General features: G+C 39.2%; 1 protein-coding gene across 1 annotated transcript; it reads left to right on the plus strand.

Annotated features, from left to right (window-relative positions):
- Positions 1-17705: 17705 nt before the first annotated feature.
- Positions 17706-104540, plus strand: GRHL2 (grainyhead like transcription factor 2). Its single transcript, XM_032222286.1, has 16 exons — positions 17706-17716; positions 32824-33013; positions 33449-33516; positions 34707-35103; positions 36676-36731; positions 41688-41844; positions 45611-45722; positions 55965-56059; positions 67714-67872; positions 85113-85200; positions 85302-85438; positions 88100-88131; positions 90025-90119; positions 92058-92143; positions 100068-100132; positions 102038-104540. The coding sequence occupies exons 1-16, from the start codon at positions 17706-17708 to the stop codon at positions 102150-102152; spliced, it is 1863 nt and encodes a 620-aa protein (XP_032078177.1). The 3' UTR covers positions 102153-104540.
- The last annotated feature ends 13481 nt before the right edge of the window (positions 104541-118021 follow it).

Genomic DNA, 118021 nt, shown 5'->3' on the forward strand with positions numbered 1-118021 from the left:
TCCCTCCCCACTTCTGGGGAACGGATACTGTAAAATCTCCATTCCAACCCCATTAACCTGCTTTCCAGCTCTGTTCTCCTGTGCAGGGCAATAGAAAAAGACCCAGCTGGAACTCCGATCAGCTGGGACTCGGGAGACAATGAATAGATGGGGACGGGGCCAGAGGTGGTATTTGCCAGTTCTCTGAACTACTCAAAATTTCTGCTACCGGTTCGCTAGAACCAGTCAGAATTGACTGAATACCACCTCTGCTATGGAGGACACCTACTTAAAAAGGATGGTGTCCAGCAATTTCCTTTTGGGTAGGATAGTCCTAGCCAAAATTAACTTTACTGTACAGAAGTCCGTTTCTCAGGCTGACTTCTGGGATTAAGTTTTATTGATACAAAGCCAACTAAAATGGATCAAGAGAGAAAGTATCAATTCACTCAGTCTTCAAAAGAACTAGATGGTAGATTTCAGCTTCTTTTTCTGACTGAGTATCTTATTCTGCTACATCTTATTCAAAATATGTTAGTTAGAGGTAATATAAATCTACTTTGATTTTCATAATTTGTAGAACTGAGTACTAGAGTTGTATCCTGATATTAAATCAATTTTATCCTGAAGAAAATAATGTCATAATGTGTGCATTCTTCCACAAAGGGCAACAGGAAAATAAAGGAAGAAAAATCCAGCGTCATTGGGTGGTGCCCAGCATTAATGTTATGTAAACAGTGAGATGGTTCATACAAAGAAATTCCAAGAAGAGCTTGATCCAGCTATAGCCTACGCTAGAAACAAACATGCAAACTTCTTCCTCTATAGATACCATGTAGACATAAAGTGCTTTTAAGGTGCAATAGAAAATACTGCAACATTTGCCTCAGTTAATGATAACATTTGCTAAGAATCTAGGAATACAAGCAGTTCACTTCAGCCCACACCACCAGCATTATGCAGTCCACTTATTCTGATTAGCAAAGTTCCTACGTTCCTATACTGTGGTCTAATCTACATCATCTATCCCCACCGAGCTTCATTTCCCATTTTAAAACCATCCAACCAGCTTATCTTTCCACATGGCTGAAACAATATTAAACAGGGAGCCAGAGGTACTTTGACTTTTGAACCAATCAGTATCAGGCTGCAGCAAACTGTAGAGAAAAAGCAATTTCTGAGAAAGTTACAATTGGGCATTTTCAGTGTTATCTTCAGTGGGTCTGAGAATCTTCCTTTAATCTTGTTTATGTGGAAATTTTCTAGCTTTTTCCCATCAGAAGCGATTTTTCTAAGAAAAGGCAAATTAGAATCTACATAGTTCAGGTACTCAGGAATCTTTTATGAATTCAAAACTGGAATGAAACTACAGATAAAACCCCTTTTTTTTTACATATGTATATATCTGTGCTTCCAATATCAAAATCTCTTTGAATTCATAATAAAATGAACAAAAAGATGAATGTATGATTTATGATTTTAATGATTAGACAGAATAGATTATACATAGAAGAGCGTTAAGTAACTTTAGAGGAAGAGGTAAATTTATAATTGTACTTATAGTTGTTATAAAGAAGATTGGAAGCTGTTTCTCCCCCCCCTTTTCTATTTTTTTGTATGTTTCCTTGCTTTCTTTCACTTTCTTTTGATTTCTTTCTTTTTCTGTTTTCTTCCTTATGCTAGTTTGTATTGATTTTTATCTTTATTTTTAAAACTTTTAACAAAATTGTTTTAAAAAATGAATACGAGGTGGAAATCCACGCACATTCCCTTGGCTTACAAGAGAGGAAGGTTAAAAATAACAGAAAATATCCAAACCAGTGATGATATTCTGGTGCTGATCTAGACATAATGCAATCAATACTTGCTATGGTTTAGTTACCACATAATAGACTAAAATAACTTTCATCTCCAAAAGCTTTTATTTCAGAAATAGGATTGAATGTGTATCTGTCAGCATACCCTTTCTCTGACCAGAGAAAATAATGTTAAAGCCAAGTTTTTAAAAGATATATCATGGCTCAGATTATAAGAATTTGGCTGCATTGCTAAGCATATTGTTTTGGTCATCTAGCTTGCAGAAATATAGATGCAAAGGTGGGTAAATATTGCCCATAAAATTTGCAGTGGTTTCTTATGATCCTAGGGACATAGTCAGATTGTTAAAATCAACATCCTCTACAACTTTATTCATTCATGCACAGCAACATGAGAGGAAGTTAAATAAATGAAGATAACATCTTTTCCCGAATGCTGGAAAAAAAAGGGGGGAAGATCAGATATACAATATTTAACTACATCTATAAGAACAGATGTTTCACTGCCACTATAAAAGTGTGCAGTTTTTCTACTTTGAAATATAAGTTAAGTGACAAGATAGATGGTATTTTGAATTCATAGCTTACTCTTATTAAGCCATCATCAGTTTTTCATTTGACAACAAGGAAACAAATCTTCAAGGGCACACAGTGGGCTTGTGGCTGACTAGGGTGCCATCACAAAATAATGCAGTCACTGAAGTAGCATTCAGAACTGTCTTCCTTCAGAATTCCACTGCTTGTGATAAAATTAGGAATATTTTCTGAGTGTAGAATATATTCTTATTTCTGTTTCCATTCCAGTTTCAAAGCTACAAAGGCAGAAGTCCCACTACCCCAAATGATTTTCCTGGGCATTATAAATTAGTTTTTTATAGTTCAATCATCAGCAAAAAAATATGATCATCGTTCAAAACTTCCATGGCAGCAAATAGACACTAAATTGGAAGTAGGGGAAGGAACTGGCTGATGGAAGAGAGACAGATCACATTACCTTTCCATTTATGCCCAACATGGAAATAAAGTGGGCTGTCAGAGGAGAGAAGTACCATTCATCACACCCAACAAAGAAACGGTATTGCTGCTACAAATGGAACACAGTTTATTGGTTTCCATTGCAGCCATCTACTATCTCAATATGATTTTTGCAGGCCACTAATTTTGTAGCTACATTTACATGGCTGCAACAAACAGAAAAACTTCATGGTTCACCCATTTAGCTGCTGATGAAGTTTGGGTAAGACAAATTATTGCTCCCATTCATCTCTCTTAAATATGCAAGTTATTGTTTAACGAACCTAACAAAATGGATCTTTAGAATGATTGCAAGCTGCAACCACATCAAACTAGTTTAATTTCTTTATTAAATCAAGTGGGGTTTTTTTTGATGAAAGAAAACTTAGTAGTTAAAAGGAAAAGAGAAAAAAGAAGTGAAGGTGCAGGGAAAATTGTGGCAAGTGTAAATAACTGCTTATTCTATTTACTTTCTGAACAGGAATAAGGAAGTAAGTTCTTCAACACCGTCACTGTTTTTTTATAAAATCATCTGGGGGGGGGGAATCATGCAATAACTTGAAGCATGCAGTTCACAAATACACTGCACATTGCTGAACACCATTCAGAGTAGTCTCAATTACATTTTCCTCAAAACATCATTAAAAGTAGTCTTTTTTCAAATTAATTCCAAAGTAACTTCATGGACACAGTCATGGAGTTTTCTTTGTAGAACAATGGAAATAGCTTGCCATGGTCCTCTTCAAGATGTTTCTGGACTTTTCAGGCTGGCCCACACATTTGTTACTCCCTGGTTAGCCTCCCATCCAAGCAGGAACCTATCAAGGTCAACCAGGTAAATCTACCTGCTGAGAGTCAACATCTCCAAGGATAAAGTTCCTTTATAATGAGATGCAAACAGAACACAAGAAGTGTTTGTGAGCTTTAACGTAGTACTGAAACTAAAAAGCTCATTTACCTCTGTTACAAATTGACTAAGTACCAGTAATCTAATTCTAGGATGCTCAGTGAGACAGTCTATGGTGCTGATATACTTTTAGTTGCCATTCTCAGTGGCATCTACCCCAACCTTTTTTTCACACTGAAAAAAAACACTTTAAAAACTAAAAAGAGGGGCAGGCTGCAGATCTAAGTTCTGTCCTCCTTCATTAATTTTATTCCCAGAAATGTTTTGCATCCCATTAGCTTTCTCAGAAAATGAAGTAATAGGCAGCTACAGCCTAAAACCTGGTTTAGAAACATGGCATTTGCTCAGGAAAAAAGGTCATATTAAGCAGGGAAAATAGAAAATGTCATATAGGAGAGGGGGGTTAGACATGATGGCAATTAACATTCTGATAAGTCTGTGCTGGTTATATCCCCCATGCAATTAACTATGTAAATCAATGTCCTTCTCAGTAGCCAAGATGTTACACACAAAGTAATTCAAATATTCAACATGATTATTATTATATGAGCTAATTAGGGCAAAATCTCATAACCTACTTTGAAAAGTCAGTAGATAAATAAAAATACTTTACATAAGTAACAATCTACGTGATGACAACTCTCAGCGTACAAAGCTAATACTAATACTGAGAGTTTAAGTGAACTCCTAATTCAGAGGCACGAATCTCAATTTATTATACTTATATTCTGTCTTTGTTGTAGAGCGTGCATAGTTTCTTTCTCACTTCTATTCTTACATTAATCACCTTAGAAAGATTAACTCTGGAAAGCAAGAGGCTGGAGTATTTAATGTTTACTTATACTCAACAATTTTTTATTTTCTCATGCTGATTCCATATTCTGTACAGGTTAAATCTCTAAAACTGGTAAAGATCAGCAAGCACCACATCTACACTGTCTTTGCCATTGTTATTTACTTTTTCTACAGACGTTTCCTGTACTTCTAGCTATTTCTAATACTACTACGATATCCTTTTCTAACAGACTTACCGGTATATAGTAAGATAAGTTTTGTAGCAACTAAAGCATTTACTTAGAGCCAAGGTGGCGCAGTGGTTAAATGCAGCACTGCAGGCTACTGCTAGATCAGCAGGTTAGCGGTTCAAATCTCACCGGCTCAGGGTTGACTCAGCCTTCCATCCTTCCGAGGTGGGTAAAATGAGGACCCAGATTGTTGGGGGCAATATGCTGACTCTCTGTAAACCGCTTAGAGAGGCCTGAAAGGCCTATGAAGCGGTATATAAGTCTACTGCTATTGCTATATTGCTATTGCTATTACTTTGGAAGAGAAACATGATCTGAAACACTCAGTGAGCCATAAAGATTTACTCAGTAGGTTTAGGCAACTGATTATGTCTAATCTACAATAATAATGTCAGGGTTGATTGAAAAAAAGGACAGGATAGAAGTGCATACCCCCCTGCCCCACTTCAGATAATCAGAAAATACATCATTGATGAAGGTGCTTGTATCTGAAAATGTTTGCAGATCGTTCATTGCTCTCTCGTTTGTTTATATTGCAATTGTTGTTTTTACTATTTTTATAATGTTAATTGGACAACAAAATTACAACTAACCAACTAACTTCAACGGAAGATTCTTCATCACCAAAATTTATTACATAATCTAAAATTTTAGAAATATAGACAAAGCAATCATATGTATACATTCAAAGTACAGATATCCAGCATTAAATATTTATTAGTGAGCAAAGAAAGGTAGCCTATATTTTTACTAACATACCTAATCCATCAATCTATTCTCTTTATTTTTATTATATCAAGAGAAGGTATTTTTGTGTGGTGTTTTATTCATGGAATGTTATGGAAAAAAAATACTATTCTTGTACTGTGCCTGGTTTTACGGTTATAATAAACAATGACTGGATACTATTCTAATAATTGCAAGCACAAGGATTCACAAGAGCTTTGAAGGGTTTGTTTGTTTTTTTGAAGTGTTAACTGCTGCAATGAACCTCAAGGATATGAACAAAGTATAACTAAGTTTGGTTCAATTATATTTGTTGAAACTATGGCTATATTAGTGTAGAATAATCAGTGCTCACTTAAATATTGTAAGTATTTTCTTGACCTATAGGCTCAAAGAATAATCTGTACTTAAGGCATTCTGAACTGTCTGCACAGATAATTATGGTATTGAGAAGAGAATTAAATCTAATTCCAGACCGTCTCTACGTGTCAAATTAAGTAGTATTGCCTTTGGGAAGCACAGTGCTAATAACTGACCATATCAATGACTGGGGTTTTTTTTGTCTCCAGTTTCTGTCAATAGTTGCCTACAATAGGCAAAGTTAACAATTTACCACAACAGCATTGTTTAAAAGCTAACACACTGCTGTGTGAACTGCTGTAGCTCTTGCTTTGAGAAGTAATCCAGGATAACTCATGTTTGAACAGGTAAGACCAAGTGCCAGGGGATATGAAAGAACATTCATAAGGCATACTTTAGATGGTTGATCAGGATTCCATTTCTTATCTTCATCAAACCCTGATAATGCAGCTCCATCTGGAGAAATCTAGAGAAGGCTGATGTAACATTAATTTCATTAATTTTGGAAACCATGCCATTGTTCCTAATATAATATCATGACGAAAAACCAGTCATGATGGTAATAGTGTGTTTTTTTTACTGAAGAATTGTAATGAATTGGGAACTATAATAAATCATTCCCCTAATATTAACTGTATTTGGTTGGTCATATGGAGATGACGAGAAACAACTGAGTAACATTATCCCAGATATACCTGCTAGTTATTTCCTTCATGAACTCACTTCTGCATAAATATTGTTAGATTGAGTCAGAAAGTCAGTAATACATAAAATAATTCTCTAAGGTGTTGTGATAAATCATAAACATGGAGAGAGAGGAAAGGAGTTCTGCTTCCTCCCAAGAGATTATTTCAGCACCCTCCAAACATTTTAGATTGCAATTCCTGATACACCAAGTCAAATGTTGCTTTAGCCATGCATTCTAAATCACGGTAGGCTATACATAAAAAGAATGGCCACCATTAAGGTAAGGCAACCCAACCCATTACAATCAAGCTTCTATCTTCTGCTAGCTAAAAAAATAAATAAACCTTCCACGACCTAAGTCACAACCCCCTTCAAAACAAATTATATAACAAGATGATTGCTAAGTTTTAAGATACATAAAGGATTAAGTATAAGTGCTACCTGTTGCAAAATTAGTAGCTGGCTTTCTGCATGGTACTCTTTATTGGAATCTAGTGCAGGAGCTTTCATTGACATACCGATAGAAAAGCACAAACATATGTAAGCCACCCCTGTGTTAAAAGAACTGTTATTCAAACATCTGTTTTACTTCTATTGTATTTATTAGCAGCATTGCTTTGATACAAATACAACTCATTAGTATCTTCATCCCATAAATTTGTTTTACATGTTTCTAGAACACATAATTTTATGTACTTGTAATTATATTTTGTAGCCTTCATCAAATGTTGTTTGAATATCTGTTTTTCTGGCCCTATACAGCAAACCCAAACAATACTATTATTAAATGGTAAAAAATTACACACCCATGCTAAATTGATATAGAAACATTTGCCTTTGACCTTGGTTTTTTTTTCACAGTAGAATTATAGCTGTTTGAGAAAGGAAGTAGCCAAAGTGAAAGTATAGAAACATTAAGTTTCAAATGTAATAAAGCATGATATCTGCTCTTTAGTAACTCCCACTCTATTTTTCCTGTTTATTCCATTCAAATTGTAATTAGGATTACACATTTAAGCATCACATTCTTTTATTCTATTTTTTGGACAAAGGATTAAATCTTGATTTCTCTTAACATTCGGTCTGTTCGTTTTAATTCATAATGGGCAGATTCAGTAATAAATATTACATTGGACGTAACTTTTTTGGTGTACAATATGACCCAAGATTCACAGTTTTTAAGCTAATATGCATCTTGTATTTCCATAGTGTTTGAGAATTAGGGTATTCATCCCCAATTCAGGGCTATTATTCCGAATCTATGCTATTTGGAAAGAAATTAAAGCGGAACTTGATTGCAAAAAAAGTTATGTAGGTTAAGTTTTAATTTGATATACAAAAGCCATCTAGATTTAAGATTATATTGCCCACTGAAAACATCCATCTCATTCCCTATTTTTGGTCCACGTATCTTATATACTTGTCTTGCAATAGTTGTTGACAGATTTTTCCTCAATAAGTCTATTCCACCTATTTTTTGAAAGCCATGAAACTAGTGATTATCATCCCATTGTGCAGTGTAAATTCCATTGTTACTTTTTTACTACCCCCATAAAACCTAATAGGGCCACAAGAGATATTTACTAGTCCATTGAATGATAACTATCAGATGGTCATTTATGTTACATCAAAAGAGATCATTCTCCTAAAATCTTTATCTGTTCAACTCTTCTTCCTCTCCACCGCTGAATGGGAAAGTTCCTCCTTACATGGATATCACTTCCAGAGTGTTAAGAGGGATTGACTTCCAAATAAGTATAGATAAAATAGCAGACTGAATTGCTTATTTCCACGTCATTGATTGACAGTAGCCTGTAGCAAACACTAGATAAGTCTTTCCTGGAAAATGGGGGAAATCTTGCATTTCACTGGTAGGCCGCTCTATACTTACAAACAGATTGCTGTCTGTGGAAATAGCAGAGGATAAATTAGCAAATGCAAAGGACTAAGAATGAAGGATCCATCCAAGGTTTAGGGATTGGATATTGTGTATTATTGTTCATTTCCACTCCTAAATTTACTTTTTAAAAAGCTCCTAAGCACTTCCTGAAAGCTCTTTAAAAAAAAAGAAAGAAAAAAAAAAGCAAAATAGCATTAATTCTAATTTATTACACACAGTGCAGGGTTGAGGTCAGGCAGTAAGGCAAAAGGCTATAAATACTGCAAACATTACAGCATGGGGGTGAGAAAACACACAATTCATATTTATTCTTCTTACCCAAGGAAGTAGTTTGAAAGTTTTCAGTTGAAGTAAAGGGGGTAGAGGTGGGATGCGACTGACCTCCTTTTCTCTATCTAGCTCCATAAATCTAGCTAAAAAAACAAACAAACACCACTTTAAGCAAATCCGAAGAAATTTGAGATCTGCAATGTAGAAATCGCCATAACTTAAGTCAGTCCCTTCTTGGCCCTAGGCAGGCCTGCAAATCCTGCAGTATAAAACCCACGGCACTTCGAAACACAAGGAATTTATGTAACAGATTTTTTTTAAAAAGGTATTGTGGGATGGGTGGGGGAAAGGCTGCTTAAGGTGGCCGTTTCATGTCCCCCAACCTCTTGTCGAAGTCCACACAGAGGGCGGGCAAGTGCCTGGCGCTCTGCCTCGGGACTCCAGGCTGACTTCCCCGCCTTTTGGGCGCGAGGTTTAGAGGCGGGCGGCGGGGTGACTTCGGGACTCGGAAAGCAGCTGCAAAGCCCAAAGCGAGTTTGCCAGGGCCGCTCCCCGCAACTCTGTCCCAGCTCAAGTCCAGGCAACCCTGCGGCTTCCTTGCTGTCTGTCTTCTCCTCCTGCACCTCCCATTTGCAGGAACAGCGGCAATCTCCTCAGGCTAGGGAGTTCGGCTTCCTCTGCCGGGCTTCACCTGCCCCTGCTTTCCCAGTGTCCCATTCAGCTTCTGCCCCCAATTCCCCGCCCTTCACCCCCGCGCTCCTTCAACCACTGCGGCTCTGCTTCCCAGAGGTGCGATCGCGCCGAGTTCTAAGCCAGGGCCTTACCTGAGCGCGCCTCTTCCAATGGCTGCTCACCTGAAGGCCCGCTCCACCCAATCAGCTCGCGGCTCGTCCCTCCTGCCTGCTATCCTTGAGTGAAAGAATCCAGCTTCTCTTGGGAAAGTTACCTGTAGGCGCCTTCAAGCTTTTGTTGCTTGGCTGCTCGGTGCCCTAAACCGCGGGGGGGAGGGAGTGCAAGAGAAAAAAAAAAGGGCCAGCCAGTCTTCTTCCCACATGCGAGGGGCGGGGAGAAGGGGGCTTTACCTGTCCCACTCCTACCTCTGCGGCTGGCTGAGGGAGAAGTAGAGGGGGGAAAGAAAAGCAGAATTACCAGTAGCTCTGGTTCTGCCGTCCCGGGAGCTCGCTCGCTCTCACACGCGAGCGCACACACACGCACACACGCACGCACACACCTTTACCTGCACAGACTTGAAAGTCCAGTTTCACCAGAGAGACTGAGGCATCTGGAAAAGGGGAGAGAGTTCATTGGATCAAACATGTCACAAGAGACGGACAAGTAAGTGATCACAGCCAGCTTGCTACTTTTGCTGCTCCTGAACGGATCAACTGGTTGGTTGTGTTTTCTTTCCCTTAAAAGAAAAGAAAAAAAAACCAAAACAAAACACGATCTCGGTGGTGGACGCACTGCGATTACATTTCCTCCTTTATACAAGGAATACAGGGGGTTAAATAGAACCCACAGGAGAGCTATTGAATTCCACCAACTTCCCCAATTTCTTTTTTCATTCTCCCCCTTAAAAAAAATTGGCTCTGGATTCTCTGTGTAACTTTCCCAAAGTTTGGGGAGAGCTTTACTTCTGTGCTATAGAACTGGAGGACCAATGCCTTCCTGTCCTTCAGGGCCTAGATATGAAACGTGATTCTTGGCTTTTGTATGTGAATGCAACAAAAGAGCTTTTATATTGGATCAGAAACGGCCATCTTCCCGTTTTCTTGGCACTTCTGCATGTGTATTTTGGACAGAAAGATGTAAAAGGTGGATCTCAGGAATTCTTTATTTCAAACTGAGGGGGAGTTAAGATGGCGAGAAGGGGGGGGCAGGGGTAACGGATTAAAAACAGCCTGGTTCTAGAATTTAAAAAAAAGCATATTATAGAAGGGAGCATGGAGGGGGCAAAAATATGGGGATCCCCTCCCTTCAGTAAGAGGAAGTGATTTCAGGTAAAAATATTATTTCGTTTTTCCACTACATTGTATGTACATGTGGCATAAAATATTCCACTCCATGATAAAAAAAATTATGAATTTCACTTCCTTAAACTCTCAAATAGGGGTAAAATCAAAATGCACTTTATTAAAAATCTCAAAATTCTTTGAAAAGCTCTAGGTTGTACATTGAGACAGCTTGAAATAAGCAACAAAGCCTATTGTTTAAGAATGTTCATAATAAACCAAATAACATTAGCATTTTTGTTAAAATTTCTAACGTGCCAACGCTAAAGGACATTATGATTCTGAGATTGTTGCGTGTGCAGACATAATAACGCTCTATTCTATAGTGGCCTCCCTTGTATTCCTCTCCCCATTTTCAAATGTGTGCAAGGTGGAAGTTAGACAATCTTGTACAGGCTTCATCTCCCCCTCCCAGCACCTCCCTATGACTGCGTCTTCCTTATGGCAGTTGTTACTGGCTCCTTCTGAGCTTCCTGGTAGCTGCAGATCCTACCAATACTAAAGGGAGAAGGCCAGAATCTTGCAGTGGGTTGGGTCTCAAGATCAGGAATAATAGATTGTATCTTGAACTTCCTTCTGAGCCTGTGCAGCACCATGCACAAGAAAATCATCTCTAGCACTGGGACAAAACTCCTGTTGTGGAATTTCTATCCTGGGTTATTGACCTACAGGTGTGGAAAAGGGAAAGATGAAAGAAGAGGGAGGGAAGTAGAAATCAACAGGATTCAATTTAGCAGGAAAAAAGGATTTAACAAATTCTTAATGTGAGAAAGCTGGTTGCTGAAAAGGACTGACTCTCTTGAAACTTGAGAGTGGAATACATAAAGTTCCATAATTAGACAATGACTAATATAGCAGTGATGTATTGGTCCCCCTCCCCTGTCTGTCCATTGGGAAGAAATTTACCTCTTCATGATCAGTAAAAGCGGCCAAGATCATTCAAAATAAGGTGGCCTTTCCATGGAGTCTTTTGGAACTTCTTCTCATGCGTAACTCTCAGTTGATTCAAGATTGTGTGCAAAGGGCAATGATGGTTTTGATTTGATAAAACAAGATGAAAAGGTTTAATCTTTTACATCATCTCCTGGAACTTTTTGAAAGTGGTTTTGTTCCATATAGCACATTATTCATTATTAAAGTAGGTGTACCCATTAAAGTCTGGTATGAAGGACAATTGTTTAAACAACAGATTTTGATCAGTATCTGAGATGTTACGTATATGCCTGGGTTAGTCAAAATGTCTTGAAAAGCATAGGCTGTTCTAATCATTTGAGTAGAAGTGAAGAAACTATGTGTTTTTCTTTACTTTTTGTTTTTTAATGCATTGTGTTTCTGTGGCCAAAGTAGTCAACCAGATTTTGCTTTAATGCCGAAATTAATTTGTGTAATGTTCAGGGTACATTCCTATGAATATTTTACTTGATATTCTGAATTTGTTGGATTTGTGTCTCAATAAATGGGTTTAGGATTACTCTGCAAGACATATGTGATTGGTAAGGCATTCTCGTTTATTTCATGCAAGATTTTATATAAAGTTTTTAAAGTATTGTTATTTTAATTTTTATTTACATAGTTGCATTAAAGTCATCTAGTACTTAAATTATTTGCACATGAAAATAAGGCAAATAAGGTTCCTTACAAAACTAACCAATAAATCCACAATACTTTTTTTTAAAAAATATCCTTCAAAATTATTATATGGCTGCTACTAATTTTAAATTATTTTTACACCATAGCAACTATTTTTATTACTTTTAATCCAGAGGAAACTAGATTGAAAGACTTCTAATGAAACTTCATCTTTTATTCTCCGAAACAGTTGAACTGAATTTGTGGGAGATGGGAGAATTGGGAAAGTTAGCGAAGGGTTCAGACATTTCCAGATTTGAATCTACAATAAACCATAGAGACTTTTGTCAAGAGACAGCTACTTTAATCCCATGTTGGATGCAGCAGTAACTTTTCTAATTTGATGTCTTGTTTCCATTTGAAAGGGTCTTCCAAATGTTTCTAGCTGTGTACATATGCACAGTTATCTTCCTTTAGTTTTTATTCTTGCAACAACTCTTTGAGATTATATCTGACTCAAAGTCAGCCAATGATCTGGGATTTAGAATTTGGATCTTCCCTGTCCTAATTCAACCCTCTAATTATACAACAATAGTTCATTTAGCTGTGAAGCCTTGGGAAACAGGCAATTGTCTGCATTTCAAGAAGGCTATATGTGTTTTTTTAAACTATTTTTCTGAAGACAATGTAATTTTATTTTGTGAAAACTAATTTTTCTCCTTGTCAGTAGAAGCATTGCCCTTCATGAATGTTAAACACAACAGGCTATTAGAGATGAGGAGGATATAAAACCCACTTCATGCAATCCTCTCTGTGAATATGGAAGAGGTAGTTGAGTACATATTACTAAATTCACATACTACAGTGAGCCAATAAGTAATATGATCTTGAGTTAATATGATATATGAAGGGAGTGGAGGGTAAGCCACAGTTTGAAACCAGGGTTTGTTATTTTCTTACCAACTGTTACTTTCTTTGGAAGATGTCAAAATAAGGATGGCTGGTTGATTTGTGATATCTTAGTTTAATCTTGAATTGTTTCTGTGCCCATTCAGGTTTCCAATCAATGCACAGAACTGCAAGGCCAAACCAGTTAAGACTGAACTTATCATTGGCTAAACAAGCCATAATTATTTTGCTTATCTGTAGAGTTTCTAGCATATTCAGTAAGCAGTGGAGAAAAATATTACAACTTGTTTACTTTGAGCACCTTTGAAAAGTATCTAGAAACTTCAAATGGTGCAAATTGAGCAACAAAACATGTTACTGGTGACAATACTAGAATCATATTACGCCTGAATTGGGCAATCTGCATATCTTTCCAATTGTTTTGTGGACACAATTTAATGTGCTGATTTAAGTCTGCAATATTTTTTAAGGCACATAATTCTCTCATTATACACTTTTTCACGCATTAAGATATGCAGGTAAGGCTCTCTTAAAAATGCCTTTGCATTCAGAATCGATTTATTGGGTGTTTGTGAGAAGGATCCCTAACTGTGCAGTTCACTCTCTAGGAACTGGTGTTTGATTCCCAGTCTGTTTTCTGAAGATGGACTTAAGACTCCCCATGAAACTAGGCCTTTTTGTTTCCCTTAGATTGATTTCAATATGTATCTGTGTCATTTAATTACGTTCAAGGGTTTATGTACTTCTGATAGCCATTTTGAGATGGAAAGGAGAGAGAGAGAGAGAGGGAGGGAGGGAGAGAGAGAGAGAGAGAGAGAGAGAGAGAAACAATGAGCAAATGAGCTATAGCATAGCATAATTATTGTATTATATTTGTAGCTTGTTTTTGTTGTTAGATCACTCAATGAACTACTTACAGCAATAAAATATTAACATAATATCATAAAAATTGAATAATAGCACCAGCACTTACACTTATATACCACTCCATAATGCACAACACTCTGTAAGCAGTTTATATGGTCAGCATATTGACCCCAGCAATATGCATCCTCATCGATGGAGCCAGTCAGGATCAGACTCCTGGCAGTGAGCAATCAGCTTTAATACTGCATTCTAACCACTACACCACTATGGCTCCTTAAACTACCATATAGAGCAGGGATTATCCACCTATGTCCTACAGGCTGGATGTGACCTGCCCCTTGAAATCACCTGGCCTGTGGTCATCCAAATAAATATATTTACCCAGTCTACAAGAGAAAGCACACTTAGCACCTCCTCGGGTGACCATCTTGGTGACAGCTTCACCAGATACATAGCCAGAACAACAATTCCTTTAAAAAAAAAGTTTATTTTCATATAAATCCACAAGTATGCCATTACATCTTAACAAACACTATTATATGTTATCCAATATTATATCAATTCCTCTCACCATATACCAACAACAACTCTCATTTGCTGTTCTGCTTTCCATACATCATCATACACCTTGTTCTACAACAGCCCTACCTCCTCTCCTTCTCTCCCTCTCCCTCCCTCCTTCTTTCCCTCAGTACTTTCTTCTCCCTCCTCTCCTTTCTCTTCTCTACTTCCCCTTTCTCTCTCCTCTCCTCTCTCTCCTACTCTTTTCCTCACCTCTGCTTCCCTTTCTCCTATCCCCTCTCGTCTTTCTCTCTTCCCCTCTTTCTCCCCTCCTCCCTTCCACTCTTCTCTACTCCTCTCTCCACTTCATCTCTCCATAGAACAATTCCTTTGGAAATGATACTAGTGATTCCATGGACTCTGGATCATACATAGAAGAAAATTGCCAACCCCTGATAATGCAGCAATTTAAAGTAGCACAAACTAAAAAGGACTCTCTAAAGAAAAATTTTGATGCCTTTTCCAAAAACAGAAAGTATGGAAGCTGTATGTGATCCTCAAGAATGTGTTCAGTTTGTGAAAAATGTAAGAAAAGAACTTCTCCTTTGGGCGTAACACACAGTCATAAAAAAGCAAGGACATCTTTAGAAGGCTAATAATACTTCTGGACAAGTTCATATAAAGCCAGGAAATCCCTCAGGTAGAGTAATTTTTAAAAGGCTAAATTGAGATGTAATTACGATAGTCAAGCAATTTATGTAGGCAAGACAGTGTAAATGCAGCCATGTTGATTGAATGATGGCAATTCTGGGATTTCTGTTTTTCTGCTCACCACGATGTCCTGATCTGAATTATGATGTGCATTACAAGTCATTTTAGAAGTCCTTCATCACAGTGACACTGACGACCGTTCACCTACCATGAGTACTCTTAGAATTATACTTCAAATTTTTTTTTCCTCCTGGGATAGCTTTAGTCAGTTCTTGACAGCTTCATCCCAGTAACAGTTTCTTGACTGCTAAATTTGTCACTATTGCACCTGCATGACAATTCCTGAAGGAATTCCTTATCATTGTCCGCCATAAAGATGGGAAACCTTTTGGGAGTTAGTGGTTGCACTTAATCTTTTAGTGAGTCAACAATGGTATGAAATAGATACTGACCCAACACCCAAGATGATAGGGACAGGATTTCCAGTTTTAAATAGAAAATCCTGCTGGTGCCTTTGAAACCACAATTAGGCATCAGTAAATAATGGAGGGAGGGAGGGAGGGAGGGAAATAAAGTTGATTTGGAGGGGGGGAGCTGGTATATAGAACTGATGATGAAGTGAAAATAATTCCAGTTAGGTTGAATTTCTAATTTAACTCCCTTATTGCTACGTTTCAGGAGGCCAGTATAATAAACAGTCTAGTTGTAATGCACCCATCTAATATTTGATTCCAAAGAAGAGTCAATTGCCTTTTAAAATCTATTATTTTGAAACTATATTCATTATAATATATTGGATTTCTCATAATTATTCTCATTTAAAGGTAAAGATAAAAGTTCCCCTTGCACATATGTGCTAGTTGTTCCCGGCTCTAGGGGGCGGTACTCATCTCCGTTTCAAAGTCGAAGAGCCAGCGCTGTCCGAAGACGGCTCTGTGGTCATGAGGCCTGCATGACTAAATGCCGAAGGCACACAGAACACTGTTACCTTCCCACCAAGGGTGGTTCCTATTTTTCTACTTGCATTTTTACATGCTTTCGAACTGCTAGGTAGCTGGGACAAGTAGCTCACTCTGTTACGCAACGCTAGGGATTCAAACCACTGAACTGCTGATCTTTCTGATCGACAAGCTCAGTGTCGTAATCACTGAGCCACCACATCCCTTTGATTAAAAAGCAGCACACAAATATAAAATACACAATCAAGGAAAAAGCTCTCTACATTCCTAGCAACCCCACATAACTCCAGGCATTTATATACTGTATTGCCCTAACAGTAGAATCCCTTTCATTTAAACAGGATATTAGCTCATTCGTTGGAGCCAGGTTTAGATCTCAAAATTTGTAAAAGGAATTCAGGCGAGACACGTTTCAGAGAGAAGGTCTCCAATCAAGCAGATGTAATCAAAATAGCTTCAGGGAGAAAATCAAGTTTTCTTCTCCAGATCATGACAGCCTAGGAACTCTTCATTACATTTTGGATGATTTCTCCATGTACACTAAACTTTATGCTTGTAAAATTAAGAGGCGTGTACGGTACAGTTTTCTTAGGTTTGTGCGTGTGTTTTAATAAACATGTATATCGCAAATAAATAAGTCAGAAAATATTTAGTGGGAATACATACAACGGGGAGCCACCAAAACACAATCCGTTTCAAAATATCAACCATCAATGTGCACTTTAGCAAGCTGGCTAATCCAGTTTCCCATTCATAATAAACAAGCATCCATGGTGCCAAATTAAGATGACATAATTAAACCAAGACGATTAAAAAAATGTTTGCACATTTCCTCTATGTTGACTCTTTGTGTCCTTTTACTTTGGGAGAAAAGCATCAGGAAGAGACTGTCAATAATTATCCTTGCAGGGAATTATGGGAATATTTGTCCAATTGCGCACTTGGTACATGAAATTGGCACTGTAATTCTGTACATAATTATTCAGAAATGATTTCAGCCTGTGCTGAGGCTTGTGTGTTAACCCCAAATTCAAAGACTTGATATAAAGTTATCTCGCTGTGGATTTGTTATAATGGATGAAAAAACTGGGATTGGAAAGTTATAAATAAATGTTTCTTCTTTTTCTTTTTTATCTCTCTCTCTCGCTTTTCTGTTGCCTATAGAAAGTGAGTTAATAAGTTGCTTAAGGTAGAGATTTATTTCCTTTTGTTGTTTGAAGTGCAGTTCAATAACAAATTTTACAAGTCCATTGAATCAGCAAATATGAATTACTGAAAGACATTCTTGCCCTTTTTATTTTAATTTTAATTTTAAAAGAGTATAACAATTGGATATGTTTAACCAAATCTTGTCTGTAAAATTCTATCCTGTGCGGGATGAGGAAAGAACCTATTTTTGCAGACTTTTTATGTATATTATAAAATAGTCCTAGCAGTCCCATGCTAGGACTATTTTATAATATATAACTTCCAGTTGCAGACATGAGCTAACATGAGCATGAGGTACTTTGATCTCAGGATCCCTCCTACAACAGGGGAAGAAGAAGAGGAAGAGGGAAGGAAGGAAGGAAGAAAGGAAGTTATTATCTATATTACAAGTAAATAGAAATACTCTACTGGCTATATCTCAAAGTAGTTACTAGGACTTAAAATAATGAAGAAGTTATGAAAAGATGCTTCAAATATTCTATCTTATGTGATTCACCAAACAGAAACATAATTAAAAGAATGTCCACCCTACTTAGATGCCTTTCAAGTCAATAAAACTTCCATATTTTGTGGTGGTATTAAATTGAGGATGTCCAATCTATTACAAGTATCAAAAATGTTGCTGCCTCATTTGGCTTCTAATTTAATCTTTTCTTCCTCTGTTTCATGATTTCCTTAATCTAATCTCCATCATGTTTTCTGCAGCAGTTTTAGTATTCTTCTCAGTGCCCACAAGTCTTTCTGCCAAGTTATTCCTTTTTTTAAAATTGAAATAACTGTAGTTCCTATCACTAAAAGAAAAAGAAATAAGTATCCAGTTGTTTGTCAACTCATTTCCCAGCTTGGCCTTCTTGGGAGGGGGAAATCAGAGTTTTCTTAAAGAATAATGGCAAGAGGCAGATATCATTCTGATCACGCTCACTGTTCTCAGAAAAGAAGAGGGGGAAATGAGATCTTGCTTGCTTCTAAGTTAGAATGAGATAAGAGTATGGGTGTACAGAGCCCGGGTGTACAGAGTATGATGCACTGATTGCATCTGACACTAGTGGTGAAATTCAAATGTTTTTACTACCAATTCTGTGGGCATTGTTTGGTGGGTGTGGTGTGGCTTGGTGGACGTGGCAGGGGAATGATAATACAAAATCTCCATTCCCGCCCCACTCTGGGGCTAGCCAGAGGTGGCATTTGCCAGTTCTCCGAACTATTCAAAATGTCTGCTACCGGTTATCCAGAACCTGTCAGAACCTGCTGGATTTCACCCCTGCCTGACACCATTGCCTTTGTGGTCCACAGATCAAATAGTTGGGTTAAAACATTCAGGATGTTTTTTTTAATAGGGGAATAGAAGAGATTAAGGAGCAAGAATGGATTCTTGCAAATGGTTACACCACCATTTTATACCTTAGAACGGCTGAAAATTCTATAACCATGCTTATTTTTTTTTTCTTGTGTAAATATGTTTTATTTCATTTTCATTTTCATTTCATACGGTCACATATATACTGTGCATAACCGGGGCCATATAACATTGAGCAATAAACACAGCCATCCTTATCAACAATACTCCCCAAAATACAAACCCAATATACCACTTCAACCCTCCATACACCCTTTCTTTCACTCCCCTCCAACTTTCCTTTCTCCCCTCCAACATTCCCCTCTAACCTACTTCCCTTCCCCCTCTATCACTCCTCTCTCCCAATACACTCCCTCCCTTCCATCTCACCCTCCCTCCGATCCTCTCTCCCACCCTCTCTACCCCTCTTTCTTCTTTCCTTCTACTCCTCCCTTCGGTGTATTTCTACTATCTATCAATATATTCAGCTTCCTATTTTTACACTAGAATTAACAACGCAACAGTATACAAGTGCGTTCCAGGGGGCGGAGCCTGTCGCCGAAGAGGGCTCAACGGAGCTCCTCTCAGAGATCTGATCTGTATATCTAAATAAGATCATAGATATCACCCCTTTTTGGCTAGAAAGGGGCAGGGAGTTTAGCTCTGTGGCTAGGGTCTATTCGTAGTTCACAGCCTTCTTTCTTTTTTTGGCCGTGGACGGAGATTAGACCCAGCGTAAGCGGAGCCTTTATCTCCAGCCAGTTCTTCTCAGCTGCTTTTTTTTGCAGCCCTAGACAGACGACTCCCCCCCCAGGACAAAGCAAAGTTGTTTGAAGCTAGGATTAATACGGGCGGGTCCCACCCCTGTGAGATTTTTGCTTTTATTACTATCTTAAACACCAGCCTCATTTGTCACAGAGGCTTCTTTGTTTAAACGGACTTCAAAATGGCGATTTCTCTCTGTTGGTGACTGATAGGGGACGTACTTAGCCGGCCTTATCTTCCTGCAGACCGCTCCTTAACAAAATAATTTTTTTCTTCTGGAAACAGAGGGGAGCGAGAGCGCTGTTTATTTGTTTATTTATAATGCCACCCAGGTCAAAAGCGAAGCGTTTTTCTACGAATGTGCTTAAAGAATCTATGAATGAATCTAAAGAATCTACTATGAAATCGCTGCCCTTGTCTCCTACGCCCTCTACTGGAGAATTCTTAACACAGGAATTTTTTTTTCAAATGATTAAGGATTTTAAACAGGAAATCAAGGAATTTGTATTGGAGCTATATGGTAACTTAAAGTCTAAAATTGCCCAACTGAAGGCGAGTACGTTTGTAGCTGTGTCTACCCTGACAGATTATACTGCTGAAATGGAGAATAAATTGGAAAGCTTGGAGGAGGCTAATTCTAATCTGACTACTAATATTCAAATATTACAACAAAAAATTAGAGATACTCAACAACAGCTCGTTATGATAAATTTTAACAAGAAGGCATTTGCAATAAGAGTCAGAGGATTGCGCGAAAAGGAGCGAGAGAATCTGAAACAGACCTTTGTTGAGGCCTTCAGCCATGCGGTGGGAAGCCCGGGACTTAATTTTGATTGGCAGATCCGGAAAATCTATCGCCAGAACTCGATGGTAGCGGAACAACAACAGCTCCCGAGGGACATAATTATATATTTCTCCACAAAAGAATCCAGAAATGCGATTATGCAAAAGTTTTACAATAACAGGTTGCGAGTCGAGGGGCAGGATCTGATTGTCTTCAAAGAAATACCATCCCAGATGTTAAAAGCAAGAAGAGACTATACTTTTCTAACTAAGGAGCTTATAAATCGCCAGATTCATTATAAATGGGAGGCCCCGGCCGGCATTACGATCACATTTGAGAATCAAAGATTTCGTCTCAATTCTGTTTCGGAGGCTCGAGATTTCTACTATAAGACTTTGAAGGCGGGACTTCCTGATTCACTTGGAAAAGAGGAGAGACAAGCCGAAGGAGAAGGCAAGCAGCAGACCACATGGCTGCAAGATGGAGGAGGTAGCTCTCCCTCTCTCGGAGAAGCAGAAGAGCGGAGACCGAGGATTTAGACATTCCAAAATATTTGCCAAAGTTTTGGATTGAATGGGGGTTTGCGATCTCTCTCCGGTAGAAAAAGTGGAACTGGATATTGGTGGTGCGATATTGGGACTGAATTATGTGGATGCTGAATGTATACTCTACGGGACTTGTATGTTTGAATTTTAATTTAAACTGTCCAGGACTCTAAAGTGAAGAGAGTGGTAATGGTAACTTTATTGAACTTTAGTTGGGGAGGAGGGAGTCGGGTAACGCAACTGTCATAACGCGAGATAAGTGGAGGGGGAGCGAAAGCCTGATCAGAGTATTTCGAGTTAAAAGGTAAACTGACCTCTGTGTGAATTATTGTTTGAAAATAAGGTTAAGAAAGATTATTCGGAGGGACTATGGGAAATAGTGGTAAACATCAGAGAAGCAAGGTATGAGAGTAAAATGCACGCGGAATGATTTATGTTGTTTAAATGCAAAGGACGAGGGTAAAATGTATGATGTGGATAGATCCACGCTGCTTAAATTTTATTAGAAGGGAAAGCTTGGGGAGATTATTTTGAGCTAGATCGTAAACTGATGTCTGCACAAATTTATATAAATTTTTATTTGAAAATAAGGTTAAGGAAGATGAGCTGGAGAGTCTATAGGAGGTTGGGGTAAATAACAAAGAAGCAAGAGATGAGAATAGAATACATATAGAATGATTTATACTGTCTAAATATAAATAAAGATGGGGGGCTGAGCTTAATACAAAGAGCCTTTTTTTTCTTTTTTTCTTTTTTTTTTCTTTTCTTTTCCTTTTTATAATTTGTAATCTCTTTTTTATTTTTATTCTTTTTTTTATACTTTTATTTTGGATTCATACGATCATAAGATACTTTAGAAGGGGTTTAACAGAAGGCAGTGCCAGGTGTGGGCCCTGGGAAGTCGGGGGGACTAGGGATGGGGATTTATGGGGGGTGGGTGGGTGGGAGCTGATATAGTTTCAATAAGAAGAAGAATGCACTTGTATACGGTTGTTCTTTCTTTTTTTCTTTTCTTTCTTTATATTTTTTTTCCTTGGTTTATTTTATTTTTTATTTTTTTATTTTTTATCATATTAAGAGTTGAATAAAGGAACACACCAAGGGGAGAGGTAGAGGGAAAGAAGAGGGAGGAGTAAGGAAGGAGTAAGGGGAATGTAAGGAGGGTGTAAGGGGAATGCTAGGAGGAAGGGGAGAAAGGAAGGTTTGAGGGGATAGGGAAGTAGGAGGGGAGTGTTAGAGGGAGGAAAGGAAAGTTGGAGGGGAAAGATGGGGTGTATGGAGGATGGAAGTGTCAGGTGGGGTTGTGAATGATGATGAGTTGTGTTTTTTTTTCTTCTCTTTCTTATTTTATTTTATTTCTTTTCTTATAGCAAATATCCAGTATATAAGTGATTGTAAAATTGAATCTGAAAATGAATAAAATATATATTATAAGATGAAAAAAAAAGTATACAAGTGCAATCATATTAATCAGTTTAAAATCCAGCACATACTATATTCCCCCCTCCCCCCTAGAACCCCACCTCCCTCCCCCCCGACTTCCCAGAGCCCGTACACGGTATAGCTTTTTATCAAACACAGTCGAAATATATTAAAACCAAAGAAATTAAAAAAAAAAAGAAGGAAAAAGAGAAAAAAAAATCAGTAAAGTCTCTACGTTGAACTCAGCTTCTTGCCGTTACTCAAACTTTAAGCAGTTTACATTATTCCTAATCTTAGTTGTTTGATTACCTGCAGGGTTTCCCCAGAGGTTATTTGTTGGTTCAACTTTTACCTGTACTCTTCTCTAACCAGGGGTATTATCTCTTTATCTAAGTATCTGTCTATATCTAAACCCTTAATTTTGTCTCCTTTGTACAATTCTGCAAAAAAAAAATAAAAAAAAATTCCGGAATGCCTTTTAAATCTCCTCCTGTTAAAACACCTCCTTCCCTCTATAACACAATTTGGATACATTTCAAATTTTCCTTTTAATTTCCTCTTCCAATTCTTTTCGTTTTTGCCCTAGTTTATGTCTATGTATTTTGTTTATATTCATCAGTACTCCTCTCATATACGCTTTACTTGCATCCCCTACAAATCCCATGAAAGTACCCTTATTCTTATTCAGAGCAAAGTGTTCAGATAGCAATTTTTTACAATCATTAATATACTTTTCATATCTAGATAAACTCTCATTCAACTTCCAAGACCTTCTTGCCTGCACTACCCTTCCCAATTCCATCCAGACTGAGTTATGGTCCGAAAGGACCCTTGCCGCAATCTTTGTCTTCTTCACCCTAGAAAATAAATCATTAGTAATTTGTGTAGAATCAATCCTTGAAAGGGGTAGATGTCCATCAGAAAAAAGGGTGAGGTCATATGCCTCTGCATTTCTTTCTCGCCAAACATTTCTCAATTAGAAGTCGTCCATCAAGTCTTTTTCCCTTCTAGAGTTAAGTCTAATGCGATATATCTTCCAAAGGGATCTGCTTCAATTAGTTCAGCCTTAATGTCTTTTCTTAAGTATACAACTATATCATTTTTCTTTTCCATAGCAGAGGTCACAAAATATTGACCAAGTTCAAGGTTGAACAAGTATTTTTGATCAATTGATTTGATATGAATTTCTTACATGTAGATTATATCGTTCTGGTAGTCATACGGTTAGATCTTTGTTCCCTGACCCCTTGCACTCCGGAAGAAGGAAATGGTGCTTTTGTCTGGTAGTTGTGTGATTTGCTGTTTATCTTGTCCTTCTCGTGGTCTTTCTCCAGATCCAGATAATTCAGGGTGTCCCACCTTCAGGATCTTGTGATAGAAATCTCGGGCTTCCCATACAGAGTTGAGACGATATTTTTGCTTATCAAATGTAATTATAATACCGAATGGCACATCCCATCTATACTGTATCTGACGGTTTCTAAGTTCTTCCACTAGAAAAGCATAATCTCTCCTGGCTCTTAGCATTTGAGGTGGTATTTTTTTGAAGACAATCAAGTTCTGCCCGCCAATTTGAAGCCTGGTATTATAAGACTCTTGTAGTATTATGTTTCTGAACTCTCTTGTAGCAAAGTATATAATTACATCTTGGGGAAATTGCTTCTGTTTTGCCAGCCAAGAGTTAGCGCGATAAATTTTTTCGATCTGCCAGTCAAAGTTGGACCCTGGTCTTTCCACCAGACGGTCAAAAGCCTCTGAAAAAATCTGCTTCAAGTTCTCCTGTTTATCCTCATGCATCCCCCTGACTCTTAATGCAAGCTCCATCTGTGTGTACTGCATCATAACAATTTGTTTTTCAGCGTTTTCAACTCTTTGTTGCACCACTTCAATTTTGGAAGTCAAGTTAGTGTTGGCTTCTTCAAGAACCTCTAGCTTATCTTCCATTCCAGAAACATATTCTGTCAGTACAGTTACAAGTCCCAACATATCATCATTTGTTTTGGCAATCTTGTTATCAAGCTTATCATATAAGTCTTTCATCTCATTCTTTATCTCCTCTCTGAATTCTCTGAAAGCTTTTGAATTCTGCTCTCTAAATTCTCTAAAAGTTTCAAAAAAAAGTTCTTTTGTTAGCAAATCTCCAGTAGGGGGCCTAGAGGGTGGAAGCTGCGACTTTGTGCCAAGTGAAGGTCTCCCCGAATTTAATTTTGTTGCCATTATATCTTTTCTTATTCAACAATTATTCAAACTCCACTGGCCCACTGTGTAGCTTACGAAGAAAGGAAGTATTAAGTCTCCCCTTTATTTTTTGAAAGCAACACCCAACTCAAAGAGCCTTTTGGACCAACAGAATTTGCCCATCCCTGGAAACAGAGAGTCGGTGCATATTTTGGTGGATTGCTTGATTTCCTTAATGCAGATCATGACAATGGTGGTAAAAAATTTTGAGGATTACCCTGCCCAATAAGAAAACTTGGGAAATTGTCCCCTGACTTCTGGCAATTTTTCAGACTCAGAATGAGAAGTTTTGGCTTTCCATAGCTTTCAGGCAAGAAAATTTAAATATTATAATGTAAAAATAAACTTAACATGCCTAATTAAAAAGAAATCAGAAGCTGGCCCTAAAGACAATTTTAAAAATATAAGTGCCTGGTTTCATCCATCATGAGATATACCTGCCTCCTTAAATTAGTGTCCCACCCTGTCGCTGCCTATCTGTGTATAAAAAAGGATACCAAAAAAGGGCTTACGTTCATCAGCTAAATGATTCACAACCCAGGCTAAAAGGAAAGCAATGTCTTCGAATGCAGATGTCTGACACATCTAGATCATTCAGAGATTCACACATTCTGATTGAGATAAAATAATGATACTATGAATCAGAACTGAGCAACCTGCATTACTGCATGAGGTTTCCACACCTAATTTTGTAGCACCTGAAGTGTCCTCCTTCCAAATTACATTACTGAAAACTAACAGCAAAAAACACATTTTTACTGATACAATTATTTATTTTGGTTTAACAGTGAAGATGGGTGCATTAAGTCTCTGCTAGGCTTCATACATCTCTTTTGTATTATATCTTACCCTATGCTAGTGGTGGGGTTCAAAAATATTTACTACTGGTTCTGTGGGCGTGGCTTGGCGGGCGTGGCAGCGGAAGGATACTGCAAAATCCCCATTTCCAGGGGAAAGATACTGTAAAATCCCCATTCCCCCCACCCCACATTAACCTGCTTTCCAGCTCTGTTCTCTTGTGCAGGGCAATAGAAGAAGACCAAGCCCATCAGCTGGGAATCCAATCAGCTGGGACTTGGGTGGCAGTGAATAGATGGGTGGGGCCAGTCAGAGGGGGTATTTGCCGATTCTCTGAACTACTCAAAATTTCCACTACTGGTTTGCCAGAATCGGTCAGAACTGATTGAATACCACCCCTGACCTATGCTAAAAAAAGCACTTGGAAAATTCAGCACCATCAACTCCAGTGGTGTTCCCCCATCACTCAGCATGCCTGTACTCCTTGTATGACAAATAATTATTCATCCCTGCTATAAAACATATTTCAATAAAGAAGAAAAGCCTTTTTAGAAAGTTTTATACTGTTTATATTTATTTAATCATGTATACAGTATGTTCCCCTTGAAGTCAGTCTACGACATAAATCATTCTGCACTGAAATATAAGAATAGGATGATGTGTTCAACATAAATGATTGAATGAACTATTTTTAATGTGGGTGTTTTAAGGCAGGGACCTCCAACCTTGGTAACTTTAAGCCTGGAGGACTTAAATTGGACTTCAACTTTAAGCCTGGGGGACTTAAAGCAAAGCTGGCTGGGGAATTCTAGGAGTTGAAGTCTGCCAAGGTTGGAGACCCTTGTTTTAAGGTATTGATTAAACATATGTTTAATATGTTTCCCTCAGAAGCTTAAGGAGGAATAGATGGTGCCCTTTCTCTGCTTTTTCCCACAAGTCTGTGAGATTGGATAGGTTGAGAATGACTGGCCTGAGATCATCTAGCAAACTTTCTTCTCAGCTCAGCTCATAAACCTAACCATCATGCCACAGTGATTCTCTTACAACCACTGTTGTTGAGGGAGGGATTGTCATACCCTAAACTGATGCCAACCTTGTGCGATAGTCCAAACAGGAAGCACACCCAGAAGAACTAGCTCTACTTTCTTGTAAGTTTGTAGGTTAGCAGTAAATCTTTCTGCTGGGTAAGTTTCCCATTATCTAATCATTGCCCTGGCTGCAGTTGTTCCTATTTCCTAAGATAGCAATAGACATATACCACTTCACAGTGCTTTACAGCCCTCTCTAAGCAGATTATGGAATCAGCCTATTGCCCCCTAACAATCTGGGTCCTCATTTTACCCACCTTGGAAGGATGGGAAGCTGAGTCAATCTTGAGCCTGGTGAGATTCGAACTGCCAAATTGCAGGCAGCAGGCAGGCAGCAGAAGTAGCTTGCAGTACTGCACTCTAACCACTGTGCTACCTTAGCTCTTTATTCCATATATCACTACAGTTGTATGTAACCCATTCATTTGTATACCATGTGTCCATCTGGAGATAGAGGGGATCTTCTCCAGGCAAAGCTAATTTAAGAAGGACGGACAAATGCAAGAACAAGTGAATAATTGTTTTTTTTTTAAGATACACCTCCCCCTTTACATACAAAAGCTGATTTGACTGGGAAGTGAATCCCACTTACTATTCGGTAATATCCTTTGCCTTAAAAGACAGCAGATGATCTTAGGGAAATGGTGGAAAGTTAGCATTTATATTTATTTTCAGATTATGTTTAGCTAGAACTGAACATAATTCCTAGGGTGGTTAGTGTGGTGCAGAGCTGTTCTTGAGTATCAGCTTTAAGGTACTGGAGTAGCTATTATTTCCTTGGCTTATCATCTTCTAGTTCCTTGATTTCATAGTGTTGATACATACTTTCAAAGACAAGAGAGGTCTTGTTTTTATGGAGACAAATCAATGCTGTGTGTGTGTGTGTGTGTGTGTGTGTGTGTGTGTGTGTGTGTGAGAGAGAGAGAGAGAGAGAGAGAGAGAGAGAGAGAGAGAGACCAAGACAGACAGACAGAGACAGAGACAAAGACACAGAGAGAGAGAGAGAGAGAGACAGAGAGACAGACAGAGGGCAAAACAGAGACAGACAGAGACAGACAAAGAGACATAGCGAAAGAGACAGAGAGAGAGAGACAGAGAGACAGAGAGACACAGACACACAGAGAGAGACAGACAGAGACAGACAGAGACACAGAGACAGACAGAGACACAGAGACAGACAGAGAGACATAGCAAAAGAGATAGAGACAGAGACACAGACAGAGAGACACAGACACACAGAGAGACAGAGACAGAGGGCAAGACAGAGAGACAGAAACAGACAGAGACAGACAGACATAGCGAGAGAGACAGAGACAGAAGGCAAGACAGAGAGACACACACAGACAGCAAGCCTGCCTTTGGAAAACCATGGAATTATTCCAAAATAAAGTTCTACATATTATTTGGCTTAAAAAGAAATTTCCCTATTGAGAAATCTGAAGGGTGACCTTTCTTTGAAATGAGCTCAATTTTTTTTCCTCAGGACAGTATTTGTTTATTTGTCAGGTGAAAAACAAACACACAGCCCAGTGCTTTGCTGTGGGTGATTTGCTACTCTAAACGTATAAGAATGGAACTGAGTAGATGCATGCATGACCCCCATTTGCTTTTTCTTCAAAGCTAAAATCCTCCTATTGACTCATTCTTCCTTGAAACATCAAATGTAGCCTTTCTTAGCCCGGCACCTCCCAGATGTATCGGAAGGACAACTCCAGAATGCTCAGCTACAAATCTCAATAGGTTTGCTTGATTGACTTCTAGTTCCCTATGAAAGGGAGTGGATTGCAGCGAAGTGGAAGAGAATTTCTGGAATTGGTACCAGTCTCTTTAAGGCTTTATTTCCTGACACTCAGTGAGGTTCAGTACATTTTTAAACAATAGGTAATGAACTCTATCAAAGCCAAGGAGAGGTTTGTGTGTATGTGTGTACAGTTACAGAATTTCAGGAATAAAATCCTGGATCACCAATCCTCTTCTGCACCATTCTTGGATCCCTTCTGCTCTTGGTCCCTTTGCAGGTCTCACAAATTTTGCCCCCAGGAAATTACTCCTGTCTTTTGTGCTGCATCTGACTTTGACTGCTTCAAGATTGCTTAATGTATAGATTGCATCTACCTTCTGGGTCATTCTCAATTAGCTGGCTTCATCAAAGCCAGTGAAGCCTTGCCTTAGGGGAAGGTCAGGGTTAGGTTGAGGTTAGCCACATCAAGATAACTAGATGAAGATTCCCCCCACCCCCACAAACACACTATAGAGCAAGCAAACTTTGCTGGAAGGCGATAGAGGAGATAAATAACATTTTTCTGCAGTTGGCAGAGAAATTGAAACTTACAGTTCAAGAGTTCCATTTAAAATATAATCATTAGCTTCTCCCACACATTTTTATCTACTCCTCCCAGGCCTTACCTGCCTCCCTCATATTCCTTCTGCCATTCATTCTTTGAAAATGGCACCTGTAAAATTATTTCAGCCAAGTGTTCAGATAAGCAGCAATGAATTTTCCTTTCAAATAATCCAGAGTGGCACTTTTAATATTTGGTATAATGCAGTAATAATAGGGAAAAATATCCAAGCAAATGCAAGAAGCTCTTTCTATAGGAAGCTGCTATGCAATAGTGTGTTTCTTGCAATACAAAAGACAGTAACATCCCTATCCTGACAACCCAAGATCTATATCCCCACAAATTGAGCTGTATATTCTTTGTAACTGAGGTAAAAAAGGAATGTAGTATTTTTTGGTGGTTCTAGGCCAGCAGCCCCCACCCCCACCCCCAATCTTTTGGGCACCAGGCACTGGTTCTGTGGAGGCAGTATGTGAAACCATACTGGATGGGGTATGGTTTCACATGCTGCCTGCATCACACAGATGGGGCTTCACTTGTTTGCATAGCCTGTTTTCCGGCATGCTACGGCCCGGTGTCGGTGTTCTAATACAAAAAGTGATATTTGCTTTAATTTCCTTTTTTTAAACCGATTTGTTCCTGGTAGGAAGATATTTAAACATGGAACAGAACTCTTTTGAATCACCAATATTAATGTCATTTGTTTGATATTTGTTAAGTTCTGGAAGTCCATAATGGGTTTTTATGTCAGAGATATAAAAAGGTTTGCATGGAAAATATGTGTCCTTGAAATTTAGATAAATACCTAGAGATCCTTCAAAATTTAACACTAAATAATAATGATTAGGACATTGGAGAAACTTATTAAATTAATGGGAAACAATTGTTTTAAGCATCTTAATTTAATGTAAATTTAATTTAGCTTTTATGCCACTCCTAGCATTTTTGTAAGAAAATTCATGGCACTTTATTCAGTAATTAAAGACAATTCATGGCCTCAAAAAGATTGAACATTTCTGATTTTGAGCACACATGTTCAATATTTGGCATCTTTTCTTTTTAAAGAATCTAATAGCTGGTGAGATACACTGCTTACCACAGATAACAATATTACATTTCATAAACAAAAGTTAGATTCTGGTGTTAGAGCCAATTTCTTATATTCCTAAGGATGTGCTTAGGTTAGTTATCCTTAGCTTCTGATAATTTGTCAAGCAGTGGGTTGAATAAAGAAACTTTAAAAACATTTTAAAACTGCATGCTAATTCAGTATGGACAGTTTACAGTATCTCAAGATATACCTAATTAAAAGGACGGAGCTGATATAGTATATGTCAACTGCTTGTTAAAATATTTTAACTTCTAGCATTTGATAATGGTAAAGTTATTGTGTAATTGATTCCTACCTACATGTTCTGAAATACCATAGCCTGGTATTTCTCAACATTTTTCCATGTCTTGTGTCAATAACTCAACATGTTTGGGCAACTGTTAGGATTCGACTTCTGACATCTCATAGATCCCACTTCCCTTTAAAAAAAAACTCCAATCTTCTAGACTAAAGCCGGATGTGGATGGGAGAAACCTGTCTTCGTGGCAGTGAAAGATTGGACCATGTGATGGACTTGTGGGTGTTGGGGCAGGATCTTGAACTTTCAACTGGGTGGGAAAGCCTGGAAGCTTTCAGATTCGGGTTTTCCCAGATGTGCCAACATGACATCCCTAATAAAGTAGAACTTTGAGGAAACCCAAGCCTTGGAGTTTTATCTTGTTGGGGGTGTTTTTTGAAACCCTGACATTGGGACTTCTAGCACATTGCTACTGTATGATCGCTATGCATCTTTAACAAGCTCGTAGCACTGGGTAGCGAGTAGATTGGAGGAAGATGCTGCCTTTGAAATGGACCCACTGGACAACATTTTTCCAAAGTCAATGTCAAACACAGAACTCACCATGGCCACTTTTGAAAAAACCCTATGGTTAATTTTGCACAATTTCAATACTTACTTTTTTAATTTTTAAGGTCTGATGTTGCAATTGAATGTATAACCAAACTTAGTCAATAATTAGAATGAGTAACCCACATTTTACTTGCTTTCCAGAGTTCTGTATTTTTATTAGTAAAATCAGTTTTTTGGCTGGGACAACTGGACAACTCTTTCGGTCATCACAGCAGTGGTGGGATTCAATTTTTTTTATTACTGACTCTGTGGGTGTGGCATGGCTTGGTGGGTGTGGATTGGTGGGCATGGCAGGGGAAGGATACTGTAAAATCTCCATTCCCTCCCCACTCCAGGGGAAGGTTACAACAAAATCCCCATTTCCTCCCAATCAGCTGGGACTCGGGAGGCAGAGAATAGATGGGGACATGGCCAGTCATAGGTGGTATTTACCGGTTCTCCAAACTACTCAAAATTTCTGCTACCGGTTTTTCTCCAAAACTGGTCAGAACCTGTTGAATACCACCTCTGCATCACAGTATCTTACTTGTATGTAACAAATATTGAACCCTGTTGGGAAGTGGGAGGATAGCAAACAAAATAAATAGTTTAAAGGAATATTCTATTTTTAAAATCTTAATATTTGGTCAAGACTGGCCATGTATTATGTAAGTTGAGTTATTATTATTTATTGGGCAGTTCCACAAACAATTTAAAGTATGATTCCAGCTCTTTTTACAGGCTTTATGATTTTTGAATATATTATGGACTACTATAGATTCTTTGATTTTTTCATAATTTCCGATGATTTCTTAAGCTAAGCGGGTTCTTCCCGATTACAAGTGGCCAAAAGTAATTACATGAAAGAAAAGCACATGTTTTCTTATATTACACTCTTCCTTCAAGGAATAAACATGTTGCCCTCATTTTGCACTTGATATCACTGTATGAAATAATTCTGAGAGGATTTGACTTGCCTAAAAGCTGGGTACAAAATTTTTGTTTTGGACCAGAGAGATTATAATCCCCAGTCTGCTATTCTGGTCCAAGATAACCCTGTGAAAGTTCTAGCAAAATGGAAACCAAGTCCCAACCTTTCTGATTCTAGTCCAATGCTGTAGCCCAGTTTTTGTCCATCTCATCTTCACCTGTGGTGTTTGATGATACCATCATCATCATCATCATCAGAGATGGTATTCAGCAGGTTTTGACCAGTTCTGGAGAACCGGTAGCGGAATTTTTTAGTAGTTGGAGAACCAGTAAATACCACCTCTGACTGGCCCTGCCCCCATCTATTCTCTGCCTCCCGAGTCCCAGCTGATCAGGAGGGAATGGGGATTTTGCAGTAACCTTCCCCTGGAATGGGGAGAGTATCCTTCCCCTGCCAGGCCACCAATCCATGCCCACTAAGTCATGCCACGCCCAACAAGCCACCCCCCCCCCAGAATCGGTGGTAAAAAAAATTGAATCCCACCACTGATCATCATGAAAAATGTTGCAGACCGTGATATCTGGAGGATGCTACATTGGCAATACTGCCCTAGTCATTATGCAAAATGGTTCTCATTGGAAATGCAGTATTACCCGGTTTCCCTGAAAATAAGACCTCCCCAGATAATAGGCCCTATCGGACTTTGGGTCGCATGCACTAAAATAAGCCCTCCCCTGAAAATAAGCCCTCCCCAGCAGCAGCCATGAGGTGACCACACTCGCCGCCTCCTGCACCCAAAAAATAATAAGACGTCCCTGAAAATAAGGCCAAGTGCTTATTTCAGGGTTCAAAAGAAAATAAGACCCTGTCTTATTTTTGGGGAAACACGGTAAATTATGAAGAGGAATTTCTATACAAAACTATAATGAAATGTACACACCAGAAAGACTTTAATATTGGTTTAATATCCTCGTCCGTGTTTCCAGTTATGGAAAACAGAGAAGATCAGTTTTGTTCATTGTTTGTGTCTGTTTTTCAGTGGGATAACAGAGCATACCAATCATTTTTTTAAAAAAAAATGTTGCATCATATGTTTTTAAAATTATTAGATTAGTTTTTCCTCTGCCATCCTGTTTAGGATTTAAATGAGTTACTGGTAAAGAAAGGTGTTTCAGATGTGATAGCATGCTTTTTTGTATTTTTAAACCGCAGTAAAAACCGGCTTGTGACTATAGTGCCAAGCGATGCCCCCTTTAATACCAGAAGAGCTTACACAAGTGAAGATGAAGCTTGGAAATCTTATCTGGAAAACCCCTTAACAGCAGCTACTAAAGCTATGATGAGCATCAACGGAGACGAGGACAGTGCTGCTGCTCTGGGATTATTATATGACTATTATAAGGTAGGGAATAAAATGCTGAAAATGGATTTTTACAGCAAGTAAATCTGTTGCATGTAAATAAATCTGGCTCCAGTTGCATTTCCAGACTCAATCCAAGAGGTTGATGTGAGGATAATTGGTCTGACACCTAAAGGGCAAGGGCATTTTTTAAACTATGTTTTTTATGAATTGTTGTGAGCTATTTGGAGTCATTATATGGGATACAATCCTGGAAATACATAATTAACCAAGGGATATATTTTAGAACTAGTTATAATCTGCCCTTGAAACTGTTGTATGCTTTCATGTGATCCACAGACTACCAAAGACCAAATAAAACTGATGTGAAGTTTTAGAGCTGGTCATCAATTCTAACTAAGTTGCACCACTATCATTAAGCAGCCCTTAATAGCCTTTAAATAAAGGATTCAAAAGTTTTATGCCCTGATGTTTCAGGTTCCAAGAGATAGAAGATTATTGCCTGTTAACAAAGTGAGTGATAATCAAGAAGACCAGGAGAAAAGGTACGATATCTCTAAATCTGTCTCTCTCTCTTTCTGTGTATACAGTATGTGTGATAGGAGATTTTATCTAAAGGTAAAGATAAAATTAGCCAAGTTTTTTTAAAAAAAAAAACCCAGACTGGAAGTGTTGGGAATTTTAGAAGACAATAGATTAAATATTGTAAATGCTTCAGGTTTTAAAAAAGAGATTGAATAACCATTTGTCTAAAACGGTATAAGGTTTTCTGCTTGAACAAGCTGTTGGACAAGAAGACCTCCAAGGTCCCTTCCAACTCTGTTATTCTGTTAAGCATTTTCTTAAATGTTAAATATTTTTTTTATATTAGTAAAAAGTTTTCACTGCATTTGCCACTTCCCCCTCCATAAGGGTGGCACATTCAATCACCTTACCCATGGTACAGTGGAACTTCCAATCACAACCGTAACCCATTCCAGGACTTCGGTTGGCACCCAACGACCAGAAGCAAGACTGTGCATGCGCGCACACACACAAAAAGGCACAGAAGGGGAAATTGTTGCGGCAGGGAAAATCGCTGCGCCTGTGATTGATTGCTACCTGAAGATGTGTTCGTGAACAGAGTGAAACATTTAGCGAATTTTTTGGCCTGCACCTGATTTGGTCATGGTCAGAAGCATTCGTGACCCGAGGTTCCACTGTATCTTGTTCTGAGACGTGCTCTTCTTTCATATGAGGGCCATGTTCCAGAAGGAACACTCCTAGCTGATTCTTCCACAGCTAAAGAAACAGCACAATTCCATAGTGGAATGATAGACAATGGACAAACTACCCAAAGAGTGGAACTGTTACATTCATGATACCTCAGATGACTTATTGTTATTTCTATACTGCCCTTCATAAATATGTTCCAGGATTGTTTGCAATATTAATCCAAAGCATTATAATCATCAGGACAGCAGCCTGGAGTATTGTTTATAGTTCACCTTTCTTTGAAGGAAGTCAAATTTGACATTCATAATTCTCTCCTTCCACTTAGCCCAAGGTTATGAGTGAATTTCATGACTCAAGGCAAATTCACATGCAGGGTTCCCTATTCTAGTTCAGCACAGATGTCAACAGACATGCTAATAACATTTAATTAAATAAATGATTTGATTGTTTATTTGCTTCTATTTAATCTATTTGCCGCCTCTCAAGATTTGCTTTTACTCGCTGTATCTTTTCCCCTCAGAAACTGCCTTCCCACTAGCGAAACGCAAAGTAACTTGAGCAGCAATGGTGAAAACAGAGTGCAGGTTTTGAAAACGGTGCCAGTAAATCTCTCCGTCAATCAAGAGCAGTTGGACACTTCCAAAAGGGAGCAGTTCAATTCAAATGTATCAGGAAGCCCATCCTCCATTTCTGTGACTGGAGTGATGGTGGTGAAAGCAGAGGAATATACCCCAGTTTACATGACTCCTTCAGTGCATTATGCCAGGGGAGAAAATGAAGAACATCGGGGGGTCATATTTGAACATCCGCATTATGAAGTGCCCAGCATCACAGCCCATTCAACCTATATGAAAGACGATCAACGCAGCACTCCAGATAGTACTTACAGTGATACCTTTAAAGATGAGGGAACAGAGGTATGTCTATTATTTTGGGGAATGTGGGAGCAGAAGGTGTGAGGTTCATTCGTTGTTCACACATTTTTTTTCATTTTTATCAATGGAAGTCAGGGCAGTTCATTCACTTTATCACCCCAATAAGTCAGTGATTTAGATATGAGTGAGAAATAAACTTCAAAACAATGGCTTTGGCTAATGGTTATTCCTGAGTTGCCAAGTGGGATAAATTCCATCTTTGGAGGAGGTATTCCAAGTTTTTTCAAAGGCAGTAGATAACTAGCTAGAGAGTTTCAATGCTGTTATAGGTTTGTAGGATTATCTCTGCAACCGATGCTAATGTCAACATTCCAAGTAATAACCCCAGGTTGGCTTCAAAGCTGACAGCTAATTTTCTTTCAAATGACACACAGAGAGATAATTTTGTTCTATTACATTTTCTAATCTATTACCTTAATGTATTTGAATTTTGATTCTCTTAGAATTTGAACATATTATTTTAACTTTAAAAAAAAATTTAGACTGTTTTGAATTTTGTACGCTGCTTTGTATTTGTAAGTTGTCCTGGAAGGCTTAATGAAATATAGATTGTATACTTTTTTTTAAAAAAAAGGAGATTTCAAGTAGTAAGAATCTCTTTTGTATAGAGGTCTGAATATGTTTTGGGAGATTCTTGGGTGAAATAACAGAGATATAACATTGTTAGAATAGTTCCCTTTTGACATTTTTTTTCTTTTGGGACATTTATTCAAAGTATAAACAATGAAATGTTCCATTATTATGGGACTTGCACAGTAATTATGGCACCAAATGCTAAGATTGAAATAGGCTGTATGAACTCTTGCAAAAAAGCTTCCAAAAGGAGAATACATTGGGAGCCAGATATAAAAGATCTGATAGAAATTATTTATCCAACACCTGGAAAAATTTAGTGATGGAACACAAGCATGCGATGAGCTTAAGCCCTTCTTTTTCTCCTGGGGAAATCATATTCTGAGAGGCGCGTGTTTCTATAAAAAATGTTCTCTTCCTGGTTCTGCCAGATGACATTTCTTAGCAGATAGAATCTGGAGCATGCCTTTTTTTGCCAGGCCTAATGGAATGGGTAGACATAGTCAGATGGAGATGGTCCCTCAAACAATTTGGTCTCATGCAATGAAGTGCATATTACAGCCAGCTGAATATAAATTGAATCCCAATGCAGCTCAAGGAGAAAAGGTATAACATGCGCTGAGCAAGGAGTGCACATAATTGCATGTGCTACCATATTCCATACCACATCACTTCTGAAGGCTCTTCAAGGGGAGACCCATGTAGAGTGAATTGCAATAGTCCATTTGTGAGGTTTTTTTAAAAAAAATTATTCAAAGTATTTTCGAGTATTCAATTTTGAATACAGGTGTTTCTAAAACTACACTTCTTGCCTCTTTTAAAGTTATCTCGATATTTTGTACCTCATAGGAGTGTTTTAGAAAATATTTTGTCTTTAGATCTCTTGGATTGGATCCAGTCAAGTGGAAATCAGTAGAGCTTAAGTTAGTCGTGATCTTCTGCTCAACTACTCTTGATATATATTATTTCTTCATCTTTCAGAAATTTCGCAGTAGTTCTGTAGGTCCCGAGGAATATATTTATGAACAAACAGCCAAGTAAGTATTGACAATGAGAAAATACTGAAGGTACACTAGATTTATAAAAGCTTCTGATTGGCTTCAGGCTATAAATTTGCATGGAGGGCACAGATTTTGCTTGGGCATTTATCATGAAGAAGAACTTTTTAAACTTGCATTCAGCATACTCAGTCTCTTCTTCTCCTGTCTAAATGAAATTCAGAAGAAAATATATATCTTGCAATGAGATCCAGTAGAAGTATGTTTTATCCATGTAATTTGTGCCACATAGCAAAGCGACAGTAAGAATTGGAAAATTTCTTCTCTACATCATTTTGAATGACCAGAGGGAGATATCTATGGTTGGGAGTGTGATTTCTTCATCTTACTGTAATATGTGAATACAATATAGGTGTACCTTGCACCCAACATTGTTGCTCCACCTGAAAAGAAAATGGCAAGGATTAGTTCTATCTACATAGTTGCTGGATTCGTACACAAGCAGAAAGTGCTTCACAGGAAATTTTGTAGTTACTAAGGCTAAAATGAAAATGCCTGGCATCTAGTCATGCTTTCTGTGCCATTCAACCTGAACAAGGCTTCCCTAGATCTTTGGGCTAGAAGGACAGAGGTGGAATAGGGGTCTGATAGCCAGGTATTTGAATTGAGTCCAAATAGCTATTGGCAGGTAGTGCTTTAAAATTGGTGAGATCCTGCAATCTCTGCCCCTACTAACCGTCTAGATCAGTGATGGCAAACCTTTTTCTTATGGCGTGCCAAAATTGTGTGCACATGTGCGCATGCCCACACCAATTCAATCCTCCCCACCCACATGCATGTGTGACACTTCCCCCCCCCTGCGCATGTGCACATGACCCCTTTCCAGGCTCCGGAGGCTTCCCTGAAGCCTCAGGTGGGCAAAAAACGGCCGCAACAAGCCAACTGGAAGTTTGGGAATGAACTTCTGGTTCGCCCATTAGGCCTATTTTTTGCCCTCCCCAGCCTCCGAGGCTTTCTTGAAGCCTGTGGAGGGCGAAAACAGCTTATTCCGGCCCTCCGGAAGGCTGAAAATCAGCTGGCTGACATGCACATGTGCTTCGGAGCTGACTGCTGGCATGCAAGCAAATATGGCTCCACGTGCCACCTGTGGCACACATGCCATAAGTTCGCCATCACGGGTCTAGATGCTACCTGCAAAGGCAGATTCACACAAAGTGCAGTCCAGTGATCAGGATGAAGGTTAACTATATTGGAAACATCTGATCCAAGTACGGTCATAATTGGTACAACATTCAAAACTGGATGAAGGCTCCTTAGCCACAGCTTTCACTGGCTACTTAATCAGAAAACCAAGAATCCAGGAAGAACCCCCACACTTCTTGAAAAGGAAGCACAATAGAATAACTGTAAAGAATAACCAGCAGGGCAGATACCTCTGTATTATCTAGATATTTATTGACAAATAGCAACATGATAGGATTTTTGTTCTATCAAATCCTAACAACCTGCACAGCCACCAGTTCCAGATTTCCTTGGCATCTCCAGCACAGCCTGGAGTGGTGAATCATCCTTGGCAGTAACTTCATTTGAATGCCGCTTGTCCAATGAAGGGGTGCTTAATATTTCCCTTAGCAATTGATTCCAACTTACATTTCCCCAAGCAATTCAGGCAAGATCTGCCTTTCTGAAAATTGAATTCAGTAATCTGCCCTCTAGAACAGGGGTGTCAAACTGTCCGGATATGTCTTATGCAGGCCATGCTCATCCCAGCTCTGCAAAGGGAAAAAAACATTGTGAAATGTCACATGATGGTAACCTGACACTATGAGTTTGACACCTGTGCTCTAAAATGATAAGGTATTACTCTTGGCCTTTTTGTTTTTTTGGCTGGCACCTCTTCAGACATTTGTAAAGTATTATTTCCTCCAGCTAACCATTCATACCATCTTTGGTTTCTTTCCCCATCACTTAGTTTTTAGTCCTTTAATTATTTCGTGTTGCCCTTCTCCAAACCTGTTCAAGATGATCTGAATCTTTCTTCAAATGTGATGATCAGAATTGAATAAAATACCTGAACAGAGTAAAAAGGAACGATGATTCCCTGTGATTTAGAAAACTTACGTTTTCACTGATGTAGACTAAAAAGCATTCCCTTGTAAGTGCCCTAATTTGGATTCCTGCACACAGCTGGAGTCAAGGCCCCTTTGTTGAAAACATGGATTGTGTGGACCAGAAGTGAATTGTACTGTGAATTTTCATATTTTTGTTCAGGGATTCTCTGAGACATGAAAGTCATTTCAAGTTTCCAACAGAGTAAAAAGATTAAGAAAGACTGCTTTAAGCTCTCCAGAATCTTCTATCATTCATCTTCATTGGATAAATCTAGGTTAAATCCAATCTATATTATTATGAGAGAAGGAAAGGCATTCGCTATTCACATTCTTCACGACATGCATAAGTTTCAAAATCTCTACCATCTCGATTGTTTTTTTTTTTCAAAATGAAAAAAAACCCTGCAACTCTAACCTTCATTTTATGTACAGCCTTTTCTAGTATTATCTTAATTTTTTGAGACGCAGCAATTGAGGTTTGTCCAATATCTTAAATGTATCCATAAAGTATATTTAGAAAGACATTAAGATACAGGTTTTGTTTTTGATCCCTTTCCTAATGACTCATAGTATGAATAGAATTCACCTTCACAGCTGTGCCGCATTGTGTTGACATTTTCATTGGATTAACTATCAGAGCTTCAAGATCAACCAAGGTCATCTGCATATATGTGAAGATAGGATTCCTTTTCTCAAATGTGCATTATGTTGAGATAATTTGGATCAAAGCACATTTCGCATTTTGGGAAATATCCTCGAGCACTTTTTTATTTTACATTTGGACACCTGAAATAATTTGCACTCATGGTTCTAAGTCAGGGCTGTAAAACTCGCAGCCGACGGACCAGATGCATCAAATGTTGGCCACGCCCATGCCTGGTTTAGCGAAGTGGGAAAAAGTTGTGATACATCATGTGACAATGCCATGACAAGCAAGTTTGACATCCCTGTTGGAAGTCATTAATAACTATGTTAAAAAAAACCTCATCTATGATCTCAGTGCAGAGATTGTCTGCACTGCATATATGTGAAGATAGGATTCTTTTTCTCAAATGTGCATTATATTGAGATTATTTGGATCAAAGCACATTTCCCATTTTTCCTCCACTTTTCACCTTTTCCTTTATAAATACAGAAGTGTGGAGGAATGCATTACAAAAGTATTATTTTCTTTTTAAAAAATGCAAATGATACCCCTTTTCTTATCATTTTTTTCAGAAGCAGAAGCTTTCTTAAATAAGTGAAAGAGAGAAATATTATCAATATAACATAGGCTATTTCATATAATTAGGTTTCAAAAGTAAAGTAAAGCATTTGCTCAAACAATTTCTTAGCAAGCCAAAGGTGTATTTTTATCTAGGAACTGGTGATTAAATAAGAATGAACCCTGTTAGTTTTAGCCCTGGAATAGCACTTTTTCCACTATTGACAGTTTTACAGTCACATTTTTGTTCACATCATGTTTACCTACTGTTCTTTTAAACTTCTGTCTGTTCAAAAACACTATTGTGATCACTGTCAATGATATAGTGATTTGAAAACATGTTTCCATGAAACACAGGAATTTTTTAAAAAAATCTTTAAAAACAGGAAGCTAGAATTCTGCTGGTTGCATAATCATAATAACAGCACATAGTGCAGACAGTGGGGTGTGGCATTTATCACACCGGTGATGTAATAAAGAGGAGGAAAGACTTAGGCTTGGGTTCACTTTGTTTTTCACTAAAGCCTAAGATTCACCAGACAGCAAAAGAATTGAACAGCAAGGGGCCTCTAAGGAAGAATTTAGTTTTTTCTTCCTACTAATAGAGTATGAGCTTGAGAAAGTGACAGAGGCAGACAGATGCATAGGATAAAATGAAAGCAATCCTCCTCATTGGAGGAGAAACATTGCAAAACAGACACTCTCAAGATCTAGTCTTCACCCAGAGTAAATCTTTTGTAAAACTAATGATTTCATTCAAAGCCAAATACTTTGAATTACAATGGGATGTAATTCACTCTCCCTGCAGTCACTATGAGAGCTACATTATTTTAAACATAGAAGAAAGCTGAGTGGAATGGCAGAATATATGACAATCCCTGCTGAAAAGTAAATCCATATTTAGTTAAGTCTATCTTGAATTTGAGACTAAGTATAAAACCTAACATTCAGTTAGGAAGGATCCCTGGATTGCAAGCATGTATTTCTATGAAATGTTTGCCAGTTGATAAGGTGACGAGACTATAATGCTGAGTCTGGATATAGGTTCAACAGTTTGCTTAGTGCTGGGTAGCTACTCTTAAATTTAACAATTAAGAACAACATCCCCATGTAGGTAGTCCTCGACTTATTACCATAATTGAGACTAACGTTTCTGTTGCTAAGTGTACTAACTGCATTCTGGCTACTTCTGCTGTCTGCCAGCTGCCTCCAGTTCGGCAGTTTGTTTCTCATCGGCTCACCTTCCATCCTTCCAAGGTCGGTAAAATGAGGACCCAGATTGTTGGGGGCAATATGCTGACTCTGTAAACCGCTTAGAAAGGGCTGTAAAGCACTTTGAAGTGATATATGTGCTATTGCTATTATATGAATTAATGCATCAATCTAAGGCAGTGGGTCTCAACTTTCCTAATGCCACGACCCTTTAATATAGTTCCTCATGTTGTGGTGGCCCCCAACCATAAAATTATTTTATGTTTTCCGTATTTTTTTCAAAAATATGTGTTTTCCGATGGTCTTAGGAGACCCCTGTGAAAGGGTCATTCAACCCCCAAAGGGGTCCTGAACCACAGGTTGAGAACCACTGATCTAAGGCATGAATTTATAATAATAATTCTAAGGCCTTTATTCAACTTTTCTTCAACAATGTATTTTCTACGTTTATTCTTATTTTCTTTATAGTAACACATTTCGATATACTTTGGAAGCTACCAAATCCCTCCGCCAAAAACAAGGAGAAGGACCAATGACTTACTTAAACAAAGGGCAGTTTTATGCCATAACACTGAGTGAAGCTGGGGACAACAAATGCTTCAGATATCCAATCAGCAAAGTCCGGGTATGGCTAGTCTTGCATGTATAGTAATTGATAATGTTAGTTGGCTAAAGACTTTTAATATGTGTCCTTGTTTTCATTCTGCTGAAATGTGAATTCAGTTCTAACAACCAATCTCTTAATAGAAGTTTAAGCTCATTCTTTTCCAAAAAGATTGTGAATCAGAAACCTGAAACTGAGTTCTCAATACAAAATATCATGGATCACTGTACCTGTCCTGGAATGCTAAATCGTTGTAGGCATTGCCTGTTTCTTTGAAATGTTAAGGTCTTGTTTTGCAATTTAAGATTTCTATATAAAAAAATAAAAAGTGATGATAAGGATTGCTCAAAAGCTACTAGAACTAGTGGAAATTGTTCCTTCAAACCCATAGCTTAAAGCAGGGATACCCAAAATTGGCAACTAAAGAAAGTGGACCCAGAATTCCCTATCAAGCATGGCTGGCTGAGAAATTCTGGAAGTTGAAATCCACATGTCTTAAAGTATTAAGACAACAGCATCTCTTCAAAGTTCAGTAGGGCTGTTTTAAGATCCTTTCCTGGTTTATAGCCATTTTTGTGTATGGATATAAGTTACTTGTGCCAGTATTGCTTTCAGACTACCTGAAAGCATTAGTTAAAAGGTTATACTAGGAACACAAGCAAATACAAATGTATCTTTCATTGGGTATTGAGAAGACCTCATTTTTGATACCAAGTAAGTTTTTATGAGTAGGAGGTACCAGAAAAAACCGCATGGGGGGGAGGCAGGTAGCAACCTTGTTCTCTGCTTGTGGGCCAGAAAGAGAAGCTGCCTGTGAGGGAGCCCACGGAACAAAATAAAGGCGCTATGGGGATCCTCCCCTAAAAGACAGCGAAGAGCCCTTGCCTGGTGCGCCCTTGCCTCAATACTTTTCACCACTGCTTCGGTGGGCGTGGGTTGGTGGTGGAGGGTCATGTGACTGAGTGTGCATGAGTGATGTCAAGTTGACCATGCCCACTCAGTCACATGCCCATCAGAGCCGAGGTGGCGCAGTGGTTAAATGCAGCACTGCAGGCTACTGCTAGATCAGCAGTTCAGCGGTTCAAATCTCACCGGCTCAGGGTTGACTCAGCCTTCCATCCTTCCGAGGTGGGTAAAATGAGGACCCGGATTGTTGGGGGCAATATGCTGACTCTCTGTAAACCGCTTAGAGAGGGCTGAAAGCCCTATGAAGCGGTATATAAGTCTACTGCTATTGCTATTGCTATCTAGCCACACTCACTGACCCAGTAGGAAAAATTTTCAAAAACCACCCCTGTACATCTCCCTGTCATCAGTTAGTTCAGTAATTCCAGAAGGTATGGAGACTTGAAGAAAGATCTGTAGTGATAATGCTAAAATTCAGGCAGTTTCAGTGGAAGACGATGGTCCTTTACTTCTCCAAGATGCTTGAGCTCTAAATATGAAATGTGGGTGATGGCAAACCACAGACCACAATCATAATTCTGGTATTCATTTACTAAGTTTCACAAGAAGGAATTATTGTGGTTTGTTATCTGGGAATAGCCAGGCTTCTTTCTAATTTGAATTGGTTGAGTGCCATGTGAAGCTGGCATTTTTAGTCTGTTGGCAGGGCTGGGATTTTTTTTCCATTTTTTTTTTAAGCTATTCCGAGAAATACTAGGCAATTCGATTTAATCATCAGTTCAGTGTTACTATGTGCTTGATATGACACGACTCTAGGACACTATGGGAAATCCACCATTGTGGATAGCTGGTAATTCAGCAAGGAATTCTTTGTCCAGTGTAATCAATTCAGATGGTAAAAGAATCTATTCCCCAAGGAAGGTGGTGGGCTCTGCTTCACTGGACATGTACAAACAGACCTTAAAAAGCAGAGCCTGGGGGATGCTTTAATGTGGATATCTGCAATAAGGAGGTCATAGGACTCAACAGACTTAATTGACTTTTCAATCCATTTCTGTAAGTTGAGGATTGCTTAATTGTTAGGCTTTATGAGTTTCTTCCTCTGTTTCTCTTGACATGGGACCTTAGTTAGTTTAGTTAGTTTACTTTATTGTCATTGCACATGGTACAATGAAATTAAATGCCGTCTTCAGTGTACATTACAATTATAAAAATAAAAACACAAACATACATCCTTTACATTCTATATAATTGAAATTGAAAACCCAATATTGCATTAATATTGCACTATACCCTACAATTCAATATAGTTATTGCCCTGGGATGGAAGCTGTTTTTCAGCCTATTTGTCTTTGTTTTTAATATCCTGTACCATCTGCCAGATGGCAATAGTTCAAACAAAGGGTGCCCAGGATGAGATGGATCTTTAAGAATGTTTTGAACTTTGTTAAGGCAGGGGGAGCTATAAAGCTCTTCCAAAGAGGGGAGAGGGCAACCAATGATCCTCTGGGCAATGATGTTGACTCTCTGGAGTCTTAAAGATCCATCTCATTCTGGGCACCCTTTTTTGGAACTATTGCCATCTGGCAGACAGTACAGGATAATAAAAACAAAGACAAATAGGCTGAAAAACAGCTTCTATCCCACCAATGATCCTCTGGGCAATGATGTTGACTCTCTGGAGTGCTGTCCTATCTCCCACTGTGCAATTGGCAAAGCAGAGACAGATGCAGTAACTTAGAATACTATTTATGGTACAGCGTAGAAGGTCAACAGCAGGTATTCATTCAGTTGTTGTTTCCTGAAATGTCTCAGGTAGTATATTCTCCACTGGGCCCTTTTGACCAGTGCTGCAATGTGAACGTCCAGGTCAGGTCCTCTTTTAAGATACACTCAGAAATTTAAAACTGGCGCTCCACTCAGTCTCATTTATCATTGATAAATTTGGTTGCCCTATGATAAACAAGGTACATTTACAAAAAGCATTGGAGCAGTGGTGGGTTCTGGATCCTGTTGCAACCAGTACGTTGTAACGGGCCCTGGTGTCGTCAACATGAATGTACACAGTGTGTGGGCACACACGCTTAGAGCGTGCATGCATCTTACCCTCCAGCGATGCCTCCTTGAGCCTCCGCATGGCTCCAGCTGCTCGACGGAGCATCGCGCAGGCACTGTATGTGCCATGCATGGAAGCGCTGAAGAGTTTAAAGACAGGTAAGGAGTCCAGGCGGGCAGGTGGGCCCTCCAGAGCACCGTACCGGAACGGTACCCAGTGCTCCGGGCAGGCACCGGTACGCTCGTACCGGGGCATACTGCCTGCAACCCACCACTGCATTGGAGGCATGACTGGATGATGGAGTTTTAAACAGAGAGCATCAGCCAGTCAGCACTCAACTGGATTCAAATCAACCATGGTAGGTGCCAATATTGGAAATACAAATGGTGCCTGGTTGATAATCCTGACTGTGATTGTGGGAACGTCTCATCAAACTTTACATCCTATTATGATGGAATGCCTTTTCAGAAGGTTCCCTGGATCTCTGCATGAAATGCATCATCTCAAGAGCACTGATGTCCACTGGCTAAAAGATCTAGATACCCAGCCATAGGCTTAGCTACCCAGTAACTGCTCTCACACATAACTCAGTTTTACACGTAATTTTACTCATCACTCATGCTGTGGGTGTTTAAAATAATTCACTGCTCTGATGTTTTATATTTTGATAGACATTTTATATGTTTTGTGAATTTTTTTATGCCTTAATGCTGTATTCTGCTACACCATGGGAAATGTGTCTGCGCATGCACGCACATTTATATTGCTTAACATTTTGGTTAGTGACCATAACCAATTGATGATTGTTTTGTGGTCTTTCTCTAGAGTGTGATCATGGTTGTATTCAGTGAAGATAAAAACCGGGATGAGCAGTTGAAGCACTGGAAATATTGGCATTCACGACAGCACACAGCTAAACAGAGGGTCTTGGACATTGGTGAGTGATGAAGTACCCCTGTGAATGCCTGTCTTCAGAGACATTTTTTATTACCTTGGAGACTAGCAACTGGAGAACCAATTCACACCCAGAAGTCAATTTTATTCTGAAGTTGGAATAGCCAATTGACAAACCAAGTCTGGTTTGGTATGCAACAAGGTTGCACTAAAGTATTTTTCACGCTTGGTGCAAACTTACAACATGGGATTTCCTTTTCACCTCTTGAAAACTGTAGCATAATATTTCTGGGAGAGTAGTATTCAGTCTAAGCAAAGACTACATCTTCAAAGCCTAAACTGAATTTATTTTATGTGTTAAATACTTTAGGTGAACTAGTAATATGAAAACAAAGTTAATTCAAAACTGCAGATTCCAGTTTCCAGAATTTCTCATCAGTTTTCTGTCACCAAACTGCCCGCTGAGATAACTTATTCTCTTTCATTACCATGGTAACCAGTAACACACATTCCTATGTATTTTTCCAACTGGCCATGAGATATAATGCATTTGACATCAGTTTTTAATGCTCCTGGTATCTTCCTGATACACTGGGTTGTATCTCATTAGTAATTAGTAATGGGAGTCCTTGTCCAAGACATTTGGAGATGTCTAAACTAAGGGAGGATATCTTTATTTGATCATCTTTCTTAATCTCACCTTATCCTTTTCTTCCTATTTACTCTTCTGTCATAAAGAATTCTATTCTATTGATTTATTTCCTCCATCTTTCAAAATAATTAACAAAAAATTAACAGTGGTTGGCAGTAAAGATTCATCCATAAATCATTTTATGCAATATAGTGCTTGTAGCCAATGTTCCCTCTAATTTTTTTTCACTGTGTGCAGAAAAGTATAGTGTTTGAGCGGCACATTTTCATGCCTGAGCACCTGAATATTTTACACAGATGTTTCACAGAGCAATTGATTTATAGGATCCAAATTGGAATGGAGAAAAATGGTTGTGTGTGTGTGTGTGTGTGTGTTTGAGTGAGTGAGGGATCCAGTAAGGGAACTGCGCCTATTTAGAAAAGAAGGTAAATTATTGCAAACATGATCAGTCGAAGATAAGTATGGGGACAGGTTGGGTGGTAGAGAGAAAGTGATAAAAGAGTGGGAGAGAGGATGAGAGGAAGAAAAAAGAGGAAAGAGAGACAGAAAAAGATAGAGAAGGAGAGAGAAAGTGACAGAAGAGTGGGAAAGAAGGAGAGAGAAAGAGAGACAAAGAGAAAAGAGGGTGAGAGAGACAGAAAGAGACAAAGAGGAGAGAGACGGGAGAAGGAGAGAGACAGTGACAGAAGAATGGAAAAATAGGAGAGAGAAAGAAAAGAGAAAGAGGATGAGAGAGACAGAGTGAGAAGAAAAGAAGAGGAATGAGTAAGAGAGAACATCTCATTTCAACCCTGAGGTGCACATATTCTCTTTGATTGGTAATTTTATTTGTCCATTTACTATCCAATACTCTCCTTTCTCCTTAAGTTCATCAAGAATTCCCTTCTTTTTATTGAATTTATCACAATACCTTGAGAACAACATTTTCAGCATAGCTTTACAGCTATTTAAAATATATAGTAATTTAGGTCAGGTTTTCAGAACATTAGTCTATTTATAAGTCACTAAGTGCAAAGAAACAGAATTCAGAAAGTTGGCTTCCCTTTTTGTAATTGCTTATTGCCTGCTTAATTTTCTACCTACATTTTTGATAACTGATATTCACTGTTGACCCAAGAAGCCCATCGGAGAAAGAAACCCTCCCTATGAACTTCATTGGGTTTCCATGGAATGAAGTTTGATCTTTTTCTCAACCATACAGTAGCATATTCTTTCTAAGGAGGATATAATCAAGAAAGACCATAATTGCCTATCAATCTAACAGTATGGCGATTGACAATGCCTTTATATTTCAACTCTAACTCTTTCAGTCTTAAAGGTTTGGTGAGGAGAAATCCAAAAATTCTTTTAAAGAGGAAAAAAATGCTTGTACAATTGCACCCATAGAGACATGTATATATACACAACACACAGAGAAACAAAATTAACAAAGTGATAAGTCTGCCCACCAACTCACTCACTCACTCTCTCTCTCTCTCTCTCTCTCTCTCTCTCTCTCTCTCTCTCTCTCTCATATCCCTCCTTCCTTTAGCCCAGTGGTTCCCAAACTTGGCAACTTTAAGACTTGTGGACTTCAACTCCCAGAATTCTCCAGCCAGCTCTGCTCTGCTGGCTGGAGAATTCTGGGAGTAGAAGTCCACAAGTCTTAAAGTTGCCAAGTTTGGGAACCACTGCTTTAGCCCAACACTCTTGCTGGCATCCTGGCCAGACGAGAGGGACTTCAGAGGGTGTCCTCGAGTCTAGGGCAATGAGTCATTCGATGGGAAAGTTGCCTCTTGGAAGGAATGACCCGGCTTGGCTGCCGCTTTGTCTCTCCTGCCTCGTCTCTCCTGGCTCTTTGCTTCTCCGTTCGGTCATTGGGCGGCAGATCGAAAGCGGGAGCCAAGCCGGGTCATTCCTTCCAAGAGGCAACTTTCCCATCAAATGACTCGCTGCCCTAGACTAGAGGACACCCTCTGCAGTCTCTCTCTCTCCCTCTCTCTCTCTCCCTCTCTCTCTCCCCCTCCCTTTCTCTCCCTCTCCCCTCTCCCTCCCCCCCTCCCTCCCTCCCTCCCTCCCTCTCTCTCTCTCTCTCCATCCCATGCCTTCTCCCAACCCCCACACCCCTTCTCTCAGCTACTTTCTGCCTTGTGGTTGCTGTCTCCAGGCTGGCTCTCCTCTCCTATTATCGTGGAAGGCGTCTCACAAAAACCACTGCGCGGCAGTTGGAAACTGCTGCGCGGTGTTTTGTTGCCACATGTGCGGCCGCCCACCCACGCAGCTTAGAGGGAACATTGCTTATAACCCACAAACTGAAAAGCAGAGTTTTATAAAGTCTTTTGAAATAATTAAATTATGTAAACTAAATTTTAAGTAATTTTGAGGCTTTTGTCAAATTTTGACCTATCCAGCTCAGGAGATAGTGGTGTGGTGGCAAATGTTGGAATTGCATTGCAATGTTACATACATGTACTAAAACAGTAGAGTTTGCAATGTAATGGCATGAGACTGCCTTCACCATTTTTGTGAAAGGTTTTGACCTTGTGAAGAACTTCGGTCTACCATCTGTCTTCTTGATACTGAAATCCAGGTTGGCAGAGTTAGTATCCATGTGCCACCTGCCCTTCTTCCTTTTCCTTGCCAGACCAAGATATTTCATAAGGGAGCAGGGTTGTATTCTTTTTGACTTTAAAAATGAAAAATTCCCATAGTAGTTCAAGTTGCAGCTCACGCAAATCATACTTCTTATTAAAGAAGTTTATAAGACATTGTATGTTAATATTAGCTACTTGAACAGTGTTCTTATATGATCTTTTCCTTAGTTATTTTTTCTCTCTCTCAGAGGAAATCAGCTTTTCCTGATTCTTCCAACCTTTTGTCAGATTTTAACTTTCATTTATGATGATCTTATTTGGATACAGCGTACAGAAGATTACTTAGTTGGTCTTCTATGTTCCATTTATTCAGTTGTGTAATATTGCAGTGTTTTGTATGAAATTGTAGCCCTCTTCAGAGTTCTCCATTGCTCACATTAAAAGTTAAACTCCAACTTTTGTGTTTTTACCTAGTTTAGAATCATAGGAATTTTGGACTTCATCTGGTCTAACCCCATGCTTAATGTATAATCTATATATAGAATGTGAGCTCAGGTAGTCCTCGACTTATGACCAATATTGAGCCCAAAATTTCTGTTCCTAAGTGAGACATTTATTAAGTGAGTTTTGCCCCATTTTATAACCTTTCTTGTCGCAGCTATTAAGTGAATCACTGCACTGCAATTGATAAATTAATAACACGGTTGTTATGTGAAACTGGCTTCCCCATTGACTTTGCTTGTTAGAAGATTGCAAAAGGTAATCTCATGACCCCCGGAACATTGTAAACACTGTAAATAAATATAAGTTAATTGCCAAGCATCTGAATTTTGATCACATGACCATGGAGACACTGTAACTGTTGTAAGTGAAATAAGGGTCATAAGTCACTTTTTCCAGTGATGTTGTAACGTTGAATGTTCATTAAATGAACTGTTGTAAGTCAAGGACCACCTGTATAGTATCTCTGACAAAGCCATTGCTTAAATACTTCCAACAAGGGAGAAGCCACCATTTCAAGGGCACCCTCTTCTTTTCTTCACCATCTCTTGTTTTTAGTAATTTTCTCCTAAACTTCTCTGCCATTTCTTATACCAACTGATTCTAGTTTTGTGTCAGGAGTTCTGCTTGATAGCTATTTGAAGATTGTTACCATATCTCCCTTCCCCCGAATCTTCTCTACTTTGGCCTTGTCTTGCAGTACAATACAATACAATAGCAGAGTTGGAAGGGACCTTGGAGGTCTTCTAATCCAACCCCCTGCCTAGGCAGGAAACTTTATACCATTTCAGACAAATGGCTACCCAACATCTTCTTAAAGACTTCCAGTGTTGGGGCATTCACAACTTCTGGAGGCAAGCTGCTCCACTAATCAATTGTTCTAACTGTCAGGAAATTGCTTCTTTCCTTGATTAGTTTCCACCCATTCCTTCTTCTTCTACCCTCAGGTGCCTTGGAGAATAGTTTGACTCACTCTTCTTTGTGGCAACCCCTGAGATATTGGAACACTGCTGGAACACTGCTATCATGTCTCCCCTAGTCCTTCTTTTCATTAAACTAGACATACCCAGTTCCTGCAACTGTTCATATATTTTAGCCTCCAGTCCCCTAATCATCTTTGTTGCTCTTCTCTGCGCTCTTTCTAGAGTCTCCACATCTTTTCTACATTGTAGCGACCAAAACTCAATGCAGTATTCCAAGTGTGGCCTTACCAAGGCATTATAAAGTGGTATTAACACTTCATGTGATCTTGATTCTCTCCCTCTGCTTATGTAGCCTAGAACTGTGTTGGCTTTTTTGGCAGCTGCTGCACACTGCTGGCTCATATTTAAATGCTTGTCCACTAGGACTCCAAGATCCCTCTCACAGTTACTACTATTGAGCATATGTACCTGTGCATTTTGTTTTTCTTGCCTAAATGTAGAACCTTACTCTTTTCACCATTGAATTTCATTTTATTAGATAGCGCCCAATTTTCGAATCTGTCAAGATCCTTCTGTACCTTAAGCCTATCTTCTGGAGTGTTGGTTATTCCTGCCAGCTTGGTGTCATCTGCAAATTTGATGAGTTCCCCATTTATTCCCTTATCCAAATCATTGATGAAGTTGTTGAAGAATACTGGGCCTAAAACAGAGCCTTGGGGTACTCCACTGCATACCTCCCTCCATGTAGATGCAGTTCCATTGAGGACTACATGTTGAGTGCGGTTGGTTAGCCAATTATGAATCCATCTGGTGGTGATGCTGCTTAACATCAAGCAATTACTAACAAGTAATTGCTTGATGTTTATACAAGTATTATGGAGTAAGAACCTTACCAAAATACTATAAGAAAAAGATATTCAAACACTGAAGCTCTATGTTTGGACATATTCACAATATAAAGATAAAATCTCTTTAGCTACCTTTGTAGAATTATGTTATCTAGGAATGAGGATCATTGATGAGCTGGGATTTTAGGAGGAAACAGATGGGGATTGCATTGCCAATCATTTATCCATTTCCCAACTAGCTTTCAAAACTTTTTTTGCGGTCTTTGAAAAGATATAGATATTTATTTTCTGATATAAAGAAAATGATTAGCAAGTAAAAAGAAAAATGCATCTAAACATTAGGAATCAAAGTTTCTTACAGCATTATCAGATAAAATCAGTTCAGTTACCAATTATATATTTTAACTACTGGTCAAACCTGAAAAGTGACCTGAATATTGAGCAATTGTTAAGGCACAAAATTGGGGGTAAACAGCCTTAAATAAAGAAGTTTTTCTAACAGGAGACCTTCATTATTTTAGTTTGCAAATTCCAGAGCAAAGTGTCGCATCTTTCTTTTCCGAGAGCTTCCATACAGGCACTTGTGCCCCGCAAGGTTTCATGCCAAGAGATGATGGAGAAGTTTACCATCTTTTGTTTCCAGGCCATTTTTTTAAAAAAAATTCTTCTTACAGAATCATGTAAGGTGTCAGGCCTGCAGTTATTAGGATCTTTGGCCTGCCACACACTCTATTATTTTCTTATGCTGTTTCATTAGTGTAGTAATTGGGAGGGGGAATAGAAAGGAGTAGAATTGTGGAATTTGTTGTTATCATTCCTTTCTAGTCATCTTTTGTCTCCGCACCTCTGCATCTGAGTGGAACTAGATGGGTGGAAATGCCAGCGTGGGCGAAGAAATTGGACCATGTGATGGATTTATGGGTGTGGGGATAAGATCATGAACTTTCAACTGGGTGAAATCCCAGGATGTTTTTAGATTTGAGATTTTCCACAGATGTGCCAACATGTCTGTCTTATTAAATTGGAACTTTAAGGATAGCTCTGCCTTGGACTCTGATTTAATTCTGCATGATGTTTGGAACGCTGACATAAGGAACATGTTTAGATCACATATTTGCATCAACATGCAAACAATGTATTTAGTTTATTCCTAAGTTGGATGTTATCTCAGGGTCCTAAAGAAGGATTTGGATCTAGTACCGTGATTGTGAACCTATGTTATGCGTGCCCTAAATGACATGCGAAGCCATGTCGCCCGGCATGTGCAGCCTTGCCTGTTTGTCTTCCGGGTTTCTGGCACGCATGCGTGTGATGAGCAGCTGTCCTCTGCACGTGCGGCAGTGCCAAAAACTGGTGTGTGCATGCACGCCGGCTAGCTGATTATTAGGCATGCATTAGGCAAACCTGGAAGTTTGGCTTTTCCGGAGCATGGCCCCAATGACTGTGCACAGCATTTCCACACGACATTTTTGATACTTGGTGCTGAAAAGGTTTGCCATCACTAATCTAGTAGATTAATATTAGCAAATGCAGTTTAAGATTATTAATTTTTTAATGTTCATAATGCTGACTGTAGAAATAATTTTGCAAAATAATATGTTTTCAGTGACATCTGGTGGGCCCAGGGATGGTGGCAGTGTATTTATTCTGGCCCTCTATCTTTTGGAAGCTAAACTATCTTCCAGTAAGTTTTCCGAGTGAAATTCAAAGTACTGACTGTCATCTTTAAAACCCCTACATGCTTTGGGCCTGGTGCCCTCTAATATTTCTTCTAGTGATTTCTGCCCATCTTCCAGGACTGGAAGAGTGGACATCCTGCAGATACCCATTGCTGAAACAGTGTTACCTGGTGGGCCTTGGACATGTACCTTGATGCTTGCCCTGTGAAACAATCTAACCCCCATCCCCAAATTGGGATGGTCCCGACTCTATTGGCTTTCTGGAAGGCTATGAAGAATGGTGTCTTTTCCCAGGCACTGGGGCTAGGATGCTAACAACAGGAGTTTGGCATGGGTGCCCATGATGGATGACTTTGGAGATTGTATTGGACCTCGAGTTGCTTTGCTTATTTTTGCTTTTAATGGAAATTTTTTATTTTGCTTTGTTTTTGCTTGCTCTCTACCCAACGTTTCTTTGAGTAGATGGGCAGCCATATAAATTGGGTGTATATTGCAAGAAAAGCCAGGGGAACAGGTAGTATTAGAAAGAAGGCTAGAAGAAGAACAATAGGAGGAGGAGGAAGATGTAGGCAAGGGGAGATGGTGTGCTCTCTACTAGAATTCAGGGTTTTATGTTAACAACATTGATGGTTGATATCTAATTTATCTAATATTTTTAATGGTCCTGTAGTAGTAGCTTAACTTCAGAATACTATTCTATGTTGTGAAGGATTCCCCCCCCCCACCTTTTTTACTAGGTAGATTAAAACTCTGATACATGGACATTTGGGAAACTTCCTCTTAAAGAAAACCAGATCTATTTGAAAATTCCACAGATCCCTGTGCCCTCCGGTGTGTTCAACATTCCAAGCAGATAGTTTCACTTGTCCAGACAGCATCCCAGTCTTTCAAAAGAGTCTACCCTAAATTCTTTCCTTTTAGTCAGTCAGAGATTGCTATCATGTAAATACTATGGGGAATATTAATCTTTTAATCTTCTCCTGAACAGAATGTATGTGTTTCATTTTTTTTTTAAAAGAAAAGAAAATGAAGAAGGGACAAGAGAGTGGGCAGAAGTTTTTCACATGTTTATTATGGAAATGTACATTTTGATTATGAGAGGTCTTTTCTATGAAGTTAAATTAGTTTAATTCTGTAATTCTTTTATTCCAAAAAGCTGGTTTCTGGGTTTATATTACCCACAAATTTGTTTTGAAAGTGAATCCCTAGAATATGTAATAAAAGCTTTAAAGGTTCTACTTCAGTTCATTTATATCACTACTTAAAATCTTGAGATTCCTATAAATCTATTTTGATGAATGATGAATCTTAGAAAATAGAATGCATTGCCATCGCAGAATAGATAATAAACCAACAATCTCTAGACCATGATCAAGAATGTGTCATACAGAATGTTCATGTTTTTCCCCCTTCCAGCCAAACCAGATTGGCACAAAACTGCATTTTGGAAAGCTGCCCAGGTGTGATGAGATCTACTTCCGTCTTCAACCCATGAACAATTTATTTATTTGTTATAAGCCATTGCAGTGGGAGTGATTCCTGATGGTTGGCAATATAAATAAGCCATAAATGTACAATAGCCTCAGAATATGCAACAATAAAACTGTAAAAACAATAAAAGCATAACAATAATAGAACTAAAATGAAAAAGAAAAGAACAGTTTACAAGCACCACTCCAAACTAGCCACAATAACATTGACTCTGAAGTCCTTTTTTTTACAGCCTTGCAAACCACAACTGCTCTGCCACTTGGGGTAATTCTTCAAAATGGGGACCACTCTAGAAAAATGGTGTCTTTATGCAGGGAGTTGTTATATTTCCCTAATCTGGACCAGCACACAGAACAGTCTACCTCCACCCTATCCAAGCGGTTTACAGAATCAGCATATTGTCCCCAAAAAGTGGAAGTCAAAGCATGTTGTACTTTGTAGGCTAAAACCAATATTTTGAACGATGTCAGAGGAACTATGGAGAGCTACAGCAGTGCCTGCAGTGAAGGACTTATATGGCTGTACCTGTTATCACAGCCGTGATGGCATAGTGGTTAGAACTGCAGGCTACTTTTGCTGACTGCCAGCAGTTTGGCAGTTTGATTCTCACCAGTTCAACTTCCATCCTTCCGAGGTTGGTAAAATGAAGACCCAGATTGTTGGGGGCAATATGCTGATTCTGTAAACTGCTTGGAGAGGGCTGTAAAGCACTGTGAAGTGGTATATAAACCTGAGTGCTATTGCTTGCAATTGCTATCACACACATTAGTATCTAGGCTGCTGCATAATGCAAACTGCAAACTTGGAAGGCAATGCCATATATAGAGCATTGTGATAGTTTAATTGTTGATGAGGGCATGTGTTATGCCAGGGTCTCCTACTCCAGGTGGTGCCTCTTCTGCTTCTTTTATTCATGCTATTTTTTTTAACGTTCTCTGTCTTCTAATCCTGGACGATATGTAAGAAGATTTTATCCTTCTTCTTATTCATCAAGAGTGAATGTTTGTAGAACAAAGTATAAGTACAAAGAGAAAGGACAGCTGGCATTTTGTTACATTTTTCCGTGAGATTTGCAAAAGCTATTTAAAGCTAAATTTAGTTGACATCTACAGTTGATTGGTGCCAATTCAGAAAAAAAATCTATTTTTTGTCTTTTATTAATGGTTGAATTCTGCATACTTTCCAGGAAAACCCCCTCCAATTATTTGTTCTATAATTAACTGCCCCAATAAAATATTTGCTAATATAATGCCATCAACCCAAATTAATATTGGGTTGGCATAATTAGGCTAATACGTGGGAAGCTGGTTACTGTAATCTTTCAAGTATCTTATTACCAACTTTGAAGAATAGTTGTAGCATCGTTTAGAAAACGTTTGTCTTGGCAAATTAAGCCACAACTGCAGTACTAAATTGCAAATGAAAAATTATCTATCATCTATCTATCTATCTATCTATCTATCTATCTATCTATCTATCTATCTATCTATCATCTATCTACACACACACACACACACACACACACACACACCTACACCTACGTATACGTGTACATTATATTGGAAGAAATGTCTGCATTTTATATAAGCATCTATGATCTTTTTATCGTTTGTTACAGCTGATTATAAGGAAAGCTTCAACACCATTGGAAATATTGAAGAAATTGCCTATAATGCTGTTTCATTCACTTGGGATGTTAATGAAGAGGCAAAGGTAAGATCTGCTTAGCAAACAAAATTTAAGGCATTATTTTGCACAGTCGCGGGGAGAAAATAAAGCCAATTGTGTACCACCATAAGCTCTTGAGTAAAAAATACAGACATTGTAATAATGGATATTTTGTTGTTCAAAATACTAATCTAAGATTGCCAATTATTGAGAACTTTTAAATTAGTCTTGTTTAAGTACCAGATGTCAGTGAAGTTATTTTGAAAGTCTGCATGAGGTACTATTTCCTCTTTTATTAAGAATATCAGACCATTTAACTTGAAATTGTCTACATTATATATAGATCAATATTATGTCAAGGTTTTAGGAATGCACAGTTGATTAAAGCATAATAGTTCCATTTATGCCTAAAACTGAAACATAGGTTCAAGCATAACACTAATTTAAAAGCAAATATTATGGCTTAATGAGATGTGTGAGAAAAAAACCCTTGGTGTTCCAATAGTTTCAGTGAATCAGGGTAACTTTTGAGAATGGCATACCATGAAGTAATACTTTCCAGGACTAACAGAACATTGACCTTAGGTCAGGGGTGAAATGCTACCGGTTCATACCAGTTTGCCCAAACCGATAGTAAAATATGCTACCGGTTCGCATGAACCGGTATTTCCGACGATCAGCTGTGATGCGCGATTTATATTAGCTAGAATCATCAGCTTTCCTGCTTTCTAGCTAATCTAAATCGCGTGGCACAGTGGATTCCCCTGTCGCTGTTTGCTTATCTTTGCAGGCATGCTTGGTAACAGGCTCTGCCCACCCGCCTGGACGTCATCACGTCAATTTTGACGCTCTGCGCATGCACAAAAGCTCCTGTGCATGCATGGGTGTGCACTCACATTTGTGAACCGGTAGCAAAGGTAAGTTGATTTCACCCCTGCCTTAGGTGTAGTTGGTATAGGATCAAGAGAATCACTTTTCCCTGACCATGTAATGCTTCTAAAAGCAACACTTACTGAAAAGCATTTATCTGAATCAACTTTGTCATCATCTGGAGATAGCTTCAGTGTTATATTTACAAGGGCAGAAGGTCAACATCTGCAAGATGGCAACCGCTTATTATGATATCAGGATCAGAAGGATGTAGCATGTTGGATGTTCCAAAATACACCCACAATCCTGTAAATTACCAATTGCACTAGTAATATTTGCAGATGAAGGAACAATGCCTCCTGGAATTACTGAGGCAAATATTCCATTGCATAGTATAATTGTATAATTTGCTGGAGAGATATTCTTAATTACCATTCCTGTTTGCTCCTGCAGCATAACCAACATTGATGGTACATTTATAGAATGTGCAACATTTTGGAAGAGTTAAATATTACCTCTTAGTTGTCTCTTCTGCAGGCTAAATATACTCACTTCATTCAATTTTTCACATAGAAACTTGTCTTCAACTGTGGCTCTTCTCTGAACACAAATAGGTTAGGGTCCTCTTCCTTATGATGCACTCTTATACTACGGAGTTACATGTGAATCTGACATCTGCATCATATCAGTCGTTTCTATACAGATAGAATCTTCCACAACCATCTGGAATAATACCATAGGGAAAAAGCTTCCATAGTGCCAGAAATGAGTTGGTAAATCAGATTATATATGTGATACTACTGTGTCCCCAGACACTTCCTTAATTCTCACCATATTCACTGCCCATCTGATTTCTTTTTTGTATCATTATAGTAAAAAATAATTAGGACAATACGTTGCAGTGCATTGACCTTCATGCATTTATAGCAATACCTTAGGATCCCACCCAGTTCATCTGGGATAAATTGTGTGCCTTTTGACTATGATCATAGGGAAGCCATTTTGCAAGTCTCTTGTGTCAAAAGAAACGGTTTCAGGGAATGTCTCCAGCAGGTAACTATTGACATAGAGTTCCTATATTAATTTACTGTGGTAAAATTCAGATTAAATGCATACTGCAGTCAGGGATGGGCTTCAAAATTGTTAGCAAGGGGTTCTCTGCCTGGTTGCTGGGTGGGCGTGGCCATGGCGGTTATGGCCTAGTTGGCCTCCTGTACCATGGCGGGAGGGGGGGAGGTGTTGCTCTCCCTGGGCTCCGAAGGCTTTTCTCAAGCTTCCGAGAGGGCAAAAACGGCCTCCCCAGGCTCTGGAGGCCTGAAACGGATTGTTTCCAGCCTTCCCGAACTTTCGGTAGACCTGTTTCTTTCCCTTCCTGAGACTCCGCACGCACCATGCACTTACCTGCAAAACAGGCCACGTGGGGACTCTTGGCAGGGGCAGGGTGGGCGGGGCCAGCCAGAAGTGGAATTTAGGGGTTCTCCAAACTGCAGAGAATCTTAGCTAGAGGTTCTCCCGAACCCCTGCGAACTCCCAGCAGCCTACTCCTGAGTCTGAAGCTGATTGGTTCACTAGAATAAAATTATCCTTCAGATCTTTAGGTGCTGTAGATTTTCCTAATCTAGTTCAACTGTTTATGTCAGTGAGAAAGAGATGTATATTTCCTTTTCCTAGAATAATCTTCTTAATACAACAATCGTAACAATACATTTTCTGTTAATGATTGACATTTTAAAAAGGTGGATTAAAACTGGAAACTATATTTAAACACAACCATCAAAATATTTATTGGAGAATGCACTTCTTTCAAACACATTTAAAATAAAATGTTTTCCCCAATACACCATGACGTCTTTAAGAAAGGCAGTGTACACACATGATTGAACAGGTGTGTGATCGGCTTTTGCAGCAAATTGAATTTTTATGTAGTTGCTGGGGTGTGGTGCAGGGTTTCAGAAGCTGCTTAAATGAAATGTAAACATTTGTTGTAGACATTGGTATTGAGCTGAAACAAAGGCGTTGAATTTCTCTGGAATTTATAAGGAAAAAAAAAGCTATAAAATCATGCTAACTCTGCACAAAGGACTTGTATTTATTTAATGCCCTACTCTAGCCTGAGTTGAGTATTCCCAAGTAACTACATAACATAAAAACAAACAAACAAATACAGTGGAACCTCCGGTCATGACGGCAATCCGTTCCAGGACTTCGATCGCAACTCGATTTGGTCGTGACCGGAAGCAAGACTGGCTGTGCATGCGCGTACAAAAAATGATGCAGGGAAAATTGCCGCAGGTGTGTTTGATCACCACCCGAGGATGTGTTCGTGACCAGAGTGAAACATTTAGCGGATTTTTTGGTTGGCACCCAATTTGGTCGTGGTCAGAAGGGTTCTTCTGTGCACAACTAGTACTTGAATTTGTTTCACAATATGTTGCTAATAGGATCTTTTTGTGGCATGGAATTCTCTTGAACTAAATATCTGTTCTCTCTCCTATAAATAGGATTCTTATTTTTAAACCATTAGGTTGTTAAGATTATAACTACCATAGCTGTCTTATGCTAGACAAGACTTCAGAGTCTGTGGACATTATTGGTATCCGCCCTTTGAGGTGGACCAGGTCAGGAAACACACTCAGTAATTTTGATATTGGCTATAATAATGGAATCATCAAAACCTGACAGTGTTTTCTTTCCCTTCCTCTTATATCTCAGGAAATTGGGGGGAGAGGGGTCATGAGAAGCTAACCTACATTAGTTCACTGGCATAAATTGTGGTATTTCTCTCTCGTGCCTTTTATTATTCCCTATGGCCATCAATAGCTTTGCAGTATCTTGTACTTCTGCATCTGTTTGGCTAAAACTAGATAAATGTTTGGCTAAAACTAGATAATTGGCTCAGTGGCTAAGATGCTGAGCTTGTCAATCAGAAAGGTCAGCAGCTCGGCGGTTCGAATCCCTAGCACCACGTAACCGAGTGAGCTCCCATTACTTGTCCCAATTTCTGCCAACCTAGCAGTTCGAAAGCATGTAAAAATGCGAGTAGAAAAATAGGAACCACCTTTGGTGGGAAGGTAACAGCGTTCCATGTGCCTTTGGCGTTTAGTCATGCTGGCCACATGACCACGGAGAAGCTTTCGGACAGCGCTGGCTCTTCAGCTTTGAAATGGAGAGGAAGACCTTCCCCTAGAGTTGGGAACGACTAGCACATATGTGCGAGGGGAACCTTTACCTTTACCTAGATAATTGAACAAACCATGAGCTGGATGACTGTATTCAGCAGAGCAAGAAAATACTTGATCTTAGATTGTTCACTTTATCTAGGATCTGTTATCTGCATCCAAATATTTGTTTCCTGTGTTGTGTCCTTAAAAGAGAATTCTCCTAATCTCAACCAGGGTGTGTTCCCTGCTGCATTGATGATCACTTGAGATGGGGACTTCTTGGTTAACGGCAATGAGACAACGTCTTCCTCTCTGGAAAAATGCAGTTGGTCGCCACATTGGCAATTTTGATGGTACTATACATTCAGACAATTTTATAGCAATATGACCCAAAGACAAATGTATTACAGATGTTCCTTGCCTTATGACTGCAATTGGGATCAGAATATCTGTTGCTAAGCAAGGTGTTTGTTAAGTGAGTAGCGCTAATTTACAAACTTTTTTCCCTGGTGGTTAAGCAAATCACTGAAGTTGTTAAGTGAATTGTGTGGTTGTTAAACGAATCTGGCTTTCCCCCATTGATTTTATTAGTTGGAAGACCCCTAGGAAGATATGAAAATGTCAGGCATGTGACCCTGGGATACTGCAGCTGTCATAAATACACGCTAGTTCTCAAGCACTCAAATTTTGATCATTTGACCACAGGGATGCTGCAATGATCATTAAAACCAGTCATAAGTCACTTTTTTCAGTGCCATCATAACTTCAAACTGTCATTGAATGAATGGTCATAAGTTGAGGACTACCTGTCAAGAGCTTGTTGCACCATCACTCTTAGTAGTTTATGTAGATTTTATTTTTCTTTTACTTAACTATTTTGGAATTTTTAAAACTAAAACTTCCTTCTTCCTGTGAAACAAGTTTTGATTATATCGTTTCTTGCTGTTCCAGTATAATTTTAAGGAGAGTTCTGTGGAAGTCTTCGCAAAACTTTATTAGAGCATGCATGAGAAGCTTCTAGGAAATGTTATGCAGGTGTGGTGGTACAGATAAATTTCTTGATTCAGTTCCAATCAAACTCCAGTTAAAGGGAGGTGAGATGAGAGGATGAGCACTAGAGGAAACATTGCTGGAGGAGATAAGCATCTAGTCTGAATGGAATGAGAAAGCTTTTCTTCCTAAACCACTCTCTATGCCTGTGGTGTCTCCTGAATGTACTGGACTACAACCGCTATAATTCCTACCTACCAGCAGGGGTGGGTTCCTGCCAGTTCTAACCTCTTCTATAGAAGAGGTTCCACAAATCTACCATGCCGTTTAGAACCGGTTCCAGTTCCCTCCCCCCACCCGTCCACACTACACTTCCCCTCCCGCCGCTCACTGATTGGCTGGCTCACCAATCGCCTTGCTCGCCTCTAAGAGTCCTATCTAAACCTTAAAGTCTTAAAGCTTTCAAGTTTGAACACCCCTGGGGTTTTTTTTCTAAAAGGTTAGGGGTGCAAGGGTCTTGTAACTTGACAGCTTTGAGACTTGCGTGTTTCAAATGCCAGAGTTTCTGAGCCAACATTTTGGTTGCTAAGCAAGAGTGTTGTTAAGTGAGTTTCACCACATGTCACAAGTTGGCCACGCCCACTCAGTCACATGGCTGGCAAGCCACTCCCACTCGGTCACATGGCTGGCAAGCCACTCCCACTCGGTCACATGGCTGGCAAGCCACTCTCACAAAGCAGGCCACACCTATAGAAGAGGTTCTAAAAAATTTGAAACCCACCACTGCCTACCAGAGATGGGTGGGAGAGGAGATATACTCCCATCACCTCTGTTGCCAGTGCAGGAGAGTCACCTATCCTCCATAGCAATTTTGTAAAACTATAAACATGGGCATCTGAAGAACCTTAATTTAAGCACAGTGCCATTTTGGAAAAAAAAATACTCGTTTTCGTTATTTACAGTATTTGTTTCATGGTATATCATAGATATTTTAATTGTTATTGAATTGTATAGTTTCCAAGCTGCGAAGTGTTGCTAGATTTTGGCGAGGTACAAAATATTACCAAGTCTTGAAACCATGATACTGGTCCTCAGTAAACTTCTGAGAATTTGCTAGATGCTGGTACCAACCCTAGTTACTAAGCTGGTACTTACTTAACAGCTATTGAATATCATCTTTAAGGTCATCTCCATACTCTTCTATTGGTTGCTATATGGACTGTGCTACTCCTTTCGGCCCAGTCTGCTCCAGGCCAAATGCTCACTGAGACTTTTTTCGTGCATCAGAAGGACACTTTTTGAGACTATGCATGCATTTTGATTCTAAGTTCTAACCCTACAGACAGCCAAGAGTAGTTACCAAATTGTAATTCTTATTGAAACAGGAGGCGAGAGTTATGAAATGCATGCCTGGAGATTAGTCATCATACTTACGTATTGTTTCAATTTAATTGAAACTTCTGTAGGTTTTTTCCTTCTGGCCCATCCTATCTATTCTACTCAAAGAAAGAAAAAATAGAGCTTTCAAACTCAAAAAAACCTCTAGACTAAAAATGTTTGCACAAGCAGGTTGTTCTCAACCTAATGACCACAATTGGGACCAGAACTCCCATCACTAAGCGCTGCTGTCCTTAAGTGAGTCATCACATGTCTGTGCTGATTTTACATCCTTTTTTGCCATGGCCAGTAGGCAAATCACATGGTGTTGAGCAAATCCAGCTTCCCCTTGACTTTTCTTGTTAGAACCTGGCAGGGAAAATTGCAAATGGCAATCAAATGTGCTGCCCCACTCACACAAACACACATACATGTAAGTGTGGTTTAGAGAGTTTATTAATGTTCACCAGCAATTCCCTTCACCCAGCCTCAGAACTGTCCCAAATAACTCCAGCCACAAGCAGGCCAAAAGGTTAGTCCACAAGGCAATGGCCAACAGTCCATAAAACAATGGAAAATTACTCCAACAAAGAAGTCCACCAAGCCAAATTGAAGTACACCCACAGGAGCTCACTTGACAAGAGAAGTTCAGCGTTTCCAAAGTCTAGCAGGAAGCACCAGGAACAAATACACACAGCCAGAAACCAAACACATTCCCAGCAACGCCTCCCTCTGTCTGCTGTTGATAAATAGCTTTCCGGTGCAGGCCATCAAAACAGGCGGCACCTTCTCCCAAGTAATCTGCAGATCTCCATTGCTCTTGTCTCTTCTCTGCCCTGCGTGCTCTTGGATCCATCACAGAAGTCAGCTCCTCCCCCTCATCTTCACCAACCATCCACCCCTACAATCACCATGGAATTTATGTGATGTATAACTCTACAACTGTTATAAATACGTACTGGTTGCCAAGTACCCAAAAATCTGATGATGTGACTGCAGGGATGTTGTGACAGTTGTAATTGTGAGGACCAGTTGTAAGTTGCTTTTTTTCAGTGCCATCATAATTTGAATAGAGGCTAAATGAAAGGTTGCAGTCGAAAACTACTTGTAATTGATTAAAGCATTTGTGAAAAGATACATGATAATTCAAGAGTCATGTTTGCAAGCTTTATTTTTCCTTCGCTCAATCTTTACTCATGATCTCGAGGCAGTAGGTGCAATGCTTTATTCCATCCCAGTGTACTTGTTTAGCAAGATAATATGCTTTTGTGGTCTTTGCTGCTTTTCCTTCAAACTTCTCTCCTTCCGTAGCATCCATATAGCATTTGGTGCTGTAAATCTACTCTTCTCTCTTGAACTTCTTGTTGCTGGAGTTACAAAAAAAAGCACATGATACCAGAGTGTTGCTGAAAGATAGTTTATTTTCCAGATAATTGATGATGGGTTGTTCATTTTTCAGAAGCAACTGCCACTGCAGCACGATCATCCAAACCACAAAGCTAAACAAAAATTAAAAACAGACTCAGGGAATTGAGTAATGCTGATTTCACATGCTTGCAAATTGCCTTTCCATAATTAAATATAAATCTTCTCAGTGTGGGTTCAGAAGGAGGGTAATTGGATGGTGTACTGAGCATGAAACCTTTCCAAAAAACATTGATTCCCCCCCACCTTCTTTCTATTCCACTTTCCTCTGTGTGCTATAAGGAAGAACATGACATTAATACTGATATGACAGGCACACATCACGAATGTGCCTCTCTTGATTGTTTAAGAGATCTGATATACAGTGTGTAGGGTCAGAAGAGGAATATTCTAATGTTCTGAATGATAATCTGTGTAACATATTTTGCATCATCCCTCTTCTTCGGTACATCTCTGTCAATATAATTTACTACAACTGAATTTATTTCTTTAATTCAGTCTTCCCAGCTTATAACCTCCAAAGGTCTTGTGTAAATCAGTTTTGCACTGTAGACTTTTAATGTCAGGAATCAACAAGGCACTTGTTAGAACGAATCCACTTTGTGATGTACAGACATGGTGATACCTCTAAGCTAGATTTGATGATAGAAAGGCAATAAAACTTACATTTTTTAACTTTTGAGTCCAATTAAAGGAGGTAACTAAAGTCATAGTTCCTCTATTCTCCCCCGCCCCCCACCTCAAGATACTTTGAAAATACTGGGGGGAAAACTGAACTTGAAAAACATGTTATGTCATATTTTCTGGAGGTGTTCTTTTTTAAGAATCCAGTGACTAAATTTCTGCTAACAAAGGGAATATTGTTCTGCATTGCATCCATTGTCAGAGATGCATAATGAAGCTTATCAACAGCTATCAATAGACAGACAATAGTGCTGTGGAAGACATCAAGGGGTGGGGGCAACAGAACAGCACTGCCACCCCCTTTCATACATGTTCTAAATTCTGTGTGCTGAAGGTGCCTGAGGAGTTTATATTAAGACAGGGAGCGCTGCTCATTGCTTAATCTGAATCTGTCATGTTTTCCCCAGCAACTTTCGTAGCAGTTAAAGTTCAACCATGTAGTTCATAAGCATGGAGTTCCTGAGATACCATCAAGAATAGAAATGCTGCTGTGTTTTTAGTTCGGTCAAGTAAACAAGCTGAGCTGACTTCACCCTAAATTACTGGGCAGTACTATCTACTTGGTGATCAGATGATTGCTGCTAAATTCTCTGTGCAAAGCTTTTTCACTCTGTAGTCTATTAAACCAAGCTCTCTTTTCCTTTAGTCTTCTTTTTCTGAATGAATTCAACAACAGTGAATTGTTGTTGTCCAAGAGTGTCCAAGAAAATGTTGCATGAGTTGATTGTATTATCTCAGTATTATCGATACTTAAACTGATAGAAGGTATCAGGATTAAACTCCATGGACAACTGAGAGGTTCCTAATGCATCACAATAAGCCAGTGATGGATAACTTTTGATGGCCCCGAGCTGTGTTTAACATTTCTGGAGAGACTAATGGGAATAGTGTCTAGACAGGTCCCAGCATTTAGTCAATCATGATTGATCTCAAAATGTAAGGGTCATACCTGATTACTATTTTAATAGCCCTGTTGGCCAGTCTGGAAAATTGAAAAATATTCCAGGAGGAGGAAATAGAAAATGACTTTTGTAATTTTGCCAAGAAAATTTATACTGATACATTTATAAAGTAATCAGAAATTGAGATTTATTTGATGGAGTATGTACCTACAGTCGCAAATCAAAAGACAACATTGCATTAAGACTAGGACATAATTTTTTCTAGATATTTGTGGGAAATTATTAACTTTTTAAACTGTGTTAAGTCTACCTTAATTTTTATGAATTTCTTGCCTTCAAATGCTTTTTTAGTTTTCCAGAGGAAGCCCCTGGAAGCCACAAAGAAAGGATTATAGACCACATATTTTACTAGGGCTATAAATTGTCCCCAGAATTTATCTATATAATAGCCAATTATAACCAATTTTATTTATTGTAGACAATATTTAGCTAAATGTACAATGGTTTTAAGATGGGTTCTTCACTATATATAGCCAGTATATTTTGTCTGGAATTCCCTTAGCATATGGAATTGGTCTGGCCTGACTTTGTTGACTTCTCATCCCTTCTTAAAGATTACACCTAAAATCATTTTTCACGCAAAGATGCATCCTACAAGAACATATAACTTTTTCCCTCTGAGGCACTCATTACAGAAGTCATAGCAAAAGTCAATATTCTCAGAGTATCATCATTTCCCAAGATTAGATTATCAGACAGAAAAAGCAGAGTCTTTTTCGCAACAGTATGATTCTGAAATAATCTGCTTGAAGACTCATGTCATGGAGCTCTTAGCAACATTTATTAAAATTTGTAAAATCCATCTTTTACTTTAAAGAATTCTTCTGCTGTTTCCTGTTGTCATAAGATTTTTTGGTTTTAAGATTATTGATAAGAGGAAAGTTATGCAATGATTTGTTTTGTTATTAAATTTTAGAACATGGTCAGCGCCAGAGTTCCTCCAAAATTGTGTCCAGTTTGCAGAGTTTAATGTGCTAGAAGGGGAAAGGTATAGATAGATAGATAGATAGATAGATAGATAGATAGATAGATAGATAGATAGATAGATAGATAGATAGATAGATCGATAGATAGAAAGAATACATTTATTATATTTAATACTTGATTCAGATTTTTATTTAGTTTTGGCACTGATTCTGCCCTCCTTTTAGAAATTGGCTCCCATTATATAAAGCACGGTTGTCAAACTCAATTTCATTGAGGGCCGCATCAGGATTATGTTCACCTCAAGGGCTGGGGGGACCTTGGCCAGCTTGACATCACTCAGGTTGGGGCGCCTGTGGTGGCCCAAACGCTCTGCCAGCGAAAACGGGCTCCTGATCTCTGTTTTCGGCTGTGACAGCCTTGTGCAACCCTCTACCAGCAAAAACGGTGTTCATGAGGGCTGTGTGCAGCCCTTCCGAGCTCCGTATTTGCTGCCAGAGGCACCATGGGCTGGTCCTTCACTGTTTCCAGGATGGCCCCATGGACCAGATCTAAGCTGAATAGGGCCCACGGGCCTTGAGTTTGACACCCTTCTTCTAAAGGTATATTTGCCCTGCATCACAGAAAGATTGCTGCTGACCTAGACATAGGTTCATGCGCTAACTAGTAGTAGTAACTAATTAGTAGACAAATTTTAATAAAACAACAGGAAATTATCCACAGAAATATATGTATCTTTTCTAATGCCAAATCTTACACTAATAAAACCTATGACACCAAGCAGCTCAAGCTGGCCTGAAACCTCTACTTACTATTCAAGTCCTACAAGGGAATGAATATTGTTTATTCAGTTGGTTTTAAAACCTTATGTACAGTTGACAATTTTGTAGGGCAGCAGGCACCATCAGCAGGTTGATGATGGTGACTATTTTTGTAGTTTCGTTCCCCTGGGGAACAATGAGTTTCAAGAAACTATTGTGAAAGAGAGAGGAGAAGAATTTCATATATTGATTTCTGCGACTGAGACTTGCACTACTGTAATTTTATTGATTCTAACACTTCACTTGTCTAACAGGTATTTTAACTGAGCTGAACAAACCATTTTGCCAGATTAGTTCCATTTCTTGAAAAGAACTGTAAATGAAGTAATAATTAAGTAAAGCAACTCACGTGGATGTCTGTTGATACGGAAGAAAATTTCTCAAGGGGAGCTCCAAATGGAACTTGAAATATGAAATAGAGCTTGCAGGTCGTTCTGTGTGGAAAAGTGTATCTGTGTAAACCTCTATCTTTTCAACCCTATCAGATTTTCATCACAGTGAACTGCCTAAGCACAGATTTCTCTTCTCAAAAAGGAGTCAAGGGTCTTCCTTTGATGATTCAGATCGACACATACAGTTACAACAATCGCAGCAATAAGCCCATTCATCGGGCCTTCTGCCAAATCAAGGTTTTTTGTGACAAGGTAAGATCATATATTTCTCAATTATGACATAACTGGGAGAGCAAACCTTTTTTCCTTCTTCAGTTAATTATTCGTTTTCTAGATTCGGTTTTTATCACCGTTTATGTCTACAAGTCCTTTTCATTTTAGCTTTGTTTCCATTTCTTTCATTCTTTCTTTGCTATTGAGTATTTCAATGATAGCAGCAAGCGGGGAACTTAGGTGGGATAACATTTTATATTCCAGAATCCCCTAAAAGTTCTGTCACTCACAACTCTGAAGGGCAAATGACAACCTCTATGAAAAAATGGTTCCATGTGGTTAACGGCAGTCTTTCCCTCACACAATTTTATTTATTTATTATTGACTGAGTCCTAACTCCTGGTTATTGCAAGAAGGCCCTACTGTTTTCAGAAGTGATTTCAGAAATAGTTTGCCATTCCCTTCTTCCTATGTCTGAGACAAAATGACTAGCGCAAGTCAGTGGTAGGATTCAAATTTTTTTTACTACTGGTTCTGTGGGCATGGCTTTGTGGGCGTGGGTTTGTGGGCGTGGGTTTGTGGGCATGGTAGGGAAGGATACTGCAAAATCCCCATTCCCTCCCCATTCCTGGGGGAAGGATACTGTAAAATCTCCATTCCCTCCCCACCTCACTAACCTGCTTTGCAGCTTCGTTTGTCTGTTCAGGTCAACAAAAAAAGATCAGCTGGGAGGCAGCGGGAGCAGGGCCAGCCTATTTGCCGGTTCTCTGAACTACTCAAAATTTCCGCTATAGTTTCTCCAGAACCTGCCAGAACTGGCTGAATACCACCTCTGGCGCAAGTGACCCAGCTAGCTTTGTGTCTAGGGAAAGACTAGAACTCATTGTCTCTCAGTTTCTAGTCTGATGCCTTAAACATTGCTCCAAACTGGATCCCAATAACAGTTGAGACCTGGAAACAAACAAACAATTAAATATTTGGCTACAGATTTAAAATTAAAATTAGCCTTTTTTGACCCATTGCTGGAAGTACAATATCCAGAACTCAGAGCTGGGAGTTATAGATTATAGTCTTAATTTGGAGTACACCGTTAGAAGTTAGTCAAAGGAAGATATCTAGGAGAGTCCTGGAGAATACAGGTAGTCCTTGACTTATGACCACAATTGGGACTAGAACTTCCATTGCCAAGTGAAATGTTGTTAAGTGAATCACGCCCAATTTTTTTGACCTTTTTTGCCATGGTGGTTAAGTGAATCGCTGTGGTTGTTAAGTGAATTGTGCCATTGTTAAGTAAATCTGGCTTCCCTCGTTGACTTTGCTTGTTGGAAGGCAGCTGTGATCATGTGACCCGAGGATGCTATAGACCAGTGTTTCTCAACCTTGGCCACTTGAAGATGTCCGGACTTCAACTTCCAGAATTCCCCAGCCAGCATTCGCATTCGCTGGCGGGGGAATTCTGGGAGTTGAAGTCCGGACATCTTCAAGTGGCCAAGGTTGAGAAACACAGCTATAGACATTGTAAATACATGCCAGTTGCCAAGCTCCCATTTGATCATATGGTCATAGGGACACTGTGACTGTCATAAGTAATGACAATCAGTTGCAAGTCACTTTTTTCAGCACCGACCTACCTTCAAACAGTCCCTGAAGGAATGGTTGTTAAGTCAACGACTAACTATAAGTAGACATTTCATGAAAGCCAGTTTAGAACTCTACTGGCAGACAACTGGGAAAGGATTCCTATTATAAAACTAAAGTCCTGGAATAGGACATATACAATTGGATTGATCTCTGAAGCATTAAAGCAAATGAGATGGAACGTGATGAAATCCAAGAGAAAAAAAATGGTAAAAAGTAGATAAAGTAGGACAAGTTTCAAAAGGAGATAGCTAAAACCAGGAATCTGGTAGCACCTTTTAAGGTTAACGGATTTTATTAAAAGGGATAAGTTTGACTCTGTTGCTAAGTGACTATTTTTTATTATGGTCAGAATCATTGGAATCATGTATGGAATTACACGAAAATTTCATTCCATCTCATTCATATGTGTAGGACATCTAATTGTGCAGCAGTGTTGATTGTTCAGGTATTAATACTAAAATATTTCTTATAAGCAATATATTATTTTAATACAAACTTCTCAGTGTGGCTTCCTTCAAATTCTTACTGAAGCCACTACTTATAACAAGTATTTTTAAGCTACTGCTTAGCTTAAAAAAACCTGTCCGCTTATCAGTTTAATAGAATTTTTGAATAGGATTTTAATAATAATTTATTTCCCAAGGCTATTGGAAGTTTTCTATTCTAATATCATCATAGAATATTTTATGAAAGGTAGAAGTTCTGCCTGAGCGAGTTATTTGCTCACTATTTAGAGTAAATAAAGAAAACTGCAAATACAAACTGAATATTTTTTATTATTAACTTATAAAACTTAAACCATATAGTAATGCTATTTTCTTTCCGTTTCTTTGGCAAAAAAAGATAAAATGAACTGGCAACAATAATTTCAAGACACTGATATTTCAATTAAATCAGATATTTCCATTAAATTATTAATTATATTACATAGCATTACATTCTGCTATTTTTTTTATGGAGCACTTAGAACAAATTGACATTTAAAAAAGAAATAATACAATTGGTAAAAAGAAAAAAAATACAGATTAACAAACCAGTGCAAAATACATTGCAAATGAATCAACAATTGACATTCTTAAAATTATTTTAGAAATAGTAAAGAGCCCTTTTGTAGTTAAGGCATCAGGCTAGAAATTGGGAGATGGTGAGTTCTAGTCCCACTTTAGGCACAAAGCCAGCTAAATGACCCTGAGCCAGCCACTTTTTTTCAGCCCCAGGAAGAAGGAAATGGCAAGCCATTTCTGAAAAACCTTGCCAAGAAAACTGCAGGGACTCCAGACACCATTAAATGGAAGGGGAAAAATGGTAACAAGGAAATCAGATAGCTCTTGGTTCTTTACACTGTTGTCAAAAAAGAGGAAGTGTAGCACCCCAACACGCACACATGCACACACACAAACACAGAGAGAGAAGGAGGGAGAGAGAGAGAGAGAGGGAGGATATGGTCATGTTCATATTGTGTAAATGTGCAAATGAAGACAAAGATTTCTTACAATTCAAAGAGAAATACAACTAATTTCACCAATGGTGGGAAAGACTGAGATCCATCTATGAGTTCAATCTTGCTCTACTGTCTACGTGTTTTGCCCTAGGGTGTGACTTTAAAATCCTCTGTTCTCTCCTTTTTTATTAGTTTGTTTTTAAACTAAACTTGGATTGGGCAGCCTTTCAAAAGGATGCCTTGAAATAGAGGACTATTTTTTTTCAGAGTAAGATAGTTCTCTGCAAAGTATAACATCACTTGATCTCCACCAGAGGAATGCTTGTTCATATATTTCTCTATTAGATATTATTTTATCCCTTATAATCCCAAGACTCTTGGCACTGCTTAGGGGTATTCAGAAGTTGGAAGTTTGTTGATAGCCAATATGTTATGAAAAGGCCTGTTGGGATACCATTGGACATTACATCCCAGTCCAGCAATTTTACTCTGCCCACAGAGGAAAAAATAATAATAGCTGAGATCTGGTTGCTAAGCAATGAAAACTCATAAGATGCAGTAGCGGATGGGGTGGGGAGAAGGCATGACAGAGTAGTAGAGCAATATAAGGCTATCCAAGCTATCTCATTAGCTCACAGAATAGAACAGAACAGAAAAGAACAAAACAGAACAGTATAGAATTCTTTATTGTCCAATTGTGATTGGACACACAAGAAATTTGTCTTTGGTGCATATACTCTCAATGTACTGTATGTACATAAAGAAAAATAAAATAGAATATATTCATCAAGAATCATAAGATACAACACTTAGTGATAGTCATAGATTACTAATAAGAAATCAAATCATACTAGGAAACAAATAAAACAATATAAATTTTAAAGACAAGCAACATGGTTATAGTCATAGGTGGGAAGAGATAGGTACTAAGGATGAGAAGAACAATAGTAATACAGTCTTAGTAAATAATTTGACAGTGTTCTGGGAATTCGTTGTTTAGCAGAGTGATGGCGTTAGGGGAAAAACTGTCCTTATGTCTAGTTGTCTTGGTGTGCAATGCTTTATAGCGTCGTTTTGAGGGTAGAAGTTGAAGCAATTTATGTCCAGGATGCGTGGGGTCTGGAGTTACTTTCACAACTCTCTTTTTGACTTGTGCATGCTTTACAATATGTATGTACTTTGCTTCTGGATTGTTCAACAACTACAGTTGCAATGCAATATCACAGTAACCCCCCCCCCCATCCTTTTTTTAATAAAAAGGAGGTGGGGTTGTTGCAAGCAATGATTCTTAAGCGTTGTGTTTTAACGTCTATTTTGTTACGTCAAATATTTGCAGAGATTTAAGTATACAGCTGCCTGATAAAAGCTCAGTAAATACCAAAGGAGTTTACAGTCTTATTCGGACTATTCTTCCGCTTGATGTTTTTTTTTTTTAAAAAGGAAGGTGGGGTAAGGAGGGGGGGAGAACTTAAGAGACTAAGACTCATCAAAGGTGACCTATAGATGACAAGAAGTGGAGCCTTTGAATTATACATATTCATCACTTTGACTGTCCTGTTTAATTGATACTTCAGATTTCATGGTTGGGAAGCAGGAAATGAGTGTTGACAGATCTAATCAAAGCCCTTTTAAAAGTGAGAGAAAAGAGCACAAGGGTAGTTAAAATGTTACTCTTATCAAACCTGGAGTCTGGGTAGCTCAGGAGGCTTAAATGAGGATGTGTGATCATTCAAACTGAAGCTTGCCCCAGGCTGCAGATTGCCAGAAATTGGGAAGGCTTAGGTTCTTTGTTAGGTTAGTTACAAAAGACCTCTCTAGGCCCCTGGATTTTGAGGTTGGTTGGTTTTATCCTTCTTGAACTGGGTCCCCTCAAGATGTGTTGAAGTTCTCTTCAGTCATGGCTTGGAATTCTAATCCTACTGCATCTGGGGAAGACTAGGTTGGAGAAGGTAGGTTTATTTATCTACCTTACTTTCCCAGTAATGATTAGAATTAGAATTCTTTATTGGCCAAATGTGCTTGGACACACAAGGAATTTGTCTTTGGTGCATATGCTCTCAGTGTGCATAAAAAGACAAGAGATACATCCATCAAGAATCATAAGTCATATGGATCAACACTTAATCATAGTCATATGGATCAGTGGAACCATAAATCTCTTTGGGAATGTGGTCCTAAGATAAGCTTTTATAGCCAAGAGTTCCTTCAAACTGCAGTTACTGGACTGCAGGCAACCCTATTCAAACACTCTTTGAGACCAAGGAGTAACAAGCACATTAATAAAAACTCAACTTCTTCACGAATGGTTCATGCATGTCAGTGCTTCAGAATATTGTTTTCAGATCCATATCCTTCTAAAACCTTTCTTGGGTTTAGAGGTTGTCCTCCGCCAAAACTGAGCCCAAAATATATGCTGCTGAGCAAGACAGTTAAGTGAATCCCCCCCCCCCAATTTTATGACCTTTATTGGCACAGTTGCTAAGTGAATCACTGCAGTTGTTAAGTTGGTAACACAGTTGTTAAGTGAATCTGGCTTTCCTGTTGACTTTGCTTGTCAGAATGTTGCAAAAGGCGATCACATGACCCCGGAACACTGCCACCGTCATAAATATGAGTCAGTTGCCCAGTGTCTGAATTTTGATCAAGAGACCATGGGGATGTTGCAAGAGTCATAACGGTCACAAGTCACTTTTCAGTGTTGTGGTAACTTCAAACGGTCACTAAATGAACTGTTATAAATCAAGGACTACCTGGCTGCACCCTCAAGTTAGCTCAAACTCTTCTGTCCATTACTATGTATTATGGCCCATTCATACACTGGATTCTGACTACCCCCGCTGCAAACAGAGAGGAATAGCTATAAATTAGGAGATATTCCACCACAGATACAAATACTACTTCTTCATCAAACATTGGGATAATATATACTGAAGAAAACTCTTCCCGGTTGTCATTTGAACTGTCTTTTAGGCCTTGTGGCACATGTAGGAGAAGAACTATCAGTAGCTTGAGCAGAGATAGCCCTACCATTCAACAGAGTGAAGTGGCCATCCCAGGCAACAAATAGAGGGGCAGATTGGACGATAGAGCTATACATGCTCTATGAATTGTCCTACATATGTTAAGCTTCCCCGTTGCTCTCAGGTGGTATGAAGGAGGTCAGTAATGGCTAACCTTTTTCTAAAGACGTGCCAAAACTGTGTGCATGTGGGCTATTGCGCATGCGCACGTCCCCACCCACCTGTGCATGTGCAAATGACCCTCCCACCTGCGCATGTGCGAGCGACCCCCCACTGCACATGTGCAAATGACCCCTGCACAGGGGGGGGGGATTTTCGCCCTCCCCAGGCTCTGGAGGCTTTCCTGAAGCCTGGGGAGGGCGAAAATAGCCTCTCCCGGCTCTCCTGAAGGCTGAAAATCAGCTGGCCGGCGGGCACATTTGCGCCAGAGCTGAGACCTGCCATGCTGGCAAATATGGCTCTGCGTACCACCTGTGGCACGTATGTCATAGGTTTGCCATCGCAGAAGTAGGTACTACTCCCACAAGTGTGGAAGAAGGGACCTTTACACATTAAATCAGCTTCTAGGATGTGAAGTATGTGAGAGGGAAAAACAGTCCATTTTGTCTCTCATCTCAGGAAGTAAAAAGCCTTCAAATAACTTTTCACTGGGCTGCCTTGGTTACATGATCAGAAGCTACAGGGAGCAAATAATGGCATTTAAGCAGAACTAATGACAGCAGAGTGCGATGTGGTCGCTAAGACCCTGAGCTTGTTGAATCCGAAAGGTCGGCAGTTTGGCGGTTCGACTCCCTAGCGCCGTGTAATGGAGTGAGCTCCCGTTACTTGTCCCAGCTTCTGCCAACCTAGCAGTTCGAAAGCTTGTAAAAATGCAAGTAGAAAAATAGGAACCACCTTTGGTGGGAAAGTAACAGCGTTCTGTGATCCTTTAGCGTTTAGTCATGCTAGCCACATGACCACGGAGACGTCTTCAGACAGTGCTGGCTCTTTGGCTCTGAAACGGAGATGAGCACCGCCCCCTAGAGTTGGGAAAGACTAGCACATATTTGCGAGGGGAACCTTTACCTTTACCTTTAACAACAGCAGAGGTGGAGGTTAGGACAAACCTGGGGCCTATGTTGTATTTGTTTTCTCTCTGTAAATCCACATGTGCCATCTAGTGGCATAGCGTGAAAATACTGATAATTTGGATAAATAAATATAGTGGAAAAGGAGGGTTAAGGAATATTTTATTTATTATTTTTATACCTTGTCTTTCTTCGAAAGAACTCCAGATGGCATAAATAGTTTCTCCACTCCTCACCTTGTCTTCATTGCAACCATGTAAGTTGTAAGTTAGTTCTTTGTGATAGGCATAAGATATTTGTTTTCTTATTCAGTTTGTTTTAAACGCTTACATTTTTTCCAGCATGTGTCCAAAGCATCCTACCCAAGATAGAAATAAACTACAATAATATAAAATGAATAATAATGGATGTGTTATAAAATATGCAGAATATGTTGCAGGAAAAAAAAGAAATGCCACAAGGAAATAATTCCAAAGAAATGAAAGAGAACAGTGATAGTCACTTTCACATGGCAAACACATATGTCATACAGTACATATCTCACACATGTGAAAACAGCTGGGGCTTTGGTTGGCCAGGCATTCCCGTCATTTTGAAATCAATGGCCATTGCTGCAGATCACCCTGGATTTATGGCAGGTCACAAAAACAAGGCCTAAAGATGAAACAGGTTAAAAGTACAATGGGTAAAATCAATTATAACCATCATTTCAAAGATCGGATAGTGTCATCTAGGATAAGATGACTAATCAACCCTGACGTTTCGGAGGCAGCTTGGGTTGTTCCTGATGGTCTGCTGAATGGTCTGATACAGGCCTCAATTGCAACCTGGAACAAGAGAATGTTGAGGTCTTAGATTGGATCCTCCCAATGCGGACTCTTTCCATTTTTGGATTCCATTAGTCCCTCTTGGTTTACAGAGGAATTGAGGGAGATAAAGCAGATGAAAAAATGCCTAGAACACTGCTGGAAGTTGACAAAATATGAACTCAACGAAACATGGAATAGAGCCACTATTAAGCCTACTTTGTGGCAGTAAGGATGATGAAACATAAGTACTTCTCCGCCTTTACTATATCTGTGTATATCTGTCCAGTAACCCTTTTTAAGGAGACTTGGGTCTTCCTCTGTAAGAGGGGGAGCCAGGGGTTCTATCTGTGGGGCTACACAGAAAATATGCAAGACAATTGTTAGACCAACATGGTCAGATTCACCATAGTTAGACTCCAGATTTAGTGTAGTGGGTATTTTCTTTGGAGATACCTAAGATGCAGTTTTACTCTTTTATCTGGTATGGGTTTGATCCTTGAGATAAGAGGTTGCCCCTCTCTCTCTTAAAGAAGAGATGGTTAGCATCTCTTCACAAAAAAGCATCCCGTCACAAAAAAAAAAAAAAAAAAAAGCTAAATCCAACTACATTACACATCATCCAGGATCCAACCTTCCCTCTTTTAGGGAACATTGTTAAGAAGATGGTCTCACAATATCTTCAAAAGATCCTGGATGAAGTGGGTTATCTAGAGTTGTGGGTCCAGGAAGACCTTTGCACAGGTTCATGTTGTGTTCCAGTTGCATTCTTTCCTGGAACAGAAGGCCTTGCTCTTAGTCATGGCTTATTTTCTGAATCTATTTTGGAGATTATTGTAATGTTGGTTACCTGGTGGCTGCCCTTGAAGAGAATTTGGAAGCTTGTGCAAAATATACACTCCAAGCAGTTCATGTTATGCCTCTGCTCTGCAAGATACATTTGCTATCAGTGTGCTTCCAGGTACAATTCAAAGTGCTAGTAGTGACCCGTAAATCCCTGTGTGGCATGGGGTTATGGTATTTGAGGGACACCCTTTCTCCAGTTTACATCTACTCATCCTATCAAATCAGGGGTGGGCTTCAAAAATTGCAGCAACAGATTCATTGCCCTGTTGCTGGGTGGGTGTGGCCATGGTGGGCATGGCCTAGCTGGCCTCCTGAACCACGGTCAGGGGACATTTTTCACTGCCCTGAGCTCTGGAGTCTTTTCTTGAGCCTCCGGGAGGGTGAAAACTGCTTCCACCATTTCCGGACTTCTGGAACCTCCAGTAGCCCCATTCCCCCATACTCCCTGAGCCTCCACGCGGGCACTGCACTTACCTGGCATGATGAACAGGACATGTGGAGACTCCTGGGAGGGGCAGGGTGGGCGGGGCCAGCCAGGAGTGGGATTTGGGGGTTCACTGAACCATACAGAATCTTCGCTAGTGGATCGCCTGAACCCATGCGAACCCCGAGCAGCCCACCCGTGTATCAAATCCAGCAGCACAGACATGTTACAGATCCTGTTTGCTAACTAATGTCACCTGAAGGATCTGGAAAAAGAAAATTTTCTGCCATGGTGCCTGCTGTTTGGAACACCATTCTCACAGAACTTAGATTGCCCCCTGCCCTTCTAGTCTTTAGAAAGCATCTGAAGGCATAGATGTGCCACCATGCTTGGGTGTGTGTGTCTCAGAATAGTAATGAACCTCAATACTTACACTGAATAGAATGTCTGGCTTTTATTCACTTGCTGATGGTCTTTATGTTTATTGTTTAATTGAATTTTAATGGTGGTTGTAGTATGCTTGTGTGTTTGTTACATTTATTTATATTTTTAGTGCTCTTGCTGTTGTTTTTGTGGTAAGCCACCACTCAGAGTTACATAGGTGCAGAGGTGGTATTCAGCCAATTCTGACAGGTTCCGGAGAACCGGTAGCGGAAATTTTGAGTAATTTGGAGAACCGGCAAATAGGCTGACCCCGCTGGCTCCCAGCTGATCTTCTTTTGTTGCCCTGAACAGGAGAACAGAGCTGGAAAGTAGGTTAGTGGGGTGGGCAGGGAATGGGGATTTTGCAGTAACCTTCCCCCAGGAGTGGGCAGGGAATGGGGATTTTTGCAGTATCCTTACCGTGCCACGCTCACAAAGCCACGCCCACAAATCCACACCATGCCCACAAAGCCACACCTACAGAACCGGTAGTAAAAAAATTGAATCCCACCACTGCATAGGTGGGACAGGTGGCTTATACAATTAAATAAATTAGACAACATCAGTGCCAACAGATCCTGTAGAATAAAAAGAAGTCAGAGTGAGTTGTCATTGATCCAGCCAATAGGAGGCAGCTATCACAGAGGAATAGCCTTTGGGGGGGGGGGGGGCTCTTCCAACTTCATCTATTGCAGATCAGAGGTGTGGGCAACCAATGCAGCGCCTACAGAATACGCATTATTTGACAATAATGACTTTCACCTATGAGGACAGGGGCCACCACGATTGGCTTTGAATGCAGTTTTCAGGTCATTTTTACAGGTATCTCCAGATACTTTGAATATATATTTTTAATGTAATCCATTTCTAAAAGGACTGCCATAAATTCACGCTGTATTTGCAAAACAGAAGCTGTTCTGTGTCTAAATTTGCAATGCAGTTGACTCACATTAAGGCTTGACAGTCCAGGGCAGAGATTTGTTTCCGTTCAGTGTTAATTCAATTGCTCTTAAAACCCTTTCACCTCCTGGAGAATAGCTAGCTATTCCTTATTACCATAAAATTGTACTTTACAAAAAAAAGGCCTTAAATAGCACTAGGCAGGTTGTCAAGGAAACTCAGCTCTGACACCAAGCAAATTTAAGATTAATTTATTGTAGGCAGAAGCTGCTATCAACTACTGAAGTGGAGGAGTTTGTGTCATAAATCATGGTCTTTTAAAATACTATGTATGTACTGCTCCTACAACTATTGCATCATTTTATCTTGGTTCTATTTCCTTGCTGTCCCAGAGAGACTCGAGAAATTGAACTATAGAAATCAAAAGTAGTCTTGCTGACATCAGGGTGATAGAACATGTCCATCTGGCCTCTGCAGTAAAAACTTTCCAAAGTTAACATTTGACTTAGACTCTGATAAGATATTACTTATCCATCTTCAATAAGCTATTACCTTATACATATACATATACATATACATATACGTATACGTATACGTATACGTATACGTATACATATACATATACATATACATATACATATACATATACATATACATATACATATACATATACATATACATATACATATATATGTTGTATTTTTTTGCTGATAAATAAAGAAAGGGAGACTAGTATAGATCTATTTCAAGCTATTTAGCTCTCATCAGCTAGCCAAGAGCTAAATAGCTTGAAATAGATCTATACTAGTCTCCCTTTATTTATTTATCAGCAAAAAAATACAACACAAATGTACAAAAGGCAACAGTAAAAATATTGGGTTTCTGTTGTGATGGACTCTTGTGACGAGCCGATTGACAGATATGGAAGCAGTTAGCTTCCTCCCATAATTGGGGCATACCAGGGGTTGTGACACTAAATACATACATACATACATACATACATACATACATACATACATACATACATACATACAATCAACAAATGCATATACACAGGCACCAATCAGTCAGTTTGTCTGCCTGTCAGTCTATCTATATCTCTATTTATCCATCCATCCATCCACCCACCCACCTACCCATCCTCTCATCCATCCATCCATCCATCCATCCATCCATCCATCCATCCATCCATCCATCATCTATCTTTACCTAAAATATCTGTATCTATCCATCTTTTTGTCTTTTCAACTTTTATAGGACTTACCACAGCTGTTGATCATGCTACTGAAAATTCCAGAAATTGTGGTCCTAAGACATTAGATTAGCATTTTACCACAGTAGGAAAGACTTAAGCCATAGGATCTACAAAGTTGGCCAATCTATGGTCCAGTTGCTATATCTGGGAGGAGAACCTCAAAGCATCTCATTCTTATGAGATACTTTGTCTTAGTTTTGAGGTAATCAGCCCTTGGAATAGAGGAGTTCTCTCTAAAATAGGATATATGATGCCCTTATATCAGCCCCTTTCCAGATAAATTGGATTTTAGCACACTTAATGTATATTCCCACTTCTATGCATTAAAAAGAAAGCAAAGAAGGAAGGCAAAAACGCCGTACTGTGAACAGTATGTGTGCATACATTTTTGCAAAAAATATATTCAATATTACCATGCCAGGGTCTGGAATGATTTAAGAAAATATTCAGATGACTAACCAAGCTTGTGAAATATTAACATTAAAAGTTTAGCCATTTCAAACACAGCATGGCGTTGTGTACCCTGCAACCCCCTGCCTTGGCATCATAAATTTCTAAAGCCTTCCCATGGCTTCCCATTGGTTTATAAATCCCCCTTCCCCATCTCATGCTAAGGGGGAATAAAATGCTATGGGGAAGGTAGCTTGTTAATTCACCAGCTTGGCACCAAGTTAAATAGCACAGCAAAATTCTAGGCAGTGGGATGCAAACCAGAATCCTATAGCCATTTAATAGAGATTCTGGTCTCAAGCAGTGAGAACAGCATGATACAATGAAGAGCATCTAAGATTTTCAGTATTATTACTGTTCGTGGTGATGAACAAAAGGGTAGTTTGACTCCACTGTGTTAGCAATGGATAAATGACTGACCCTGCTTTGCCTTTGGGTGACTTCCCAAGTATGATTTTTGTGACAGCAGTGAGGAAGTTGAGGCAGGGCTGAAACCCAAGAATCATATGCCTTGTGCTTACTTTCATGCCTGTGAAAAAACCTCTCTGCAAGAGGGAGGGACAGAGAGAGAGAGAGAGAGAGAGAGCGGGAGGGAGAGGGAGAGGGAGAGGAGGAGGTGGAGGGAAGGAAGGAAGGACAGAAGGAAGCAAGGAAGGAAGACAGGCAGGCAAGCAAACAGATAGACAGACACAATTTTAACTTTGGTCAATAGCTTCCTTCTCAGTTGTTTACCCTCAAAGGAGTAAAGAACTCTGTTGAGAAGATATTTCAATTGCTGATATTAATTATGAAACCTACTAAATCTTACCAATTTTATTTTCTGAATCAGAGAACCCAAGCTATTCCTTTGAGTTAAAAGAGATCATTTTAAGCATATTTCTTAAAATAATTTTATTTGGGGAGGTGGGGGGCTTTAAGTCATAGACCAAGGTCAGCCAGCTAGTTTTGTTCCTAAAATAACTCTAGGACTCACCTGGTTTCTAACCTGGTGCCTTAACCAGAATATCAAACAGGCTCTCTTTGGTTATTTTAGTTGCTCTAAAGGGAACATGACATTAATGGCTTATGGCATCCATTCACAATCTGACCTTTCCAAACACTAATCAACATGGTTGGAGAAGTTGCAATCCAATACAATGAGCAAGTCTGATATTAGGAATGAAGTACTAATGGATTATACTGGCTGTTCATTTATTATTTGATTTATAGGCTGCTCCGTTTAATCACAACTCAAAAGTGGTGGTAGTTTGACCTAAGGAATGAGAACATGATTGTATAGCACTTAACACTTAGACTTATATACCGCTTCATAGTGCTTTTACAGCCCTCTCTAAGCAATTTATAGAGTCAGCATATTGACCCCAACAATCTGAGTCCCCATTTTACCCACCGTGGAAGTTGGAAGGATGGAAGGCTGAGTCAACCTTGAACCTAGTGAGATTAGAACTGCCAAATTGCAGTCAGCCAGCAGTCAACAGAAGTAGCCTGCAGTACTGCCTCCTAACCACTGTGCCACCTCGGCTCTTATGTGTATATATTAATTGTTTCATTATTTTCTTTATTTATCAAATGTATTTTCTATTTGCTTGTCATATTTGAAAAATAATTTTGGAATGGCAATTTTTTAAAGGAAAGGTATTGCTCCTTTGGGCTCAGTTCAACTTCCAGGTGACTGTACCAAAACAGTTTGCCATTGCTTCTTTTAGGATTATTGTCGGTGGTGGTTGAGCTGGTTTTTCAGTCCAGGTTGCAACCTTAGAATTTCTAGGAAATGGCTCTTATGCCAATATAACCAAGTTTGACCGCTTCGTCTTCTGATCCCAGACAAGGATAGGAAGACGCTGCCTCACCCCTAGACCAAAACAGGCATACAAGATTGAAAAGTAAAAGCATACAATAAGGCCAGCTCAAATTACAAGTCAAAAGCACCACAACAAGACACTTTCCTATAAGCTATATTTGCTCATTCTGGGTTTCCCCTCACCCACCCCCTCCATCTAAGAATGTCTGCATCTGGCCCCATAGGATTAATTTTTTTTTCAAGTGGAGATTTTGAGATACCACAGATACCAAACATGTTACACTATGGTATAATTTAGAAGCTTCCACAGAGGTGCTCTGCTTGCTAATATGTGCACAGTGGTAATGAGTTCCTTAATGCAGTATATTTAATATTGTAGAGCAGTGATTCCAATTTGCTTTAAAGCCAACTACATCAGCAAAGCTAGATTTTGAAATCCCACAGAACACATCTGTATCTTTTAAATGTCTGCTTCAGTGGTGGGTTCCTACTGGTTTGGATCAGTTCGGCCGAACCGGTAGTGGTTTGGCAGCCTGGGTCACTGGAACCGACAACAACCCAAGCTTGACATGCCCCTGAACTGCCATCTTGTTTTTTGCTTCTGCGCATGTGCAGAACAATTGTAATTGCACTGGGCATGCATGTGCAGTGCTCATCAAGCACGCACGAAGCACCTGTGAGTGAACCAACAGCAGTGACTGCTGGAATCCACTCCTGGTCTGCTTGCAAATGTGATTACAGTTTCTGTATTATGGCTTTGTTCATTCTGATAACTGGTATTCATTAGTCTTCTGTCTCTGCAATCAAAAGTGGGACCAATATGTGTGTGTATCTGTGTTGGAATTGGAATAAAATGAAATTCAATGGTGAAAAGAATAAGGTTCTACATTTAGGCAAGAAAAACAAAATGCACAGGTACAGTATAGGTGGTACCTTGCTCAATAGTAGTAACTGTGAGAGGGATCTTGGAGTCCTAGTGGACAAGCATTTAAATATGAGCCAGCAGTGTGCAGCAGCTGCCAAAAAAGCCAACACAGTTCTAGGCTACATAAACAGAGGGATAGAATCAAGATCACGTGAAGTGTTAATACCACTTTATAATGCCTTGATAAGGCCACACTTGGAATACTGCATTCAGTTTTGGTCACCACAATGTAGAAAAGATGTGGAGACTCTAGAAAGAGTGCAGAGAAGAGCAAGAAAGATGGTTAGGGGACTGGAGACTAAAACATATGAGGAACGGTTGCAGGAACTGGGTATGTCTAGTTTAATAGAAAGAAGGACTAGGGGAGACATGATAACAGTGTTCCAATATCTCAGGGGTTGCCACAAAGAAGAGGGAGTCAAACTATTATCCAGGGCACCTGAGGGCAGAACAAGAAGCAATGGGTGGAAACTAATCAAGGAGAGAAGCAACTTAGAACTGAGGAGAAATGTCCTGATAGTTAGAACAATTAATCAGTGGAACAGTTTGCCTCCAGAAGTTGTGAGACATGTTGGATAGCCATTTGTCTGAAACGGTATAGGTTTCCTGCCTAGGCAGCAGGTTGAACTAGAAGACCTCCAAGGTCCCTTCCAACTCTGCTATTGTATTGTATTGTATTGTATTATAATTAAGGACTGGATGACAAATCTCGAAGTACAGTAAATGCTGTGTAATATTGTGATAAGAATGGAGTCTCTGCAAATTTACATCCTCTCCTGTTGTCTCGTGATAATTGGTTTTATTTCATTATTTGTGAACTGCCCAGAACCATTTGGAGTATCCAACATTAGATTAGGGAGACCTTGGTATGATTCATCAAGATGATTTTTTTGCTTTTTATCGAGAACATCACTGTCTTTTCATTCTCATCTCAAATAAGTATTTATTGTCAAGGAGCCTTATTAATGTTGTTCTTTAGAAGTAGCAAAGTTAAAAGCACTGCCTCTCTCTTTAACTATCTTTGGGTAGGAAGGGGTGGGAAATAGTAATTAGCCTGATATCTACTGGGCTTCCAAAGTTGAGAATGGGTTTGGAAACGGATGCCACCATTTTCGTGCTACATCTTAAGCAGGATGTTGCTACCCACATATCACAGTCAAAGTACAAATAAAATAATCTGAACAAACCAGTGCCTCAAAAATTCCTACAACTTAGCTATAACACATATATAGCCTCATTTCAATATTTCTTCGTTCTATTTGGCTACTTGTTTGTTTTACAGTATTTATAACCTTCTCCAATCCCAAAGGACCCTGGCAGTACACCCATATCAACACAAACAGTGCTGATGATCTTACCTAGTTTGGATAATGTAACGTTTGCATGAAAACAATCAAGGTCCAAGAGCACCAAATACCTCTCATTTCAACCCTGAGCTATAAATATTCTCTTATATCACAAACAGGAGTGCTTGAGGGTGCGGCTAAAAGTCAACATGATGGCCATGCAAACATAATGAAAGCTTTGGCTATTTTTTTATGTGCTTTGTATGTATAATGTACATAAAAGGGATGTGGTGGCTCAGTAGCTAAGATGCTGAGCTTGTCGATCAGAAAGGCTGGTGGTTCGGCGGTTCGAATTCCTAGTGCTGTGTAACGGAGTGAGCTCCCGTTACTTGTCCCAGTTTCTTGCAACCTAACAGTTCGAGAGCATGTAAAAATGCAAGTAGAAAAAATAGGATCCACCTTTGGTGGGAAGGTAACAGCATTCTGTGCTCTTTCAGCATTTAGTCATGCCAGCCACATGACCATGGAGACATCTTTGGACAGCGCTGGCTCCTCGGCTTTGAAATGGAGATGAGCACCGCCCCCTAGAATTGGGAATGACTAGCACATATGTGCAAAGGGAACCTTTACCTTTATATGTAACATGCATAAAGTGTAAGCTTTGCTTTCATGTTGAATTTTTTTTTTAAAACCATATTCTGTGAACACCTCGGAACACAAAGAAAACCAGAAATACCATAATAAATTGGTAATCAGAACAATGTTCAACCCCCAAAATAATCACAACTAGTAAGAATAAGCCCACGTGGTGACAAATGCCTTCTCTACACCAGGGGTCTCCAACCTTGGCAACTTTAAGACTGGTGGACTTCAACTCCCAGAGTTCCTCAGCCAGCAACTCTGGGAGTTGACATCCACAAGTCTTAAAGTTGCCAAGGTTGGAGACCCCTTCTCTACACATCAGCCACTTACAAGTCTGTGCTTCTTGATACAGGGAGCCGAAAGGAAAATCCGGGATGAAGAAAGAAAGCAAAACAGAAAGAAATCGAAAGGCCAAGTTTCTCAGGCAACTTGCCCTAATGGTGAGGATGCAAACTTTTTTCTCTTGGTCAGTACAGTGCTCCCTCTGGTGTTAATAATGTCTTCCCAGTCAGTAACTTCCTCTTCCATTTTCCCTGAACAGCAGAAGGGAAGATGACTCCTGTGCCTCTCCAAAAGAAGAATGACATCACCTATTTCAAAACTATGGCTGACCTGGAGTCCCAGCCTGTTCTTTTCATACCAGATGTTCATTTTGGCAATCTCCAAAGAGCTGGGCAGGTAAGAAATCAGGCAATGTGAAGATCTATCCTGCCTTGCAACCGTTTGGTCCCTCCTCTATTTCTCGGAAATAAATGAGCATGATCCATTCTGTGTAAATAACTTTTGGGAGTCCACCAGTGGTGGGTCCCATTCCAACCAGTATGGTTGGAACAGGCCTGGTGGCGTCCACATGGATGTGTGCAGCACGCACATGCGTCTTAGCACCTCCACGAGCCGCTGTGACGCTCCAGCTGTTCAGTGGAGTATCGCACAGGCGCTACACGCACCATGCGCAGAAGCACTGAAGACTTAAAAGACTGGTAAGGCGCTTGGGCGGGCAGGTGGGCCCTCCGGAGCACCGTACCGGAACGGTATGCAGCCCACCACTGGAGTCCACTAACATAAAGATGAAGCTGCCTTCTTCCAGATCAGATTATAGCAATAGCAGTAGCAGTTAGGCTTCATAGGGCTTTCAGCCCTCTCTAAGCGGTTTATAGAGTCAGCATATTGCCCCCAACAACAATCCGGGTCCTCATTTTACCCACCTCGGAAGGATGGAAGGCTGAGTCAACCCTGAGCCGGTGAGATTTGAACAGCCGAACTGCAGAACTGCAGTCAGCTGAAGTAGCCTGCAGTGTTGCATTTAACCACTGCGCCACCTCGCAGATTATTTCACCAACTAAGCCAGTAGAACTACTAGGAAATGGTGGTGGCAATTGTTGTGGCGGCTAGTGGAGCTGGCAGCAGAGTCGGACAGTGAAGAGGTTGGGGAGGAACATGGCCAGTCCTGGGGGCTGAGAAAAGCTCAGACGAGGGCTCTGCGTTGGGGGCAGAGAGGGAGCTAGATAGCAGTAAGGCAGAGGAACAGCTGGAGCCTGTTCCCAGTGTGCGCATGTGCAAAGCTGTTAGAAGACAAGAACAACTAAGAAAGTAGGGATGACTTGGGAGTAAAGCCACACCTTGGAGATGATTGGTCCCTCCCATAGGAAGCAAAAGAGGAGCAAATGGGGTGTGGGCTTTTGTAGGAAACAATTCATTCCTTCGGTCGTTTCAAGATTGGAAAGTTCTGTTTGTGACTATAAGAGACGGTGCCAAGTGTTGCCTTGCCCTGCATTTGGAAACTAGTTATCTGGCAGCTCTCCAGACGAGATAAGGTTCTTGTTGATAAACATTCCTCTGAAAGACTGTTTGCTAAGCCTTGGAAACTGTGAATGAAAGGAATTCACAGTCGTGTAAATAAAAGAGTTTTTGCTGGGACCAAGACTCTGCTTCATGCTTTTTAAGGAAGCCTAGGTCAGAATAGCAATCTTGAATCTGCAAGGGCTCATTCATGTCATTGTTTCATCTGGTTGCCAAAGATTGAACAGAGAACTTTCTGTATGCCACTCACATCCTCTGTCTTTGAGGTGTGGATCACAACTGAAATTAAATCTACTGAACAGAGCTAAGAGTTGAGCTATCAAAATCCAGCTCTTTTGCTCAGCCTAACCAAATTTAAAACAGAAAGGGCAAAAGTTAAATGTATCTTTTAATCTACTATTATTTAATAGGTATGAACAGAGTTACTGTCAGCTAAAAAGTATTTTCCAAGATTGAAGAAGGAAAGCTGAGATGTTAAGGTTCCTTTGATCATGTCTCTCTTTTTATGAAGAAATTCAAGGGGAAACTGTTGCAAACTCTTCTCAACGGAATTAGCAGAAATTACCAATTTTAGTGCATCCTTTGTTCTTCAGGTCCTCCAAGCCCAAATGTGACCCCTGTCCCAGAAAAAGCTGTGTCTTCCTCCTCATATTAAAATGTCAAATTGCCTAGCATCAAGTCAAATATGGCTGGAAAGTATTCTTTTCAAGCAGGGATGGACTTCAAAAATTTCAGCAATGGGTTCTCTGCTTGGTTGCTGGGTGGGCATGGCCATGCAGGGCGTGGCTGTAGTTGGCCTCCTGCACCAAGACGGGGGGGCATCTTCACCTTCCCCAGGCTCCAGAGACTTTCTTCGAGCCTCTGGGAGGGCAAAATCTCTCTCTCCCGGGATCCCGAGGCCTTCCGGGAGGCCCGTTTTTCCCCTCCCTGAGCCTCATGAAGGCCCTGCATTTACCTTGCATCCAAAATGGGCTGCGTGGAGACTCCTGGGAGGGGCATGGTGGGATGGCAGGGGCAGGGCGTGGTGCTCAGGGCCAACCAGGGCTGGGATTTGGAGGTTCTCTGAACTGGCCATAACGTTAGCTACGGGTTTCCTTAACCCGGGCAAACCCGTAGCAGCATACCCCTGTTTTAAGCCATTTTTTTCATATTAAAGCACAGCCACATCTTCTCCCCAGATTTAAAGGGTGTTGACTCTTCCAGGATGGAAGGAAATACAGAGCAAAAGAGAAGAATTCCATCCTATCCATATTTTTCAGAGCAGTTTACACCTTTGGCAGACAAACCAACTGTGTTTACCTGACTTTGTTTAATTCAAACAAGCAACAGAGAATGGAAGAATTCTAAACTTTGAACAGACATGACCTGTCAGAGACTTTTTTTTTCTCACAAATCCTCTAAAAATGAATGGGGCATTGCCAAAACTGAACAAAATAAGCAACTGATTTATGTGAAAAAGAGCAAGGGCATGGCTTGGCCTCTTGCTTGATTTCCTGGACACACCCTAACTATAAATCTGTTTGTTGTTCTTTTTTGCAGGTTTATTATAACAACGATGATGAACGAGAAGGGTATGAGCTTTACAATACATTTTGTAACTTAGAACCCAACCCCCTTACACAAAATATTAATATAAACGTGAAAATTCTCATGCAGATCGAAGCTCTTCCCCTCCCCCCCAACAGTGCTGTTTCTTTTGTTGTAGAATTTTTATTGCTTCTGATAGAAATTATCTGATATTTAGTATCATAATCTGCACCTCCTGAAATATAATTTTGGCTTAGGTATGCTTCAAAAAGATGTCCACACCAGGACATCTGAAGCAAGGCAAAGCGAATTCCGGATTATAGAAGACTTAATACATTTTTGTTTAACAACTTGAATAATGCACCTTAATATAGTTCAGCTTAATATAGTTCAGCTTGCCAATTTTGAAATATTTTGTGAAAATAATCATTGGTAAATCATCTGGAGTTCAGTGATTGTTGGAATTTCCTCTTCACTCCGCTTACCTTCCTGTGATCTGCCTGCCTGCCTTGTTGACCTTTAGAGTAGAAATTGCTTCATATCTATGAATAACACTGAAACAGATCCCCACAATTAAACAATGTGATCTGCAAGGACTTGGATGTATAGCTCTTCCGTCATAGAGCCTGCTTTCTGGAGCAGGATCCCCTCCAGAAATCCATATAGTCAGGGCTGTTGAACTCCTGGCCCATGGGCTGGATGAGTGATGTGCTGGCCACGCCCCCATGCCCAGTTTAGAGAAGGGGGAAAGTTTCAATACGTCACATGATGCCGCCGTGACGATGTGAGTTTGAAAACCCTCTGTAGGTCAATCTTTATTGTTATGTATAATTTTTCCCCCTGATATCTATTATCTGCTTTTGAATTATTAGTGTTTCTTAATTTTGAAGCACAAGCTGCTCAGAGACATTTGAAATCAGAAAGCCTCTAAATTATATCAAATAAATAAATGGAAGCTTAGTTCCCCAGAGCTTCAGTTTTGGTAATATATATAAGCATAAAACTGGTTTATAGTCTTAACTTTTTTTGTGCCTAGTATCTTACGTAACATCTCAAGCTGTTAGTTTAGATAATACATCAGTTTTATGCCCATGGAATTAACAGTACCTTGTTCTTAGAACAGGCCTATCAAAAGTGCCAGCATTTCCTTTAAAATTATGATTTCATCGTTTCACTAAACAGGCTGATCTTGACTTTTTTTGTAAACGATGAATTGATTTATGTTTATTATGTTTTAATATGGTCTGGGTGAAATTATAACATGATGTTTGATGGAAATAATTAGCAATTATATTATATTATTGCAATTTGGAGAGAAAGCCAAAGGATACATGTCAGAATTAATGCTACCTTTTGAATGTTTTAAACAGAGAGCAAATATAGTAAAACCAGCTTGCCTGATGGCTGCTGTCAAGGAATAAAGATAATTAAAACGGCAGCATAGAGAACAGACCCATAGTACTTACTGCAGCTTTTGCATTGATATCTATCAATATGCATTCCACAGCAAGAAGGATTTAAATCCTATCAAATAAAGTTACATCAGATTCAGTTAGTGTGAAGGTGCTGATTTTTTCATTTTAAAAAAAGTATGCTTTGTGGAGACTCCATTGGATGGATATTCTATCTTTAGTTAATTTTGATCAGCAATCATTCCCTGAACAAGAAGGATTATTGTCAAATGCAAAAGACGAGGATCACCTGTGAAGTTCCAATTAAACTGATTTATTGTTCATGCTTATTGGCCATCTACTAAACAAAAAGCACTAATTTTATGCTAGATTCAAGTGATTTTGTACTTAGTCTGTTGGTAACTACACAAGGATTCTAGGCTGATTCCTCTTTTGACTCTGCCTGCAGGCTCTGCTATTCCTTGTCCTACAATTATTGTATCTTGATTAATTTACAAATCTGTTTCCTTTTGTTTTTCTATTCAGTGGCAGTATTCTAGCTAAACGGATATTCCGCACAGTTGAAGAGGACCTTGTTCCACCACCATTGAAACAAATAAAAGAAGAAGGAACAAAAAAAGGTATTTATTTGTTCTTAGTCTTAAATTTGTCTTTGTCTTATATTCCTTGCAGCAATTGATGATCAACTACGTGTAAAATACACAGCACTTTCCCAACTGGATGCCTCCAAGATGTAGTGAGTAGTTGTTCCTCAGAAGATGCAAATGATAGCCCAATACATTTGGCGGCTTTTGAAAGTTTGGTTAGCGGTTGGGACATAGTTGAGAAATAACCAGGCTCAAAACCTCAAAACCAGGGTATATCACGAAATCACATAAATACATGTTATAAGTAAATTACATGTAGCCCAGTGGTGGGTTCCTACCACTTCAGACCAGTTTGGCCGAAACCGTAGTAGTTTGGCGGCCTGGGTTGCTGGAACCGGCAGCGATCCAGGCCTGCCACGCCCCTGAACTCGTTCTCCCGGCAGCACCTATGGCGCCGCCATATTGTTTTTCGCAAAAATTGAGGCATTTTCCTCTTCTCCCATCCTCCAGAAGCATTTTGCAGGCTTCACAAGGGCTGGAGGAAGGGAAAAAATACACCCATTTTGGGGAGTGTTTTTACCTTCTCCCAGCCCTGCTGAAGCCTGCATAGTGTTCCTGGGGCCTGGGGAGGACAAAAACTTGTTTTTCTTACTGGGTAGTTTGCAGTCGCTCCCTTAGCTCGAGCAAGACTGGAGCCCCCCTGTCAAAACTTTTCACCACCGTTTCAGTGGGCACAGCTTGGTGACAGGGCCATGTGACTGAGTGTGCGCGAGTGACGTCAAGTTGGCCATGCCCACTCAGTCATATGCCCCCCATCTAGCCACTCCCACTGAACCAATAGTAAAAAAATTTGAAACCTACCCCTGGGGTAGTCCAGACTTGCAACCACAACTGGGCCCAAAATTTCTGTTGCTAAGTGAGACATTTCTTAAGTGAGTTTTGTACCATTTTACAACCTTTCTTGCCATAGTTGTTAGGTGAATCTCTGTACCAGTGGTGGGTTCCGGATCCCATTGCAACCGGTATGGTGCAACTGGGCCCGACGTCCACCACAGGAATGTGCGACGTGCACGCATGCATACTTACCATCTGTGATGCTCCACAACGCTCCAGCTGCTTGGTGGAGCATCGCACAGGTGCCGTACACTCCCTGCATGTGCGCGTAAGCCCTGAAGAGCTCAAATACAGTAAGGATGGCGGGCGGGCCCTCCGGAGCACTGTACCGGAACGGTACCCGGTGCTCCTGGCAGGCACCGGTACGCCCGTACCGGGGCGTACTGGTCGTAACCCACCACTGCTCTGCACCTGTTAAATTAGTAACATGGTTGTGAGGTGAATTTGGCTTCTGCATCGACTTTGCTTGCAAAAAGTGACCCAGGGACAACCATCATAAATGAATCAGTTCCAAGTGTCTGGAGTTTGATCACATGGGGATGCTGTAACGGTTATACATGTGAAAAACTGTCATGTCACTTTTAGTGCTGCTGTAACGTCGAACAGTCACTAAATGAACTGTCGTAAGTTGAAAACTACCTGTACTTAATTTGAAAATTCACTCTATCAGATTTGAGTATTTGCATTATAAGTTAATAAAATTTTTAGTTATTGGTAAATTTGATATCAATGATGGCAAGTCATCCAATTCTTTAGAGAACTTCAAGAACTCAATTCTATAGAGAACTCCAGTGTGACTACCATGAATTGATTTGGAAGTACTAAAAGTTTTAAGAAATGCTGCTATTCATAACAAAATTTCTTGGAAGGGGAAAAAGGACACCCTTTCCAAATCAGCTAATATCCCTCTTGCCCCATGACATACTTATTTTCTGTGATAGTTTTATTTTTAATAGAAGTGTCTGGCTTTTTTCAATTGTCAGTTGGGGGAAAGAAAGAACTTGCCGTCCAAGGGAAATGATTCATTTGTGGGACTGTTAAACGTCTTCTCCAAAGTTTGATTCTTTATTTTTTTAGTTCTGCTGTATGTGAGGAAAGAAGCAGATGAAGTGTTTGATGCTTTGATGTTAAAATCACCCACAGTAAAAGGGCTTATGGATGCAGTAAGTATTTATCACCTCATCTCACATTTTATGGTATTAAAGCAACAATCATTGATTTCATTTCTGGGGTAATTGCAGGAAAAGAAATAATAAATACTTAAAAATGACTGAACATTTATTCAAGACCAACCAAAATGCTGCAGGAAAATGACATTAATGAGCAAAATATTTATCATATACATAAATTCAACATGTGTTGAGAAAAAAGTTGTTTATTGCATTTATCCTTGGCTACTGATATCTTTTTTCAAGAAGCTGTTCCAGATTGAAGAGGAATTTGAAGTAGTTCATGTCCTTTTTGATTAGAGACACTTTTTTATTTTTGTCCTTGAACTTTGAAAAAAAAAATCAGCCATAACAGTGATTTTCTGGAAAGAGTATAAGTGATTCTCCCCTAATCCCTAAAAATATCAGTCTGACAGGACTGGCAGGAAGAAATCTCTTATACCTTAAGTTGGACCTGAAACGTTGAATATTTATTGTGTCTAATCTCAATATTGTCTCAAAAGCAATTTGTTTTCTAATTATTTTGAAATTCATCCCTATTTTTCTTGATTTCCAAGTCTGTGTGAAGTAAGCCTGTGTTAGCCACCTCCTTTTAAAAAACTTTCCATAACTCTTTCATGCATTCCATATCTTAGGCCCATTGACTCAAAAAATTGAAAGAGTGAACAAAAATGTTGGTGGATGGTGACAAATAGACTTCTTGACTGCATAAGATGAGAAGGGATGATGAAAATGTGAAATTGTTTTGCTGAGAAAGACTGTAGAGCAGACTGATTGATTATGTGTATACTGCTTACTCAGGCAACTCTTACATGGCTCACCTCAATAGTTTAAACATACGTAAAATCAATTTTAAGTATTAAAATATTTTAAAATATGCTGCTATGTTCCATTAAAACTCCCCAACTGGTTTCTTAAAGGATAAAAATCAGTGTTTTATTTAACCCTCAACAGTAAAGCTCTTCCAATGTGAATGGCCTTCCCATCCTTCCCTCCCCCTCCCCCCAATCTCTCTAGCATGGGTAGCCACAGAATTTCCTGTCCAAATCAATGTTGCCCCAACACTGGAAGTCTTTAAGAAGATGTTGGATAGCCATTTGTCTGGAATGGTATAGGGTTTCCTGCCTAGGCAGGGGGTTGGACTAGAAGACTTCCAAGGTCCCTTCCAACTCTGCTATTGTATTGTATTATTGTATTGAGTGGTGGATTTTCCTAGAAAAGACAATCACAGTTACCAAGAGCCTGTGCTAAAAAGAATTTTATAGGCAAAAACCAACACCATAAATTATTCCTGGAAACCAGTGAAGTTGTTCCAAAATAGGTACATTCTACTGCAATTTCATAGTTTTGTTCTGAGCCATTTTCAAACTGCAACAGTTTGCCTAAGAGATGAGAAAAGTATCATCCATCCCTTTGACATCTCTGGTCCAAGATGACACACAGCTGGTGGACCCACCAAACCTGGGCAAAAGTTCTCCTGAAGAAGCAGTAAATCTGGAAAAAATCCCCAGTTCTATATTATGCATCAGGTCTTCCTGGGGTATTCAATCCCAATAGGCGCAAAAGATGGAAATTGGTGGCACTAAATGGCTTCCGTGCCTAGAATAATGCTGTCTTGATTCAAATATTATCCATTTATTTGCACAGTTTATTGGGTTGTTTTTTTACAGTCAAGTTTATTTCCTGTAGTTTGTAAAATGAACATGTTTATTTTGATAATAATTAAATATTATTGCATTTATGAAAAATAATTTATTATACGTTACTTTATGTTCCTGGTGTATTTTTTAAAAAATCCCATCATGAAAGGCAGTGGGAATGAATAAACAGATCACATTCATGGATACCTCTTGCTAAATGGGTTTGTTTGCCAGAAAAGGTAGGGTTTAGAATGCAGAAATATTTTAACCTATGCGCTTTTGAAATTTATGCTGCATTGCAATGCAAACGTGCTACAGATATGTTACAAATCTTTGCAATGGTGCCATCTTGATGACCTTCATATTTCACTTCCCATAAGGGAAGGAAAGCTTTCATAGATATATGTTATACTTTGAAAAGGCAACATAAAATGTTTTTTTTTCTTAAAATTGCACACTCATATACATAAATTTATGCCCACTTGAGTTGGGAAGTTCTTGGCACCTTAAGTGTAGCAACGTTTCCAGGACTACAACCCATCGTAATCGTAAAGCAAAAGCTCTATTGTTTACAACTTGCATATTTCTCCCATTTTTCAAATTTTGATCTGTGGGCTCACCCATACTTTGCATACTTGAGAGTATTTTCTTATATTTATTATTCACATCATTTTTCGTCCTTTTACAATAGCACACCAGAAGAATGGGCAGTAAATCTTCTCATTCTGCTTTTTCCAAAGACAAGAAAATAATATGGCACCCTTGCAAACCAATTGTTTCAACAGGAGCTCTCACAGGTAGCCATTGTATTGTCAAAAACTCAGAAGAAGCAAGAATAGAATTGCTGAACATAACATTCAGACTTTGGGGGATAAAACTTTTTAATAAGTTGAAAAGAACAATGTAATGCACCATCAAAGGAGAGGCAATGTTCCATTTTGAAGGGACAGAATTTTAATTTTATCAGGAAATTGCAAATATTTCCATCTGAAATACTCTGTCCCACTTCCCTTTATAAAACTTTATAAAGCCTTCTTCCAGAAAAATCAGAGGGACCTGTTTAATAGTAAGGTATAAGAGGACTATATAAAAGGTCATATTTGGGACATAATCATACTCAGAATAAAGCATATATGTGTTGTTGTTAGTTGCGAAGTTGTGTCCGACCCATCGCGATCTCACAGACAACATTCCTCCAGGCCTTCCTGTCCTCTACTATCCTGTGGAGTCCATTTAAGCTCACGCCAACTGCTTCGGTGACTCCATCCAGCCACCTCATTCTCTGTCGTCCCCTTCTTCTTTTGCCATCAACTATTCCTAGCATTAGGCTCTTCTCCAGTGAGTCCTTCCTTCTCATTAGATGGCCAAAGTATTTGAGTTTCATCTTCAGGATCTGGCCTTCTAAAGAGCAGTCACGATTGATCTCTTCTAGGACTAATCAGTTCTACATACTAAATAGAATATTTGTTAAGTACCGCATAGTTCAGAAAAACAATTCTGGAAATTGGATAACTCGGGGCTGTTATTAAGAGTCTAACCAGTCATTATTGACAGCTAGAAATTACTAGTACCGGTAAGTGATTAAAAGCAGTGACTCAGATCCCTGGCTTGCAATAATTTGCCACCATATCCATAAAGCTCAAAACAACAACTATTGAATCTGTTTGCTGTCGGTGCCAACTGAATATTTTTTGATTATCTGCCTCCTGTTTTCATGTCAAAATTCTTCCTGCTTTTGCTTGTGGGGCAGCACTGCTGTTTCTATCTTTATGAAGAGCAAGACAAAGTCCCTTAACATTGCTTAAGAACAGGGGTGTCAAACTTGATTTCATTGAGAGCCGCATCAGGGTTGTGTTTGACCTCGAGGGGATGAGGGGGCATGGTGGCTGTGGCCAGTTTGACGTCACTCGTGTCGGGGGTGCCTATGCAACCCAAGTGCTCTGCCAGCGAAAACAGGCTCCCGAGCTCCATTTTCAGCTGCAATGACCTCCTGCAACCCTCTGCCAGTGAAAATGGAGCTCGGGAGGGCCGCCTGCAGCCCTCCCACCCTCCTTTGGCAGAGGTACTGCGAGCTGGTCCTTCATTGTTTCCAGGGCAGCCTTATGGGCCAGATCTAAGCACCATGCAGGCCGGATCCGGCCCCTGGGCCTTGAGTTTGACACCCATGCTTAAGAAGCTTTCTCTGTTGCCATTTTCCCTTGGCTTGGCTCTTCACAGGAAAGGTGTGAAGTGATTCTTCATTAATTTTCAATTGCCTTTTTGCTCAGAAAAGATTCCAAAGCTGAATTGCAAATACAAATTAAGGCATAATTAAAAGACTTAAAAACACATTCACAATAAAATTAAAAACAGAGAAAAAAGAGTGAGAAAGCAAAAAAAGATTATAGAGATAATTCATTTCAAATTGCTGGAAAGCCAAACCGAGCAAACAAGATTTAATAGTCTGCTTTAAGTGTAAAGAACCATTGTGCAGGGAAAGACCTCGCATAACTAGTTTTCATGCCAGTATTTTCCTTTTCATTGGCATTATGCAAATAGTTTTTTTTTCAATTAAGAGCAGTCATTCACCACCAATTGTGGAATCAATAAAGTCTGCCAGGCTGTCCATAAGCAAAGGGAAATTTTCTGTTACGTTCTGAATTTAAAAAAATACAGTGAGCTCTTGACTGAGAAAATGGTTTGTCTTCAATCTCTTTTACCTGTTAAATTAGAAAGTACGTATCTGCAACAATTTCATCATGCACATGATACAAGTCAACATATGACATGCACCATATTTGTACCATATCATTTCCATAATAGTATATCTGAACCATCAATATGGATAAGCAGGGATAGTGATCAATTGCACTAATGAGCTGGGAACATTTGACCTGATTATGCATATTAGGAAGATAACCAGAGGTAGTATTCTGCTGGTTCGGATCAGTTTGCCTGAACCGGTAGCAGAAATCGTGGGTGGTCCTGCCCATCTGCCCCGGTTCTATGCCATCCCATTTAGGCACTTTTTAAAGTCAAAGCACATTCGCGGAAGGCTGAGTGCATGCCCAGACGGGGCGCAGGCGTTCACCTTTGCGAATTGGTAGGGAAGGTAAGGGAATACCACCCCTGAAGATAACTATATAAAGGCATCCATCCTGTTCTTTTGTTTCCCCAATTAATTTTTTTCCCCTTGCATTTCAATCACTTTTGAGCACACACACCCCTCAATGGCTCTGAATTTACAGAAATTCAGAGCCATTTGAGTTTGTCTAAAGCAATGGTGTCGAGGAGGAAAAGTATGATCATAACTAAAACAAGGTTGAGTTTTAGACACTTTGAAATTAATCACAATTGGCCATTAGGATTTTGGAATTGTATTTAAGGGGACCGCACTGGAGATCAGAAGTTCCATTCTAAAGGAAAGGAACAGTTTAATCCAGTGTTTCTCAGCTTTAGCAACTTTGATAGAATGTGGTCTTCCATTCCCAAAATTTCCTAGCAAGCATGCTGGGGAATTCTGGAAATCAGAAGTCCACATACTGATATATCCTTTCCTGTTGTCATTTTCCAGCAGCCTTCTGTACTGTTGCTGTGAAGTGCTTTCTGGATTTTTTTCAAGAGGCACAAGAAGAAATAAGGAAAAGGAGGCATCTTAAATATTACCTCCTGCTCTCTGTCTAGTCTATTCTGATCCAACTCAGAGCTGCTTTCTCAGTGCAGAAATGTAGATGAGATGATTCTTTAATCCTTTCGTTTTAGGTCTGCAATTTGATTGTGTTGACCTGCAATGGGGAAAGGTGTTTGCTTTGATGTGTTGTGAAATCTGGTTGCCAAGGACAGCCTGTATCCCCTCCCCAACCTCTCTTGACGTGTTTTCCCAATTTGAGTGTCCCTGAAAAGTTAGTTTGTTTAATTTATAAAGACAGTGGAGTGTGTCCTTTAAGAATGCAGAAACAATTCTGAGATCTGCATTTCTTAAGTGAAGAACATGCTGCAATGCATCTGCTCCCAGCTTGCATAAACATAGATGGATAGATTAAAACTTCTAAGCATTATCAAGATGGAAGAACTATTCTGGTACCCTGTTTTCTCCAAAATAAGCCCTCCCCAGATAATAAGCCCAATTGGGTTTTTGAGCGCATGCACTAAAATAATCCCTCCCCCGAAAATATTGCAGCGCAGCAGCAGCCATGAGGTGACCACACTCACTGCCTCCTGCACCTCAAAAATAATAAGACCTCCCTGAAAATAAGGACAAGAGCTTATTTTTTGGGGGGGGAGGGCAAAAAAAATAAGAGACTGTCTTATTTTTGAGGAAACACCGCAGTACTGAGAACATATGGGAAACACAGAAGGGGAAAGAATGTTCAGCCATTACTTGGGAGATTTTCTGTTGGAATAACTCTAGGAAAAGCTTGCACATACGGAGTTGCAAAATCATATTAAGGAAGTTTTGTGAACAGTTGAGATAATGGTAATATGTCAGAGCCTCGTCTATTAATTCCAGTATTTTTTGGAATCATTTGTGTTTCTCTTTTGCCAGCAAAATCTCTCACAAGAATCTTTTTCTTCAGTCTTGGTTAATGCCATAAATGGGGATCAAAGATTCCACTCTGCACATATAACTTGAAATATTTTGGTTATAATATACGTGAAATAACTGGTATAACTCACTCCTTTGGGTGCTAACATTTTCTTAGAATCAACTAAGTTCTAAGATCTGTTATCTCATGCTTCATCAGGATTCTCCTTTGGGGATGAGGGCTGATGATTCATTGTCTTCTTTATAAGATGCTGTAGCTTAGAACCTTTTTCAGTTTGGCTTTCTGACAATGTGTCCAATTAAACTCCCCAGATTTCCAGATGGCACAGAGAAGGAATTATTTTTTAGGTTTCTGTATGCCCAATTGGGCACTAGTTGTACAGCACAGATTCAACTAAAACCGGAGCCTCTGAAAAGGAGCCGTCTTGCTTGCTGTATTCCAACTTTATTTTCATTTATGCCAAAATGTGTGGTTTGGGATTGTAAATGCAATCTGATCATAATGCTCTGCCTGGAACAGCTTCCTCCCACCCCAGCTTTCATCAAGTGAAGCTTCTGGGCACTCTATAAGGCTGTGCCATATATTTCCATCTGTCTGGTTTCATGAAACCAAAGTATGATTGGCTGCAAGGCAAGTGTATTACCATTGCTTAGAATACTCTTTGTTACCTTCAACATTTGGAAATTTAGGCACAGTATCAGTATCAGATCATGGTATACTCCCAAATTGCTTTCTGTCAACTCTCGACGATTTCCTGACCTGCTCCTGAGTTGCCATAGGCAGGGGGATGGGGAATCGAGCCTCGCAGCTGCATCGAGGAATTTGCACCTCACCTCAGTCAAAACACCTAGCTGGCCAAAGTCAAGGCCATCTCCACAGAAACATGCAACGGCTGGAGGGAGTGATTTTTACAACCCATGTTTGCTTTGTTGGGGAATGTGACTGATTACACACCTTGGGCGGGAGTGGGAAACAGGGTCAGAGGCAAAGCGCGAACCAAATGAAGCCAGAGCTGCGTTCACTTGGGTCCGTGCTGACATGGCACTCCTTATAAACAACTGGATTTTTCTTAGGCTTTGCTTGAGGCTCCTGATTTCATTAGGGCATCAGTTGGAATCAGTGGTGAAATGCAAATTTTTTTACTATCAGTTCTGTGAGTGTGGCCTGGTGGGCGTGGCAGGGAAAGAATACTGCAAAATCTCCATTCCCACCCCACTCCTGGGGGAAGGATACTGCAAAATCTCCATTCCCACCCCACTCTGGGGCCAGCCAGAGGTGGTATTTTCTGGTTCTCCGAACGACTCGAAATTTCCTCTACCAGTTCTCCAGAACCTGCTGAATTTCACCTCTGACACTTTCACTAATCTGAAAAATTCTTGCAAGGAGATTCACTTTTGATCTTAGGGGCTCAGTTCTCGGAGGAGTTGGTCTTAATTCATTCTTTAGAGGAGAAGCCTGTTTTAAATCAGTAGAGATGAAAGCCATAAGAAGGAAACCACACAGAAAGTGTAGTATAGGCAAATATTAAAATACTAAAAGTGGCAGGAAGCTACACCTAAAAGTGCTCCATTTCCTGTGTGTAAGTCCCACTCTGTCCTGCCAAACCTGGAGTGCAATCTCCAGGTTCTGCAGCACTAAGAAAGGACATTGTGTAGCCTGCTATGAATTGCCTAATTCTAACTGAGGGTGGTGATTCTGCAGTAGGTTTGCTTTTAATAAATCTCTCCTTTTGTTTTCTTTTTTAAAATATAGATTTCTGAGAAATATGGCCTTCCAGCTGAGAAGATTACAAAGCTTTATAAAAAAAGCAAAAAAGGGTAAGAGAAATCAACTAATCCTGCAGTTCGTGTTTTTATAAAATAGTCCTGAGACCGCAGCTAAGCTTTTAAATCTTTCACGGTCTGATATATGCTCACACTGCAAGACAGATTCCCAGATCCAGGTTCACACAGGGGTTGCAATAGATATCAAATCAACCACTGGCTTCTAATTAATCTGGGTGGTTCTGCTATAGTATACCTTAACTTGGTGCCCTCCAGATATGTTGAACATATCCAGTCATTGAACAGCATGGAGATGCTGTGAATGGTGTGAATTGTAGCCCAGTTCTTCTGTAGTCCAGCAGATTAGTAGAAATTGTTCTTGGAGGTTAATAGCTTGGGACCTTCAGTATAGACTTTGGAAGCTGTATCAGCACAGTTTCTACCCCTATCACTTGTGTTATTTGGAGAGCCATAGAGGGCTACCACACACATGCTTATTCAATGGGTCCTCAGTTACCCTACTTGTTGCAAACAATGCCCTTGGGACTTCTCAATTTGGCTTTGTGCTTTGACCCAAGTAGCTGAGGCATAAGTAACAAAGCTACAATTCACCTAATGATAACAGCATGAAAATGAACCCCTTGTAAGATGCCAGCTATAGAAATTCCTGTTTCCTTCTTAATTTTTTAATTGCCTCTTTTGAATAATGTGTAAATGTATTACAACGCATCCTCCCCAGCAGTCTACAGTAAAGAGAAAACCACACCTTCATCAACACTGGCAGGACAAGCTATTGTATACAAACCCCACGTTCAGTAGCACTGATGTTACCTGGTTGGGTAATAAAACATCTGCAATTTAACAACCAGGCTCAGAGAGCATCAAGGACTCCACAGTTCAACTCTATGGTACATATATTCTCTTCTGTTGGAACACCTAAATGAGGTCACTATCTTGATTTCCCTTCAGTTTAACTTACCATAATTTAACTGTAGATGTCTAACCTACAAATTCCTCTATGGAATCTTGCTTCACCTCCTGACAATTTCCAATGGTCTTACACTACAGCATCAGTAAATCAAGCTTGATATTGTCTATTCTCTGGCCATGAGCCTCAAGCAAATGTTTTATCAGTTCTTTATACTATCGTGGCTTAACCCATTCCCCTGACAATGGCCCTGGACATGTTGGCTTATAATTCCAGCCATTCCAGCAACTAAGGTGAAGATGAAGGTATATTAAAGTGGTAATCCAGCAGCATCTGTAATGTATGCTTTCCGCTTCCTGCTGTGGTGCACAGGAATTATATTGTAAAGAATTTTTTAAAAATACAATGAAATAACATAAGAAGTTGCACAGGAGAATTAAGTGGGATTCCTCTAGCATGGATATAACTGGAGAATTAATATGACTTTGAATCATTAACAGTTAGAAGAATATGCATGTTGACTCAGGACAAAGAATCACAAAACATTTTATGGGGCAACTTGGAGTTGGATTTCAAGTTGGAGAATGAGTTTGCCTGTGAATTTTGTCAAGGCCCTCGTACAAATGGCTAACATAAAATAAAATCCTTGCACACAACCTTGAACCATCAATTTAAATCTATCCCTTAATTGATAGACTTCCACAGCCACAAAGCTACTGTTTTACAACCATAATTTATTGAATAATCTAGAATTGTCTGAGTTCGGAAGGCATGCTAATCACAATGGATAGTTTATACAACAAGCTGAATCAAAATGTCTATGGAGACTCCCAAGTCATCCAGATCATGGTTGTCCCAAAGGTGCTTTTTCCAAAGGCAACTGGACTTTTTTTTTTCTTGAAGATCCAGTTGCCTTTTGAAAAAGCACCTTTGGGATTGAATCAAAATGAAAAAAAAAACAACCTTGTATTATGAGTTTGTGTATTTAGCCATTATCTCAACTTTCTTAATGTATCTGTTTCCTGTTTCAGGATTCTGGTAAATATGGATGATAACATCATTGAACATTATTCCAATGAAGACACTTTCATCCTAAACATGGAGAACATAATGGAGGGTTTCAAGGTCACGTTGACAGAAATCTAGTTTACACCGGCATAGACCTTGTGAAGTGAAAACGTTTTGCCATCAAGGAAGAAATGATAATAAAACCCTGATTTCATTGATAACGGAGAAGAAAGGTTGTTGCAAAACTAAATTGGAAACAACCACATTTTTTTTTGCCACTGGAAGCCAATTTGGCAATTACTGACGAGTCTGTTCAAAAGAACATTTCTTCACAAAGTTCATTATTTATTGCTCCTCACTCTGCAATATGTAAATAATCAGTGGACCCTAGACTTCACAATCTTGATGTTGCAAAGGTATAACAGAGACTTTAAATAAAAACAACAAAAATAGTTAAGACAAGGAAAATAACAAGTTGAAAAATAATGTTAGTTCCACTGGGACTTAATCACTGAAATTTCACCTTCTAAATGAATTGCTAGAAAACCTGATAAGCGTTAACAATGTGCAAAGTGCCTCGTGATCTTTGCACACCTACTGTATACCAAACTTCTAGTGTTGGTATCACATAGCTTAGCCATATCCCTCCCTTTGCAGGTCAACTGAGGGCTTTTAAGATTTTCAGATGGCATGTACTTTGTAAGTAAAACACCATCCATTTTAACTTCTGTATATATGTGTTTATAATATGTAATAATATATTTTCCTATCAGTGTGGATGTGTTTACTGCCACTCTATTCTGTGTTTGGATAAGAAGTTGGCAGAATTCCTGTCCAAAGACCAAAGTTCTCTCACCAGCTATTGATTCTTCAGGGTTTTTGATACCTTTTGTTCAAAGCTTATCCAGGTGCCACATTATAAAGTTAAAACTCCTTATTGTCACAACTAAGATTATTCTATACCAGCTTCTCAGGTCTTTCAAAGAGATGCTTTCTGTTATTTTTAGACTTCCATTAAGTCAGTCATTTACAGAGTAGAACTGAAGGCCGTTTGGAGTGCAGCAGCTTGAGAGAGTCAGGCTTATTCAATTATGCTGCAGTCTTCCAGTGCCTGAAATACTTTTCCTATCTCTTTATCTATCTCTCTATCTCTCCCTCTCTCGTTTTGTTTTTTAAATCTTCTGTGATATGCATTCTTAATGAATGGCCGTTCACTTCTGCAATGCATCGTGCAAGATGTCATAAAAGTGACATTTCTATATCATTCCCACCAACGGCTGCTTCCCATTTTTACCCAACCTTTTCTAAACACATGTTTTTCCATTCAAGTTACCTCTGTAAGTTCCTGGCAACATGGAATCAGTGTGAGTTTAGCAAGGTATTTTATTTTTTGCTTTTATTTTAGGGAAATTATGTGCTTTATAAAACAACAGACGCATAAAATTGGAAGGAAAGTTTGGAATTGTGTAGTAGAGAAGTCCAATCCCCTGAACATGTCATATGTTGGAGGATGTAAATACAGGTGGTCCTTGCCTAATGACCAATTGTTTAGTGACCCATTCAAAGTTATGACTGATCTCATTAGAGGTCCTGGTTCTGGAGTTCTGCTGGAAGGACACACACACACACACCAAACCTGCATTTACAACTATATGCAGGCACATGATTACAATGTTCAGTATTTTTTGCCAGTTTCTGGCATTTACTTCTGGTTTCCATAAAAAAGCACACAATAAGAAAAATGGGTTCATTTAACAACCACTGCAAAGAAAATGTATAAAATTGGGCATGGTCCCATGGTGAACCACAAAACCTAGTTGTAATTCTGGGCTTGAATACAGTTGTATGTTTACAGTTGTAGAAGATGTAAATACCCAGTATGTATGTCTAGCAGAGGAGAACCTATCATCTGTGCATCGGCCTCTTTCATGTTCAAAGCATCTCTTAATGTTCAATTGGTTCTCATGCTTCCTTCAGGAGTAGCAGAGAATCGCAGTGCCCAACAGCTTTCTATATATATGGAGATGGCTACTTTATAAAGGGTTGGACTTAGATTTCTAAATACCTTGCACAAACCCAGAGGGTTTTTCCCCCACTCTTTCACTTCTTGAAGAAATCAAGCCATACCCATGATTAGGGCCAGAAATGAATTCAATTGATTTGCATTTTAGCCGAACTGACATTTAGCTACTGATTAAAATACACTTTTCTGACTTTTGTAGTTCATAGATGTGTAGCATGCATTTCTTCATGAAATTGTGTACAAAAATTACAGAACAGATTTGATCTAGTGCAGGGGTGTCAAACTCACATCGTCACAGCATCGTCATGTGACATATCATGACTTGCCCCCCTTCACTAAACCAGTTGTGGGTGTGGCCAGTAGATGACACACCCAGCTGTGGGCTGTGAGTTTGGCACCTCTAATCTAGTGGTTAAGCAGGCTCGAAACCATGAATTCTACTCCCCTTCCTTGGCCATGAAAGCCAGGTGGGGGATTGGCTAGTCATTCTTTCTCAGCCCAACTCACCTCACAGAGTGGTTGTGGGGGGAAATAGGAGGAGGAAGTTGGATATGTTTGCTGCCTTATTTGTAAAAATAATAAAGGTGGGATACAAATAAACAAATAAATGAAATAAATCTCCATTATGTTAGGGGACATATTCATAAAATTCCTGCATAATAGATAAAATTGCAAACAAAAGAGTATGGACATAGACATCTGTCCCACAATATGTATCAGGTTAATAGTCCCCCCCCCTCAAAAAAAAAACCTTAAGTGCAATAAACCAAACCATATATATTTGCAAAAATTAGGATCTGAAAAGAATTAACTTCACAGTTTCATAAGAATTAGGGACTGAGAAAAAAAATGAAATGAATGTATTTGCTCTTCTCTACTTTTATACATGAGTCTTGGTAGTTTTTGGCCTTATAATACATACTGAAATGCAGTTTGTGAACTATATTTATTGAGAACATTTTACAATATGCATGAAGGTGGTTTTTTTTTCTCTCCTTAATGGACCTAAACCAAAAAAATACAGATCATTTTCTGCATGGATGGCAGAATAATTTTGGAAAGACTGCAGGTCATATCCCATCACGTTCGCTATAATTTTCCCCCTTCCAACTCAATCTGTTGCAAAAGTTTTGTCAGTATATCTCCAAAGGCATTTGTATTGTATGAATGGGGTTTTTTTATTTTTATTTCTGTAAAACTATCATTTCCGATAAATCCCACTAGAATGTAAATATAAAAAATGTACAGAGGAATACTGTTCTTGATTTGAATCTGTGTACATATACTGCCTACCATTTTTTTTGTTTTGTTATTGTTATTCATTATGTAGTCTGGTTTTTGTATTACTTTGTTGTTTTTAATGGCACTTAGCAATAGCAGTAGCAGTTAGACTTATATACCGCTTCATAGGGCTTCTCTAAGCGGTTTACAGAGTCAGCATATTGCCCCCAACAACAATCCGGGTCCTCATTTTACCCACCTCGGAAGGATGGAAGACTGAGTCAACCCTGAGCCGTGAGATTTGAACAGCCGAACTGCAGTCAGCTGAAGTGGCCTGTAGTGCTGCATTTAACCACTGCGCCAACTCTTCCATGTATAGGGCTAATGGGAAAGGACACTAGCAAAGTAGCAGGACAGAGGTGACACATACAAAAAGGTCATTGTCCATCAGTAGAAACTAATGAAGACAATGGCCTACTGCATCAATCCATAAACATTTCTCAGATAAGCCTTCTCCAACATAGTAAGCTTTCAGATCTGTTGAGCAATAACTCCCAGGTTTCTGAAACTTTCAAAGCAATGGTTCTTGATATATATGAAAATAACTCTTTTTCATATAGCCATTGTTTTACAGCATAGTGTCTTCTAGAGATTCCTGCTACAATGATTTATTTGACTGCATGCCAACTATGTTCTGGGTTGGTTGGTCTCCTGGCAACTGCCTGGGCTAGTGCTAGCAATTTTCTTAGCCAGAATTTTGGTAATGTTCTGCCATTGCCTTCTTCCTAGGGTTATGGACTTCTAGCATTTGATGTATTGTGCCTTAAGCACTACTAAACTGTCTCTTACGATCTGTCCTTTGCCTAAATCACTCCTTTATTTTCCAGGCCGTGGAATGTGACCTTAAAAATTTACCCTCTAGGTCATTCAACCCACCCATACATTCCTTTTGCCCTCTGCACAGATGATCAGGTGTAAGAACTTCCCTTTAGCTTGCTGTTGGTAATGGCTGGGATGCTAATCAGAAAAAAAAGGCTTTTAAAGGTATTTTTTTAATATAAATCAGCTTGATACCAATTTTAAAGAGCACTTCATCCTGCAGGCATTTATTTTTCTTGTAGCATCTTGGCTCTTTGCATCTTTGAAGTTTAAAATTTCATTGACTCACTTTTTACGTCTTTTTTGAGTTTTAAAATGTCACAGAAGAAATGTCAGACCTTGAGATATTAACAGCTTCTTTAACCATATATTTATTGGTTTTCAGTTGGAATTTCCAAGTTCAGCCAATTATTTTTCTTTACTTTGGAAACCTTTGTTGTCCACTGGTATACTTGCATAAAATTGGATCTCTCTAGAAGTGTAAAAGTTTGAAGGCTGATGGATTAAAATTATAAAGATTTTTTTTATAGCAAACTTGTTTTTAAAATGACATATAGTGGTGAGATTCAAATGTTGCTTTGCTTTGTTTTTGATCAGCAAGGGTTGAGGAATCAGGTGTATTCGCTGAGCACCACTTGGCACTTGCCAAAGATGTGCAGAAGTTTCTGTATCCCTCCAGCACTGCAATTCACTACCGCTTGATAGGTTGGACTAAAAAAAGCAGACATACATCAGCCAAAGTAGATGAATTCCGGTTTTACAGGAAATTTGCATGTGATAATTTATACATACAGTAGATACAAATTTAGAAATAATTACTGTAATTTAAATGAGGAGTACAATGACAGGCATGCTTTAGGTCTTCTTATTCATAGGCAGCTTTCTTACCCAGAAATCAGCCAGAGTGCTTTCAACAGAGGATGCCTGATTTAGTGGGTTCCTTTCAGATTTTGTTCAGCTCCCCCACCCGACCCCGCTGGCAAGTAGGTCTTTCATTGAAATAAAAGAGACATCAAATGAATTTATTTATTACCGATGTTCTTCTAAATGGAGCTGGAAAACATTGTGTGTGTTCTGTTGTACAAGATGGAAAAGCCACTGGTTTTTTCTTGACCAAAGTGCCCTAGATCATTGATGTTAATTTTTAGATATTCCTAGCAGCTTGACTGTTGATGAGAATTTGGAGTTTTGGTGTCTGTGTAGATGTCGGTATCTACAGTTACAACAGCAATTAGAAGTCATAAGGGAGTTGGCTTTGTCTAAACATCCTGTGCAGATATCATTTTGTAACCATGAACCATATTTATGGTGAAGTTGTCCATTCAGAAATCTAGGTTCATCTGGTAGTTGGGCACAGTTCCTGGTATCACAGAAACTGGTACCAAATGCTAATATTTCATTAATATTTATGCAAATGGAATGAAATGTATTCCCTCCTGATCCAATATGCTGCTTTTTGGGAATGCAACTTGCAAACACCATAAAAAGGTACAATGTATCTCTGAACTGCGTATTTTATGGTTGATTGGATCAGACAAAGCCAACTAAATGATGATTTAATTCAACATCTTAGCAGATTGCGGGAACCAAATCATCCATTATAGCTGCCCCCAACCTTTTGGGCACAAGGGACTGGTTCCATGGGGAGGGATTTTTCTGCAGATCCAAGGGGGCATAGTTTTGTGTGCTGTCTGCATCCCACAGATGGGGCATTGCTTGTTTGCGCATACCAGTTTCTGGCATGCTGCAGACTGGTGCCAGTCCACAGATCGGGGATTTGGGACCCTGATCTACTAGGTCAAGGAGCAAATGTTCACAAGTATCTCAGCAGAAAAATGATTATTATCTTCAGAAATAAAGATTTTGTGTCTGTGTGTGACCTTGATGATGCATCCATTAGTCAAGGAGTTAGTTCAGGGACAATATGTAGCATTTACAGATTTTGCATTTAGATTTTGCATTGAGAATATTTTAATAAATTGGTACAGCTACAGTCTATATGGACTAGAAGCTTGGGGGGTTTTTTAATGAAATTTTCAGGAAGTTGAACTTAAAAGTTTTATAACATTATGGAATCGAAAAGAATTGCAGATTACACAGGAATGATATATCCATTAAATATCAAAAGCTCTCATCCCATTATAAGATGATGCTTTACAGATCTCGGCACTGAATGTTGCAGTTAATGTCAGCCTTTAACTTGTCTAATTGTAAGGACCATGTTATGACTTCTTATCCTAGCAAAATTAATCATGATCAGTTAAATCTATCCATTTTTAACTTATCTTTTACTTTTACATGGGAAAACAGGGACATATAGAAGCTTAATTTAGCTTTATATATTTTTTTCATTATTGATCTCATTGCCAAATAAAAATGGCTGATACAGACATAGAAGCATTGGATTTATGATTTGAAACCTTCTTCCTGTTTATTTTCTAACTTGATATACCTGTTGGTTCTAATTTGATATACCTGTTGGCAAATTAGCAAAATTTCTCCTGTCATGACACAATGATTGAAAAATTGTGGATTCAGCCTATCATCACACTGCAAAAACTGTATGGGGAGAAGGCCTGCTGAAATTTTTAAAGTGGATACTGTTTGTTAACTGTTCTAATCTTGATGGTTTTCTTCTTCTAATTTCAATTCCTCCTGCAAGATACTGACATGGTGTAAAAATGAAAGAGTACTTATGCCAAAAACTCTGTGCAGTGCCCTCATTTCTGGAAAGCAAGCTTTGTATATAAATATTGCGTGTTACCTAACGATAGTTTTGTAAATGGGAAAGGGGAATCTATAAACATATAAATAATACAGGTTTATATTTTTTGTACATTTTTAAATGGAAAGAAATAAATGTTCATAAAGTATAATCATCTTTTGTTGATCTTTTTCCCCCACAGATGTTAGCCATCCCTGGGTATTTATTTACATTCCCTCAAAAGCACACATTGAATTATATATAATCTACTTGGGACATATTATGCCTGGATTCACACAGAACAATACACCTAAATCTAGTTTAACAATACAGGCAGTCCTCATTTAGTGGCCATTCACCATTACAACAGTAGCGAAAACGTAATTCTACAACCAATCCTTGCTTTTATGACTTTTGGAGATCTATAAAAGGAAGAAAAGCTGAAATCATGAAATCATGTTTCACTCAGCGACCATTTTAGTGAGAGTTGCTGGTCCCAAATGTGATCATTAAATGAGGACTACTTGTACACAGTGCTCATCTTTACAAAACATGCCATGTCATAAATGAACTGTATTATGGCTTGATTCACACGAGATGGCAATCTTATTTTATAAGAGTTATAAACTCCAAGAGTATACTTCATGTGGGCTTCATTGGCACCACGTTCCAATCACACCAGTGGTGGGTTCCGGATTCCCTTCCAACTGTTACAGTTGGAACAGCTCCGGCATCACCCATGTGGACCCACGCAGTGTGTGTGCATGCATCGTACTTGCCTGTGATGCTTCTGCAAGCCTCCACGACACTCCAGCTGCTTTGCGGAGTGTCACGCAGGCACCGTATGCGCCATGCGCTTGCGCGGAAGCACCAAAAGCTTAAAGCACAGGTAATGAGCTCAGGCGGGACGGTGGTCCCTCCGGAGCACTGTACCTGAATGGAACCTGGTGGTCCAGGTAGGATCCAGTACGCCAGTATCAGGGCATACCGCCTGCAACCCACCACTGAATCACACGTCCTTATTAATAGTGAGATACGATTCAAAAAAGGCATTCATCTGGGGCCAGGTTGGAATGAACAGCAGGTGTAACTTTAACTATAGCTGCTAGGGCAGTCCTACATGTTCTTATTGTTTGCTGTTACTTGGCCACACTTTAAATTCATACTCAAATCCAGAGCTGTGGAATTGCAGCCGCCAATTGTCTAGCCAAAATGTGGCAGCCAGCAATTAAATCAAACACGCCTTTGACAGGCTCATGGGCAAAGCAAAAGACACAAAATCTTCACCTAAACCACCAAAAAGCAAGTCCCTGTGCTATCACTGGTCTTTTCCCTCCAACTTTCATTTTGACAATTTTATATCAATCTCTAAAATGTTTGTTTGTTTCTGGTGAACTGGTAGGTCTTTCATGCCTCTTGGTGTTAGAAACCATGAATACCTCAGGGGTTGCCACAAAGAAGAGGGAGTCAAACTATTCTCCAAAGCATCTGAGGGCAGAACAAGAAGCAATGGGTGGAAACTAATAAAGGAGAGAAACAACTTAGAACTGAGGAGAAATTTCCTGACAGTTAGAACAGTTAATCAGTGGAACAGCTTGCCTCCAGAAGTTGTGAATGCCTCAACACTGGAAGTCTTTAAGAAGATGTTGGATAGCCATTTCTCTGAAGTGGTGTAGGGTTTCTTGCCTAGGCAGGGGGTTGGACTAGAAGACCTCCAATGTTCCTTCCAACTCTGCTATTGTATTATTGTAATATTGCATCTATCTGAAAGACCACTGCCATTTGGACCTTTCTGAACCTTGTGGACATCCATAGGCTGTATGAGAGTAGGAATATTCAGAATACTTTGAAATCATGCTGGCGGCTTCCGAAAATGATTTTGGTTTTCGTCAAGAAAGATGGAAAGATGGAACTTTCTAGAAAGCATAACAGCAGTGAATAGTTGGAAGGGAACAAAATTTAGGGGTACCGTGACAGACATGATATCTGCATACCTTTCAAAAATAGTGGGTTACAGTTATGTATTCATAAAAGGAAAAATATAATTATAATCAGCTGCAATCAATTATTCCAGTATGAAAAAGTACCATGTCACAAAATGGTGTACAATACAAAATTATTTAAAATTCAACATTTAAAAACAACATTTGTTCAGCAGTAATACAGTAAAAAAAAAAATCTTACTTTTCTTCAAACAATATTGTTCATATGTTTGGCACTGTAAAAATACATGATCACAGGTTCATCGTTCTCTCTCTGATTCGACTTTTTTTAAAAAACCAATCAGCAATGTTGCTGCTGTTAAGTATCTGCATATATTATACTGCACTTCAACATACATGAAAGAACATGTGGGCTCCATTCCACTGCTAAAACAAACAAATTATGAGGGGAAAAACCTGTCCCACATCAATAAGACAATATCCAAATTTCCCACCTGGTCAGTATCTATGCATATGAATTACTCTGTAACATTTCTAATTTTGATTCTGATATCAAATCTGAACACTTTGGGGAGGGGGAATTAAACAGATCTAGGAAACATTGGGTTCAATATAAAAAAAAGTTAAGCATGTTTAAAGTCATCTTGCAAGCTGTTGATATTTACTAATTCATCAATGCATGAAATTGAGTTGATAAAAATCATTCAATATAATAACTTTTAATGTATCTGTTTAACATAAAATTATACATCAGCTATTTTCCAAATGGAATCTCCACATGTGTTTTGGACTTCAGTTTCCAAGATTCTCAGCGATGGCTGAGAATTCTGAAAGTAGGTTTCCAACATACTTCCAGGGCAGGATGGGGAAAAATAATACAAACCATGTGGATAGGAACTTACAGAAATGACCATTTTTCGGGATCAATTTTTCTATGAAAAGACCAATAGGAAGAGAAGGAAGGAAAGAAAGAAAGAAGGAAGACTTTCAGGCAGATCATAATAACAAGTTCCAATTTTAAACAAACAAGTGGACAAACATGGAATGCAGTTTCCCTATACAAGTAAAAACAGTTGCATCATTTGTGCATCATTAGAGCAATGGGGTAAAAAGGAATAATCAGTTTAATTAACATGCAGGTCTCAATACTTTTAATAAGCCAAACACTAAGGATTCAGATTTAAGTAGCTTTTTTCCCCCTTACATTTTACAACAACATGGCCACTACCAACACACACTAGGATCACACAGTCAGTACTGCTTTAAAAATGCAAATCACACTGTTAAGACTTTCACAGAATTTGCATATCATGTGAATGATGGACGGAAGAGCTCATCCAATAGGAAACTAGTCAGTACAGTTAAAGTCATTTTCAAAACAGTATATACAGAAATACAGATGCATTTCCCAGGGTAGGAAAAATATAGTCCAGCAAAAAGCATAGAAAAGGAAACCATGAATGCCATGCTTCGGAACACAGAAATTATATTATCATTCATCGAATCAGTTCTCAAATGAACTAAATGGGTTATGTTCTACAGATATGCTTTAACGTATCATGCTGAACATTTAAAAACAATATATACTTTTTCACTTGATCCCTGAAAGGAAGTAACACCCACAGAAGCCACTTTTATCAATGGATTCCTTAACTTGATCAGGAAGCATGCTACATAGTTTGGATACTGATGAGCACAGGGATGCATGGTTGATTCACACTACACACGTAGAAAAAAGGGCTGATTTGTAACAAACCCACAGATCTGAGGCCATCCAGGGCTAGTTTAATGTACTCATGTCATCCTGCACTCAGAAAGACTCATGTTGATGATGACCGATGTGTCTCACAGATGTCAGTGAAACACAGCAATGACCAGCATCCTCTAAACTAAGGCCAATACACTGATAGCTTTACTGCCATGGAAATTCTGTAGATAGCAAAGCAGCACTTATTGTGTTCTAAATTTGTTCTTGAATCTTTATTCAGTTCCAAGATTACATGTGCTACCCTAAAATATCTGAGAATAGAATGGCAATCGTCTCCAAAATGTGTGGTAATACTGGGAATTAAAGGAACACTCCCTCAAGCGTTGCATCAGCATCTCCAAAGGGCTGCAATCAAAATCCCACAAAAGCAAATGGAAATTGTTCTGTATTTAATATTTACTTGCGAAGGCCTATAGTAAAAGCCGGGTGTATTAAAAAGGAACCCTGAAATGTTTTTCAGGTCTGTGCTTGCATATATGCTTGCATGAAAACATCTCAAAATTTGGCATGAATCATTCTCGATAAAATCAGCTCTTCTAAAAGAATAAATAATAAAATGCCTTTGCACTCCTTCAGGGTTGCCAGCATTGCAACAAGTTGTCACAGCTTTGGACCGACAGTGCACATCACTGTTTAAACAGCACTTAAGAATGAATTATGGGTCAAAGACAATCATCTTGTAATTGGTCTCTAGAAACAAAAGACTTCCCTCCACTTCCTTTCTGACACAGCTGCTAACTCTGTTAATTTAAGATAAAACATGTAAGCTATGTTGTAGAAAAATCTGCATCCTATATGCCCGATCCCAACTTTTTCCCATTCAGAGATGTCCATGCAGTAGATGTAAAGATGGCGGCCACAACTCTGTGATGGAAGACCTGAGCTTCTTTACCTGCATCAGAGACACCCGTTACCTGAATCAAGACAAGAATTCTGCTACTGTCCCCCTCAGTGGAAATCCATGCTTCCACTAATTCTTACTCATATTTTTTTTATAGGAACAATGGAAACCTGAGCACATAAAATGAACACAAACGCTGATCAACTGTATCCGGTGGAGATAGGAAAGGTAGGCGCTTCCCCCCCACCCTGCAAAATCTGTGAGCTGGTGAATCTGGGTAATGTGGAGAGAACTACAGAGTAGAAGAAAACATTACTGTTGAAAATGTCCTACTCTTCCTCAGAGAAGTGAGGAGAGTATTCTCCTAGATTCCTATTTGTTCCATAAACCATGAGGGTCTACAACAGCTCACTGCAGACAATTCGCTATGGCCAATTTGCCACAGGACAATTTGCTGAGGAAGAAGAGTAGTAGTGGGTTCTGGGGGTACGGCCCGGTACAGCTGTACCGGTATTAGCTGGGAGCAGTGGCCATCGTACAGGTACAGTGGCTTGTTTGGCCCACCCACCCGCCTGCGTTCCTTACCGGTTTTTGAAGCAACCGGGCTAACTGTGCATGTGCGCACAGCGTGCAGCGCCTGCGCAACCTCCGCCAAGCAGCTGGGTGTCACAGGGTGGTGGTGTGTGCATGAATGTGCAGCACACATGCCCGATGAGGACGCCCGGCCCCATGCACAGCGTACCGGTTGCAACAGGAGCCAGAACCCACCACTGAACAAGACTCACACTAATATTGAAGAAATGATGGCATATAATCATTAAAGAAAGGATGCCAAAGGAGGGACAAAATGGAATGTGAATGACAAAAATTAAAATAATTTTTAAACTATTTTAAATAATTAAATTGAATTGTTGAATTGTTCCATGGCAGGTTGTCCTGCAGCAAGTTGACTATGGCAAGTTGTCCTGTGGCAAATTGGGCGGAGCAAGCTGTCCCATTCCAAACAAAGAAAACCTTCCATTATACAGAACACCAATTTGGGAGGAGCAAGGAAATGTTAATATACCAGTGAAAATCTTGCCTTACTTGTCTTCCTTGCAGCTGTTCTCAGGACTTTAGCATCCAAATGGTTTCTGCTTTCAACCATTAATATAAAAATGTATTCTGTTCTTTATATTTTAAGTTAGCAGAGAGGAAACCACACACGGAGTCCCTAAATCAGGAAACAAGGCTCTGGGCCAAAAGATTTGCCAAGCATCCAAGCAAATGGATGAACACAGCTGCTTAAACAAAAGGCAATGTTTTTTAAAAAGGGAGGGGGGGACCCAAGACACATCTGGCTGCTTTTTTGAAAGAATGAATTGTATCCATACCCTTGCATGACCTCAATTAGACTTTTAGTAAATTTGCTTTTTTTAAAATTTTGAAATCAGCTATGATTTAAAATACTCTTAAGCAATGTTATAAACACCCATTTCTTCATAAAATACTTTAGAAATTTGGTCAGAAATGCTTTAAATTTACAGCCATCGGCTTGTGGGACTCATCATTAAAGAATGGTACGTTCCATCCAAACTTTTAATATAGTGGAGCTACTATATCAAATACTGTAGTCAGGTGGATTGGTGAAAATTTAAACCATTTACTGCCTGATTTATGTACAGTTTTACTTTGCAAAAATTATGTCCATTATTTCAATAAAAATATCCAGGAATAGATTTGTAAGGTGCCCAATGCTTTTAAAAATCAAAGATGTTGTTGGTCTGTGGCTTTTTATTTTTAGAAGAAAAATAACACACTGCCTCATAACAGCACAAAGTGTTTTGAAGAGAGTTATTCTTGATTGCAATGCCTGGACATGGAACAAATTGATTCTCAGCTCTGTAAATTCACAATTGAGAAATCATACATAATTTCCCTGTCCCCTCCCCAGTTTTTTTTTTTTACCGTAAATCCAATTGTAGTAGCCAAAAAATAAAATTCAGAAGCATGATTCTTTAGAGATAAACTTTACATATCTCTTCATGCAACCTTCAAAAAACCTCCTAAAAGCAGAAACTTCTAAAAAGTTTCAGCTCTGACTCTTCCAAGCCAAGATTGCTACATCTCTTATGGTTTTTAAGAGGCCAAAAAAGCAATTAAAAAAAAAAAAACAAGGCCACAAATCTAAAAGTTCAGCCAACCCCCAGTTAAATGCTCATGGGAGGATTTGACTAATTTTCTTTTTGGGTGGAATTAAAAAAATATGTAGCAAAACCCAAATAAACATTTTTAAAACAATCCTTCTTACCATAAACAATACTAATCGTTTCACAACCAACACCTTGGTTGAAATCTTTTCCACAGTTTCCTTACTGAAACAAATTCAACAATTTAGGTCGAAAGGGACTATTGTTATTTACAAATACTGCCTCTGTTCCCACTTAACTACGCCAGTAAGGTCTCCCATTTCATCTCTTCTTCTCTTACATATCAAGTGACCCTGGTGCGTTTGAAGGCATAAAACATCCCCCTTAATCAGCTTATTCCCAAATTCTGAACTGAAGCTGCTGCCTGACAAATCATGAAACCAGACAGTTGCTTTGGGAAGGGTTCCAAAATGTTTATAAACTCCATTGTGTCCCTCCATTTGTCTTCAACGCAGCTAACATTTTGTACAAGGGATTTCAAGGAGATGGAGGAGAAGATAACTGTATAATAAAACAGTTACCTTTGGACAAAAAGCACAAAACATTTAAAAAATCAATTATATGTGTATTTGTGTGTGTGTGTGCTCGCACGCGTATGGATATATTTATAAATACATTACAAATAGTATCCTGTATTTTAATTAACACTACCCTAGTCCTGTATTTTACGTTTTTTGAGGTGCAGCTCAGATATGCACATTTGTGAATGTGCCATCACATAATGAGCATGATGAATTTGGAAGAAATACAGGCTGTTTTACAAGTTACTTCTGGGGTATGAAAATTATTGAGATGGGGAATCAAAGGTGGGATTCAATTTTTTTTACTACCAGTTCCATGGGCGTGGCTTAGTGGGCGTTTCAGGGGAAGGATACTGCAAAATCCCCATTCCCTCCCCACCCCACTAATCTGCTTTCCAGCTTTGTTCTCCTGTTCAGGACAACAAAAGAAGATCAGCTGTGAGGCTGGGAGGCAGCGGGAGAGGACCAGCCTATTTGCCGGTTCCCCGAACTACTCAAAATTTCTGCTACCGGTTCTCCAGAACCTGTCAGAACTGGCTGAATAACCTATCTTGGGAGAACTCTTTCTCTGCCACTCCAGAACTTAAAATGCAGTCACATCAAACTCCTCCTTGGGTGCCAAGTGCTTACAGTAAATCATGTAATTTCTTTGGACCCCTTTCCATTCAAACTGGGGCAAAACTACATGTTACAAGGCAAATGGAACTATTGTGCAAGAAAGGGAATTGCAGCACAACAACATTAACCCTTTCCAATTCTCCATTACAATATTCCCTTTTCTGCTCTTTTCGTGCCAGTGGGACTCCAAAACCATTGATGATGGAGGAAATTGCCGTGGCAAGATATTTGAACAGAAAACCTGGCTGGTGCTAAATGGTTAAATATATAGATGTCTTGCCTGCCAGCTGATTCTCTTTTTTGCATGTACTTCCAGATCTCTAATTCTTCCCTGGAACAATGTCCTGTTTCCCATTTCTATTGTTTTTCTAAAAGCCAAGCTTCATGACTGCAGCTAAAGAGGGAAATGGCTTTGGCGTGGCAGTGGAAGAGGAAAAGATCATGTATAACCATATCTTTCCTGCCTGCTTTATTTCTGCTCTACAAATCTATCTTAGTAAAGTTACATGCTTAGAAAATATGTTTTCAATTATATTGGAACTACTGATTCTCTTCACCGAAGTACAAACAAAATAAGGCTCTGTCACATGCAAGTACAACATTCTATCATTTATCACCAAATCCTCATTTTCCAGAAGTTCTTCAAAGCTAGAGGCCTTCCAGATTTAAAAAGTGCCTTCATTCCCTTCTACCATGGCATGCATTGCTCCCAATATTTAGCTCAGTATTCAGCTCAGTTTTCAACTTGCACAATTACTCTTCCTGATTCAAGATGCTAAATGATAATCAAGATAACGATAAAATAAAATATAATTCTCCTCTGGCCTTTCTCCAAACAAATCTGTATTTAAGTATAAGGAATTTCATTTATAGAATCTGATTTTTTTTAAATAGCAGAAAAAATTATATAATCTGTATAAACCCATTATTTTCTATAGTTTTACAAATGGCACGGCATCTCTGAAGGGTACAGCATAGGCTAGTCTGAATTATTCCTTATCATTAATTCTATTATAGCTCACAGCTTTGCAGACAAGGCATTAATTGTGTATTACTTCAATTTAGCTCCATGGTGCCATTGGTCCCTTTGTTGCAACACTCAAGACTGGAGGATTGAACTCACCATCATTTAGAAAAGAAATTTAAAACCTCATATACTGATCACTAAGGATTTCTTAGAATGAATGACATATTCATTGTATTTATTCTGTACAATGACAATAAAGACTATAATATTTAATTTGCCATCTTGGCTTCTATATCGGAAAATAAGATTTGCATTGATTTCTTCAACACCAGT

This window comes from Thamnophis elegans, chromosome 8 (assembly GCF_009769535.1).
Source record: "Thamnophis elegans isolate rThaEle1 chromosome 8, rThaEle1.pri, whole genome shotgun sequence".
NCBI lineage: Eukaryota > Metazoa > Chordata > Lepidosauria > Squamata > Colubridae > Thamnophis > Thamnophis elegans.

Bases quoted from the DNA above. Each gene is read 5' to 3' on its own strand.
- GRHL2 (XM_032222286.1), top strand. The intron at 41,845-45,610 runs GTATGGCTAGTC...GTCTTTCTCTAG, and splicing joins ATCCAATCAGCAAAGTCCGG to AGTGTGATCATGGTTGTATT. The intron at 67,873-85,112 runs GTAAGATCATAT...TTCTTGATACAG, and splicing joins TCAAGGTTTTTTGTGACAAG to GGAGCCGAAAGGAAAATCCG.